Here is a 144,179-nt window from a genome sequence, read left to right as displayed (position 1 = left end):
ATAATCGCCATTCTAATTGTGGTGAGATGGAATCTTAGGGTGGTTTTGATTTGCATTTCTCTTATTACTAGAGATGTTGAACATTTTTCCATATGTTTGTTGATTGCTTGTAGATCTTCTTCTGTGAAGTGTCTATTCATTTCCTTAGCCCATTTGTTGACTGGATTATTTGAATTCTTGGAGTAGAGTTTTTTGAGTTCTTTATAGATTCTGGAGATTAGTGCTCTATCTGAAGTATGATTGGCAAAGATATTCTCCCACTCTGTAGGCTCTTTCTTTGCATTGCTGATAGTTTCCTTTGCTGAGAGAAAACTTTTTAGTTTGAATCTATCCCAGTGGTTGATTCTAGCTTTTATTTCTTGTGCTATGGGAGTCCTGTTAAGGAAGTCTGGTCCTAGACCAACAAGGTGAAGATTTGGACCTACTTTTTCTTCTATAATCTGCAGGGTCTCTGGTCTGATTCCGAGGTCCTTAATCCATTTTGAGTTTAGTTTCGTGCATGGTGAGAGATATGGGTTTAGTTTCATTCTGTTGCATATGGATTTCCAATTCTCCCAGCACCATTTGTTGAAGAGGCTATCTTTTCTCCATTGCATATTTTTGGCCCCTTTGTCTAGTATGAGAAAATTGTATTTATTTGGGTTTGTGTCCATGTCCTCTATTCTGTACCATTGATCTACCTTTCTATTTTGGTACCAATACCATGCCGTTTTTGTTACTATTGCTTTGTAGTAGAGTTGAAGATCTGGTATTGCAATACCCCCTGTTTCGCTCTTCCTGCTAAAGATTGCTTTAGCTATTCTGGGTTTCTTATTCTTCCAGATGAATTTCATAATTGCTTGCTCTATTTCTGTAAGGTACGTCATTGGGATTTTAATTGAATTGCATTGAATTTGTATAGCACTTTAGGTAGTATGGCCATTTTGACAATATTAATTCTTCCTATCCAAGAACATGGAAGATCTTTCCATCTTCTAAGGTGTTCTTTAATTTCTTTCTTTAGTGTTGTATAGTTCTCATTGTAGAGGTCTTTCACCTCTTTTGTGAGATTGATTCCCAAGTATTTTATTTTTTTCGAGGCTATTGTGAATGGGGTAGTTTTCCTAATTTCTCTTTCTGAAGATTCATCACTTATGTATAAAAATGCGTTGGATTTATGGGCATTGATCTTGTAACCTGCTACTTTACTGAATTCACTTATGAGTTCTAAGAGTTTTCTGGTGGAATTTCCAGGTTCCTCTAAATATATAATCATGTCATCAGTGAACAGGGATAGTTTGAGTTCTTCTTTTCCAATTTGTATCCCTTTAATTTCTTTGGTTTGTCTAATTGCTCTGGCCAGAGTCTCAAGAACGATGTTGAATAGAAGTGGTGAAAGAGGGCATCCCTGCCTTGTTCCAGTTTTTAGGGGGAATGCTTTCAGTTTTTCACCATTTAGAATGATATTAGCCATGGGCTTAGCATAAATGGCCTTTACAATGTTAAGGAATGTTCCCACTATCCCTATTTTTTCTAGTGTTTTGAGCATGAAGGGGTGCTGTATTTTATCAAATGCTTTTTCCGCATCTATTGAAATAATCATGTGATTCTTGACTTTAAGTCTATTAATGTGGTGAATTACGTTTATTGATTTCCTGATGTTAATGTGGTGAATTACGTTTATTGATTTCCTGATGTTGAACCAACCTTGCATCCCTGGGATGAAACCCACTTGATCATGGTGCACTATCTTTTTAATATGTTTTTGTATGCGATTTGCTAAAATTTTGTTGAGAATTTTTGCGTCGATGTTCATTAAGGATATTGGTCTGAAATTTTCTTTCCTTGATGAGTCTCTGTCTGATTTAGGTATCAGTGTGATATTGGCTTCATAGAATGAGTTTGGGAGGGTTCCCTCCTCTTCTATTTTATGGAATACTTTGAGAAGTATTGGAATGAGCTCTTCTTTAAAGGTTTTGTAGAACTCGGCCGAGAACCCATCTGGTCCCACACTTTTCTTTGTTGGTAGGCTTTTGATGACTTCTTCTATTTCAGTACTTGAAATTGGTCTATTTAAATTGTTTATGTCCTCCTCGTTCAGTTTAGGCAATTCATATGTCTCTAGAAACCTGTTGATGTCTTCGAAATTTTCTATTTTGTTGGAGTATAGATTTTCAAAATAGCTTCTAATTATGTTTTGTATTTCAATCCTGTCTGTTGTGATATTTCCTTGTTCATTCCGAATTTTAGTGATTTGGGTTTTCTCTCGTCTTCTCTTTGTTAGTGTGGCTAAAGGTTTATCAATTTTGTTTATTTTTTCGAAGAACCAACTATTTATTTTGTCAATTTTTTGTATTGTTTCTTTTGTTTCAATTTCATTGATTTCAGCTCTGAGTTTAACTATTTCCTGTCTTCTACTACTTTTGGTGCTGTTCTGTTCTTCTTTTTCTAGGACTTTGAGCTGTAGTGTTAGGTTGTTTATTTGTTGAGTTTTCCTTCTTTTATTAAATGCGCTCCATGAAATAAATTTCCCTCTAAGTACTGCTTTCATAGTGTCCCAGAGGTTTTGATATGATATTTCTTTGTTCTCATTTACCTCTAAGAATTTTTTAATTTCCTTCCTAATATCTTCTGTTATCCATTCATCATATAATAGCATATTGTTTAATCTCCAGATGTTGGAATAGTTTCTGTGTTTTACTCTTTCATTTATTTCTAACTTCAATCCATTATGATCTGATAGAAGACATGCTAGTGACTATCTTCTTGTATTTGCTAACATTAGCTTTGTGGCATAATGTATGGTCTATTTTAGAGAAGGATCCATGTGCTGCTGAGAAGAAAGTGTATTCACTCTTGGTTGGATGGTATATTCTATAAATGTCCGTTAAGTCTAAATTATTGATTGTGTTATTGAGATCTATGGTTTCTTTGTTCAATTTTTGTCTGGAAGATCTGTCCAGTGGTGAGAGCGGCGTGTTAAAATCACCTAGTATTATTGTGTTGTGGTCTATTTGGTTTCTGAAATTGAGAAGGATTTGTTTGACATACATAGATGAGCCACTGTTTGGGGCATAGATGTTTATGATTGTTATATCTTGCTGATTTATGCTTCCCTTAAGCAGTATGAAATGACCTTCTTTATCCCTTCTGACTAACTTTGGCTTGAAGTCCACATTATCTGAAATGAGGATGGATACTCCAGCTTTTTTGCTGAGTCCATGTGCATGGTATGTTTTTCCCCATCCTTTCACCTTTAGTCTATGGGTATCTTTTTCTATGAGGTGAGTCTCTTGTAGGCAACATATTGTTGGATCTTTCTTTTTAATCCAATCTGCCAGTCTATGTCTTTTGATTGATGAATTCAGGCCATTAACATTCAGGGTTATTATAGAGAAATGATTTGGTTTCCCGGTCATTTGGTTCATTTTTAAAATTTTGTTTATTTATTTGTTTGACACAACTTGTTTCCTCCTTTATTTGACAATTTCTTTAGGATAATTCCTCCCTTTGCTGATTTGCTTCTTTGTTTTTCATCTCTTCCTCATGGAATATTTTGTTGAGAATGTTCTGTAATGCTAGCTTTCTTTTTGTAAATTCTTTTAGCTTTTGTTTATCATGGAAGGATTTTATTTCATCATCAAATTTGAAGGTAAGTTTTGCTGGGTATAAGATTCTTGGTTGGCATCCATTTTCTTTCAGGGCTTGAAAAATGTTGTTCCAGGCCCTTCTAGCTTTTAGGGTCTGGATTGAAAAATCTGCTGATATGCGTATTGGTTTCCCCCTGAATGTAATTTGGTTCTTTTCTCTCACAGCCTTTAAAATTCTGTCTTTTTTTTGTATGTTCGGTATTTTCATTATAATGTGCCTTGGTGTGGGTCTGTTGTAATTTTGTGTATTTGGCGTCCTATAAGCCTCTTGAACTTGATTTTCCATTTCATTCTTCAGATTTGGGAAATTTTCTGATATTATTTCATTGAATAAATTGTTCATTCCTTTGGCTTGTTTCTCTAGACCTTCCTCAATCCCAATAATTCTTAAATTTGGTCTTTTCATGATATCCCATAGTTCTTGTAGATTCTGTTCATGATTTATTACCATCTTCTCTGTTTGTTTAACTTTGTTTTCAAGGTTAAATATTTTGTCTTCAATGTCTGAGGTTCTGTCTTCCAGGTGTTCTATCCTATTGGATATGCTTTCTATGGAGTTCTTAATTTGGTTTATTGTTTCCTTCATGTCAAGGATTTCTGTTTGGTTTTTTTTCAATATCTCTAACTCTTTATTGAAATGATCTTTTGCTTCCTGTATTTGCTCTTTTAACTGTCGATTGGTGCGGTCATTCAATGCTTGCATTTGCTCTTTCATCTCATCGTTTGCTTCTCTGATCATTTTAATTATGTACATTCTGAACTCCTTTTCTATCATTTCTTCTGCCATGCTGTCATTGGGTTTTATTGATGTAACATCTAGATTTGTTTGCAGCATTTTCTTTCCTTGTTTTCTCATATTGTTCAGGTATCAGTGGACCGCTGAGATATTGCAGATTTCCTCTATTGACTTACAATGTCCCTGAAGATTTCTATATATATCCCCCCTTAGCCTTCAGTAGGCTGAAGTCATGGAGGAATTTGATAATGCGGTGCTCCACAAGGAAGCTGCCTCTCTAGGAGTGGTGGCCTTCAGGTGGGGTATAATCCCTGCTAGTGGGCAGAGGTGCCTCCACTTGTTAACCAATGGTCATCCAAAGGGGACCTAGGCTGCGGGCTGAGGCAAGGCCTGTTTGGGCCTGAGTCTCTGGTTTTACCGTCCTTGTGGGGAAACCTCACCCAGCAGGGAAGACTCACCTGGTGGGGAGGTCTCGCTGGTCAGTTCCCTCCTAGAGGTTCCCCTCAATTTACAGCTACCGCCTGGGCTGGGCTGCCTTCCTCTGCAAAGTTCCCAGGGGCCCGGCCCTACCTCCTGGGCCTGGGAGCCTCACCCTTCGCAGATGAATCTCCTTAGGCTGCCCCTCCTCAGAGAATTTGCCCACAGGCCTGGAACCTTCGCTCTGCCCTAAGCCTGTCTCTGTGCGGCTCTTCCACCCAGAAGCCTCCTAGATCCTGGGACCCTACTCTGCACCTAATCGCCTGGCTGTGTGGCCCCTCCTCTGAGCAGCCACCTGTGGCCCCGAACAATCGCTCTGAGTCCCAGAGACCCGCCACACGCCTCTTCCTCCAGACAGCCGCCCAGTATTCTGGTGCGGTCACTAGGAGTCCAAGAAACTCACTTCGTGCCTCCTCCTCCCACCAACCACCCGTAGCCCGGGGCAATCAATCACTCCGAGTCGAAGTGACCCTCCCCGTTCCTCCTCCTTCTCCAGATAACCACCCGGGTGTTCAGGAGCAGTCCCTCTGAGTGGCTCTGAATCCACGTGACCCGCTGCACGGGTCCTCTGGGCAACTGCCCGGAGCTCTGGTGCGGCCACTCAAGACCAAGCGTCCCACCACGCTTCTCTTCCAGGCAGCCCCCCTGTGTTCAGGAGCTGTCACTTTAAGACCAAACAACTCACCACTCGCCTTCTCCTCTGAGCAGCCGCCTGGAGCGCTAATGCAGTCACTGCGAGTCCAAACGACCCGCCGCGCTCCTCCTCCTCCTCCTCCTACTCCTCCGGGCAGGCCCCGGGGTTCAGAAGTGGTCAGAGTCCAAACAGCTCGCCACGCAGCCCCTCCTCTGGCAACCGCCTGTAGCTCTGGTGTAGTCACCCGAATCCAAGCGGCCGCGCTCCTCTTCCTCCTCCTCGTCCTCAGGGCAGGCCCCGGGGTTCAGAAGCATCGTTCTGAGTCCGAACAGCTCGCCGCGCGGCTTCTCCTCTGGCAACCGCCTGTAGCTCTGGTGCAGTCACTCCGAATCCAAGTGGCCACACTCCTCCTCCTCCTCCTCAGGGCAGGCCCCGGTGTCCTGAGTCCACACAGCTCTCCTCGCCACTCCTCCCCTGGGCAGCCGCCAGAGCCCCCTAAAGTAATTATTATTAATGAAAGATTTACTATTGCTATTTTGTTATGTGTGTTTTGTGTGACTTGTAGCTTTTTTGTGCTTCATGCCTTAATTGTATTCTGTTGATTTTTGTAGAGTTTTAAAATTTCTTCTACAGATGCATTCCTTGTAGTTAACTGAGAATTATATATAACATCCTCAATGTTATCACAACTATTTTAATTTTTACCACCTTAACTTCAGTTGCATCAAAGCTAACTTTTATACCTCTATTTCCCTACTTTGTTAATTGATGTTACAAATTGCAACTTTATATATTATGTATCCAAAAATGCAGATTTGTAGTTATTTTAAGATATTTGTATTTTAAATTCTGTAGAAAATAAATTGTTGAGTTACAGACCAAAATTACAATAGTACTTGGTTTTGTACTTGCCAAAATATTTGCCTTTCACGGATAACGTTATATTTTTGTATGATTTGGGGTTTCTCTCTAGACTCCTTGCATTTCAACTTGAAGGTCTTCCTTTAGCATTATTTTGTAGGATGGGTTATGTAATACTAACCTCCCCCAGCTTTTGTTTATCTGGGCATGTCTTAATTTATCCCTCAATTTTGAAGAACAGTTTTGCCAAAAATAGAATTCTCTGTTTTCATTTTGTACTAATTTAAATATACTAACTTATCACCTTCTAGTCTTAAAAGATTTTGGCTGATATTTCCACTGATAATTTTATGAAAGATTCATAAATATGATGAGTGGCATTTCTCTTACTTCCTTCAAGACTTTGTCTTTGTCTTTTCCCTTTAAGAGTTCATTATAGGCGATCCAAGATGGTGGACTAGAGGGTAACTGCATCTCCAGTCACTCCAGAGCCCAGGATTCAAGAAGGGGAGGCATTGAGAGACTCGGACTAAAATAGAACCACAGGGTGAGTCTCGCCCACCTGGTGAAGCTCGGCCCGGGCAGCAGGCCCGGATTTGGGCAGCTTATTAGAGTAGGGCAGGACAGCTAGAGTCTCCCAAAGGCAATGTGCACTCCGGCAGTGGGTTCCTCCCATAGGGCCAGATTCTCCAGCACCTTGGAGCAGGACCCCCAGTGAGAACCTTTCTACACAGAACCAGCTCCAAATCCCTGAGCCAGCGTGGCGAGCTCCAGCCCACAGGTTGCTACAGGGATCAGGACAGGGCAGCCAGGAACTTCCCCAAGCAGCCCGGCTCCCTCTGGCAGGAAGCGCCTTTCTAGGCTAGCTTCTCGGAGCAGACCGCCCAGTGAGAGCCTTTCTACACAGAGCCAGCCACAAGTCCCCAAACCAGCAGAGACCTCCAACCCACAAGCAGCCTCTGGGACCAGGGCAGGGCAGCCAGAGACCTCTCCAGGTGGACCTGCCCCCTCCGGCCGCAGGCTTTTTCCACAGGGCAATCCAAGATGGCGGACTAGAGGGTGACTGCATCTCCAGTCGCTCCAGAGCCCAAGATTCAAGAAGGGGAGGCATTGAGAGACTCAGAATAAAATAGAACCACGGGGTGAGTCTCCCCCACCCGGTGAAACCCAGCCCGGGCGGCAGGCCCAGATTCGGGTGGCTTATTAGAGTAGGGCAGGGCAGCTAGAGCATTTTCCAGGCACGCCTGTGCACTCCAGCAGTGGGCTCCTCCCACATGGCCAGCTTCTCGGAGCAGGCCCCCCAGTGAGAGCCTTTCCACACAGCGCCAGCTCCAAGCCCTGGAACCAGTAGCGGACTAGGGACAACTTTCTTTGGAAGTACTGCATTATCAACTTACTCCAAGAATTCAGGCTAATGAAGGCTGGGAGGTGATACACTGGAAATCTACAGGGACACTATAAGCAAATAGAGGAAATCTGCAATATCACAGAGTCCCACTGACATCTGACCAATATGAGAAAACAAGGGAAGAAAATGTCCCAAACAAACCTAGATACTATATCAATAAAACTCAATGACAGCACAGCAGAAGAAATGTCAGAAAGGTAGTTCAGAATGTACATAATTAAAACAATCAGGGAAGCAAACGAGGAGATGAAAGAGCAAATGCAGGCACAGAAGGAGTAGATGAAAGAGCAAATGCAGGCATTAAATGATTGCACCAATCAACAGTTAAAAGAGCAAATACGGGAAGCAAGAGATTATTTCAATAAACAGAGATACTGAAAAAAAAACCAAACAGAAATACTTGAAATGAAGGAAACAATAAACCAAGTTAAAAGCTCCATAGAAAGCATAACCAATAGGATAGAACACCTGGAAGAAAGAACCTCAGATATTGAAGAAAAAATATTCAATCATGGAAACAAAGTTGACCAAACAGAAAAGATGGTAAGAAATCATGAACAGAATCTACAAGAGTTATGGGATATCATGAAAAGGCCAAAGTTAAGAATTATTGGGATTGAGGAAGGCTTAGAGAAACAAACCAAAGGAATGAACAATCTATTCAATGAAATAATATCAGAAAATTTCCCAAATCTGAAGAATGAAATGGAAAACCACGTACAGGAGGCTTATAGGACTCCAAATATACAAAATGACAACAGACCGACCCAAGGCACTTTATTATGAAAATACCTAACATACAAAATAAAGACAGAATTTTAAAGGCCACAAGAGAAAAGAATCAAATTACATTCAGGGGGAAACCAATAAGAATATCAGCAGATTTTCAAATCCAGACCCTAAAAGCTAGAAGGGCCTGGAACAACATTTACCAAACCCTGAAAGAAAACGGATGCCAACCAAGAATCTTATATGCAGCAAAACTTACTTTCAGATTTAACGATGAAATAAGATACTTCCATGATAAACAAAAGCTAAAGGAATTTACAAAAAGAAAGCCGGCATTACAGAACATTCTCAGGAAAATATTCCATGAGGAAGAGATGAAAAACAATGATCCAAATCAGCAACGGGAGGAACTAGCCTAAAGGAATAGCCAAATAAAAGGGAAACCAAATCATGTCAAAAAACAATAGTGAGTCAAATGACTGGGAATACAAATCATATCACAATAATTACCCTGAATGTTAATGGCCTGAATTCATCAATCAAAAGACATAGACTGGCAGATTGGATTAAAAAGAAAAATCCAACAATATGCTGTCTGCAAGAGATTTATCTCATAGAAAGAGATACCCACAGACTAAAGGTGAAAGGATGGGAAAAATCATACCATGCACACGGACACAGCAAAAAAGCTGAAGTATCCATCCTCATTTCAGATAATGTGGACTTCAAGCCAAAACTAGTCAGAAGGGATAAAGAAGGACATTACATACTGCTTAAGGGAAGCATAAATCAGCAAGACATAACAATCATAAATATCTATGCCCCAAACATTGGCTCATCCATGTATGTCAAACAAATCCTTCTCAATTCCAGAAATCAAATAGACCACAACACAATAATACTAGGTGATTTTAACACACCTCTCTCACTGCTGGATAGATCGTCCAAAAAAAAAATTGAATAAAGAAACCATAGATCTCAATAACACAATCAACAATTTAGACTTAACTGACTTATATAGAATATACCATCCAACAAAGAACGAATACACTTTCTTCTCAGCAGCACATGGATCCTTCTTTAAAGTAGACCATATTTTATGCCGCAAAGCTACTATTAGCAAATACAAGAAGATAGAGATACTACCTTGTATTCTATCAGATCATAATGGATTGAAATTAGAAATAAATGACACAATAAAAAACAGAAACTTCTCCAATACTTGGAGATTAAATAATACACTATTATATGATGAATGGATAACAGAAGACATCAGGAGGGAAATAAAAAAATTCTTAGAAGTAAACAAGAACACAGACACATCATATCAAAACCTCTATGACACTATGAAAGCAGTACTTAGAGGAAGATTTATTTAGTGGGGCCCATTCAACAAAAGAAGTAGAAATCAACAAATAAATGACTTAACACTACAGCTCAAAGTCCTAGAAAAAGAAGAGCAGACCAGCACCAAAAGTACTAGAAGACAGGAAACAGTTAAAATCAGAGCCGAAATCAACAAAATTGAAACAAAAGAAACAATACAAAAAACTGACAAAAAAAATAATTGGTTCTTTGTAAAAATAAACAAAATTGATAAACCCTTAGCTACACAAACAAAGAGAAAGAGGGAGAAAACTCAAATTACTGATATTCGGAATGAACAAGGAAATATCACAACAGACACGAGTGAAATACAAAACATAATTAGAAGCTGTTTTGAAAATCTGTACTCCAACAAAACAGAAAACCTCAAAGACATCAAAAAGTTTCTGGAGACATATGAATTGCCTAAACTGAACCAGGAGGACATACACAACATAAATAAATCAATTTCAAGCAATGAAATGGAAGAGGTCATGAAAAGCCTACCAACAAAAAAAGTCCAGGACCAGATGGGTTCTCAGCTGAGTTCTACAAAACCTTTAAAGAAGAGCTCATTCCAATACTTCTCATAGTATTCCATAAAATAGAAGAGGAGGGAACCCTGCCAAACTCATTCTATGAAGCCAATATCACCCTGATACCTAAACCACACAGAGACACATCGAGGAAAGAAAATTTCAGACCAATATCCTTAATGAACATCGACACAAAAATTCTCAACAAAGTTTTAGCCAATCGCATACAAAAATATATTAAAAAGATAGTGCACCATGATCAAGTGGGTTTTATCCCAGGGATGCAAGGTTGGTTCAACATCTGGAAATCAATAAATGTCATTCACCATATCAACAGACTAAGAGTTGAGAATCACATGATTATTTCAATAGATGCAGAAAAAGCATTCGATAAAATACAACATCCCTTCATGCTCAAAACACTAGAAAAAATCGGGGTAGTGGGAACATTCCTTAACATTGTAAAGGTCATCTACACTAAGCCCATGGCCAATATCATTCTAAATGGTGAAAAACTGAAAGCATTCCCCCTAAAAACTGGAACAAGGCAGGGATGCCCTCTTTCACCACTTCTATTCAACATCGTTCTTGAGACTCTGGCCAGAGCAATTAGACAAACCAAAGAAATTAAAGGGATACGAATTGGAAAAGAAGAACTCAAACTATCCCTGTTCGCTGATGACATGATTATATATTTAGAGGAACCTGGAAATTCCACCAGAAAACTGTTAGAACTCATAAGTGAATTCAGTAAAGTAGCAGGTTACAAGATCAATGCCCATAAATCCAACGCATTTTTATACATAAGTGATGAATCTTCAGAAAGAGAAATTAGGAAAACTACCCCATTCAAAATAGCCTCGAAAAAAATAAAATACTTGGGAATCAATCTCACAAAAGAGGTGAAAGACCTCTACAATGAGAACTATACAACACTAAAGAAAGAAATTAAAGAACACCTTAGAAGATGGAAAGATCTTCCATGTTCTTGGATTGACAGAATTAATATTGTCAAAATGGCCATACTACCAAAAGTTCTATACAGATTCAATGCAATTCCAATTAAAATCCCAATGACGTACCTTACAGAAATAGAGCAAGCAATTAAGAAATTCATCTGGAAGAATAAGAAACCCAGAATAGCTAAAGCCATCCTCAGTAGAAAGAACGAAGCAGGGGGTATCACAATACCAGATCTTCAACTCTATTACAAAGCAATAGTAACAAAAACAGCATGGTATTGGTACCAAAATAGACAGGTAGATCAATGGTACAGAATAGAGGACATGGACACAAACCCAAATAAATACAATTTTCTCATACTAGAAAAGGTGCCAAAAATATGCAATGGAGAAAAGATAGCCTCTTCAAAAATGGCGCTGGGAAAACTGGAAAATCATATGCAACAGAATGAAATTAAACCCCTATCTCTCACTGTGCACAAATCTCGACTCAAAATGGATCAAGGACCTTGGAAGCAGACGAGAGACCCTGCATCTTATAGAAGAAAAAGTAGGTCCAAACCTTCAACTTATTGGCTTATGATCGACTTCCTTAACAGGACTCCCATAGCACAAGAAATAAAAGCAAGAATCAACAACTGGGATAGATTCCAACTAAAGAGCTTTCTCTCAGCAAAGGAAACTATCAGTAATGTGAAAAGAGAGCCTAGAGAGTGGGAGAATATCTTTGCCACTCATACTTCAGATAGAGCGCTAATTTCCTGAATCTATAAAGAACTCAAAAAACTCTACACAAAGAATACAAGTAATCCAATCAACAAATGGCCTAAGGAAATGAACATACACTTCACAGAAGATCTACAAGCAATCAGCAGATATATGAAAAAATGTTCAACATCTCTAGTAATAAGAGAAATGCAAATCAAAACTACACTAAGATTCCATCTCACCGCAATTAGAATGGCGATTATCAAGAACACAAGCAACAATAGGTGTTGGAGAGGATGTGGGGAAAAAGGTACACTCATACATTGCTGGTTGGGTTGCAAATTAGTGCAGCCACTCTGGAAAGCAGTATGGAGATTCCTAAGAAAGCTTGGAATGGAACCACCATTTGACCCAACTATCCCACTCCTTGGCCTATACCCAAATGACTTAAAATCAGCATACTACAGAGATACAGCCACATCAATGTTCATAGCTGCTCAATTCACCATAGTCAGATTGTGGAACCAACCTAGATGCCCTTCAGTTGATGAATGGATAAAGAAACTGTGGTATGTATATATATATACATATATATATATATATATATATATAATGGAATATTACTCTGCCATGAAGAATGATAAAATTATGGCATTTGCAGGCAAATGGATGAAATTGGAGGATATCATGCTAAGTGAGATAAGCCAATCTCAAAAAACTAAAGGATGAATGATCTCACTGATAAGTAGATGAGGACATATAATGGGGGGTAGGAGGGGTTAGCATTAGGTTTAGGGTTAGGGATAAGGAGGGTGGTACGAATGGAGGAAGGAAGGACTGTATAGAGGGAAAAGAAGGGTGGGAGGTGTGGCAGGGAGAGGGAAAAAAATAACAGAATGAATGAAACAACATTGCCCTATGTAAATTTATGATTTTTAATAAAAAAAAAGAGTTCATTATAATGTGTCACAGTGTAGGCTGTTCTGGGAATATCCTACTTGGAACTCCTTAAGTGTCTTATGTTTATATACCAATTTCTTTTTCATTTTTGAGAGGTTTTAGGCATATTTTCATATAATCTCCCTGCCTGTGTTTCCTTTGCATTGAAGGCAGAGAAATGTAATAATACCCATTTTTGTTTGCTTAATGGCATTTTCTTAATCCCTTAGGCTCTGTTCACTTTTCTTCATTCTCATTTTTTTCCTTCTTTCCCCTCAGATTCAATAATTTCAAATGATCTCTTTTTTTGTCCACATTTTGTATTGGTGCATTACAGTTGTACTTACTGATGTCATTTATTATTAAATATTCACACATTCACACAATACACAATATAGCAATATAATTTGTCCAAGATCACTCCCCAGCACTTTCACCCTTCCTCCCTGCCTCCTACCCACCGGTCCCTTTATTGATCTTCCTTTCATTTTTATGAGACCTGCGTCCATCTTTTTTTCCTTTTCCTCTCTAGCTTCTGCATATGAGAGAAAACATATGACACATAACCTTCTGTGTTTGACTTATTTAGCTTAACATAATGATCTGTAGTTCCACCCATTTTTCTACAAATGACATAATTTCATTTTTTATGACTTAATAAAGCTCCATTGTGTATGTATGCCGGAACCATTCATTTTTTGATGGATACCTAGGCTGGTTCCATAGGTTGTCTATTGTGAATAGTGCTGCTACAAACATGGGTATGCATGTATCACTAGAATATGTTGACTTCAATTCATCAGGATAAATACCGAGGAATGGTATAGCTGAGTCATATCTCCATAATGCTTTCCAAAGTAGTTGTAATAATTTAAAATCCTACCAACAGTAGAAAAGTGTTCCTTTTTCTACACATGCTCCCCCAGCATTTATTATTATTTGCATTATTGATGACTGCCATTCTGACTGGTCTGAGATAAAAGCTCAGTGTAGTTTTGATTTGCTTTTCCCTAATTGTGAATGATGTTGAGTATTTTTTCTTATATTTGTTAACCATTTATATTTCTTCTTTTGAGAACTGTCTGTTTAATTCATTTGGCCATTTATTAATTGGGATTTTTTGGTGTAAAGTTTTTTGAGTTCTTTATTCTAGATATTAATAATCTGTTGGAAGAATAGCTAGTAATAATTTTCTCCCAATTTGCAGGTTCTTTCTTCCCATTCCTAATTTTTTCCATTGCTTTGCAGTAGCTTTTTCTTTGGGGGGGGGGGGGTTGCTGGGGATCGAACCCAGGGCCTTGTGATTATAAGGCAAGCACTCTACCGACTGAGCTATCTCCCCAGCCCCTGTGCAGTTGCTTTTTAATTTGCTGTCACCCCATTTATTAACTCTTGGCATTATTTTCTCAGCTTTAGGGGTCATATTTAGAAAGTTGTTGCCTGTGCCCATATGCTGAAGTCAATATTGACTTTGTTTTCTTCAAGGAGATGCCTAGTATGTGATATAGTTCATAGGTATTTGTGTTGATTTTTGTGCAGGGTGACAGATAAGGGTCTAGTTTCATTCTTCTACATATGGATAACCAGTTTTCTAGCACCATTTGTTTAAAAGGTATTTTTTTTCTCCAATATATGTTTTGGCACCTTTTTCAAGGATGAGATAACTGTATATGTATGGTTTGTCTCTGGATTTTATATTCTGTACCATTTGTTTATGTGGATGTTTCACCATAACTGCTATACTGAAAGTTATTCATTTATCAAAAATTTAACCTTTTAAAACATAGCACAATTTTTTTTTGGTATGTATAGAGTTGACATCCATCACCATGTCTAACTGCAATATCTTTTCATCAAAAGAAACCCCATATCCATTAGCAATCACTTCTCATTCCTCCTTTTCACTGCTCCTCACAACTTCTAACTTATTTTCTATCTTTACGGAATTGCCTGTTATGTACATTTCATGCGAACTGAATCATATACTATGTGGTCTTTTGTGTCTGGCTCCTTCCACAAAGTAAAATATTTTTAAGGTTCATTCATGCCGTATCATGTATAAGTTCGTTCATTCTTTCTTTTTTATTTTCAGTACAGGCATTTGAACCCTTGGCCTCATGCATGCCAGTCAAGCACTACACCAGTGAACTACATCCACAGCCACTTCATTCTTTTTATGGTTAAAAAACACTGCCTTTACTGAACAAATGATATTTTGTTTATCCATTCATCCGTTGATGGATGCTTGAAATTTTTTCCAGTTTTTGGTCATTAGAAATAATGTTACTAGAAATATTTGAAATAAGCATTTGAATAGATATGCTTCTATGTTTTCTGACTACATAACCGTTAGTGGAATTCTTGTGATAGCCCTATATAGTTAACTTTTTGAAGAACTGTCAAATATATAATTTCTTTTTTTAAATTTGTTCAAAATTGTTATACGTGACAGTAGAATGCATTTTGACACATGATACATAAATGGAGTATAACTTCTCATTCTTCTGGTTGTACATGATATAGAATTACACTGGTTGTGTAATCATATATGCATATAGGGTAATAATGTCTTATTCATTCTATTATCCTTCTAATCCCATACCCCCTCTGAACCCCTCACTCCCACTCCCCTGTGGCTAACCCAAACTACCTCTATTCTTGCTTAGCCCCCCATTATTGTGAATCAGCATCTAGATATGAGAGAAAATATTCAGCATTTGGTTCTTTGGGATTGGCTTATTTCACTTAGCATGATATTCTCCAACTCTATTCATTTACCAGCAAATGCCATAATTTCATACTTCAAGGCTAATAATATTCCATTGTGTATATGTGTCACATTTTCTTTACCCATTCATCTGTTGAAGGGTACCTAGGTTGGTTCCATAGTTCAGCTATTGTGAACTGAGCTGCTAAAAACCTCAACCTGGCTGTGTCACTGTAGTATATTGACTTTAAGTCCTTTGGGTATAGACCAAGGAGTGGGATAGCTGGGTCAAATGCTGGTTCCATTTCAAGTTTTCTTAGGAACCTCTATACTGCTTTCCATAGTGGTTGCAACAATTTGCAGTCCCACAAGCAATGTACAAGTGTACCTTTTTCCCCACATGCTCACCAACATTTACTACTGCATTATTCTTGATAATTGTCTTTGTTCCAAGAATGAGATGAAATCTTAGTTTTGATTTGCATTTCTCTGATTGCTAGATATGTTGAACATTTTTTTCAAATATTTGATTGATTCTATTTCTTCATCTGTGAAGTGTCTGTTCAGTTCCTTAGCCCATTTGTGGATTGGGTTATTTGGATTTTTAGTGTTAAGTTTTTAAAAATCTGTATACATCATGGAGTTTAATGCTCTATCTGAGGTGCATGTGATAAAGAGTTTCTCATTCTGTAGGCTCTCTCTTCATATTATTGATTTTTTTCCTTTGCTGAGAAGAAGCTTTTTAGTTTGAATACATCATATTTTCTTGATTCTTTATTTTACTTCTTGCATTTTAGGAGTCTTGTTAAGGAAGTCAGTTCTTAAGCTGACATGATGATTTGGGCTTACTTTTTCTTCTATTAGGTGCAGGGTCTCTTTTCTACTGCCTAAGTCTTTAATCCACTTTGAGTTGAGTTTTGTGCAGGGTGAGAGATGGGAGTTTCATTTTGCTACACATGGATTTCCACTTTTCCCAGCAACATTTGTTGAAGAGGAAATCTTTTCTCCAAACTGAATCAGAAGGACATACATAATTTAAACAAATTGATTTCAAGCAATGAAATATAAGATACCATCAAAAGCCTCCCAATCAAGAAAAGCCCAGGTCTTGGGTTGTAGCTCAGTAGTAGACTGCTTGCCTAGCACCTGTGAGGCATTGGGTTCAATCCTCAGTGCCACATAAAAATAAATAAATAAAATAAAGGTATTGTGTCCATCTACAACTTAAAAAATTATTAAAATAAAAAAAAGAAAAAGAGAAGCCAGACGGGTTCTCAGCCAAGTTGCACAAGACCTTCAAAGAGGAATTAACACCAATACACCTCAAGTTTTCCCATGAAAAAGAACACTTCTATTAAACATCATTTTTGAAATTCTAGTGCGAGAAATTAGAAGAAAGAAATTAAAGGGATATGAATATGAAAGAACTTGAACTATCCCTATTTGCCGATGACATGATTCTATATTTAGAAGACCCCAAAAATTCCACCAAAAACTTTTAGAAATAAGTGAATTCAGCCAAGTAGCAGGATATAAAATCAACACCCATAAATTAAAATTGTTCCTATACATCCAATGAAAGAGAAATTGGGAAAACTACCCCATTTACAATAGCCTCAAAAAATAAAATACTTGGGAATCAATCTAACAAAAGAGGTGATAGACCTCTATAATAAAAACCACAGAACACTAAAGAAAGAAATTGTAGATCTTAGAAGATGCAAAGATCTCCCATGCTCTTGAGTAGGCAGAATTAATATTGTCAAAATGGCCATATTATGAAAAGGGTTATACAGATTTAATGCAATTCCTGTTAAAATCCCAGTGACATTCTTATAGAATTAGAAAAGATAATCATGAAATTCATTTGGAAAATAAGAGACCCAGAATAGCCACAGCAATCCTTAGCAAGAAGAGTGAAGCAGAAGACATCATAATACCAGACCTTAAATTATACTACAGAGCAATAGTAACAAAAACAGCACGGTATTGGTGCCAAAAATGACATGAAGAACAATGGTACAGAAGACACAGAGAAAAACCCACATAAATACAGTTATGTTTCTGTTTTTATGCCAGTACTATGCAGTTTTTATTACTATAGGTGTATTGTTTAATTTGAGGTCAAGTATTTTGATGCCTCTAGCATTGCTTTTGTGGCTTATAATTGCTTTGGCAATTTTGGATATTTTATTCTTTCAAATGAACTTTAGAATTTTTTTTTTCTAGCTCTATTGAGAATGTCATTGGTATTTTGATGGAAATTGCATTGAATCTGTGTATTGATTTTGGAAGTATGACCATTTTAACAATATTAATTCTGCTTATCTGTAAACATGGGAGGTCTTTCCATCTTCTGAGGTGTTCTTCAATTTATTTCTTCAATGTTTTGTAGTTTTCATTGTAGAGATCTTTCACCTCCTTGGTTAGCTTTATTCCTAAGTTTTTTTTTTTTTTTTTGAGGCTATTATGAATGCAATTGTTTTCCTGATTTCTTTCTCAGCAGATTTGTTGTTGGTATATAGAAAAGCTGTTGATTTTTGCATGTTGCTTTTGTAACCTTCTACTTTTTGAAATTTGTTTATTAGCTCTAACAGTCTTTTGGTAGATTTTTTTGATCTTCTAGGTATAGCATCACATCATCTGCAAACAGTGATATTTTCACTTTTTCCTTTCTTATTTTTACCCATTTTATCTTCCTTCTTTTGCCTAATTGCTCTGCTGGAATTTCTAGCACTATATTAAATAGAGTGGTGAGAGTTGACATTTTTGCCTTGTCTCAGATTTTAAAGGAAATGCTTTCAGTTTTCCCCATTTACTATGATGCTTGCTTTGGAATTTTCATATATAGTCTTTATGATGTTGAGAAAGGGTCTATCTATCCTTAGTTTCTTCAGTGTTTTTATCATGAACAGATGCTATATTTTGTCAAAGTACTTCTTTAAATTCATTGATAGTAGTAAGTGATTTTTGTGCTTAATTGTATTTATATGATGAATTACATTTATTGATTTATGTATATTAAAACAAGTTTGCATCTCTGGAATGAAACCAACTGGATTGTGGTGTAAAATCCTCTTAATATGCTGTTTAACATGTTTTGTTAATATTTTATTAAACATTTTTACATCAATTTCATCAGTAATATTGGTCTGTATTCTGTAGAGTTTGTCTTTTTTCCAACTTATGCCAGTACCATGCAGTGTTTGGTACTATGGTTCTGTAGTACAATTAGAAGTCAGGTATTGTGATGCCTCCAGCAGTGTTTTTCTTTGTTTGTTTGTTTGTTTTAGCTTAGAGTTACTTTGGCTACTCTGGGTATTTTATTATTCCAAATGAATTTTAAGAATTTTTTCTAGTTCTGTGAAAAATGTCATCAGTATTTTGATGGTGACTGAATTAAATTAGTATACTACTTTTATCACTATTACCATTTTAACATATTAATTCCACTTATCCATGAACATGGGATGTCTTTCCCTCTTATAAGATCTTCAATTTATTTCCTCAAGTTTCTGAAGTTTCCATCTTACAGATCTTTCACTTCCTTGTTTACATTTATTTCTAGGTATTTTAATTTTTAGGCTATTGTGATTGGGATTGTTTCCCTGATTTATTTCTCAGCAGATTCATTGTTTGTGTATAGGAGAGTTATTGATTTTTGTATGTTGATTTTGTAACCTGCTACTTTGCTGAATATATTCATTACTTCTGTGAGTTTTTTGTGGAGTTTTTTTTATCATCTAGGTATTGGATCATACTGACATCTGAAAATGGTGATAATTCTTCCTTTCCTATTTTTATCTCTTTTATATCCTCTTTCCTAATTTCTCTGGCTAGAAATTCTAGCACTATATTAAATAAGAGTGATGAGAGTAGACACCTTTGACTTGTTCCATATTTTAAAGGAAATGCTTTAAATTTACCCCTATTTACTATGAGGTAGGTTTTGGGTTTTTCATATATAACCTTTATGATGTTGAGGTAGGTTCCTTCCATCCCTAGTTTCTTCAATTTTTTTGTCATGAATTGGTGCTGAAATTTATCAAAGACTTTCTCTGCATTAAATAAGATAATGTAGTGATTTTTGTTCTAGTTTCTATTTATGTGATCAATAGCATTTATTTATTTGCATATATTAAAACATTCTTGCATCTCTCAGATATAATCAGTTTGGTCATGATGTACAGTCTTCTTAATATGTTGTTGAATGCTACTTTTCCATCTAAGTTCATCAGTCTGTAAATTTTTTTTTATATATCCTTATCCTTAAATGGTTGGTATGAATGTGATATTGGCTTCATAGTATGAACTTGAAAGTGTTATATCCATTTCTATTTTATGGAATATTTGAGGAGTATTTGCATTTGTTCTTCTTTAAAGATTTGGTAGAATTTAGCAGGATGTCCATCTTGTCCTGAACTTTTCTTTGTTATTACTGCTTCTATCTCATTAATAGTTATTGGTCTGTTTAGGTTTTCTATGTCCTCTTGATTCAATTTTATTAGATTGTACTCATCTACAAATGTATCAATTTCTTCTAGGTTTTCCAATTAATTGGAGTATAAGTTTTCAAAATAATCCTAAAGAGCCCATTGTATTCCTGTGATGTCTATAGTGATTTTTCCTTTTTTAATCTCTAAATTTATTAATTTGTGGTTTTTTTTTTCTTTTTAATTTTGGTTATTTTGGCTAAGGGTTTGCTATCTTGTTTCTCTTTTCAAAGAACCAACTCTTTGTTTTATTGATCATTTGTATTGTTCTTAATTGTCAAGTTCATTGATTCCAGTTCTGATCTTAAATATTTCCTTACTTCTATTGGTTTACAAATTGGTTTGTTCTTCCTTTCCAAGTGCTTTGAAATGCATCATTAGGTTATTTATTTGGAATATTTCTGATTTTCTTATGAAGGCACTCATAGGTATAAACTTTCCTCTTAGAACTCCTTTCATAGTGTCCCAGATCTTCTGATATATTGTATCACTATTCTCATATGAATCTAAGAATTTTTAAATTTATTCCTTGATTTCTTCTATCACCCATTCATCATTCAAAAGTGTATTGTTCAATAGCTATGTATCTATACAGTGTCTATATGGTTTCATCATATTAATTTCCATTATATGATAAGATACAAGGAATTATATTATTTTTTGTATTCAATAAGAGTTGTTTTGTGGCCTAAAACGTGGTCTATTTTGGAGAAAGTTCCATGAACTGCTTAGAAGAAAATGTATCCAGCTGTTTTTGTATGAAAAATTCTAGATGTCTATTAAGTTCATTTGACTTAAAATATTTTTCAGATACAAAGAATCATTACTGAGTTTATGTCTAAATGACCTATGTAAAGGCAAAAGAGGCGTTGAGATCACCCAGTATTATTGTACTTGGGTCTATCTGAGAATTCAATTTTAGTAATGTCTATTTGATATAACTCATTGCACCCACATTTGGGGCACAAACATGTATTTTTGTTATAACTTCTTGCTGTATTTTTCCCTTTACCAGTATGAAGAGACCTTCTTTTTTTTTTTTTTTATTCTGATTCATTGTGGTTTGAATTATGCTTTGTCAGATATCACAGTAGATACTCCTGCTAGTTTCCAGGTTCCATTCACATTGTATATCAATTTCCATCCTTTCACTTTCAGCCTGTGACTGTCTTTGTAAGGTGTCTGTTATAAACAACATATACTTGGGTCTTCTTTTTAATGCATTTTGCCAGCCTATGTCTTTTAACTGGAGGGTTAAGACCAATTATATTCAATGTTATTACATTGAGATATAATAACATGAGAGATGTTTATTAATTCCTGCCATTTTGATTTATTTATAATGTTTAATTTAGTCCTGTTTCTCATTTTTTTAGCTACTCTTCAAATGAGATTTTTTGATTTCTGAGTTCTGGTGTTTGTTTTGATTTGATTTTGATTTTGCATCAAGTATTACATTAAGTAAGTTCTATAGTGCTGGTTCAGTTGTCATGAATTCTTTAGTTTCTGATTATCTTGGAAAGTTTCTATTCCCCTCCAATTTTGAATGATAGCTTTGCTGGATATAGCAGTCTTGATTATTTTCTTTCAGGACTTGGAACACATTATTTAAAGCCCTTCTAGCTTTTAGAGTATATGTTGAGAAATTGGAAGTGATCCTGATAAGCTTGCCTCTAAATGTGACCTGATGATCTTCTCTTGAGGCTTTTAAAATTCTATCCTTGTTCTGTATTTTAGTCATTTTAATTATACTTTGTCATGGAGAGGTTCTTTATTGATCATGTCTATTTGAGTTTCTGATTCCTGTACCTACATGTCCATCTCATTTCCAAGGTTTCAGAAATGTCATTTCCCTGAAAGTTTATCAATTCCCTTAGTATGCATCTCACAACCCTCCTCAATTCCAATGATTCTTAAATTTGTTCTCATCATCTTGTCCCAGAATTCTTGTAGTATATTCTGATCATGGTTACTTATTTTCTTTAATGTTGTTTGAATGTTCAAGGCTGGTCATTTTGTCTTCTTGTTATGAGATTCTTTCGTCAGCATGTGTCTGGCTCTTTGTGGTACAAAATCCGTGGATATTTGTCACCGCTTGCAGCAACAATTTGCACGGGTCTTATGGGTGGTGGACTGGAAACTGAGCTACTTCTATCTTTCTCTTTAGTGCGCTGCTTACTTGTTTGTTTATAGAGGATAGAGGAAATGAGGCTTACTTGCTTTGAGAGGAGAGAGAGAGAGAGAGAGAGAGAGAGACTTTGCTTTCAGAGATATCTATGTCTTCTTAGTTTTCTGCTGCTTCTTACTGGTGCGTCCTGCATCCTGTGAACTAAGGGTGCATCTACCTAAGGTGCTTTAGTGATACGTCTCAGTTCTCCGCTCTGTGATCTGCCTTCCGCCGCTTTCTGCTAGCTGCTGTTTCTTTCTACTAGTTGCTGTGCCTTCTGCTAGCTGCTGCTGTGTGTCCCTACTAGCTGCTGTGTGTTTCTTTTCTTTCTTCTTGCCCTATTCCTGCTAGCTGCTGTGCTCTTCTTTCTACTAGCTGCTGTGCCACCTCTTTCTGCTAGTTGCTGCTGTGTGTTGTGTCTGTCTCGCTCTGTCTACGCTTATATCACCTCCAGGAGGCGGAGAGCAGGGCCACGCCTCTTACACAAAGATTAGCAAGACACTAGATGTCCGAGCAGGCACAATTAGGAGTGCTTGAGAACACATGCGCATACACTGTGTGCGTGGACGATAAATCACCTGAGTGTGCTTATGTCAATTAACCTCCTTGCTGCCGATGTGATTTGGCGCTGCACTGTCAACATGGCACAGCCCCCAACAAGCATGGTCTACTCATTATATAAACTTTTTTTGTTCTTTTTAGATATATGTGACAATAGAGTATATTTTGACATATTATACATACATGAAGTATAATATTCTAATTATGATCCTATTCTATTAAAGAAACTTTAAACTGAATAGTTTATTTGCTTTATTGTGTCTTTCATTTCCAATATTACTGTTTGATTCTTTTTCAATATTTCTATCTCCTTATTGAATCTCATATTCATAATCCTATACTGACTTCCTTATTCAGTTTTTCTGTATTCTCTTGGAATTTGTTGAAAATTTTGATGATTCTTTTGAATTCTTTTTTGGGTGGCTTGGTACTGGGGATTGAACTCAGGGGCACTCGACCACTGAGCCACATCCTCAGCACTATTTTATATTTTTATTTAGAGACAGGGTCTCACTGAATTGCTTCACTTTTGCTGAGGCTGCCTTTGACCTTGCAATCTCCTCCTGCCTCAGTCTCCTGAACTCCTGGGATTACAGGCATGTGACACCACACCCAGCAATTCCTTTGAGTTCTTTATCTGATATTTCATCCACTTTAATAGCTTTGAATTTAGTTTCTGGTGAGTTATGAACTTTATGAGGTATTGTGTTGCCTAGTTTTTTCATATTTCTTGTATTTCTATTTTGGGTTTTATGCAACTATTTTGAGGTATTTCTCTTCTGCTCTTACATGTGGGCTTCCTTTGGGCACAGTCTTCACTTGCCAATGTGTGTTATAATGATCTGTATTGAGACCTCCTTTTAGGTGTGGTATCCATAACCATTGTATTAATTTTGTTTTTGCTGTAGCAGTGGATGTCTATAGATAGGACCTTGGGGCCCACCCCTTTCTTTTTCTAGTTGGGGCCTGGTCATTAGTTTGGGATTTTGGCTCTTTCATTCTTTGCATTAAAGTATGGCTAGTGATTGTCATTAATTTGTGTGGAGAATAAGGTGTACTCTGTTTTGGTTGAGTTTAGTTCAACCGAAGAACATTTACTCTGTGAACTTTTAGTATTCCTATTAGTTCCCAACACTTCACAATATAGGGTAAAACAAATAATAGCAACAACAGAGGCAAACAATTAATAGCATTAAAATAATACCCACTTCCTAGTATGTCCTCCAAAACATTAAGTACTGCAAAACATGGGAATGGGGGGATCAGCAATTGTCAACAGTAAAAACAATAACCATAGACTAGACCTGATTTTAAAGCCAACAACAGTTGTCAACTATGTCATTCACAGCAGTAATACTTTCATCAACATTAATAGTAGGGACAGGAGTTTTATAAACCAGTTCTAAAAGATGGTAAAAGTACAGTAAATTAAGAGAAAAGAAAATGTGCTTGGCAGGTAGAAAAGAGTTTAAAATTTCAAAAAGTGAACAGAGAATGCAGAGAACAGAGAGATGTAGTAGGTGATGATTTAAGGAAAGAGAGAAAAAGTAGATGAAACAAAGTAAGAGAAGTAGAGAACAATGGAGTTTGGCTGTTCACATGAGAAGAAAAGAAAGAAAAAAAGTGAAACAAATAAATGAAACAATACAAAACACAAAATATAAAAAAAACCCCAAATCCTAACCCTCAAAAGACAAGGCAAGGAAAAATAACTATATTTAAAAATACTAAAAATGAGAAAAAATAAACCAATGTGCATATGTATACATGTCCCTGAACCAATTAGCACATCAAGAATTCATACCATGCACATGTGCATGCATGCATACACACACACACACATACACACACAAGAAAAAAAAACAAAAATATTCTTCATGAATAATGATGGAATTGTCTCCACCAAGGTAGTCAAAATAGTTGAGGAGGGATAGTCATTGTTTATGCCTAATTGTCTTTTGTTTCATTACTTCTTGAGCTATGTACTAAGAGTAAGGGATGGGGCTGGGGTTGTGGCTCAGTGGTAGAGTGCTTGCCTAGGTGTATGAGGCATTCAGTTCAATTCTCAGCACCACATATAAGTAAACAAAGTTTGATTGACAACTAAAAAAAGTAGAGTAAAGGATGGGGGTGGTTAACTCCTTCCTCTTTTTGTTGCTCTCTGAGCTTCCAGCAGCCAGTTGAAGTGGCCTAAGCCTAAAGCTGGTTGAAATAAATTTCAACTTCCCTTCTTAATAGTATGAGGTAGTATGGAGTAAAATGTACTGTCAGTTGGAGTTTTGTCTGCAAAGAGCAGGTCAGTGCACCCCCAGGTGAAGCTGTAGTAGAGTTCTATGACTACAGGTCTGGTGGGTGGGAATCTAGTCTAATCAGGCCTCAGGGACTTTTGTGAGTGATATATGCTCTGGAGAGATTAGGTCAACACAACCCTTGGGCCTGGGAGTTTCTGATCTCAGTTAGGGTTCTGAAATTCAGGCGTCTCCCAAGAATTCTACTTGTTGGGCAGGAAACCCAATTCTCCACACACTCTGCTGCCAGGAACACGACCTTCCCAGACATAGTCCCTGAGTGTATTCACACCCACCTGTACAAATTCCCAACCTGCTTCAGGTGGTCACACGAACTATCAGACACAAAGGAAAAGTTAAGCACCCCTTTGCTTTTCTGACTTGAATTCCCTTGGGTACAGTCTTCTCATTTCCTATTTTGCTCTCATTCTGTTAAGTACATCATAGGCCAAAGGCAGGCACTTGCTGGGACAGTGTGGAAGTACTCTGATTTCCTGGCTTCACAGCAGCAGCTACAGAATGACCACTTTAAGACAGCTCCTACCTCAGCTCTCCACAGTCAGTTGGGCCACATAAAGCACTTTTCAAACACTAGTGCACGGTGTGGCATCTGGATTGGCTAAGTTCAAGCCTTCTTTCTGGTATCAGGTTTTTCCACACCGAATCTTTTCCTGTGCTCTCCCCTCTGCAGTGAACCAGCACTGCTACAGCTGCTGCTGCTGCAATAGTCTTAGCTCCAAAATACTTCTTTGTTTAGTACACCCAATTTCAGAGTCTGTAAGACACTCTGACTGTTCAGTATTGAATTTAATGAAATCTTATTCATCCACCTCACTGAGGAGCAGTACTTCTTTTGCTCTAATCCTGAACAACAAGGAATGCAGCCTTTCTCAAGCCCTCTATCTTGAATCTCCAAATGACCTATCTTAAAAATATCTGATTCTTTCCTCTTTTTATTCGATTCTGATAGTATAAGTATGTAGTAGTTTTCAATGCAGTTATTTCATTTTTTAGCCCACAAGGTTTTATAGAATTCTTTCTCTTTATTAATTTTCTTATTTTGATGACATATTATTGTCTTGATATTCTTTTTTTTAAATTTATCCAAAGTATGTATTTATTTATTTATTTATTTTTTGGGCGAGATTGTCTTTATTAAGCATTGGAGCGTCACACTTTCCAGAAAAGAAATAGCCCCTGGTCAGAGTCCGGGTCCGAGTTTTGCAGGTTCACTGAAACCTGAACCCAAGCACCAGCCAGGCAGGCAAGGGGCGGTGGGTGGGCGACTCAGGGAGCTCGATGTTGCTTTTCCCAGACTGGGGAGTCTGAACGCGGGGAAAAGGCCAAGGCAAGCGCAGAGAGTGAGTTCTTTCCAGAATGGTAACCCAGACTTCCCCCCAGACAGGAGGCCCAGAGCTGGCACCCAGGGAGGTGGAGCATCCTGCCCCTTTACACCTCTGGATGTCCTGTGACCTCCTGCGCTCTTCCCCCTGATCTCTCCACGTGGTGCACAGTGACCAGTGACCAGGATGGGCCACAGGATGAGGGCCAAAGGATCCAGGGAGCGAGGTAACCGCTAGGAGACCTTAAGGAGCCGCTATCAGCTCCCTGCAGGGAGGAACACTTTCTGGGGCAGGTGACCTTAGCAACAGGTTGAGGCAGGAGCAGAGGGCAGGGCCTGGGAGGTAAGGGGGAAAGGGCAGCATTTGATTTTCTGTGCCAGCAGCCCCCACGTCCTCCACTGGACCCAGTATTCGCTATCTATATTGACTGTCTCTTTGTCCCCCAGCTTCAAAAGCTAGGGAAATGGTGACAGTCCAGAGCCCATGGTTTTCCTCCATTTCCCACTGGGGGTTGCTTTTTCACCTCTGTCCATTTGGATCACTGACCTGTGCTGGGGACAGTAAGTGTCCAGTCACCCTGAGGATGCCTGCAGGCCACAGCCCCTCAACCAAGGCACCCTGGGAAGAGGTACACTTCTAGGCCGGGATCCTCTTCTTCAGGTAAATGATACAGTGTTATCATTTGGTCTATGTCATAGGGAAGTTTGGCCCAAGGAGGATCCCATGCCCCCAGGAATGTCTGCTTGATGTCACAAGGTGGAGACCCCCTGGAGGAATTCAGCACAGGGACACCAGCCCCTCCAGGCTGCCCATCACTGGAAGGCTCAAATGGCCCGTAGTCCTGGTTACATAAGCTTTCAGACCTCTGTGAGTCAGCATTGGCCGGGGTCACTGGTAAGCGGGACTCCTCCTCCTTCGCTCAGGTGCTGGGGTTGGAGGGTCCTGGGGAGGGAGGGACTTGTCTGCCTTTGTTGCTGCTGCTTCTTCCATCTCACATGCTGGTTTTTAAACCACGTCTTCACTATGATATCCTCCAGGTTCAGCAGGGAGTGGAGCTCCTCTATGGTCTCCCAATTTGGTGACCTGTTCTTCTGGAATGCGTCTCTCAAGACTACCAGTTGCTCTGGTGTGAAGTTTGTGCATTGCCGGCAATTTTGGGGGAACCTCGCTGCCATCCAGCCTTTACAAGCCGATGCTGCCTTGTGTGCGCGCTAGGGACCTCTGGAGCTGGGGTCAGTATTTATTATTTGTTTTCTTTTTTTTTTTCATTTTTTATATTGTAAACAAATGGGATACCTGTTGTTTCTCTGTACATGGAGTAAAGGCGTACCATTTCTGTAATCATAAATTTACATAGGGTAATGTTGTTTGATTCATTCTGTTATTTTTTCCCTCCCCCCCCACCCCACCCACCCCCCCCTCTTTTCCCTCTATACAGCCCTTCCTTCCTCCATTCTTGCCACCCTTCCTAACCCTAACCCTAACCCTAACTCTAACCCTAACGCTAACCCCTCCTACCCCCCATTATATGTCCTCATCTGCTTATCAGCAAGATCATTCGTCCTTTAGTTTTTTGAGATTGGCTTATCTCACTTAGCATGATATTCTCCAATTTCATCCATTTGCCTGCAATTGCCATAATCTTATCAATCTTTATGTTGGAGTAATATTCCATTCTGTATATATACCACAGTTTCTTTATCCATTCATCAACTGAAGGGCATCTAGGTTGGTTCCACAATCTGGCTATGGTGAATTGAGCAGCTATGAACATTGATGTGGCTGTATCTCTGTAGTATGCTGATTTTAAGTCCTTTGGGTATAGGCCAAGGAGTGGGATAGCTGGGTCAAATGGTGGTTCCATTCCAAGCTTTCTGAGGAATCTCCACACTGCTTTCCAGAGTGGCTGCACTAATTTGCAACCCAACCAGCAATGTATGAGTGTACCTTTGTCCCCACATCCTCTCCAACACCTATTGTTGCTTGTGTTCTTGATAATCGCCATTCGAATTGGGGTGAGATGGAATCTTAGGGTAGTTTTGATTTGCATTTCTCTTATTACTAGAGATGTTGAACATTTTTTCATATATCTGCAGATTGCTTGTAGATCTTCTGTGCAGAGTTTTCATTTCCTTAGCCCATTTGTTGACAGGATTATTTGTCTTCTTGGTGTAGAGTTTTTTGAGTTCTTTATATATTCTGGAAATTAGTGCTCTATCTGAAGTATGAGTGACAAAGATTTTCTCCCACTCTGTAGGCTCTCTCTTCACATTACTGATAGTTTCCTTTGCTGAGACAAAGCTTTTTAGTTTGAATCTATCCCAGTTGTTGATTCTTGCTTTTATTTTTTGTGCTATGGGAGTCTTGTTAAGGAAGTCTGATCCTAAGCCGACATGTTGAAGATTTGAACCTACTTTTTCTTCTATAAGATGAAGGGTCTCGGGAGGTGGTGGCGGCGCCACGTCCGCTGTGGCGGCGGGAGAAGAGTCGGTTGGGCCTCGTGAAGGCTCCGGGAGACCATGGCCTTCACCCTGTATTCACTACTGCAGGCAGCCCTGCTGTGCGTCAACGCCATCGCCGTGCTGCACGAGGAGCATAGATGAGGGCTCTGAGATTCATAGATACGAGTTGAGTTGGACAAGGCCACAGAGCTGGTAAATGGCAAAACCAGGACTAGATCTCAAGTTTCTCTGTGTTCCATACAGGAGGAATTAGACATGTGATTCCTAGAAAGAAAAGCACTACTGGGGTAATTGGGGGTTGGGAGGGGACTCTTTGGAGGCCTGGAGGAAATAACTTCTGAGTCTGTGAGGCCTCATGTGTGAGAATTCTTGCTGGGGTCTCTAGAGAGAGATGAAGAGCCTGGTCCCTCAACATGTCTGTCTCCAATGTGAACAAAACAGCTAGTGTTCCATCAGCATGCTTTTGAGAATTAAGTTAGTGTTGGTCTTGTCCTCACAGCTGGTCAGTGACAGAACCTACACTCCCCAGTGCTATTCAGAACCAGGTTCCCTCTCTGATACCTGTCTAGTCTTAATATAACATCAATTGAGCATATTTGAACCTACTTGCAGGTTCTCTTTGTCAGATGGTTCATCTGTTGAAGCTAGGCCACAGTACCACCTGGGGGATTTTTGCCATCATTTCTTTTATCTGTGACTAATATACATCAATTTCTCACACACAAAAGATTGATGGTTTTTAATTTTGAATGAAAATATCAACAAATCAAACATTTTGAAACTGGAACACAACTGCAGAAGGGGGCCAATTAACTCTGGCACTGGACAAAAAAATTAGCAGTGAACCTTCTGACTAGTTCACACATCCATATTCCAGCTGTATGACAACTCAGGGTAACACACAACATATACACTACTATATCTTGGAATATTCAAATTAGAGCTGATGTGACTCATTTATAAATTTGAAGCTAATGAAAAGTCAACTCCTCAAAGAACCTACACAGATTTCTGAATTATACTTCAGTTGTATGATGTCCACACAGGTATGCAGCTGACATTAACATGCTATGGATTAAACTGGTCATGTATATGAATCCTACTCCTAAAGCTGCCTGATATATACATCCCAGAGGGAAGTCCAGTTGCTTCACTTTGGTTTGTATCTCTGGCTTGACATATATAAGAGTCCTCGTGACATTTTGCTGGACAATATAAAAGTTAGAAGTTTAGCACTAAGTTTTTTTCTTAATTCTTGTACAAATTTTCTTCATCTGAACGTCCAAATGACCTATGAGACCAGATGCTACTAAAGTTACAGTAAACACATACATATACAAATAGTCATACTGTGAGTTACATTCCAAAAGGACTGAACTTGTTAGTTGTTTGTAAGCCTGAGGCACCGTTAAACTAGAATACAGAACATTCTATATTTCAGAACTAGGATATGTTCTCTGCATTCCCATTAGTATACACAAAAATGCAAATCACTGTGTTTGCAAGTATGAGTGAGGTGGACACTTGCAGATACTTTATGTATGAACTGGCATGGCCAATTACCTGTGAGATGTGACTAGAGATATGGGTCTTTGAACAGTGATCATCTAGTGAATTTGGTGTACATATTCTTACCTGACCTGTAATGGGTCCAAAGATACATTTAGCTACAGAAGCAAAGAAGAGGCTTAGAAATAATCTGCTTTGTGGACATTTTAAGGAAGAAAATGCCACCCACCATCCTTGACTCTCTAAAAGAAAAGAAAACCCAGGGCCACATCCTGCAATATAGAAAACTACTGACAAAAACACACTATTCATAGCATTCTTGAATTTCTACTGGTGTAAAAGAGAGTCTTAAAAGAAAATATATCAGTCACAGTACTTCCTGGAAAAGACCATTTTGGGAACTGATTGCAAATAATATTATTTTAAGGAGCACACAAAATTTTAACTGGCCAATTGTATTTCTGTAGGATCCTCTCTTCTCGCCCAACAAGTTTCCCCATAACGGATTCTGTGATGACTGGTGTAGGGTCCTCTAAAAAGAGTACACAGTCATAAAAATGGTTGAAATACAACACTGGAAGATAAATAGCTTCTAGTTCATTCTCAAAGCTTCAGAAAACATTGAGGGCCAGGGCAGGGCCTGGAGATATAGCTCAGTGGGTACAATGCTTGCCTTGCATGCACAAGGTCCTGGGTTCAATCCCTGGCACCACCCAAAAAAAAAAAAAAGAAAGAAAAGAAGAGGGACAGGGCAATGGACTTAACATGGAAGCTACTGGTTTTACACAGGCCAATATCTGAATATGATTTGTTCAGCCCCTGTAAGACATGTATACCTAAATTACACAGCTTCCTTCAAAGCACATTTGTGTTTTGTGAATTCATGTCACAAATCACAGATCATGTAACACATTTTACTTGCATTGACATCTAAAGGAGATGTGGCTACCATGAGTGGTGACAATACCAATACTTCCTATTTAAGGGGAAGGCCCAAACTGTCAGTTCCACAGCTGGAGAATCTGAGAAGACATCTTTTATAGGGCTAGAAAAGTAGTTTTTCTCCCTTGGAAAGGCTTCTATGTTGCCATCAAATACTTCAAAAACTGAATTACCTTTAATAGGATAACAGAAAACTCCTTTATGATCCCAAATCCTTCCCCTTGTCCTTTGTATGTTGGTGTCTTCTGTCAGGCCATTCATTTCTTCATATCATATAAAAAGATAATTCCACAGGAAAAAAAACTTAAGGCTTAAGCCATGTCTATTTTGTTTTAAAATGTTTATACAAAAGTCAGTTCTAGGTTTGGCAATTAGAAGAAGGCAACCAGATTTGGGTTGAAATCATATCAGCTCATATCATCCATAGAATTCTGGGAAGAAGAGGTCTGAGGTTGGGGGAAAGATTTGGTGTGGATATTAAATCACTGGAAGAAAGAAAGACCAATCTTTCTAAGTATAAACTAATGTAGAACATGGTAATATGCCCCTTTTGAGGGAAGTAATTTTTTTAAAGGTTAAAGGTAATTTACATTTTCCTACATAACTGAAAAAAAGGCCACTTTATAAAATACTCTCATAGAAAGATTCTCAAATGGCATATGAAAACCTAAGAATATTAAGAAACGTGTGTTTAATAAAATTCAGTATGTAACAAAGATCTGACATGAGTATCCTTGGCTATTAAACATCTCTTTCAGCTAAATCCAGGCCAAGCTCAAATATTTATGAAAAGTACCTTTAAAAAACCCTTGTACCCTTTTAGATGGAAATGTTTGGGAAAGGACTCACTTCATGTGACATGTGAGGTATGTCCCAGAAAAAGGTGGTCCATGCATGTTGGCAGGTAATGGCAACTGACTTGGTGATAAATGAACACAATTTCTAAGGTGACATTCCAAAGATACATGTGCCATACACATGCACGATAAGTTCTACATTCTTGCTGTTAGTTCTAGTCAGTTTCGGGTTTTCCTTCATATAGTGGACCCTATTCCTGAATTTCTTCTTTAATACAGCTGTTAGCTGCTACTTAGAATTACTGTATTTATTCTGTGATAAAGATATCATGTCATTAACTAAGTAAAAAATTAATGATTTTTAAAAAAAATGGTGTTCATGCAGAACCTGAGCATGGCTAGCAGCACAGGAACTGAGACTGACTCATAATTAGAAAAGATAAGCAGTGACCTTAGGCCTATATAAAGCTTGTATGGGAAAGAGGCAGAGGTCAGATTAGTGGATGAGACAGTGGCAGGTGGTTAAATGCCTTCCTATTTAAGTAGGGAAGTCATATGGGAATGGAATTTCTGCTTGGGGAATTGGAAGGGGAAGATAGTGGGGGAAGGGGTCACGTTTCTTTTTCAGTATAGGTGCTATATGAGAATATGAAATGAAAGCCATTAATAAATCATCTTTTCTAGTAGCCTTGACAGTTTCCTTCAGGAATTTCTACTTTATTCCTGGGCTCCTGAGTAGTGATAGCTACTGGGATTTTACCAGCAAATCAGTGTTTGGATTCCACTGAACATTTTTCTCTCAGATTTTCAAATCCAATTGTAAAACAAGGGAAATGTTTGGTGATGAGAAAAAAATACAGAATTTTCACAAGGTTCTGATTATATACAAGCAATAATGGGATATGTTAGGAAACACAAACAACCAAAAGATAAAACAAGTTAACTTCACAGATCTTGAGGCTGAAATTGCTTCAATGGACTTAGATAGTAAAAGAAAAAAAAAAAAAAGAAAAAGAAAAACAAAACAAAACAAAAACACAGTCTTTGTAAAATCCTTGTTTTTGCTTTTGGAAATATCAGACCTGCTATTTATCAATTCTGAGTTTAAAGCTGTATTGAAAAAAAACCTTTTCACTATTGAATAATTTTATTTTGGATCCAATAAATTAGGTTGGGTAATACCTTTCACAGGTCTTTGAAAATAAGGCTGAGATCATAAAATAGCCTTTGAAAGGATTTGTAAAAACTACATATTGCCATTTTCCTTTTTCTTTGACCCCTCAAAACCCTCAACGAGCTGTAGCTGGTGTGTCATTCTAGTTAATGCACTAAAAATTCAGGTTGAGATAAGGGAGAAAGCCCTGGGTGTAAAGCAAGACCTGGAATAGCCTCACTTGTGACAGACTGGTACTGTCATCCTTTTTGACAACTTCCTTCACAAAACCAGGGTTAGAGGTAGCTTCCACATCAAACTAATATACATAAATATAATTTTTCCCAGAAGTAAAAAGTCAAATGACAGCCGGCAACATCTGATAATTAAGGTTGTATAAGCCAAAGATCAAATTATAGAAAGGATCAGAGACTATACAATAGGAGATCATCTTGATGCTTTAAAATTATAGGATCAAGGCAACCATCAAGAAGAGGTAAATAGAAAAATGGTCCCTATTTATGAGTGGAAAAGACACAAAGTAGCGTTCTTTAAAAACACAGAATTAAAACAGCTACCAAGAGGAGGTAAATAGAAAAATGACTCCCATTTAAAATATGAAAAAGACAACCAAAATGATTTAGAATTTTTTCCTCTATAAAGAAAGGTTATTTTGGGTTCATCAAATAGCTGTGGGTAAGAAATCAAGGAGCTACCCTGAAGGCTCTCTTCTGCTGTTAAATCACATACCTAAATTGAAAGGCACCTCTTTCTTTCAGAGAAAAGCACCTAATAATGTGACCCTTTAGATACTTTATGTATTCACAAATGGATGTGAGAATCAACAGGTTCAATTTTTGAGCTGAAACCACATATGGAGTATTTGGAATAAACATTGTGGTTAAAGACCTGGATTCTGTTGGCCTTGGTAGTTCTGGAAATACTGACAATATGTACAGCATGGTCAAAATTGTCTGAAGCCCAGTGGTAGAGTGCTTGCACATGTGAGGCACTGGGTTCCATTCTCAGCACCAAATGTAAATAAATAAAATAAAGGCTCAATGACAACTAAAATTTAAAAAAATTACTGCCTAAGGCCTACCCTATCTACTCCTAGCACGTGGGAGTGACTGAATATTCAACAGGAAAGATGAAAACCCAGTAAATGTAATAACTCCAAGTGGATGATCTTGTGTTTAGACAATAAGAAATATACCCTTTCGCCTGGGAGTATGTGGACCAGCTCTAAAAATAGACTTAAAAAATGTACATTAGCACAAGGCGAGAAACCTATGAGATTTTAAAAGTAGTGCTGATTGTATCCAAAAGTCTATAAATGTCATGTAATGTCTACATAAGCAAAACCACTGGTCTTTATTAAAAAAAAAAAACTAAGAAGGGGACTGTTTAACAAAAATCCAAAATAAGCATACAGATCGTGTCTCAGTCAGGGATAGAACACTCAGATTATCAGTTGCTTCCTGAGCTGATGCTGAGAATGCTATTAAACAATATTAATTCAAATCCTGTTAATTTGTAATTGATCATTTTACCCTGTAATAGATTCAAATTAACCTACAGGATATCTACAAAATAACAAGACCAAGTGGGGTGTGGGCTGGGGAGAGCAACAATTGCAACTTATGAAAACTGTCTTTATATATTTTAAACCTCCAAGCACCCATGCACTCATGCTAACAATTAAGGATCATTTTGATCTATGTATCACGCAAATGTTGGGGTCTCTATTGGCAATGTTAGCTAACATTGCTTGACTAGGCATATCTGAGAGTACATTTTCTTTTACAGCATTCTGTAATTCACAGTTACCTATTGCATACCATCTCTCTATCCCTTCAACTGGATTGTAATTTTCCACTGTGACAATATTTCCACTTTGCTCAGGTTAGCACAGTAAGGATGGAAAAAAAAGGGAGGCTGATTATTAAGGAAAATAGTGGAACCAGCCTAATAAACAGCTAAAGGGAAATGTTTCTACAGTCAAATCCCATTTTAGAACAATAACATAATTTTCTCTTGCCTACATTCTGGACTGCTTAACATATGTATAGTGATCATTTAATTAGTAAAGACCCTAAGTCCTTTTCCAGACTCCTAAGTAGGAAGAGGGGTGCCCTGGTCTGTCACCCATTTAAACCAACCAGAATAGCAGCATAGCCCTGTATGGAACAAAGATCATTGTGGCTGTTACTGGTGCCCCTAGCAGAGAAGCATATAAGTAGTTAGATCACTGTTTCTTAGAGCAGCCTGATTCCTTGGTGCTGGCCTTCAAGATACCTGTGTCTTCAGAGATGTCCAAGTCTTCCATGATGCCCATGTCATCAGAGAAACCCATGCCTCCAGAGAATCCCATGGCCTCAGAAATATCCATTTTTCCAGGGATGCCAGTGACCTCAGAGATGCCCATGTCTCCAGAGAAGCCCACAGCCCCAAAGATGCCCATGTCACCAGAGATGCCTGAGGCTGCAGAGATGCCTATATCTCCAGAGATGTGCACATTTCCAGAGATATTTATGGCCCTAAGGCTGCCTATGATCCCACAACAGTCATGGCGGAGGTCTGCACATTGGCTTTTTGCTTGATCCATCTGAGCTCGGAGGCCTCCTTCCCTGGACAGGGTGCCATTCTCCATCAGTGTATTTAGGTCTCCATCAATACCCATAAAGCCCAGAGGATTGGCCAAAGGACTTCCTAGATGCTGGCACAATAAATTCCCTAATTGAGAGCAGGTACAGACTTCTTCGGGTGTCTCATCACGGGTTTTCAGTTTCTGTTTCAGGAGCAAGGAATGGTTGAAAAAGAATTAGAAACAGGAAACAAAAATCTGGACAAATATCACATCAACCTGCAAAGATCCTGCTGCTGTCACTTTTATGGTAGAAAATTACTGTTTGCCCCTGCCCTCTCAAGCATCTTTTCTTCATAACTTGCCATTGTGCTTTATAAAAGTTCTATCAGAAAAGAACCTTAAAAGTTGTATATTTATAAAAGTTCCCATTTATGATAAATATTATAAATGCAATTTATTTCTGGGATTGAGGAGGGCAAGGGAGACTATCACTAACGTTTACTGTATGCCTCTATGTAAAATGCCTTTATGTAAAATATTTTCTTTCCATATAAGAAACTATTAGTTAAATATTCCCTGTATTTACAGATGAGGAAACTGAGGCTAAAAGAAGTGAAGTATGTCACTCAAATTCACACATTTAGAAAGTAGAAAGTTGGGGTCTGACCCTGCATCTGCATCTGCATCTTGGGGGAATAATTAGATAGAACAAAAGGGAATTAAGTAACAGGGAAATCACATTGTCATTTTTCATCCATCAAGAGAATAACTATAAAACCTTGAGTATACTGATAAGAACAGTGAAAATGGTATATTTCCAATTAGAAAAACTCCTTTCAAAGATTTTTCTTTCTTTCCCATTTAGACTGCAAACTCTGAGAACTGAATAGCTGTATTATGTTTGTTGATTTGGCTTTACTACCAGCAGAACCAAAGCTGGACACTTGTTTTTATATTAAACAAGTTGACAAGGATGTCTTTTCAAAATATTGAAAATACTGAGCTGCTTCGAAATCTAGGGTCCCTATGGGTTTATTTGAAGGACAGAGGAGGGACACCATTTAGAAAAGAATTCTTAGAAAGGGTGTGCTGTTTAGGCCAGATAAGTTGGTTTTGTTTGTGCCCTATAAGTAAGTGAACATATTTTTATTGTGAAAATACATGTGTTGTGATTGTATCAGATTGCAAACTTTTGAAAGTATTCTTGAGAGGCAACAGCCAGCTACTTGGTTCTGTTAAAAATAAACAAAAACAAAGTGAAATCTGAAGCATGACTTATAATCATAGGAAACAAGCAGCCCTAAGCAGAATTGAGAAGTAGGGAAATTTCTTAGGATTTCTTCCTCCCTTTTTAGTTTTCATAGACTTTTCCAAAAGGCCCCAGAACAGGTATCCTTTTCTCAACCTAGCCCTCTCACTTATCCCTGACTGATTTCTTGGATTCCTGAGAGAGACTCAGTTTCATTTCAAATAGGCTCAGATCACTCCCTTGAGTTCTCCTTTAAAGATTTCTTACACACACAGACAGAGACACACACACACACACACATACACATGTTATATATGGATGTATATATTATTAACTTTCTTTTTTCAATACAGAGAATAAAAACTAAAATTGCCCATAATATTATCACTCGAACAACTTTTTAAAAAAGGCAATACAACTGTAAAGATAGAAAATACAGAATACATGAAGCTCTCAACCAGGTGGGCCTCGGTCCTCATAAAGAACTTAAAAAACTCTACACCAAGAATACAAAGAACCCAATCAATAAATGGGCTAAGGAACGGGGCAGACACTTCACAGAAGATCTACAAGCAATCAACAAATACATAAAAAAGTATTTAACATCTCTAGTAATTAGAGAAATACAAATAAAAAACACACTAAGATTTCATCTCACTCCAATTAGAATGGCTATTTTCAAGAACACAAGCAACAGCAGGTGTTGGTGAGGATGTGGGGAAAAAGGAACATTCATACGTTGCTGGTGGGGTTGCAAATTGGTGCAGCCACTCTGGAAAGCAGTGTGGACACTCCTTAGAAAACTTGGAATGGAACCACCATTTGACCCAGCTATCCCACTCCTTGGTTTATACCCAAAAGACTTAAAATCAGCATATTACAGTAATGCAGCCACATCATCAGTGTTTATAGCAGTTCAATTCACAATAGCTAGGATTGTGGAACGAACCTAGATGTCCTTTCATAGATGAATGGATAAATAAACTCTGGTATACACACACACACACACACACATACACACACACACACAGTGGAATATTACTCGGCCATAAAGAATAAAATTATGGCATTTTCAGGTAAATGGATGGAACTGGACAATATCATGCTAAGTGAACTAAGCCAATCCCATAAAAACCAAAAGTCAAATGTTTTCTCTGATAAGTGGATGATGATACATAACAGGGGGAGGAGATAAGGGAAGAATGGAGAAACACTGGATTGTGTAGAGGGAATTGAGGGGTGGGGAAGGGGGGAGGGGGAGGAAAGATAATGGAATGAGACGAACATCTTTACCCTATGTAAATGTATGATCACAAAAACAGTGTGACTCTACATTGTGTAGAACCAGATAAATGAAAAGTTATACCCCATTTGTGTACAATGAATCAAAACAATAAAAGAGAAAAAGAAACTACAGAATACAATAAAATACAAAATGAGAAGTTGAAATGAAACTATCCAATACCTCTCTCCAAAGATTATCACCATTTTATTTCATATCATTGTGATTTTATGATTTCCAATAAATTAAAAATGATATTCCTGTACAATAAGGAGGAAGCTCTTATTGGTGTTCATGAACTCATAGATGGGCTTTCAAAGTCTGTTGATTCCTTTTAATTATGCTTAAAATTGTATGTACTAGTATAAAGCATGTACATACCTAATAGTTCCTGAGGAAAATATTTGTCATTTTCTTCATATTTTAAAGGGGTGTAAATCCCAAAGAATCACTATTGTAAAGTATATCAATGTTCTAACCTTGAAAGTGAAAATATCCTTTAGACATAGCATGAGGTAGTACAAGGTAAGATTTGCTAGTAAGAAGATGCAGGGTATACCCCAGTTTTCAACTTTATTATATGTGAATTTGAGTGACTTGAGTTCTCTGAATTTCTATTTCTTCTTCTATAAACAGAGGTAATACCTAACAAGTTTCTTTTTTTATGTTTTTTAGTTGTCAATGGACATTTTTAAATTTTATTTATATGTGGTGCCAAGAATTGAACCCAGTGCCTCACACATGCTAGGCAAGTGCCCTACCACTAAGCTATAGCCCCAGCCCCTAATAAGTTTCCTTAAAGGATATAAGGAAATATGGTACATAAAGTGTCCAACACAGATTTATTGTCATTCCTTCTTTTTTAAAAAAAATTCTTTTTGGTTGTAGATGGACACAATACCTTTATTTTATTTATTTTTATGTGGTGCTAAGGATTGAACCCAGTGGCTCACACGTGTGAGGCAAGTGCTCTACCACTGAGCTACAGCCCCAGTCCTTGTCATTTCTTCTTGTTCCACCTAATCATTCAGTCCAAATCCAAAGAGGAAACCAATCCACTTGTTTAACTAGATATTTACCATGCTATGGAAAGGAAAAGCGTTATATTCTGAGCTTTTTAGACATAGGACCCTTAGAAGTCAGAAGACTATAATAAGTCATCCAGGTGGCATTCTACAAGTACCAATTCTACTCCAAACAGGATAGGCCTACTAAGAAGGGACAAGAGAATCTCTTTTTTGGGACCATTCTCCTCACCTTTTCTAGTTCATACACATCTGCTTCAAGCATTGCTCTCCTTTTCTTAATTTCCAGGAGGCTTTCTAGCATACTCTGTTTGGGCTGCAGGCCTTTGTCAAAGCGGTTATACATCCCACACCAGAACCTTGAATAGACAAAAAGAAAGAGGAAAAGTGGGTTAGTGGGTTAGTTTAGCTGGAGGAACTAATTATTGACATTTTTATTTTGTCAAGAAAATATTAGCCTAGTACATGGGAAAATCTCTAAAGTAATAATTTTAATGACCTAAAAGAGAAGACATACTAATCCCCACTCCTAGCATAGTACTATAAAATCCAGACAGAACTCCAAGTAACAGCTTCTACCTGAGGACAGAAGGAATTTGAGTACATATCTAATACTCCACTTCATCAGGAGCTACCTGAAAGACTGGTTTCTTTCTCACCTGTTTCAGAGAGCTGACTGTGTCCGGAATATGATATCCCACAGACTATAGAGAACAAAGTGGCAGCTTGAACTCTCATGCATGAACAAAGTGAGCATTTCAACAAAGAAAAAATCCAAGAAAGGGAAAAAAAGAAGTCTTAAAGCTGAATTAAACAAGTCAATACATAGGTTCAAAAACAGAATGGAAGAAGCAAAAGGAAAAAAATCAGCAAACTCAACAATATATTATTTGAAATTATCCAGTCAGGAGGAAAAAAAAAAAAGTGAACAAAAAGAGGGAAAACAGCTTGATGGACCTATGGGATATCATTAAATGAAACAATATACATTATGGAAGTCTTGGGAGAAGACAGAACACATATTCAAAGAAATAATGGCTTCAAACTCCTTAAATTGGAGATCCTGGAAGTCCACTGAACCCAAATAAGATGAACCCAAAGAAATTCATTAAATTATGTTATATGCATTTGTCAATATGACAAAATGAACCAAAAAATTATATATAACAATAATACACTAATATAAACATTATAAGAGAAAAATCCACACTAGACACATGGTAATCAAATTGTCAAAAGTCAAAGACAAAGAGAGATTTTGAAAGCAGGAAGAGAAAAAAATGATATGTTGCATGAAAGAGAAACATCCGTAAGATGTTTTCAGCAAAACCTAGCAGGTCAGAAGGGAGTGGGATGATATATTGGAAGTGATAAAAGGAAAAAAAATGTCAACCAAGAATGATATTGGGGGCTGCAGCAGCAACTGTGCGGGTCGCTGTGCTGTGAGGTCAGTGGGCACTGGCAAATCAGGCCCAGAATGTGCCTGATGGCTTTTATGACATGAAGTTGGGTGGGGTAGAGAGGAGGGGCAGTATTTGGGGGTGGTGACAGAAGGAGGAGGCAGCGAATCACTTATAAATGGTGTCCAAGCAGGACTCAAAGCAAGAATTCCAGGAGGGTAAGCGAGTGCTGTGCTTTCATGGGCCTCTACTTTATGAAGCAAAGTGTGTTAAGGTTGCCATAAAGGACAAACACGTGAAATAATACTTTATACATTATAGTGGTTGGAATAAAAATTGGGATGAATGGGTTCCAGAGAGCAGAGTACTCAAGTACGTGAACACCAATCTGCAGAAGCAGGGAGAACTCCAAAAAGCCAATCAGGAGCAGTATGCAGAGGGGAAGATAAGAGGGGCTGCTCCAGGAAAGAAGACATCTGGTCTGCAACAGAAAACTGTTTAAGTGAAAACAACAAAAACAAACAGAAAACACCTGGAAACAGAGATGGTGGCAGTACCAGTGAGACACCTTGGCCTCCTCTGAAGGAAAGGGCTCAGGTAGATCCTACTGTTGAAAATGAAGAAACATTTATGAACAGAGTTGAAGTTAAAGATTCCTGAAGAACTGAAACCATGGCTTGTTGATGACTGGGACTTAATTACCAGACAAAAACAGCGCTTTTATCTTCCTGCCAAGAAAAAAGTGGATTCTATTCTAGAGGATTATGCAAATTACAAAAACTCTCAAGGAAACACAGATAATAAGGAGTATGCTGTTAATGAAGTTGTGGCAAGACTAAAAGAATACTTCAATGTAATGTTGGGCACTCAACTGCTCTACAAATTTGAGAGACCACAGTATGCTGAAATCCTTGCAGATCATCCTGATGCACTCACGTCCCAGGTGTATGGAGCATCACATCTACTAAGATTATTTGTACGAACTGGAGCAATGTTGGCTGTACACCTCTGGATGAGAAGAGCCTTGCTTTATTATTGAATTATCTTCACGATTTCCTCAAGTACCTGGCAAAGAAATCTGCAACTTTGTTTAGTGCCAGTGATTATGAAGTGGCTCCTCCTGAATATCATCCAAAAGTAGTGTAAGGAGGCGCTCTTTGCTCACTTGTTTGGATCTCTGTAAATACATTTTTGTTCTTAGTCCTTCTCTTGTACAAATGATGTACTTTGAAGATGTTAGTATGTAACAGAATTGATGTTTGTTTTCTGTTTGAATTTAAAAGAGAAAATAAAAGGGGTCACTGCTCTTTTGTCCTTTCTTTTTTTAAATTTCATTTCAAAGTTGCTACCAGTGTATTCAATAATGGACAACAGAGAGACATGCTGTACAGTGTTTGCCTAGTTGACACAGCTGCTTTTGAATGCTGGAGGTTCTATTCCTTTGACATTACGTACTTTTATAATATGTGTTAATGCTATATGACAAAATGCTCTGATTCCTAGTGCCAAAGGTTCAATTCAGTGTATATAACTGAACACACTCATCTATTTGTGCTCCTTTTTTTTTTTTTAAATGGTGCTTAAAGTAAAGAGCCCATCCTTTGCAAGTCATCCATGTTGTTCCTTAGGCATTATATCTTTGCTCAGTTGTTGAAGAATGGTGGCTTGTTTCATGGTTTTTGTATTTGTGCCTTATGCACATTTTAACATGATGGACGCAATGCATTGTATAGCTACAGTTTTCTGGAAAAGTCAATCTTTTAGGAATTGTTTTTCAAATCTTCAATAATTTTTTCCTTAAATTTCAACAAAAAAAGAATGATATTGGAACAAAACTCTCTTCCAAAACTGAAAAAGAGAAAATGGGCTGGGTGAGATGGCACATGCCTGTAATCCCAGTGACTCAGGAGGCCAAGGCAGGAAAATTACAAGGTTGAGGCCAGCCTGTTCAACTTAGAAAGGCCCTCTTGCAAAATAAAAAATAAAAATAAAAAGGGATGGGAATGTAGCTCAGTGGTAGAGTGCCCCTGGGTTCAATCCCCAGAACCAGGAAAAAGCAAAACAAAACAAAACAAAAAAAACTATTGAAATAAAAAGAGAGAGTGGAAATATCTTTCACAGGCAAATAAAAGCTGAGGGAGTTATTACCACAGACTACTTCTATAAGCTGAAGTGAAAAAGCATAAGAAGGCATAAAACTTGGTAAAGATAAATATTTAGACAAATATAGAATACTATATTACCTTAATGTTGGTGAGTAAATTGCATTTAATTCTAGTATGAAGTTAAAACAATGTCTTAAAAATAAGTGTAAAATATTAATAGACACAATTTATATAAAATTTGGACATCAATAAAATAAGGGTGGAAGAAAACTATAGAATGTGAAGTTAAGTTGTGATCTGCTTAAAATAGATACACAAGATATTTTATGTAAGCTCTATGGTTACCATAAAGAAAAGACCTAAGAGACAATTGCATTTCTGTGAGTTTGTCTTTGTGTCTTCTATTCTATTCCATTGGTATTTATGCTTGTTTTGGTGCCAACACCATGCTGTTTTTGTTACTATATAACTCTGTAGTATAATTTAAGGTCTGGTACTGCGATGCCTCCTACTTTGCTTTTCTCCCTAAGGATTGCCTTGGCTATTCTGGGCCTCTTATTTTTCCAAATGAATTTAATGATCGCCTTTTGTATTTCTATGAAGAATGTCATTGGAATTTTGGTGGGAACTGCACTGAATCTATAAAGCATTTAGGTAGTATACTTGACAAGGGTGACAAAAACATACAGTGGAGAAAAGATAGCCTCTTCAACAAATGATGCTGGGAAAACTGGAAATCCATATGCAGCAAAATGAAATTAAACCCCTATCTCTCACCCTGCGCAAAGCTCAACTCAAAGCAGATCAAAGACCTAGAAATTAGACCAGAAACACTACCCCTGTTAGAAGAAAATGTGGGCCTAACACTGCAACGTACCAGCTCAGCTCAGGGACTGACTTCCTTAACAAGACTCCTAAAGTGCCAAAAAAAAAAAAAAAAAAAAAATGGAGGTCATCAGGTCATCAAATTAAAAGCTTCTTGGGGCTAGGGTTGTGGCTCAGTGGTACAGTGCTTGCCTGGTATTTCTGAGGCACTGGGTTCAATTCTCAACACCACATATAAATAAATGAATAAAATAAAGGTCTATAAACATCTAAAAATTTTTTTTAAAAAGCTTCTTCACAGTGGAGGAAACAATTCAAGAGCATGAAGAGAGAGCATGCAGAATAGGAGAAAATCTTTGCCATCTGCTTCTCAGAGCATAAAAATCCAGGATATATAAAGAACTCAAAATATTTAACCAAAGAAACAAATAAACCAATCATAAATGGACAAAGGAACTAAACAGACACTTCTCAAAAGAAGAAATACAGTCAAAAATATAGAAAAAATGTTCTACAATTCTAGCAATTAGAGAAATGTGAATTAAAACTACAGTGAGAGTTCATCTCATTCCAGGCTGAATGGCAATTGTCAAGAATACAAGTAACAACAAATATTGGCAAAGATGTGGGAAAAGGATACATTCATAAATTGGTGGGACTACAAATTGGTACAACCACTCTGGAGGACAGTATGGATATTCTGCAAAAAACTAAGAATACAACTATCATTTGACCCAGTTATCCCAGTCCTAGGTATATATCCACAAGGACTTAAAATCAGCATACTACAGTGATGAAGACACATCAATGTTTACAGAAGCACAATTCACAATAGTTAAGCTATGAAGCCAACCTAGGTGTCCTTCAATAGAAGAATATATAAAGAAAATGTGGAATATATACATAATGGAATATTACTCAGCCATAAAGAAGAATGACTTTATGGCATTTGCCAGCAAATGAATAGATCTGGGGACTACCATGCTAAGTGAAATAAGCCAATCCCAAAAAACAAAGGTAAAATGTTTCCTCTGATATGTAGAAGCTAATACTCAATAAATGTGGAAAGAATAGAAGTTCAGTGGAGTAGACAAAGGGGAGTGAAGGGAATGGAGGGGGAATAGGAAAAGGAAAGACAGTGAAATGAATCTAGCACCAAACTCAAAGTTTCTGACTGCTTTAAATAGCCTAAATAAGCATTTTATTAGCCATTTCAAGTCTGATTGCCTTGCATACTCTGCAAAACTGTACCAAACATCATCTAATCATAGATGAGATAAACTCTGTGGTAATAAAGACCCCATGTTGTGATAGACCTTTAGAATTCAGACCCACAAACTCTTTTTTTAACTTTTATTTTTTCATTAAATTTTTGACAGTGATAAGTGTTTTTTAAAAGAATCTTTTCATATATGCATTTACGATAATAATGTCTGTCTCAGTCTACTATCCTTCCCATCCCCACCCACCCCATCCCTCCCCTCACTCCCGTCTGTACAATCCAAAGCTCCTTCTTACTTCTGTACCCACTCCCCACTATGGATTGGCAACTGGTTATCAGAGAAAACAGCATTTGGTTTTTTGGGATTGGCTTATTTCACGTAGCATGATATTCTCCAGTTCCATTCATTTACCTGCCATAATTTCATTCTTCTTTAAGGCTAAGTAATATTCCACTGTGTATATGTACCACTTTTTCTTTATCCCCTTATCTGTTGAAGGGCATTGAAGTTGGTTCCATAGTTTCACTATTGTGAACTGAGCTGCTATAAACATTGATGTGGCTGTGTCACTATAGTATGCTGATTTTAAGTATTTTGGGTATAAACCAAGGAGTGTGATAGCTGGGTCAAATGGTGGGTCCATTCCAAGTTTTCTGAGGAAACTCCATACTGCTTTCCAAAGTGGTTGCACCAATCTATAGTCCCACCAATGATGTATGAGTGTACCTTTTCCCCCACATCCTCACCAACACTTATTATTGCTTGTATTCTTAATAATTGCCATTCTGACTGGAGTCATGTGAAATTTTAGAGCAGTTTTGCATGATTTGCATTTCTCTAATTGCAAGAGATGATGATCATTTTTTCATATGTTGATCAATTATATTTCTACTTCTGTGAAGTGTCTGCCCAGTTCCTCAGTCCATTTATTGATTGGGTTATTTTTTTTTTTTTGGTGTTTATTTTTTGAGTTCTTTATATATCTTGGAGATTAGTGCTCTCTCTGAGGTGCATGTGGTAAAGAGTTTCTCCCACTCTGTAGGCTCTCTCTTCACATTATTGATTTATTTTCTTTGCTGAGAAGAAGCTTTTTAGTTTAAATCCATCCATCCATTATTGATTCTTAATTTTACTTCTTGTGCTTTAGGAGTCTTGTTAAGGAAGTTAGGTCCTAGGCCGACATGATGAAGATTTGGGCCTACTTTACCATGCTGCCTAGGAAGCTAGACAAGTAAGACCCTGTTCTTTGAAGGAGTTTCCTTGTCCTCTTTTTCTGAGTGTTGGTCTCTGCACCCATATAAACCTGTCACAATGTTGCCTCTGCCCCAGACACACACATAAAAAGCTAATTGTAAGTGTTACTGCAGTCTTGAGGTGGTATCTTTTCCTTGATCAGCCCTGAGATCCCTTGAACTCATTGTAATTGCTATTAAGGTGGGAGTTTTGGTGATGAACAGGAGATCAAATGGGGTCCATCAAGTTAGTAGAATGATCAATTGGCAAAACAGTTCCAGAAAGCCTTAAGTGTTTGTTACTCACATTCAGAACACCCCTACATTAAGTTTGGCATAATATCATGCTGTGCTGAATTGTACTCTATAACACTTTGTGGCTTCCCCACTGTTCCTCATGAGCATAGATAAGTGGTAATGCCAGTATTTGAGTGAACTCATGCTATTGGAGCTGATTTTTGGGTTTTGAGGCACCCAGTTGCTTAGTTGCTTAGGGAAGATCGACTAACGCACCTGGATCCCCCACTAGTCAGTATTGGATACTTTAAAGTCTGGGGGCCTGAATAGGGAAAGTGGAACAGTGTATACCTCTGAATCATGAGTGTACTACCCCATGTCCCATAACAGGTTATAGTAGGAGAGTTCCCTGTGGCCAGGCTGATAATTTGGGGTCCTCAGCAAACAAGTCAATAATGTAGAGATGTCAGGCTAAGGCTATTCTCCCAAGCACAGCTGGGAGAAATGCTTTTGCAAGCAGCTAGCAAGCCTCTGCTATCAAGACACCAAATGATGCTGTTGAAGATATTGTCATTCTAGTCCTTCAATGAAAGAATGCTGAGATCCTCACTCTTTGGCTCAGTAGGCTAAAGCATTACTTGAAATGATTAAAGGCTAGTTTATATCTCTGGCCCTTCCTAGGATCCAAAGGAAGTGGCTATCCTACATAAAAGGCACTCCAAGGGATGGAGTTGTAGCTCAGTGGTAGAATACTTGCCTAGTATGCGTGAGGCACTGGGGTCAATTCTCAGCACCACATATAATTAAAAAAAAAATAAAGGTTCATTGACAACTAAAAAAATATTAAGCAAAAAGAGGCACTCCAAACCATGAAGAACATGTTGGGCCTTACAGGTGGTTGCTTTCCACCAGGACATGCTCATAGAAGAGATAGGAACTCAAATTTCTGTGGGAGATGAGTAAAAGGGGAAGACCCTGGTGAAGAGGACTGGTGTCTGCTAAAGAAATAAGCAGCGTAGTTCCAGGAATGGTAGTTCATGTCTGTAATTTCAGTTACTGGGTAGGTTGAGGCAGGAGGATCACAAGTTCAAGGCCAACCTTGGCAACTTACAGAGACCCTGTCTCAAAATAAAAAGGCCTGGCATGAAGCTCAGTGGTAAAGCACCCCTGGGTTCAATGTCCACTACAAAAAAAAAAAAAAAAAAAAAAAAAAAAAGTAGATGGGCTAGGGATATAGCTCAGTTTGCAGAGTGCTTGCCTCACATGCACAAGGCCCTGGGTTCAATCCCCAGCAACAACAACAACAACAAAAAAGTAGAAGAATAAAAAAAAGCAGCATGGTATTACCATGATGACTAGGATAATTTACCCTCTGTTTTGCCAGTAACCATTAGGGGAAACCATCAGAAGAGAAAACATATCTTTGTTGTTCTGCTAAAGTCCAGTTTGAATTCATACTTCAATGTTCATGTGTAGAAAACTTAATTCCCAATGTAACTGTTTGGGAGGTGGGTCTAGTAAGAGGTACAGAGTCCTCGTGTATGGATTAATGTCATTATCTTGAGAATGGGTTAGTTAGCAAGTGAGTTTATTATAAAACTGAATTTCATCCCATCTTGCTGTCACTCTCATCTTTTCTTACTCTTCTGACATGGGATGGATGTAGCATAAAAGCCATCATCAGATGCTAGCACCATACTCTTGGATTTCCTGGTCTCTAGAACTGAGCCAAATAAATTTGTTTATTTATAAATTACCAAGTGTGTGGTATATTGCTATAGCAGTGCAAGATGGACTAAGAGAGGAGCCAGCCAGGAACCAAATAAAAAAGGGGATGCCCAACTACATAGAATGAATCTGGCAGAGAGTAAACTCCACCTCACAGTGAAATTACACAATTGATTGTTACTGTACAAAGATGGAAAAAGTGGTGTCACTGCTAAAGGATCCTATATAGTAAGTGTGGGAAGCAGAGATGACCCTCAAAGGAGGATCTGGACCTTGATTCACATATACCTTGCTGATGTGGATTTTTATGGCATGGAGTGCTGCCCTTCCTATATTAGGTCTCTTAAAGGCCTGGGCAATGCAAAATGTTAGCTGAAACCAAAGATCTCCTTCATCAGCTAGAGATGCTGAAAGTGGGTTTATTAGGCAACAGATGGCATGAAGCATGATAACTTGGCAAGACCAGAGGATACTGAACTCAGGCAGGTTCCTGTTAAGTATAAATCCTCTTCTTAGGCAATAATGGTTAGTGCTAAAACGATTTAAGAGGTCAGAGCTGCCCTGGATCTGAAAGGGACTCATGAAAGCCAAACTCAAGTATTGTCTTTTAATTCTACAACTACCACTCTATTTGGCCTAAAATGAACTTACTATTAATAGTGATGGCACCCTCTGTAGGTCAAGCAAACCTTTGGATCCTTAGAGACAAGGAGTGCCCAAATTGGATGACGTGGTAAATTGTTGAAGCAATGACAATACTTACTAGGACTAGATTACAATCTGAAGCAGGGATTAGACAGTCCTGCCTTTGAAGTTTGTCTTTGGTCTCTTCTAGTGGCAGGGAGCTGATCCCATGTAGGGATCTGGCAGTTGCAGAAACTGGCCACTTGTAGCAATCACCCTTAACTGTGGTTTGATTCCAAAACCTGAATGCTTGCTGACTCTGTTGGACATGGGTGCCCAAATTTCCCTAATCCCAGAAATCACTCCTGTTCTAAAGGATCCCTCTCACTTCATCTTTTACCTTGTCTAAGAGATGATTAGCTTTGGATTAAAGAAACAATTACTTAGTTAACTATTAACATTGCCTGAGTTCTATATAAAGAAGGTATGATCCTGGTTGTACTCCCTAAAACTATATGCTTTCCCATTATTTGTAGGGACTTCTTGGAAAAAATCTAAGGTTTTTATACTGTTGGTGGTTGTTGCCTATTGGGAACCAGTTAACCTTCCCCTATTGCTGCTGCAGGTGGTAAATACAATACAATACAAGGCAAGGCACTGATTATTCTAACTGACATTTTGATATTATTCTAATTGACCTTCTGATACACTGGGCACTTATTCCTCTATCTCACCTTTCAATCCCCTTGAATGGCCTGGTGCTTAAAGTCACTAAGTGAAGATTACCTATTACATCATGGAGAGCCAAATAAAGAGGTGCCCTTTATTAGAGCACCTCTGCCAGATATCAGCACTTTAATGAATGTTATTTTAAACAACAGAGGCACATGGTTTGGAGTTGTAGATTTGTCTTACATGTTCTATACAGTAAAAATTTTGTAGGAGAGTCAACCATGATTTTCCTTTCCCTTTGAGGTTCAACAGTATACTTTTTTACAGATGACTATGGGAAACTTCAATAGACATCTATTTAAAAATTGAAATCATTTTAAAATGCTTTCTCTATTCATAACAGAATCAACTAGAAATCAGTAACAAATATAACAGGAAAATAAAAGCACATAGAAACTAGAGTATACTTCCATAAATTCTTGCAGATATGACTTAGATGCCTGCCACACATTCCCACCAGAAATTCATCATTGACATTATACTGATGAGATCCTCCTTACTGTCTGTACTTGTTTGTAGTATTCCTTTGTTATTATTTTGATGTCTGCAGGGTACATAATGCTAATCCCTGGTTCATTCCACACATAGAGAGAAACCTGTGTTTTCTCTTTTCTGTCACTCTTTTTGCTCTTCATTATTTATATCCTCCTTATTTATAATTTTTCTCTTCTTTTTCTGGGGCATTGATGTGCTATCTTAAGAATAGTTGACATTTCAAATGTAAGCATTTAGTACAATACATTTCCCTTTCAGCACTGATTTAACTGTGTCTTACAAACTTTGGTATGTTGTATTTTCATTTATTTCAATTAATTTCCCCTTAAGACTTTATTATATACATGGATTATTTAGAAGTATGCTATTTAGTTTCTATGTGTTTATAGATTTTCCCATTATACTTCTATTATTGACTTCTAGTTTGATTCTATAGTGATTAGAGAAAGCATTTCATATCTTTCATTGTTTTTAAAAGTTCATTGAGCATTTATTAAGGACATCGTCTATCTTGGTATTATGTTCCATGACTACTTGAAAAAAATATGTATTCTTGTTGTTGAGTTGACTGGTATACACATGAGGAATAGATCCTACTGAATTTGTTGTTAATTTCTTCACTATCATTGCTGATTTTCTTTGTAAATATTCTATTGATTGTTGAGAGAGGAATGTTGGTATCTCTGACTCTGTAGCTCTCTTTGTAACTTCTTTAAGTACTGTCATTGTATGCTTCACATATTTTATATCTCTGCTGCTTGGATCATAAACATTTAAGATTGATATTTATTCTTCTTGACCTTTTTATCACTATGTAATGTCTCTATGTCTATGTAATTTTTTTGAAGTCTGATATTAATATGGCCATTCCCGATTTCATTTACATTTTCATGATATATCTCTACATCTTCTTACTTTCAACCTACCTTCATTATATTTGAAGCAAGTTTCTTACAGACATCATATTGTGGTAATTTTATCCACTCTTCTAATCTTTATCTTTTAATTCATATATATAGATAATTTTAATTTAATATAATTGATATTAGAACTTAATTATTCCATATTATTATTTTCTCTATTCATTCTCTTTTCTGTTTTCTTTCCCTGCCTTCATATAGGTTGCCGGAATATATATTTTTAAATTTTGTTTTCATTAAAATGTTTTTTAATTTAATTCAGATTTTTTAGTGGTTTCTCTAGGCAATATACTGTATGTAAAAATACACTGTGTGTGTGTATATGAGTGGATTATAGAGTATACTGGCATTGACATTTTACAAGTTTGAGTGAAGTATATAAACCATTCTCTTTGCATCCCTTTCTTCTACTCCGTTTAAAATTGTTTTAAATATTTTATCCATATACATGTATAGCCATATCAATTGATGTTTTATTTTTTATTCTAATATGAAATAATTTAGACAACTCAAGAGAAGAAAGTCTATTGTACTTAAACATTTTTATTCTTTCCATTGTTCCTTCTTCCTTTCTGATGTTTCAAAATTCCTTGTTTTATCTTTTCCTTTCTCAATAGAGAAATTCCTTCGGCCTTTCTTTTAGGGTAGGTCTGCTAACAATACATTCTTAGTTAAATTCATCTGAATAGGTATTCATCTTTCTTTTAATCCTGAAGGACATTTTCACCAGTTAAAAAATCTCCATTGATAATTCTTTTTGTTCAGTGTTTAAAAATGAGAACTTCCTTGTGGCTTCCCTGATTTCTGGTGAGAAATCTGTTGTCATTTGAACAGTTTTTCCCTTTAAGGTATCATTTCTCTGTTGTCGTTTTCAAGAATGTTTTTGTTGTTTTTATAAGTTTAACTATGATATTTCTTGGTTTGAATTTGTTTGGGGTTTATCTTATTTGGTGTTCACTCGGCTTCTTGAATCTAAAGGTTTATGTCTTTTACCATATTTGGAATATTTTTAGCCATTATACTTGACCTCCATATCCATAGGTTCTGCATCTGTAGATCCAACCATTTGCTGAACAAAAATGTAGTTAGGCCAGGAGTAGTAGTACATACCTGTAATCCCAGCAGCTTGAAAGGTTGAGGCAGGAGGATTACAAGTCTAAAGTCAGTCTTAGCAAATTAGTGAGACCCTGTCTCAAAATAAAAAGGGCTGGGGATGTGTGGTTCAGTGGTTGAGGGTCCCTGGGTTCACTCCCCACTACCAAAAACAAAAGTAGTTAGGCCTGTGATGGCTGTATCCGTACTAAACACGTACAGACTTTTTGTTATTCTAAAAACTACTGTGTAACAACTACTTACATAGCATTTACATTGCATTGGGTATAATAAGATAATTTAAATTATTCAGGAGACTGTGCACAGGTTATATGCAAATTCTATCCCATCTTGAGCATTCATGGATTTTGGTTTCCACGGGTATTCCTGGAATCAATTCCCATTGGATTATAAGAGAAAACTGTATTTCTTTGAGTACGCCCTCAGCACCTCCATCTTTGACCACTCCTTCCAAGTTTCCAATGATACGAGGGTTAGTTTGTTTCTTATTGTCCCACAGGTTCCTGAGGTTCTGGGTTTTTTATTTTTTTCAGTTAGCTTTCTCTTATACTTTTTATTTCTCTTACTCCTATTTTTTCTTAAGTTCAAATTCTTTCATTTCTCCCTTCCATTCTGCTGTTGAGCCTATTCATGCAGTGTTTTCATTGCCATTACTGTATTACTCCATTGTACAGTTTCCATTTGGTTCTTTCATATTTTAGTTTTTTCTTTCTTTTTTTGGTAGTATTGGGGATTAAGCTGTGGGCCTCACACATGCAGGTCAGTACTCTACCACTGATCTATACATCCAGTCCTTTAAAAAAATTTTTTTGGAGCAAGAGTCTCACACCAAGTTGCCCAGGCTGGCCTCAAACTTAAAATACTCCTGCCTTAATCCCCTAAGTAGCTGGGATGATAGTCATGTGCTACCATGCCAGGTTGTCTTCAGTTTCTTTGCTGAGACTTTTAAAAATTTATTTCAAGAAAATTTTAAATTGTTTCTCAAGGAATCTTGATGATAGCCATTTAAAATCTTTGTCAGATAATTCTAACATCGCTGTCATCTTGTATTGGTATGTACTTACTATCTATTCTTCATTCAAGTTAATATTTTCCCACTTTTGTTCTGATGACTGAGTTTCATATCAAATAGACATTTTGGGAATGTTGTTAAGAATCTGGATTTTATTTAGATTTTCTGTTTTATCAGGTTTGCTTACTATGGCCCTCTTCTGACTTGGGGCAATAAAGTAGAAAGTGCCTCCTCATTATAGGTCAGGAGGGAGTATAAGTTGAGGCTCTTCACTTAGCCTATATTGACACTTGAGTTGGGAAGGGTGTCCATAGTCCTACTGAGTAGAATCAAGATGGCAGGCTTCCCACTAGACATATGCTGGTAAAAATCATAGGATGGACAGATATGCCTCATTACTTTTCACCATGATACCTCCAATGATACCACAGGGCATTGACTCATTAATGCTGGGTGGTGGTGGAACTTCTGATGCTCCATAGGCTTCTTCTGATACTATCCACTCCTGCTGAGTGGAGGTGGAAGTCCAGGCTCTCTACATGGTCTCACTAACACCACAGGGAGGGAAGTATATGCTGGGGATGAAAATCCCAGATCCCCATTTGGCCTTCTCTAACACCACCAGTGGGGAGGCACAGGGATATTTAGGTGTTTATTCCAGCTTGATGAGGGCAGAAATCTGGATTTCTGACTTGACCTTTGTGAATTGGTTGGGGTGTCAGTTTTTTTGTTTGTTTGTTTTGTTTTTGTTTTTGTTTTCTGTAGGATATGACAAGAAGAGAGCTATTATTGTCTAAGAATTTCTGTTTTGCTAGGCTGTCTCTTTCCTGGTTCTTTGGCTAGACAGAACAGGATTCTTTGTGGTTTCTTTATGCCCTTGGCATTTCTGTCCTGCCACCTTCTTTAGTTTCAAATCTGGGATATATGAGGCAAAAAACAAAAAACAAAAAACAAAAAAAACCACAGACCTTGCCATCATATTGTTTCTTCACTCCTGGGAACCCTACTCAATTTACCTCCTTCTCTGCATCTTTTATTGTGGCTTAATGTTGATTTTATGATATACAGGGGTAGTTTGCTTAGTGGGAGGAGAACGGGAAATATGTCTACTCCACTTTTGGCTCAATTTAGTTTTAATTTCTTAAAGAAATGAAGGAAAATTTCTGGCATTGCATTTGTCAACAAATGTAAACAAATCAATTTACTAAGAAATCCCTACTTGGAACACCCAAACCTAGTAATAATAATGGTGATGACAAAAATATCTATCATTGATAACATCGATGAAAGTTGTGAAGAACTTTAAAACTCTATCCTTCCATTAAAACAATGATTAAGCAAGCAACAAATATAAGAATCAAATTTTAAAACTCTGAAATCTAATAAAAATTTAAAATAATCAGGGGAATGCATAATGAAAGCAGAAACAACAAAATTATGGTAGGAGATTATTATAACATTTTGATTTATCCCCCCCACCATTCCCTACCCAAGCTTAGTTGTAAACTTGGGGATAGTGGGCCACTTTGCTTAGGTAAATTGCTGCTTCCAGATGGGCAGTATCAACCTTAATCTCAAAAAATGTGATTATATATTTTCAATGGTCTGGTGGCCTCAAGGATGGGCTTAGGGCTTTGATTTATTTTGCCCACCCTGGAACTGTCTTAGAATTAGCATAGTACCCTGTATGATATTTATTGAAAGTATACTAGCCATAGCCACCTGATGGAAGGGATGATAGATGGGACAATAAACAGAGAATATAAAGCCTGAAAAGGAAGTGACTGGGGAAAGAGATAGATAGGAGAATAAGGGCATTGAAAAGCTCCAGCATATATCAGAGAACATAAGAACCCAGGCACTTGCCCAGGGTTGGACACATTCTCAATAATATTTGAGAAGGCACTAATCTTTCACCTGTGACTGATTTTTAGACTCTATACAAGCAGAACATGAGGCCCGAGGCAGAATTATGAATGGTGTGGCTAAGCACTGAAGGTGGGTCTATGAGTTTTAGCCAATCTGCAAAAACTGCAAAATATTTTTGGGAGACATAAATGGAAATAGCTGTCAAATTACTAGCTGACCAGTAATCTAGTGCAAAAGAGAATTCAGTAAACACATAGGATAAAGGATACGTTCATTACAAAATGATTTATAAAAACTACTGAACCAAAAATCACACCCACAACACTCCATAAAAACTCTCCATAAAGAATATCATGCTAAGTGAGATAAGCCAATCTCAAAAAACCAAAGGACGAATGATCTCACTGATAAGCGGACGATGACACATAATGGGGGGTGGGAGGGGGGCAAGAATGGAGGAAGGAGGGACTGTATAGAGGGAAAAGAGGGGTGGGAGAGGTGGGGGGGAAAAAAGAATAACAGAATGAATCAAACATCATTACTCTATGTAAATGTATGCTTACACAAATGGTATGCTGTCACTCCATGTACAAATAGAAACAACATGTATCCCATTTGTTTACAATAAAATAAATTAAAAAAAAAAACTCTCCATAAAACAAACACTATGAAGAGGTGAGAATCTGATTTCCAGGATTACAACATTATAATATTCAATTGACCTAGTGTTTGATAAAGGTGTAAGAGTCACTAGAAAGAAACAAAAGTATGGCCCAGTCATAGGAAAACAACAAATTAGTATAAACTGTTCATGATAATGGTTTCACTAGACAAACAATTTAAATTAACTATTTAAATATACTCAAACAACTGAAGAAAACCATGGAAAAATAACTAAAGGAAGCCAGGAAAATTACATCTTACCACATTGGTAGTATGATTAAAGAGACAGAAATTATAAAAAGGAACCAAATATAAATTCTGGAGAGGGGAAAGTACATGATTAAAATAAATTCACTACAGAATTTCTTTTTTTTTAATTGTAAACAAATGGGATACATGTTGTTTGTCTGTTTGTACATGGGTTAAAGGCATACCATTTGTATAATCATAAATTTACATATGGTAATGTTGTTTGATTCATTCTATTATTTTTTCCCTTCCCCCCCACCCCTCCCACCCTTCTTTTCCCTCTAAACAGTCCTTTCTTCCTCCATTCTTGTGCCCCTCCCTAACCCTAACCCTAGCCCTAACCCTAACACTAACTCCTCCCACCCTCCCCCTTATGTGTCATCATCCACTTATCAGCAAGATCATTCGTCCTTTAGTTTTTTGAGATTGGCTTATCTCACTTAGCATGATGGTCTCCAATTTCATCCATTTGCCTGCAAATGCCATAATTTTATCGTTCTTTATGGCAGAGTAATATTCCATTGTATATATATATACCACAGTTTCTTTATGCACTCATCAATTGAAGGACATCTAGGTTGGTTCCACAATCTGGCTATTGTGAATTGAGCAGCTATGAACATTGATGTGGCTCTATCTCTATAGTATGCTGATTTTAAGTCCTTTGGGTATAGACAGAATTTCAATAACAGATTTGAGCAGGTAGAAGAAAACAATAATGAACTTGAGATGACCCAGTCTGTGGGGCAGAAAGAAAAAGAGGGATGAAAAGACCCCCAAGGGACCTCTAGGAAATGAACAAGCATACCAACAGATACATAATAGGAAACCTAGAAGTGTAGGAGAGATAGAAAAGGACAGAAAGAATATCTTAAGTCATACTGACTGAAAATATTCCCAACTTGATGGAAGATAAATTTGCACTTCTAAAATGTTTGTTTACCTCCAAGTAGGATAAATTCACAGATCCGCAGCAATTAATATAGTCAAACAGCTGAAAAAGCCTGAAGCTGGGCACGGTGGTGCACACCTGTAATCCCAGCAGCTCAGGAGGCTGAGGAGGGAGAATCTTGAGTTCAAAGCCAGTCTCAGCAAAAGCGAGGCACTAAACAACTCAGTGAAACCCTGTTTCTAAATAAAATACAAAATAGGGCTGGGGATGTGGTTCAGTAGTTAAGTACCCCTGAGTTCAATCCCTGGTACCAAAAATTTTAAAAAGCCAGATAATCTTGAAAGCACAAGAAAGAAGTGATTCATCATCAATAAGATAATAGCCAATTTCTCATTAGAAACTACAGAGGTCAGAAGGCAGTGGAATGACATATTTAAAGTGCTAAAAGAAAAAAAATCAACCATGAATTATATATTTGGGAGAGCTATACTTCAAAATTATAGGAGAAGTTAAGACATTTCCAGACAAACAAGAATTGAGGTCATTCATCACTAGAAGGTTTGCCCTATTAGAAAAACTAAAAGGTATCCTTCAGGCTGAATGAAAGGATAATGAGACAGTAACTGAAGTCACACAAAGAAATAATGAATGTCTATAGCTAACTAATTAGGTAATATCAAAAGTCAACATTATTGCATTTTGGGTTTCTCTCTTTTCCTTAAAAAAATCTGAAAAACAATACTTCTATGTCTGTGTAAATGGACATACAGTGTATAAGATGCTTAATGTATGTACAATAACAAAGGGGTAACAGAGGTGTATAGGAAATGTATTTTTTATACTACTGAATCAAAGTTAGTATTATTTCAAAATATATTATAAATTTAAGATGTTAATTGCAACCCCCAGTGTAACTACTAAGAAAATTTATTCAAACAGAAAGGAGAAGGGAATCAAAATGATACAATAGGAAAAATCAATTTAATAAAAAGAAAATACTAATGAAGACATAAAGGAATAAGATATATTAAAAATTAATTGCAAAGGTCAGAAGTCTTTATTAGTATTTCCTTTAATATAAATTAATTAAATCATCCAATTAAAAGACAGAGACTGGTAAAATGGACTTTAAAAATACATGATCCACCTTGCATAATCAATAAGCTTATCCATTTCCTGAAAAGCCAGGCTAAGTCTGTGCAGCTCATGGTGGTCCAGCAGCATTATACCACCCTTCATAATGATGATTGGGAGCCCTATAGGATCATGGATCACTCGTATCAGGACACTGGGGTCTAAGTGTCTCTCCCTTAAGCCCTGCTCCTCCTGAGGGGCCCACCTGAAGTGCTAAGGTGGTAGTCAATGACGGGTAAGATCCTCAGAGGAGGACAACCTAAGACAGGCACACCTTCAAGTAAGGCGGACCCCCAAACTGCTAGGGTGATGTTCCATGACGGGTAAGATCCTCCCAGGGGCAACCTAAGACAGACACACCCTTAATATAAAACAAAAAAGGGGGCTATGTTGGGACTAATGACATGTTAACTAACTCAGGCTGACCCCTTACTCGTGGCGAGTGAACAAGATCAAGGCCTCAAAGGTGGTTTCAAAGGTTAATGACGATAAATCCGACCACCATCAGGGATTGGTTAACAACAGTTCCGCGAACGTGATCAGCTCGTGCTTGCCAAATAGTACTATGGGACTCTCACCTGCATGAACACCCCATGCCTTGCTGACCTTTAAGCTGATTGGTTCCTGCCTAGCCCCCACCCTACATAAAAGCTGTGTGACTTCCTTAATAAACGAGTTCTTGCTGTGAAAAAAAAAAATACATGATCCAACTAAATGTTGTCATTATTAGACTTTAGATCCCTTTAGATTCAAAGTGAGAAAAATAAATGGATAGAAAAAGATATGCCATGAAAAGAGTAACCAAAACAGAGCTGGCATAGTTGTACTAAGGACAAATGAGACTTTTAAGTCAAAATTTGTTACAAGATGGAGACTTCAATATCCCATTTTCTATTTTTTTTTTTTTTGTTACTGTGTATTGAACCCAGAGGCACTTTACCACTGAGCTACATCCCAACGCCTTTTTTATTTTTTATTTTTGAGACAGGGTCTAAGCTGCTTAAGGCTTTGCTAAGTTGCTGAGGTTGGCCTCAAATTTGTGATCCTCCTGCCTCAGGCTCCTTGCCACTGAGATTTCAGGTATGCATCAAAACACCTGGCTTCCATTTTCTATAATGAATAGAAAAACTATACAGAACAATAAGAAACAGAGATGTGAACAGCACTATAAATGAAGCATACCTAAAGATAATATGTAGAACACAAATATCTAACAATAAGAGAATAATCATTTTTCTCAAATGATACACATTATTCTTGGAAGACACATCCATTCTCCAGGTAAGAACATATGTTAGGCCACAGAACATGACTGAATAAATTCAAAAGCACTGAAATCATAAAAATATATTCTGTGACCACAGTAGAATGAATTAGAAATCAGTAACAGAAAGAAAACTGGAAAATTCAAATGTGTGAAAATATTAATAAAAAAGAAAAAGATGAGCAAATGAAAACTGAAGCTAGAAAATGAAAGAAATAATAAAGATTATAACAAAGATAAATGAAATAATGATTAGAAAAACAGCAGATCAACAAAACCAAAGTTGGTTCTTTGAAAAGTTTACATAAGCTACGAATCTTTAAGCTAGAAACATTTTTAAAAAGAAGTCTCAAATAGTAAAACCAAAAATTAGACTGGATATTATTCCTCACCATACAGAAATAAAAATAAATGAATATTATGAATAATTTTATGCCAAAAAAATTAGACAGATGAAATAAATTTCTAGAAAAATGTAACTAACCAAAAGTGATCTAAGAAATAGGAAATCTGAACAGACCTAGAAGTAGAGGCATTAATTAGCAAACAAAAATGTCCCAAGAAACAAATTCACTGGTGAATTCTATCAAACATTTAAAGAATAATTAACATGAATCCTTCTCAAACTCTTCCATAAAACCAAAATCCTAGAGAGGGAAGACTGTCCTAAAACTCATTCTATGAGGCTAGCATTACTCCGACACTAAAGACATCACAAGAAAATAAAACTTAAGATCAATATTCATTATGAATATACATGCAAAAATTCTCAACAATATACTTGCCAACCAAATGGAGTACCATATTATGAGTATTATACACCATAAGTCATATTAAACCCAGTAAAGCAAGGGCACTTCAGCACAATGAATATCAAACAATGTAACAGATCACATTAATAGCAATGAGGGGAAAAACATAATCATCTTGATTGGTACAGGAAAAGTATTTAACAAACTAACACCCTTTCGTCATAAAAGGGAATGTGCTAAACATGGAAAGAATATTTGTGGAAAAACCTACAGCTAACTTCACTAAATGATCAGGAATAGGACAAGGATGCCTCTTACACTACCTTTATGCAACAGTACATTGAAAGTTCTAGCCAGAATAATTAGTTAAGAAAAGGAAATACATCCAAATTGCAAAGAAAGTCAATTTATCTCCATTCAGAAACAATAAAAATCTTATATACTATAAAATACTAAATAATCTCCAAAATAGGTTATTATAGCTAATAAATGTATTCACCTCCTCACTCAGTTGTCAGTTAGCACTTTCAGCCTGTGGTAACTTAGGAAAAATATAGCATACAATACCAGCACTATTTCTTTCATATTATTTTCTTCTTGTGGAAAAGGATGGGAAAGGAAAAATGGAAGATACAGGGAAAGACTAAAGGAATAAAACAATTTGCATCCCCGTCTGGTTGCATTCCTATACATCAATTATTATTTCTCTTTTATTTTCCCTAAGCAAATGCTATGGTTTGGATAAGTGTTCCTACAAAGGTCCACATCTTGAAAGCATCATTGATGCCCAGAGTGGTATTACTGTGAGGCTGTGGAACTTTTAGGAGGTGGGTCTAGTGAGAGATCTAGGTCATTGGATGTGTACCCTAGAAGGGAATTTTGGGACCCTGGTTACTTCTTCCTCTTTAATTGCTCTGCTTCCTGGTGGATGTGGTGAGCAGTTTGCTCTGCCTTAATGAACTGCCCTCACCAAAGGACCAAAGCAATGGGGCACTTGATTTTGGACTGGAACTTCCAGAACCAGGAGCCAATATAAACCTTTTCTGAGTTAAATGATTTGGGTATGTCATTATACAAATAGGAAGGTAACTAATACAGTAACTAATAGCAGACTTGAAAACTAAAAATAACTGAACTCTTAAAGAGGTGGCAAGAAATAGCTGATATTGGGCAGTTCATATCCAGGCTCATGCAAATGGTGCAGCTATCCAAGGACAGGCAAGGCAGCTGAGATGCTGGGGCCTGCTAAAAGAATGGAGGGAACTTAAAAACTTACTGAATGTTGTAGGGCACGGTACTAGGATTGAGCACCCCATATACAGTGAAACCTTTATAGAGAGGGTTCCTGAAGTCTGGTTTCCTCTGAACCAAGAAAGGCCACACGGAATGTGTTTTCTCATAAACTCTGTTGGAAAAGAAAAACAAGTCAAAAAATTAAAAACAGCAAGCAGTTAATCTCAACAGTACTGTTCAACTTTATATTTAGTCAAATTTTACTAATAAGTAACAACTCAAGGGAGAAGGAAAATTAAAATAACTGGCTAGTGTTGATAGAGTAACAAATTATCAATCTTTAAAATGAATAAAGTGTTAGTAAGAGTTCCATTTTAAACAGTAAGAGTGCTAAGTTTAGTCTTTGTTGTAGAAAAAGCTGTGTGATCTTAGAAAATTTCCTAGCTCTTTCTGGATCTGTTTCCTTATCTGTACAATGTGACATCTAAGGTCTCTTCCAAATTAGGATTCTATGAAATGATGACCTTGCCAGTTTTAAAAATATTGGAATTTTTTAAAAAGTCTGTTAGGTTAAGAAATGGAAATCTTCGACAGAATATTTATGGTTCTTCCATGTTTCCATCTTCTCCTCCCTTCAGAAGATTAAAGACAGTAAAAGACAATTGGCAGTTTATACTAGCAAATATACATGAGTTATCCCAGGTGGGTAACCAAAGATTGTGGTATTTATATGGCACATTTATATTTATTCTTCTTTAGGGCTCCAAGTAACCTGATCAACCAGTAAAAATGTTCCTTAGTTAACACCTCAAAATGCATGGGATCCACTGGTCCCAATGAGATCTGTATGTAATTACACATGGAAAGATCACTTGTACACACTGTGTCAAAGGAAGCTAGAGGAGGAGAAAGAAGAGGAGCAGAATGGGTTGAAGTATCTAAAATTGTGGATCCTGTAACTTTTACAATCCACAGACCATTTCAGTCAGGATAAAGGCCTTTATATCCATCTTTCTCATCTGTTGTTCATTAAAAACAGAAAAAAAAATCTTCCAGAGATAAGGTAATATTAAGTATTTACTATGTCTCAAACACCGTTCCAGACTCTTTATCCAAAATAACTCCTTAAATTTTTATAATAAAACCCTGTGAGATGTTTTAGCTCCAAATTACTAATATGAGAAAAAAATTAATTAGCCTAAGGTCACATAGCTGATAGGTGACAGATTCAAAGTTTGTATCTTGGACTACCTTTTTCCTTTCTTGAGTGAATGTCAGTTGTACTTATTCTAAGTAATCAGTTTTTTAACATATATTAAAGTGTTCAACTTTTGTACTTTAACATTGAGATTCAGAATTGTGTGGGAAATGGGTCCAGATACATTAATCTCATTTTAAGAGAGGAAAACATTATGGAAAAGATCTTGAGTTTTAGTGTATAGTCAATGGCAGAATGAACATGTATAAAATAATTTGGGGAGGGAGTGACAAAGGTCTTGTTGCAAAACAGAAAGAGAGAGAGGGGGGGGGAGGAGGTTTGTGTGTGCATGCAAGCATCAAAGTGAATACACATGTTAAAGCAGAAAGTTGCATCACTGTTCTCTATGTTGATTAAAAAAAAGTAATGGAATCACAGAGAGCAATGCCATCTATGTTACATCATGAAAGGGCCTGAGAACCTAAGCTGTTAATGCCTTCAATAGTTGTGAAATAGAACTTTCTTATTTCTTTTTCTCTGCCTCTAAAATAAGGAGAATGATGCTCAGAGGTGTTCTACCTTGTAAATCTCACAAAGTATTTATATTTTCTATATTATGGGGATACTGGTTTAAGCCGGGGGGGGCAAACATAATTGACTACAGAAACTGGACAGATAACATTACAAGTAGACTAGGAATGAATAATAGGGAGTGGCAAGAACTGTAGACAATAAGACTGTCTCATCTAAATGGAGGAGCTGCTGTTTAGCTCTACCTAATTATTGAAATGAAGAGAATATGGGATCAGTATTGACATAATTCCTGGTTTTTCAGAATATTTTGGTAAAATAGCTTATCTACTTTAAAAAAATCATAAACTAACTGGATTTGATGTTAAATCCTCTAATATTTAAATTTGGCAACTGAATTCACAATTTAAACAAATACTCCACAGACTAAACAAACCATGACTATTGGGCCAGGATGGGTCTATGAGTTTGTGATCTCTGATACAAGTGAAAAGGACTATGTTTAATGATCATTCATACCACAATGACTGATTCTTTGTTTGCTTTTAATTTTCTATTGGTGCATTATAATTATACATAATAGCAGGATTCATTATGTCATGTTCATATATGCACATCAATCTCATTTCCTAGTACCTTCAATTCACCCTCCCCTGATCCCATAGCAGTTGATTTTCTACAGAGCCCTTGTACATCCACTGTTTTATTGACTCCTCATGATTGCCCTGGAAAGTACACATTATGGGTCTCTACTTTACAGATGAGGAATCTGAGGTTCCAAGAGATCCTTGCTTTATGATTCAAAAGTTTTCTTCATTATTGTTATCTCCTCCCCTTTCCCAATTTCTGTGCAAAATTCAGAGTGGTGGGTGCATTCTTCTCCCTATTCAGTGTTTTCTCACAAAATGAATTCACCTTAGATCTTCCCGATCCTTTTGGCAGTTTCCAAGAAAGTTTCCAAATTGGCAGGAGAAAACATGGTCATGGATCTCCAGGAGAAAGTTTTCATTAAACTCAAAGGCACAGGGAAACTGTTCCATTAATTGCCAAATACAGTCTAGGAACTGGGTGAAGATAGGGGACACTTCTTTAGAGTCCCCATCCAGGTGGCCACACCTGAGAAATGCAAATAAAGGTAAAGAAAGACACTGGTTAGCATCAGGGATTAAACTGTCCGGAGAAGGCTATAAAAAGTTCACTCAACTGCTCCCAAATAATCTTTGTCCTTAAAACAATTTTCTCATCACCCTTACAGTTCTTGCAAATTTTAAGCTATCTTCTCAAAACTTTAACCCACTTCACATCATCCTTTACCTTACCATCTAGAGTATACTACAAAAGATCAAGTTCATTAAGTTCAAAATGTCTAATGTGTTTCTGACACATTCATTCTCCTCCTGTCATTCCATCCAGTCTCCATGGAAGAGGTCCTTAGTTATAGTTTCAGTTGATCTTTGCATTTGGACTGGAGCTTTCACCTCTTCCCATATCCTCAGAATCTTTACCAAAAATGCATCATCTCTTTCCAATCTTCAACCTTATCTTCTTCAATGTTTATTTCTTCTCTGCATAGAAAACTGCTCAAAACTCTCCTGCCTTTAAATGCCCAAATACACCACCTCATAACCTATCTAGACACAATCCCTTCTTGTCTATCTACTTCAGAAACTTGATTCTTAGAAATTTATACACTCACATTCTACTTCCCTATTGCTTATTTATGCCTCTATTCACTGCCATTTGACTTCTGCTTCCACCACTTTACTCAACTGGTTATCACTAAGGATCATGCACACCTTCATATTGCAAAATTGTCATATTGCTCTATTGGGTTATTCTGAGGTATATGACATTGCTGATTACCCATGTGAGAGTCTCCTCTTATTTTTTTCCTTTTGTTTTCTTAGATTTATTCTTACCTCTCCAACCACTCTGTCACCTTTGTGAATTCCTTCCTTCATTAAACTTTCAGGTGTATTATACAAGGCTTTGTCCTATACCTTGGCTCTTCCTCTACTGACAACTTTTTTAGTGGTCTTATCTGAATCCACAGGCCAAAAGGCCATTCACATGCAGATTAACTCTCACATCTCTAATCCTCTCTGTCAAATCCAGAACTAGGAAACTCTAAATTAGTACTGAGTAGTCTGCTACTGGACATCTCTTACTGGACATCTCTTAGATGCCCCATGCCACCTATGTCTCAAATTCAAACCACCTTTCCCCAAAAACTTTCCCAGTATTGTTCTGCATACTCTCAGTGAACCCAACAACCTAAGGCTTAAAAACCTGCAAGTTCTGCTAACCTTTTTTCTTTCAATTCTGGCTTCTGTCAGTTCTACTTCCCAAATACCTGTGTATCTGTCTCAGTGACCTCTGTCTTTTTATTTTTGGCCCTCATAAATTCTGATAAACTTCTAATTCATCCCCTTACCTCCAATCTCAATCTTCTAAACTCTTGCCCTGTTCAAAGTTCTCCATTATAGCTTTACTAAGTACAGAAAAATACTCAAAACTTTTAGCTTAAAAAGAAAGAAAGAAGGAGAGAGAGAGAGAGAGAGAGAGAGAGAGAGAGAGAGAGAGAGAGAGAGAGAGGGCCTTGAACGACTGCCTACTTCCTAATCTCCCTTTCCTAGACTCATTTCCTCCATTCTTCCCCTACATACTTTATGATCTAGTCACACTGGATTACTTGCAGATCTGCAAACAAACCATTCTGTTTAATGTCTTTATGGTTTCACACACATCAATCCCAGAATACATTCCTCTTTCTACCTAACACTTACTACTTTAAAGTTCAGTTAAAATGTGAACAATAAGGAAGCCACCTTTGCCCAAGAATGGATAAAGTTTCCTTTATGTTTTTCTCTGTCTTCTTTATGTAGAGTTAAGCACTTTTCTCTGTGGTTCACAAAACCTTATTACACTAAGTTGTCATCACTGATTTTCTTTCCTTTAAAAGAAGGTACAGGGACCATTATCTGATTGAAGTAAGCTTCCGTAGTACCTGACACATTGACTGGTCCAATCTTTGTTGATGAGGCAACAAAGAATGGATGGACCCAAATGGCTAGTTATTGACATCTAGGTAAAATTAAATGGATGTACATGAATGGAGAAGAATAAGACCTAAATTATAACTTCCTTGAGAGTAGAACTCACATTTTATTTGCCTTTGGGACTGGACTTGTGTCTGATTTTTTATGTATCACATTGTTAGAAACTGGGTAAATATTTATTGATCTGATAACATATGTAAAACCTTAGTGAAGTTATGTCGTTTATATTAGGCAATAGATAAGGTAAGCCTTTGTCCCTACCCCTTACTAAAAACAGAAATCTCCACCTGTATTTTCTCTTAATAAAGTATTAAAGGTGCATTATCTTAGCTATTAGTCACTCTGCCTGAATGCCCTTCTTGTTCTACTGCTTTACTTATCACACTTCTATTCACCTCTAAAAATTCACCCTTAAATGCTACCTACTCTTGAAAGCCTACTCTGACCTCTTTATGTAGAGTTAAGCACTTTTCTCTGTGGCCCTTGAAGACTTGTTCTTTCCTGAAATATTTAATAATTTGATATAATTATTTGTACTCTTTCAAAACAGAGATGATATTCTGGTCACCTTTTTAGCCTTAATGCCCCAAAATACTTTTTTCTTGATAAAAAAGATTTAGGGCCAGGTTCAATTTTTGATAAATCTTACACATATGAACTCTTGTCATACCCCTCCCTCAAAATAAAGATATTTTTACCTTTGGGAAAATTTGTGGCCCATAGATATCCATTCCTTCTCTATTAGGATCTTCATTTTTATATAAAAAGAAGAGTTTTGTATTAGGAAAATCATAAAATGAATTAGCAATACACACAAGAATATCAAAACACTTTGCTGAAATGAATGAATTGATAAGAAAATAAAGTTAATTTCCAAAATGATAAGTATATAACTTGGATTACAATTATAGGCCTATACAGGTTGCCTTCAAACTATATATTCTCAGGAGAAATTACTCTGGTTTTTTATCTAGTGTCACTTTTTTTGGCTTTTACATGATTTCAAAATTAAATGCAATCATGATAAGCACAATATTAAACTCACCCATAAAAAATAGGAATCTAAAGGGAGGATTTTTATTTGTACTAAGAATTAAATCATTTTCAATGGTTAAAAGGAAATTCCAGGCTGGGAGTGGTGGCACATGCCTGTAATCACAGTTATTCAGGAGGCTGAGGAAGGAGGATCACAAGTTGGAGAACAACCTTAGCAATTTAGTGAGATCCTGTCTCCAAATAAAAAATAGAAAGGGTTTGGGATATAGCACAGTGGTAAAGCACCCCTCAATTTAATCCCTAGTACGATATATATATATACACACAAAAAAATATCTAAAGAAATGAGGATAAACCACTATTATAAGTTCTTTTTTGGGAAAATCAACAAAGTAGCATTGGATCCAGCACTAGAAAACAACCATGAGTCTGATGTTCACATAGATGATATGATAAGAGGATTAACTCATTAGGCAGTCCATTTAACTGTTATCTTCCAGCTTTGCAAACTTTCTGAGCCTTTCCTATTCCTTGTAACAGCCAGTTATATGCAGTTTAACTTCTAATGGGTAATGAAGTATGTAAAATGGCAACAGAAAGTATACAGACTGTAAATGCTTTAAAGTAGCTCAACAAAAATAAAGCTATTTTTATAGATTTAAAGTTCATTCTTATAAAAAAAAGGGGGGGTGTTGAGTATTCTTTTTAATTTATTCATAAACTGTCACTCACAGAAAGTAAAATGCACTCACTTGCTCTCTTACCATGAGTCCTTTGAATGTCCTATAAAATGGATCTAGAAGAATGCTGGCCACTGAGCATACTTGTGCTGTGCGGTCCCACCCATCGGAACAATGGACTAAGACATTGGCTTTTTCTACCTTTACTGCCTATGAAGACAGGGCAAAAAATATCATAAACCACTTTTGCTTAGAAAGGTGAGCTAATACATAGGACTGCAAAATACTGTCCCTATAGCACAGAGATACTTATCTTACTGGGTTATATTAATTTCTTTACATAACACCAGAATCCTTTCACACAGGGAATGAAAATCCTTAACACAGGGAATGAAAATAGAAGTCTATGAAAAGAAGGAAAGCTTATGTAATAGGAAAACAAAAATTTTTTAAAATCCCTGATATGGGATAAAAGAAAAACAAAGGGGGATTTTAAATTCACAAAACTTCTAAAGAAAACAAGGATCAATACTCAGAGGAAGGAGTGGGTAGGAGGATAAATTCATGCTCAAAAACACAGGACAAATTTATATCCCAGTCCCAGATCTAATGATTTCCTGTAGCCATCTAGTTTTACTAACATAAACCCTCCCAACTTAAGATGGAAGGGTTTGCCTGCCTTAGCTTGGTTTGTTTGCACTCAGAATAATGTTAAGACCTGGGCAGTTTTGGCAATGGTAGATTTTGATTATTCATTTACTCATTCTAATGCTAATTGTGTACCTGCATGTGCCAGGTATGTACTATGTATTAGAAAATATGACAATCAGTTTCTACCTTTGAGAAGCCCACAAACTAGTCACGGTGACCAAAGGTAAATAATCATAAGGCACTAGAAAAACAATTGCTAGAGTGTAATGTGTGGTAAATATGTTGTTTTGCAGGAGCCAGGGAAGCCTGAGCCTTTTGGAAAGAGTAGGACAACTTTGAGCCTTAAAGAAAGAGTAGGACATCCTTAGATGGGAGAAAGATACTAATTAATTCACTTATTCATTCATTTGCATATATATATCAGTTGCTGCTTAGTGACTGTACAAGAGACACAATGGTGTGGTGTGTACTAGGAAAACAAAGAAAACAAACACTTGAACAAATTACTGCAAACTGGTGGTAAATAATACAATACCATTCAATGCCAGGTACAATAAAGACATAGAAGATAAACAGAGAGGAAAAGATAACTAAAATAGATGTTTTCAGTTGAATAGGCATTTGACAGATTGACCATAATGAAAGGACATTCCATCAGGGGGAACAAATGACAGCATGTAAATGTATATATGCAAGGATGCATGGCATAGGTAAGGAACTCTTAAATAGCTTGGTTACCATGAAGGCTATACTGGAAGTAAGGGCAAGATGAGAAACAGAGCTGGCCAACAGGGCAAAGGTCAGGTCAACTAGTATGTATTTTATCTGGTGGCAAGAGGGAAACAACAATGCAATGAAAGCAGAGAAGTATCATAATCAGATGTGCATTTTAAAAAGATCAATGTGGTGGCAGCAAGGAAAATGGCTCAGTAGAACACAAGTTTGGATATAGGAAAAACAGTTAAGGAGCTGCTAAAATCATGAAAAGCACCATGATTCCCTGAAGTAAAAAAGCAGCAGTGGGGCTTAAAAAGGAAGAGGGATGGTAAGTATAAAAATTTAACAGGTATAGTGAGAAAATGGGTATGAGATGAAGGAGGAAAAGTCAAGGATAACTCTAAAGTGTATAGCTTAGTAACCAGGTGGATAGAAGTATCATCATTCTATAAAGTAAAAGCAGATGTTAGAAGTTAGTTTCAGATATTAGTGAGGGTAAGCAAAATTTCAGTTTTGGCTATGGTGAGTCTCAGGTAGCTGAGAGAGAGATCCAGTGGAGAGTCCAGGGGACAACCAGATATTTAGATCTGGAATTGAGGAGAGGAAAGGATCTAAGCCAGAGTGTGGATTTGACCACTATCTCAATTGAGGTGGTGGTAGGAACTGTGTACACAGCTGCTGCTGTTCAGGTGGGGACCAAAAGTAAGAAAAGACCTTAAAAAGCAGCAACCTTTAAAGGGCAAGAAGAAGAAGGGCTATGATAGGAGTTAGCATGTGCATAAGCAGCCTGAAAGGAAGAAATGGCTAGATTACAGCCAGGACAAAAAAAAGAGACATTACTGACTGACCTGAACAATGTTCATTGTTTTTAAAGATGAAAAGGCAATTAGAGTACGCACAATATAGTCTTACTTTTACAGAGTAATTGTATATGTATGTATAACGCTATAGTAGCACTATCCAAAATGAAAGTCTCTATCTGTATTTAATTTGAATTTGTTAAAATTAAGTAAAATAAAAAAATCAGTTCCTCAATCTCACTAGTCATATTTCAAGTGCTCAGTTATCACCTATGGATAGTAGCTACTCTATTAGAACATACAGAACATTTCCATTATCACAGAAATTTAAAATGGATAGTACCAATCAAGAGACACACATATTAAACTATTAATAGTGATGGGTGTGTGTTGTGGGACAACAATATGGGGAATGTTTAACTTTTGTTATATTTATCAAATACCAACTTCTTTTTTAATTGCATATATTGCTTTTATAATGAGAAAAAGTAGAGAGAGAGGGGGGGGGGGAGGGAGGGAGAAGTGGCATAGTATATTAGAGAATAGCAAGAAATTCACCATAGCCAAGTAGGGAAAGACTGTGAAAGACTGGATAGCAACTACAGGCTTTACAGGCTTTAACAGGCAATAGAATAGAGAACCACTGGGGAATATTCACCATAAAGTGACATAATCTGATGTGTTAAAAATGATCTGAGGAGTAACCACTAGAGAAGTAAAGCAGTTAGGAAGTTTTACCTAGGAAAGGTTGGTAAATGTGTTAACTAGGTAAGAGTAATGTGTTAGGAACATCTTTAATCTAAAATATGTTAACTGTAAAGAAAGGATAGATTTGAAACATTATTTGAAATAGAACTGATAGGACTTGGCAATTGCCAAATGGAGGAAAAAAGGGAGAACTGAAGGCTTACTGAAGTTTTAAAGGTTGGGATACCACATAGGTGGTGATGTTAGAAGGAGCACAAAATAATCATACAATCCCAAGTGCATTTTTGGTCCACTCATTTTATTTCAACCCATATTTTAAGGGTATACAATCTATCAAATCGCCATCTCTGACATCTTCATTCTCTTTGGTGTAGTCTGGTTTCAGACAGGGACTACAGATGTATGGTTGTAGGATATACGAAAAAGGAGCAGCATGAAGAATGTTTCAAACAGAGGGCTTGAAACAGCCATAGTAAATACTAACACGTTACAATGAAAAGTACAGGCAACAGGACTAGGAAAACAAAAAGTATTTAAGGCAGTTAATTACACACACACACACACACACACACACACACACACACACACTTTTCAAACCTTTTAAGCCAAAAGACATATATCATTGCTTTCAACTGAGAAAATGACAGCAGTGGGGTGAAGAGTCATTTTCTCCTTTTCCTTACTTCTACCAAATAAAGAGGATGGTGTAAAGAGGGAGAATTTTCTTGTAGTAATACATAAAAACAAAACTTAAAAATTAGAAAATGTATGCTTTGAATTTCCTTTTTTTAAAAAATTAATTTAAAAAGGTAACAAAGGCTGGGGTTCTGGAGGTCAGAATATAAGTGGGTCAGGATAAATGTAGGGTGTCAAAGCCTGACCAGACTGCATTCAGAGGCAGACCTATACAAAAAGAAGTCAAAAAAGTCTGTATTCAGAGCTCCAAACACTCAGAGATATGTGAGCTCTGCATTTATCTCACACTCACCATAATTTTTGATGGTGTTTCATTTGATACCTTAGAAATAACACTAAAACACCTCAGAGAGTAATTGAGCTAGAAGGACCATTAACGATCGCCTAAGAGTTTTAAACTGAGGTCTAGGATCTATGAACCCCCTGCAATTGAGGTCCATTTTTATATGTATATATATATATATATGTGCATTTTCCAGAGGGGTAGATGATCAATCTCACTCCCAAAGAATTCTGTGGGCTCGCCAAAAGTTACTCTAGATTCTATCCAACTACTTTGTTTTATAGATGGAAAAAGTGAGGCCCAGAGAGGAAAGAAACATACCCAAGGACAAACAGTGGCAGAATTGAATCCAGAAACTAGATTTATTTTAATATTCTTTTCACCATGGCACACTACTACCTCAAGAGATTCCATAATTAAAGTCAGTGCAAATTCTTAAAAGTCCTGATTATTACCTTTGTAATGAAAATTCCAGCATCCATAATAGCTTTAATGTGTCTCAACCACCCTGAGCTCTCCAGTCCGCAAAGAAATTCACTCATTGTTGGAGTTTTCGATTCACAAACTAAGGTAGAAAAGGAAGAAGAGATTGAAATTGACAATCACCTCAGTTTATTCATCAAGAGAAGAAAGTGAATCCCCATTTTGTAAATGAGGAAGCTGAAGTACAGAAAGGTTAAATGATTAGCTGGAAACCACACCGTTGAGTCACGAATAGGACTAGAGCTAAAGTCTAACAGATTTCCCAGAGTGCGCCTCTGCTCTCCCAAGGTTAGGAACTCACCCCCAAGCACTCAGAAATCTCTCAAGAGAGCCCAAAGTCTGAGTCAACATCTACAGGAAAACACTCACATCTCCTCTTATTAAAAAAGACATTTGATCCCTATCCTAATCCCACTCACTCATCCTAATTCTGTACGCCTTTAACATTTGTCTCTACTCCCACACCTCCCCACCTACTCCCTATAGCTCTGAAAGTCTCAACAGGTTGGGGGTGGGGGATGGGGGGATGACACATGAATTTTTGTGCACTTTTCATTAGTTATCCAGCAGAGGGCAATCTTTTGCCTCAAAATCTGTAAAACAAATTTCCCTCCTGCAGAATATTCTTGAGTCAAAATAAAAGCAGGAAAGACCCAAGGAAAACTGATACTCAATGTTCTAAAAGGGGCACAGACTGAGGAGACAATATGCAATAAGGGTGGTATAGAGGAGAGGTCCTCGTATACTTTATCAGTACAAAGCTGAAGAACAGAAAGAACAGCTAGTTTACTAAAGAAGGTATATTTTCATGATCTTTTCCTGAGGTGGCATATCAATCACATCATGGAATCTTGGGTCATAGTTTAAGGAGAAATGTTCGAAACCCAAGAATCCTACAAGGCCCAATGATCCCACCTCAATCCCATTTTGACACCAATTATTTTGCCGTGATGATGGATGGCCCAAATTGTCTAATATCAGTTCTTTTTCCTCTTAAAGGTCTAAATAGAATTTCTTCTTCATCAGTGATGATATAAGAATGATTCCTTATAGATCATATGAGATGATGTTTTTACCTTGAGGACAATGAAATTAATTAGAAATTGATTCACGCTTATGTTGGTCTACCCCCCCACCCAACACCAGCCTCTGTAATTCTACTGAGAGATGAGTTTTAAAGTATGTCACTCCCCTTGCCAGCAACACCTGCTATAATTCAGAACTCTGCAAGCTATGTCCGTACTCTAGGTAAATATCTTATCACTTATTTACTCTGCTCACCTGCTTGCTTTTATGTTCCCCAAATCAGGAATGCTTTTTCTCACATAATAATGCAAAAGTATGGCCTCTGGACTAGCCAAGGTGAAATCCCTGTACCTTCCAAGAGTTTCTGCAGGCTGCTCCGCATCACATGAATGTTCTCAATGCCCATGAACCTGAAGCGAATGTTGGCATAGTTGTCTTCATTTTCATACCCTTTACCAGCTGCTCGGTTGGCCATGGCATTCAGCTGTAATAGTGGACGGCAAATATAGTGGATAATGCCAAATAATGAAAGGATAGGGTTCATCAATCTCAGTACCTCATTCTAAACAGTTTTAAATCTTACCCATTCTGGTATGGAGAGAATTTCACTGGTTTATAGATCAAGTACTTAGGTAACAGACTCACATAGAGAAAGAGGGAAATTGATGTTTTTCTTTTATTACTAAAATCCTGCTTAAGAGTTAAAGGATGTTGCAGTTATAAGGATATTTGATCTGAATAACTAAAATAATAATTTTGAGCTGCCTATTACAAACAGTCTTTCTAGCTAAAATGACTTTAAAATGAGAAAATGCAACAGTTCAAAACTACAACTGAGAAGCTCTAGCAATACTTCTAAGGACCTCTGGGCCAATCAATTTTTGATAGATACTCTATAAAAGATATCTATAATGTGGTTGCAAGAGATAAATGGCTTTTACTTACTGATAAAACTGAAATATAGATACCTAACAGCTGTTTTAGTACTATGTTCAGCTTATGGTGACCACAATCTCCATTTCAAGTGAAGAATGAGATTTACAGAAAGGAAATATTCATGCAATCACTTGAAAGCAGCCAAGATACCTTCTATGATGATGACTATCTTACTGATTTTCTGTTGTTTGTCAGTTTTCTCATCTCCCAGTATTGAGCATTTCTAAAGGCAGGAGGAACTTGTACATGGACAGGGTGTAATTTTTGTATTCATGGATGAAATGTAAGAATCTCAAAACAAAAACCATACACATTAGCACATAAAGAGGAAAAATGTGCAAAAGGCAGAAATGTGGCAGTAATTTTGATGTTTTATCATGCTGACAGTGTCACTTAGCTTTCATTAAATGACAAATGTCAAAGGAACACCTTTGAAAGTACAAACAACAGCAACCTAGTTGCAATGAAGTTAGTTATAAGTGATTCTTCAACAAACGAAACAATAATTAGAGCAGTCCCTACCCAGGTATGGGTAGGATACCTAATACAGACAGCAATACTGTGCCAGTCTACACTCTTTGGAGATATGCCTGTCAGATATGAAGATATGAAGAAGGAGAGCTAGGTATTAATGTACTGATGTTCAGATGAAGAGATGTAATATATACACACATACACTATATATATTTATACAGAGTTCTAGGGATTGAACCCAGGGGCACTTAACCACTGAACCACATCTCTAGTCCTTTCTACTTTTTTGAGACAGGGTCTGTCTAAGTTGTTCAGGGTCTCACTAATTTGCTAAGGCTGGCTCTGAACTTGTGAACTTCCTGCCTCAGCCTCTCAAGTTGCTAGGATTATAGGTGTAAACCACCACTCCTAGTGAGAAGTAATATTTATTGAGCTCCTGGTACGTGCAAGATGCTGTGCTAGATTCTTTACATGAATTATCTCATTTAATTCTCAGTATAGCATCTCAAAGTAGGTGCTATTATCATCACCATAAAAAAAACAGGTTCAAACAGGTAAACCAAATTTTCCTAGGATCATATGGATAAGAATCAAAAGGCAGGATTTGACCCCAAGTTTGTCTGATTCCTAAGAATAAAATTTTTTCACTACAACGTTGTTTCTACTAAAATGATATATTTAGCCATCTGGAAGAGAGGGATTGCCAGATATCTATAAGTCTGTCATAATTTGCTTGAATTTTCTGGGGATGAAGCTTAGTGGTAAAGCACTTGTCTAGAATGCACAATGCCTGCCCTAGGTTCAATTCTCAGCACATCTATTAATTTGCTTAAATTTGAGAAGAAAACAGGACCATCTAAAAAGAACTTTCTGGTGCTAAGTTTTAACAAACCCTTCCATTTTTCAAAAGCTTCATGCGTTTCTTGTGTTTTTCCCTACCATTGTAAAATTATTTTATAATGATAGAAGATACATATTTGATTGAGCTCTTTCCAATATTCTAATGTCAGATACATTTATAACTGAAATAAGGCAGCAAACTTCTGAGAAACTGAAGGGTGGTACCTTAGCAGATAGGGGAACTATTTTCTTTCTTGGGATCAGTCAGTCCGAGGTCACTCTGGCGAACAGCCAGTGAGAGATCACAAAAATGGGGCAGAGAGTAGTCTAAGGTCACTATCTGATTTTATGCATATCTAGTTGCTCAACTCTGAAGCCACAACCACCTGGTTTAGACTTAGCTCTAAATCACTGATTTTGCAATCACTAGTTTGCAAAGAAATCCCCTAGTCACCTACATTCCACACATCCAATTATAAGCAAAATTATTTCTTTGGGGGGCTTTTTGTGAAAAGTACAACTTTTAAGAAAAGGAAATCTGTCCTTTACTTGCTTTATGGGGCACAATGAATTCTTGTACAACCTTTTATAAAACTAGACAACATGCTGAAAGTCATGTAATTAATGCTGAGAGGACTTTGGGCTGATACTTGGGTTGATCTGAAGACCCCCTGTTCAGTGGCATTCACATTAGAAAGGGACAAAGCCTGAGAAAACACAATGCAATAAATTCACAGCTCCAGGCTCTCAGGAAGATCAAAGGATTTTGATAGGTCCATGTCCACTGCCAAAATCCATGGCAAATCTATGTTTCTGGTATTTGCTTACTCTCTGGGACCAAGATTTAAACTGTACTTCATTGAGCTGGGAAAAAATATTCATCTAACAGTGCTGGGTGCAAAAAAAACTACTGTCACATCAGCCAAATATTTTTGTTATTCTTACAGCAGTCTTGTGACTCCTACTTCTCTGTGCGACAACAAAGTACTATTAATAAACTGTAATTTAATAAATTATTTAATACATTATTCAGAGAAAAATATGTTGATATTACTAAGTTTCTACTTTTTAAGTTGAAGTTCTTTCTCTGATAGTAAATTTAGACTAAAGCAGAGGATTACTGAAAATTCTGGTTAAGTAATAGATTTAGTAAAAAAGATGAAGAGATGTCAATGAGTCTTCAACTCAGAATGTCAAATTGAGATGACAAGTTGTTCTAACTACCTTCTCATAGCCTTATTTGACAGTGACAGGCATACAAATGGAGCATCAATGACTTGCACAAGTGACTTTATATATATCTGACACGATAAACCCACACACGAATTTAACTTTCCCAATAACAATGCAAGTGTCAACATATGGGGAGGGAACTGCAAGCGGCAGGAATATCAATGAAGTCATTGACAGATACCTTTGGTCTTGTGTCTACAACATACATAAACTGGCTCCCAGGGTTTGTTTGGCTAATGGCCTCTAGCAACAGCTCATCATCTACACAGCGAGTGTAAAATCCAGACAGAGGCTGGCTACAGCGGCAAATGGCAGCCTATAAGGAAAAAATGTGTTAGCCGAGTTATCACATCCACAGGTGATCAAAATTCTTCCTTGACTATATAGGTTTAGGGAGTAGAGAGAGAGAATAAGCCAACTCAGGTTAGTGTTCAAAGCAAAGAGATGTGGCTTTAAAGCCTAGACATTCCACTGATATTGAGCTAAGCCTCCTGCCTCCTCTTGGCATGTGGCTAATTATCAACCCAGTCTTGGCAAATCAGACTACAAAAAAAAAAAAAATCACATCTGGAATGTTTGTTTAATAAAATTCTATTCTTTATACCTAATGGATTGGTAATTTTTCTCAAACTTCCCTACTTTTTATAGTTTCAATAAAATAATCCATATAAACTAGAGGCTGGCAGCAAGAGAATTCAAGATACAACAAAATCTAGCGATTTAGAGAACAGGGTTCACTAGTTTTAGGAGTTAATGCCAAAATCAGAGGGCTTGTTTATTTCAAGCCATTCCAACAACAAAAACAACATAGCTATTTAATAGGCATATCTGGTAATGATTAGTTAATTGACTTCATTATTCTTTGATCTGGTTTTGAAGGAGTCTGTGCACTTTGATAGTTCCATACAAAGGCATCCAATTGCCTTACTCTACTCTTTTGCATTTCAATAGTTGTCCATTTGAGGAATTGGTTATTTTTCTAACCCTAGATCTCAAAGTGACCATAAAAGGTAAGAATTATTACCACTTCCTACTTGTCAGGACTCAAACACAGAGGAGTCAAGTGTTCTCTTTTTATAACCTTAAATCATATGGAAAAGAATAAGAAAGGATCAAGAATATCTGTACTCTAATGAGATGCCACAGTTCCCAAAAATCTCATAAAACTATTTACCCTTTTTTCCTGCAACTCCACTAAGCTGGAACCCACAGAAAAGAAACTAAAGAAAAATAAAATGCCACTCAACATCTGCAGGACATTTTACAATTTACAAAGTGCATATATATCCCCCCAAATGTGGTACCCTCAAAACTCTCAGAAGTATTGAAGTTCAGAGAAGTTGTATTTGAGGTCACACAACCACTAAGTGGCAGGGTGGGACTGAAACCCTGGTCTTCTAGAGCAAAGTTTAGCTCCCATTATAGAAGTCTGCTTAACTCACATTGTTCTCTTTGTAGAGGTAGGAGAGTACAGGGACCCGTTCTTTACTTCTGAACTTTGAACTTCCAACCACCGTTCCCAAGGTAACAGATTTAGGAACCACTATTTCAGGAGGGTAGGTACTGCATATCTAAAAGAAAATAAATTCAATACACACACACACACACACACACACACACACACACACACACAAAACCCTGCATGTAAATATTTCAGAATTTTCACTTGCTATTAACAGGCTGTAATTAGCATTCACTGAAGCACATTAACTGGCTGGGCTTTATTATCCAGATTCATCTTTTCCTCAGAAACAGGAACAAAAATATCCTAGATATAATAGTTTTTCCACGTATGTTATTACTTTCCAGAAATGAAGGTATAGACATATAAGAACAAAATGTATCTTTAGAATAACCAAAATGATAGGCAAAAACACACATACAACCCTACTCTGAAATTCCTACATTTGCCTATCAGAATGAATAATATTAATGATAAGCATGTAAATTAAAACAAATAAGCTCAAATGTGAGGCAGACAGGTGGAGAAGGAAGAAATATTATTTACTGTTTCATAAACTGCATAATGAGTTTCCGGTATGCATATCTAAAGGATGTTCAATAAACTAGTGTGGGGGTGGAGGTATTGACATTTCAGGTGTGACTTACTCTATAAAGAGACTGACACATTTTCTAAAGTTTATGAACTTTTAGTGCTTAAAATATTTTTCCAAAGACAGAGCAACAAAGTATTATAACAGCACAGACTTAATGCAAAATTTATCACTCCCCTAGATAAAGAACACACCCAAACATTTAACAACAGATCAAAAAGTTTTAAAGGACAAAAGAAATTTAAGGTAGATCAGATCAAGAATGTTCTACTTAATTCATGAATTAAGTCAAAGACCCCAAATACAGAACATTTGAAAAAGAAGTTCTCTACCCATCCCTTTTACCTGTTAACTTTTCAGAAGCAGGTCACAAAAGGAGAAATAAATGAAGCTGCCCTTTTGATTCTGAAGACCATACACCTCTAAAGGGCCAACATGGATATTTAAGACTTATTCAGGTGACTTACAAACATATTTTAACTGCACAGAATTCACCTATCTCTACTCATTCCTGTAAAGCATAGCCCAGATAAGCCACTTCATAAATGAGTCTGCTAAGTGAGAGCTCATGGATTCTCATACCTAGTGAATACTTCAAAGTTGTATTATCAGAATGCCATTGCAATTAGCATTTAATTAATAATTATATTATTATATTACTAATATAATAAATCACAATTTATTATTGTGATAACAAAAAAAGCTGGAAAAAATTAATGATCCAACAATTTAGGAATATCACTTACATACCAATGACTCATAGAGGATTTGACTGCTATCCTTGGCCTCTTCTAAAGTTAGCTTTTGGTTGGTGCCTGGAAACCTAGATTTTGGAAGGTTGTTCATCATTCCCTAACTGGCAAGAAGACTGTTATGCCTAAATTGTTTGTATGAACAATGTGATTTATGCTAAAAACATGCTTTCTGTTATGGTTTAGATGTGAGGTGTCCCCCAAAAGCTCATGTGTAAGAAAATGTAAGAAGTTTCAGAGGAGAAATGATTTGGTTGTGAGAGTTTTAACCCAATCAGTGAATTAATCCCCTGATAGGGATTAATTGAGTGGTAACTGAAGTGGTAGGATATGGCTGGAGGAGGTGGGATTCAGGGTGTGGCTATAGGGTATATACTTTGTATCTGGAGAGTGGAGACTCTCTCTGCTTCCTGATCATGATATGAGCTGCTTTCCTCTACCACACTCTACCGCCATGATATCCAGCCTCACCTCGAGCCCTGAAGAATGAAGACAGCCTTCTATGGACTAAGAACTTGAAACTGTGAGCCCTCAAATAAACTTTTCCTCCTCTATAATTGTTCTGGTCAGATCCTTTAGTCACATCAGTGAAAAAGCGAATTAAAAACACTTTCCTACTGGGCATTTGAAATTTTGATATACATTAGGCAGAAGCAATCAGCCCACCATTAGAAACCTTGGGCACTGAATCTCTAATGAGTTTCCCTGGTACACATGCATTACAATTTATTGATGGGGGAATTAATTGTGTCTTATGTGACTCTACTGGGAGAGGACACTGAATGCTTATACCACTTTCTCCAAACTTCACCTTATATTCCTTTTTTCCTTTACTGATTTTACTTTGTATTTTGTCACTGTAATAAACCAAAAAGTTTAAACATGTTGAGTTCTGTGAGTCCTTCTAATGAATCACAGAACCTGACGAATGGTCATGGAGATCCCAAGTATGATCCTAGACCTCTATATTCAGCCCAGAGCTCTTTCTTCAGATCCACACCCAAATGCTTGATATTAAGTAGTTGATATCTTTTGAATCAACCTTGAATTCAAGTAAAAAACTGAAGATGTGTGTGTCCCCCTTCTTGTCATCCTCATTTTGGTTAACATCATCACTACCCACTCAATTACTAAGGCTAAAAATCAGGAATCTTGCACGCATACTAAACGCTCACTTCTTTTTCCAACCACATTTATGCTCTCACCAGATTCTTTCAATTCTACAACTTAAATATTTTTAAATTCTTCTCAATTTATAGTCATTATTTATTTTATGTTCTTACCACTTCATGTATGACCTTTCTGCATTCTTAGCTCCAGCAAGCCAATTCTCCACACTAAAAACAATATTATCTTTCTAACATACAAATATACTCATGTTTCCTTCTATATTAAAATATTTTCATGGCTCCCATGGTGTCTTCATGAAAATGTTCAAATTTCTTAATTTAGTCATGATCTGGCTTTCCTTTGTGACCTCTTCCTTTACCCCTTATATAAATTACGATAAAGTTCTTTCACAAGGCAATACCCCAAAACATCAAGCGATTTCTGGCTTCCCAGGCTGATTTTCATATCCCTCATCTATGTTCCCACAGCAGCCCTGTGCTTTAGACCTGTAGACCTCTGACTCGGTGCCTTGAGCACAGTAGTTACCTAATAAATGCTATTTGAATATTAAATAAAAAGGAGAGATTATGAGGGATTCCCTCTTTCTTTTTCAAAACTTCATTTGCTGATACTCTTCCGTTTTAATTAAATGTACCAAAAGGAAAGCAGAAATCACAAAATTACCTCATAGTTTCTATTGGCATCTGTTATGGTCCAATACCGGTTGGGTACTCCCATTCGTTCAAAATCTGATATTGGGTCAATCAGTTTCCATCCATTTTCCCTCATCTCTTTTGAGGATTTGGGATTATAAGAGAAAGCATAAAGATCTTCAGGTAATACTGGAGAAGAGAGCCATGGAAACAAAGTTAATGTAAGTAAAACTGAAAGATCACTAAACAAGGTAAACAAAGTTTTCCTTCTTCCAAAAGGAATGTTTGTCAGTCCCAGAAAAGGATAGGGTTTTGTGAACATGTTTGTCTTTATGTAAGGAATAAGAACTGACATACTGCTTTGGGTACTTCTTTTAAAATGTTTTATTTTTCTGTCACCAATACAAAATGAGAACTTTCTATTTGGATTACTGTAAAAAAGAATGTTGAATAATAGACTGAATAAGGCTTTGGATTTTCTATGTTAGGAAAGTAAAAAAAAATTAACTGGGTTTAAAAGTTAAAAAAATTTAACTGGGTTTCCATGTTATAATTGCATGGCTTGTCTGACCATGTCACACATTAACAATGACACTGCATTTTACTTGTCAGGTCAACACCAGCTCCTGGCTAATAAGTGGCCACGTCTTTTCTCCCTGTTAGTTCTGTTTTCTCACTTCGCAAGATGGACATGCAATCAATACTCATTTGACCAATTTAGGTGGCAACACCTTTTCCAGAAATATTGGAGCCTATCAGAACCTTATAAATTTCTGGGTTGGCTGGCAGGTTCCTCTGTCAATAAATATCAGCAAACACTGAAGAATTATTCTGGGGAAAAAGGAGAAGAAAACGGGAGGGAAAACTTAAGAGCATGAAAATTCCAAAGACTAAAATCAGAGGAAGTTGATAAATTAATTGGGAATCAAAGTGAAGCTGGAAGAAGTAATGACAACTACATTATTAATAACTGTGATAAACAGCTCTAATCTTCTAGTTGGAGTGAAGGTAGGAGTAGGAATAGTGGGTCAAACATAAAGCCCAAAGGACAAAAGGAAATAAGGCAATATCTATTAAATATCTACTATATGCTAAGTGCACAGTAAAATGCATGAATGTATCTAAGCCTCAAAACCACCACCTTAGGAGTTTTATCTCCCTACTTTTACAGGGAGTAAGCTGAGTTCAGAGGTTATATAACTTGCTGAAATACCACATATCTGCTAAGTAGTAGAGGAAACCAAACTCTGACTAACTATACAGCCCATAATCTTTCTATCATAATGCTCTGGAAAAAAAATAAATGATTTTAAATAAAAATGCTATCATAACTACCTGGCTGAGAAAGCTTGAGCAGTGAAATATAAACCTCCTCACACACAAGATCAGAGTCTAAAACAAAGTGGGCCACCCGGAAATTCTTACAGCGGAGGATCAGAGGACAACCCATGCTAGTGATGGGTAACTTCTCCACAGTGGCAATGTGATGGAGTGCAATCTGCAAAACAGAAAAGAAGCAGGATAAGCATATAGAAGGGTGCTAGCTCTATCACTATCAGTGTGCTTAACTCTCAGTAATGATAACAGCATGGCCAAAAGTATAATCAGATGGATAACCTACAACATCCTTTGCAAGACACAATGGAATACTCTCAAACAGAAATAAAGCCTAATAATGGCAAAACAATAAGAAGCAAAGTGCAATGTTAGACAAATTCTCTATTCTCACAGATAAAAGATTAACAGGTTTAGTGGATTAGCTCTGCAGTGATAACTTCTCCATATTATAATGGAATTTAAAAATCACAGAATAATTATCAGAAGAAAATAGAACTTCCTTTTGTTCTAACAAATTACTAAATAAAATAATGGTTAATAATCAGTTTTGTGCTTTATTACTCACAAAGTTGCCCATGACTATTAGCTATTAATCCCTATAGGAGCCCTTTGGGGTATAATCATCCTATTTTAGGAATAAAGAAATCAAAGCTCTAAGACGTGAATTCTCATAAGAGTTTGCACAGCTAAGAAGCAGCACAAATAAGATTTGAACCATGGTAGTCTAACTCTAGTCATTCTAAAAACTCTAGATTTGGAATTAGGATTTAACTAGAAATACTAGGAAAAAATGCTCTCCCACATTTTAGACTCTAATGACAGCAAAGCAAAAATGTGGGATGATTGCTTTTGTTTACACTAATGTCAGCATAGGGAGGGAACTGGTAAAAAAAAAAAAAAAAACTGTGTCTAAATAATGCAATCCTCTCTTTACAAATCCCAAAATCCACAGAATAATGGTTTTGCATTTTTAGCATTTGATGTTTTCCCTCATCTGTGTCTCTGATGTTTCCTGCAAATACAGATCCTAGATGTGCTCTTCCCATTCTCTGGACTCCCTTTCCTTTACCTAGGGGCTTCCCACTCAATAGTACCTGACTGTCATTCCCAGCCCTCACTCCTATTTTATTGGGAAAAGTCATCTTATCCATGAAATCCTCCTATCATATCCACCATCTATGAATGGGGCAGGTATGGAGATCATTCACATATTTCTATGAGGAATTTTCTATCTCAATTATTTGTCAAACTCAATTCCTCCCATGACAGTTTTGAGGGGGCCTGAAAAACCCTTGATAATGTAACAGAACTTAATATATCAAATATCAAGAAAAATCAAAGCCTTGTAGTCAATGTGTCTCATGTATTTGGATGGTAAAACAATGATCACCAAGATCAGGGCAAGGCAAACGATTGTGGTGAAACTGGAAGAGGGGCAGGCAGGTAGACTAATTGGGCAGATTAAGGCTGAGAATAGCTTTATTAATAATGGTGATCAGGTAAATAAGCCCCCTCTGACATGGAAAAATACCAAGTAACTTAATAAGTTCTCCCTTCTACATCCTACCAACTGGGTTTGAAATAAATGCCCAGCAGGAACAAATTTGGAGACATTTAAACTGTCTATGAATGTAGGTGGAGAAGAGGCTCATGGCACAGTGCTAAGAGCTGCTTCTCAAACTGTTAGAACTGGAAGAGTATTTACTAATTATATAATCTAACCACCTAATTTTACAGATGGGGAAACAAACTCAGGGAAAATCAATTATGTAAGGTCACATCACCAATTAGCTTCAGATCCATCTAGAATTAGCTTTCCAGATTCCACTTTTGGCATTTCTTCATGGCAGCAAAGTAAGCAAGATATAACCTCATTATGGAGAAAGTCATGGTATTTTTAAAAAGAAGTTTAAGATAATTATTTCATATGTATACCCTAATTAATTTATTTTACACTCATGTGCCAGTACTTATTATATCCTAGGCACTGTTTTAAGTACTTAGAAACATTAAATTTGTAATTCTTATACCTTGAATTATCAATGTATTATTATTATTATTATTATTCCTATTTTGCATGTGAACAAGTTAAACACAGGAAAGTTAAGTAATTTGCCCAAGGTTACAAAGGTAGTAAATGATGAAGCTGGGATTTCAACCTGAGCAGAGTGGCTCTAAAGTCTAGGATCTTAATCATTATACCATGCCATAAGTATGAAACATGTATGAAACATGTTGTATTTGTTATAAAGGAAAAGGTATAAGCATAAATGTAGCTAATGACTAAGATTAAATTATGATGCTACGTTAGGATAGGAAAATAATGTTAAGAGTACTAAAGTAGTTACAAAACACTGTTGAGAACGGGGTGCCATCTGTGCAGCCATCTTGTATAATCTTGTATAAATTTCATGAACTGGGCCCCCAGGAAAAGGGCGTGCAAGCACTGAGGATGCCGGCAGCCACAGTGGCGCCTTCGAGGGCCAATACAGGTCAAATAGGATGTGCTGGGCCCCAGGCTTATCAAGGCTGTTCAGAGATATCTACCTAAGGAATGTGCAGCTGTCCGGAGACCGCATCTATCAAGGACAGGGGAACCTAGCCCTGACCCCTCTCCCTCATAATTCACTCCTTCCCTCCTCCCTGCTCCCTCCAGGACCATTCAGTTTTGTTGAGACCCAATAAGATTCAAATAAAGTGGAGGGACCAAACCAAAGAGGACAAATATTTAGCTGTCCGAATATTAACCAATAATGTACAGGTCCTTGTGTATGAATGCTGAAAAAGCTCTTAAATAGGATGTTTTCTTGCCACTTGGGGCCGCTCCCCCCCAGCCATTGTATCTGTCTGAGGGGCTGGTTGCGGTCCAGGCTGGAGCTTGCTTTAATAAAACCACATTGTGTGATTTGCATTACCGTGTGTTCACTTTGACTCTCTGGGGATTAGTTGGAATGGGACCCTAACAACACTATCAAAGGAAAACCAGAAACACACATATACACACATACATACATGCAGATGAAATGCTATCTTAGTACAGAGATAGTTTAATTCAGTGCAACCTAAGGTGTATTCCACAAGGCCTCACCATTACCATCATCTAAGAGCTTTTTAGGAATCCAAACACTCAAGGGCTCTCTAAGTGGTTGAGATTCTGTATTTTTCACAAGCTCCCAGATGATATGGGTGCTGCTGGTTCTTGGACCCTGTCTCATGTATAGTGAGGTTTTACGTTATTTCAGGATGCTTACCAAATAAAAAAGTTCAGAAAATGAGCAAAAACTACTCAACCTAAAAACTGAACTAAATCTCAGAATCATTCTCATATAGTTTAAAATGATTATACCCAATAATTTGAGGGAAGAGAAATCCTACAAATCAGACTATGAAAAAGACTCTTAAAATAAGCTCTTTGAAGGAAAGGTTTCAAAACAATTCAACAGTGCTTCCTGAAATTTCAAGGAACTACCATACAGAAGGCATGTATACATAACTCTTAAGAGCTTTTGATATTTCTTCTCAAACATACCCATGTTTCTTTCCTGGCTGCAGCAGAAGCCTCCACATAGATCAGGTGAGTTGCAGTAAGATACAGAATTCCATTAGCTGGTTTCTTACCCACATAACGATCCAATAACTTCACGTTTTCTACCTGTTATTTGAGGAAAAAAATACCATTATCAACTCACCAGCTGTGATTAAAGTGGTAAAATTCAGAACAAGATAAATTCTGTCAATTTGCTACAAAAACTACTTTGAGGCTTTCCACTTCCTGCCAACATGATGAACTAGTATGATCTGTACTTCTTTTTCCTAAATCAGCCCAGGGAAAACTATAAATGTAAGAGGGACACATGTAATCTAAAAAATATCAAAATTCTAGACAATGTTTACATGATGGGGTTGATATGGATGGAAAATAAATAGAATCTGAGAGCCTGCTGAAGTACTAATCTTGGAGGAAATATAAAGATATTGAATGTGTAAAAAGGCAAGAAGGGTACATACTTGAGGATAGATCTTAAGTTACTAGGCAAGAGTAACATAAAACAGGAAAGGAGAAAAAAGAAAAGAAAACACTATAATTGACAGTATAAGATGAAATGCCAAAAAAAGTCCCAACATAAGAATAACTGTAATAAATGTACCTGCATTAAACTGACCAATTAAAACACAGACTTACAGACTGGAATAAAGTAAGATTCAACAATATTCAGGCTAGAGAGATACTCTTTAATATAAAAAGACAAAAAATGTTGAAAATAATTTTTAAAAGATACACCAGACAATTATGAACCAAAATAATGTTGAGGTAGAGTTCTCAATATATGACAAAATAGAATTTATGTGACAAAGAACAGTAGGACAAGAAGATATATCCATCATACACATGTGTATATTTTTGAAAAGTTTCAAAATATTTAAAGCAACTAGGAGAACCAGTGAGAGAAAAGGAACAAGTACACCTGGATATTTTAACACTCTTCTTAGGAACTAACAGGTCAAACAAACATAAAAATCAAGTAGAGATAAGGAACACTTTTGCATTATTAATAAAAAATTCAAGCTATTATACATAGAGAATAGAAGTCCAAAAAATAGAGCATATAGAATCATTCAAGAAAACAAATAGAACTTTTCCAAAAACAAACCATAATTATAGTTGTAAAGGAAGACTCAATAAATTCCAAAGGTTTAATATCATGATTCTATGTTTTCCAATCACAATGCAATAATATTAAAAATTAATAAAAAAGTCAAAATTAGCATATGTTTGAAACAAAATGGTCTATTACTAAATTAACCTTGTGTTAAGATAAATCATAAAATAAATATTTTAAAGTGAGTGAATATAAAACACTAGAAATGAAAATTTGTGGGACAGTTAAAAAAAACTAAGAAGGCAGTGTAGAGCTTTATATACATGTATAACTTTATATATCAGCGTATAGCTTTAAATATCATGAAATGAGAAAGGCTAAAAAACAGCTAAGAATTCAACATAATGGAAACAGCAAAATAAGAAATAAGGAAATATATGAATAGGAACTAATAAGCAGAAAATCCTTTTTCACAGAGAGAAATGAATCAAATTGACTCTTTTAAAGAGTTAATATAATTTATAAAGATGAGAGAAGATTTAAATAAATAAAATGCAGGATGAAAAAAGGAAAACAATATAAAAGTTTTAAATGAGTATTACATACAATAGGCTAATAAATTCAAAAGATGACATGAAATAAAAAAAAATCTTCCCCCAAAATAAAATGATAGTCAAAGATATCCTACCAAAAAATACAAATTAAAAAAAAGAAAGACTCAGCCCCAGATGATATTATAGGTGAATTCTACCAAACTTCCAAGAAACAGTTAATTACTACCTTATCCAATTGATTCCAGTCACTAGAAAAAGAATGAAGTTTACTCAGTCCATTTCATGAGGGTAGTGTAATCTTGATTCTAAAATCAAATAAAGACAATTATAAGAAAAGAAACTTTAAGCCCATTTCACTTATGAAATGCAGATGCAAAAACAATTAGCACCATTTATAAGGAAGATAATCCTAAAAAAATTCAAAACAAAAAAAATCAAACTATTGGAACTAATTATGAACAGAGTTCAGTAAAGATATTAGATAGAAAAAATCAACCCACCAAAAATCAATAGCATTTTTCTATACCAGCAATGACCACTTAGAAAATACTTTCCACACTGGCAAAAAAAAAACCTATACAGAATCTTGAAATTTAAGCAAGCATATACAAGATCTCTACTGAAAAATCTTAAAACTCTCTAATAAAAGATGTAGAAAATAATCTAATGAAATTGCTATGGTTTAAATGTGTTCCCCAAATTTTGTATGTTGGAAATTTAGTTCCCAAAGTCATACACTAATGGGGTTTAAGAGGTGCAACATTTGGGAAGTCATTATGTCATGAGGACTATATCAAATAATGGATTTATTCACAGATTAATGGATTAATGAGTTATCAAGGGAGCAGTTTTTGTTATCAATGCAAGCTCTCTGTGGCCATCTTGCTACATTTCACCATGTGATACCCTCCAATCAAGCCAAGCAGGAAGGTACTTGGTAGATGATAAACAGATAAATAGTACCATGTTTTTGGATTTCCTAGCATCTAGAACTTTGAGAAATTCATTTTCTTTATAAATCACCCAGTCTCAGGTATTTTGTTATAGCAACAAAAAAGGAACTAAGACAGAAATGAAGACATCTATGTTGTTATGTGGGGCAATTTCATATTACAAAGATGGCAATTATCTCTCAAATTAACCTATAAATTCAACCCAGTCTCAATCAATTTCAAAGTGGATTTTCCAGCAAACTTATACTAAATCCAAAGAGAAGAATAACCCCACAAAAAACTAAATCAACTTTTTTAAAAAAGAAGACTAGACAGGGGAAGATTTGCTCTACTAGGTATTAAAATGTACTCAAAGCTGTAGGAACAAATAAAAACTCATAGTACCATTGCAAGAATATAAAAAGAGACCAACTGGGGAAAACAGAGCTGAAAGGAAATTCATATGGGGGTCTAATACAGCATAAATATAGCAGTATAAATTGATGGACAAAATATAAGATTATATACTAAATATGCTGGGGGAAATAGTACCATTACATTAGGAAGGACAGAGTCATATCCCTATGTAATACAATATACTAACATGGACTTTAGATGTGTCTATATGTAAGAGGTAAAACTCTAAAGTTTCTATGAAAATAATGCTGAATACCTTGGATCTATGGGCAGGGAAAGACTTTTTAAAGGTTAATAACAGAGTGGGAGAAAGTATGATCAATATCTACAATGAATAAGGAACTACTATTTAGAACAGAGAAGGGACTCACACTACTCAAGAAGAAAAAAGAGGCACTAACAGAAACATAAAAAAAAAAAAAAAAAAAACGTAAGAATAGGCAAGTTACATAAAAGAAAATCCCAGATGTATGCAACCGGGAAGAGATGTCAGAAACCTTTTTAATAAAAGAAATGAAATTTTTAAAATGAGGTATTAGTTTAGTTCTATAACTAAGAAAAACTAGAAATCTAGAAAATGCTACATGTTGGTAGTGTTTTAAGGACATAGAAACTTCATCCACCATAGCTGACATGGGAGCAATTCTATTCCTAAAAATGAGCCTAAAGAAATCTTCATATAGGTCCATAAAAGCATACAAGTATGAAAATGTTTGAACTTTGAGAAAAGGCAGGTCAGATATGGAAGAATATTGTGCAACTATTAGAAGCAATGAGCTATAGATACATATAACATGAATAGCTAAAAGAAAATATGTATGACTTAGGGGAAAAAAGTAAGAAACAATATACTGAAGACATCAATATTTATACAAACTAAAAATTCATATATATGAACACGGTTTTATTTTTTTTCTTTATTTTTATTTTATTGTAAACAAATGGGATACATGTTGTTTCTCTGTACATGAAGTAAAGGCATACCATTTGTGTAATCACAAATTTACATAGGGTAATGTTGTTTGATTCATTCTGTTATTTTCCCCTCCCTCCCACCCCTCTCACCCCATTTTTCCCTCTATACAGTCCTTCCTTCCTCCATTCTTGCCACCCTCCTTAACCCTAACCTTAAACCTAACTCTAACCCTAACGCTAACCCCTCTCATCCCCCATTATATGTCATCATCCACTTATCATTGAGATCATTCATCCTTTGGCTTTTTGAGATTGGCTTATCTCACTTAGCATGATAGTCTCCAATTTCATCCATTTGCCTGCATATGCCATAATTTTATCATTCTTTATGGTGGAGTTATATTCCATTGTATATATATGCCACAGTTTCTTTATCCATTCATCAAATGAAGGACATCTACGTTGGTTCCACAATCTGGCTATGGTGAATTGAGCAGCAATGAACATTGATATGGCTGTGTCTCTGTAGTATGCTGATTTTAAGTCATTTGGGTATAGGCCAAGGAGTGGGATAGCTGTGTCAAATGGTGGTTCCATTCCAAGCTTTCTAAGGAATCTCCATACTGCTTTCCAGAGTGGCTGCACTAATTTGCAACCCCACCAGCAATGTATGAGTGTACCTTTTTCCCCACGTCCTCGCCAACACGTATTGTTGCTTGTGTTCTTGATAATCGCCATTCTAATTGGGGTGAGATGGAATCTGAGGGTAGTTTTGATTTGCATTTCTCTTATTACTAGAGATGTTGAACATTCTTTCATATATCTGTTGATTGCTTGTAGGTCTTCTTCTGTGAAGTGTCTGTTCATTTCCTTAGCCCATTTGTTGATTGGATTATTTGTATTCTTGGTGTAGAGTTTTTTGAGTTCTTTATATATTCTGGAAATTAGCGCTCTATCTGAAGTATGAGTGGCAAAGATTTTCTTCCACTCTGTGGGCTCTCTCTTCACATTACTGATAGTTTCCTTTGCTGAGAGAAAGCTTTTTAGTTTGAATCTATCCCAGTTGTTGATTCTTGCTTTTATTTCTTGTGCTACGGGAGTCCTGTTAAGGAAGTCTGAAATTAAACCCCTATCTCTCACCCTGCACAAATCTCAACTCAAAATGGATCAAGGACCTCAGAATCAGACCAGAGACCCTGCATCTTATAGAAGAAAAAGTAGGTCCAAATCTTCAACATGAACACTGTTTTAAAAGACACATTCAAATATAAACGATCACATCAATTACATTAGAATGTTTGCCTATTATATGGAAGAAAATGATGGAAAAAGGCTAAGTAAATAAAAATAAGAGATATCCTTGCATGGACCAATGATGATCATGTGCCAAGAATTGAGGAACATGTGATGTATTTAATCCTATACACCAAAGATTATAAAACAGAAGCAAAAGCAAACATACAAGCCCCTTTTCCTTTTTCTCTTTTATTTTTACAGATTGCATTTTGATTCATTGTACACAAATGGGGTACAAATTTTCGTTTTTCTGGTTGCACATGATGTAGAGTCACACCATTCATGTAATCTTAAATGTATATAGGGTACTGATGTTTATCTCATTCCACGATCTTTCCTTCCCCCACTCCTTCCCCTCCCCTCATTTCCCTCTATAAAATTAAATGTTGCTCCATTCTTCCCTTACCCCCTCCTGTCCCTGTTATATATCAGCATCCACTTATCAGCGAAAACATTTAGCCTTTGGTTTTGGGGGATTGGCTTATTTCACTTGGTAAGATATCCTCTATCTCTATACCTTTACCTGCAAATGCCATAGTTTTATTCTTCTTTATGGCTCAGTAATATTCCATTGTGTATGTATTCCACAGTTTGTTTATCCATTCATGTATTAAAGGGCATCTAGGTTGGTTCCACAATCTAGCTATTATGAATTAAACTGCTACAAACATTGATGTGGCTGCATCACTTTAACATGCTGATTTTAAGTCTTTTGCGGATAAACTGAGGAATAGGATAACTGGGTCAAATAGTAGGTCCATTCCAAGGTTTCTGAGGTAGGTTTGATATCTAATGAGGGCTCACTTCCTGGTTCATAGACAGTGATCTTGCTACATTCCTCATGTTGCAAAAGGGGCAAACAGGTTGTTAAGCCTTTATAAAGATATTAATCCCATTCATGAGGACAGAGACCTTGTGAGCTAATCACCTCCTAAAAACTTCACCTGCTAATACTATTACATGGGAGTTAGGTTTCAACATATGAATTTTGGGGATACTAACTTTCAGACCATAGCACCCTTCCTTATCCCTGATAATTTACTCTGAATTCTGCTTTGTTTTATATTACTATAGCCACCACAACTTTCTTTTGATTACTGTAAGCATTATATATTATTCAATTATCTTTTTCTTTTGATTACTGTAAGCATTATATATTATTCAATTATCTTTATAAGATGACTTATAGTGGGTTTCTTAAAGATAATACATAGTTGGGTCTTTTTTTATTGGTCCACTATTTATAGTCCTTTTTAGTTGGTGTATTTAAACCACTGACAAAGTGAAGGTGGACATATTTGGATTAATATGAATGTATTTCAACTGATTTCTGTTCATTGTCTTTGTTCTGTTTTTTAAATGCTTTTGGTTGTAGATGGACACAATTCCTTCATTCCATTTTTTAATTTTTATGTGGTACTGAGGATTGAACCCAGTGCCTCACATATGCTAGGCAAGTGCTCTGCCACTGAGTCACAATCCTAGCCCCTGTTCTATGTTTGTTTCTTTTTGTTTTTAGCCTTCTCTGGTTTTAATTGAGTATTTTACATGATTCTGCTCTTTTCTCTGTCTCAGCATAACAATTATATTTCCTTTTTCACATTTTTCATTTTTGCCTTGAGTTTATAGTGTACAATTTACTAGTCCTCTTTGAAATAATACCTTACCAACTTTACAGGGAGTACAAGTACTTTATAACAGAATATTCCAAGCCTTCCTCCTTCCCTTATAGCTTTTGGGAATTCATTTCACATATCCATAAACTATACTCATTGAATATATTGTTCCTATTATTATTTTGGACATACTATTAACTATTAAATCAATTAAGTGTAAGAAAAGTAGGGGCTGGGGTTGTATCTCATTGATAGAACACTTGCATGTGTCAGGCACTGGATTCGATCCTCAGCATGATATAAAAACATAAAATAAATGAGTAAAATAAAGGTATTAAAATACATATTCATGTATGCAATTCTCAGGTGCCTTGGACACAATTATGTCCTGGTGAAATGTTTAAAAAAAAGTATAAGAAAAGTAAAATATATTACTTTCATTTGTTCCTTTTCTAATATTCTTCCAAGTTTCTGACATATCGTTTTTCTTCTCTCTGACTTTGTTTTCTGTTTCTTGTTTCGTTTTACTCTTTTTTGCAACACACTTCTACTGGTGACAAACTCCTTCATTTTTTTGTCTGAAAAAATATTCTTCTTCATTTTAGAGGGATAATTTCAATGGATATCCATTTCTAAGTTGGTGACTCAAATTTCAACACTTTATTTTTGCTTGCATTATTTCTAAAGAAAATCCAATATAATTTATATGTTCTTTCCTCTCTATGTATGTTTGTACTCCCCCTAGTTTCTTTAAAAAATATTTTTAGTGTTTATCCTGCTTAGTGTATCCTCTGATCTTTCTGGAGCTGTGCTTTATTTCTATTATTAACTTTGTGGAAATTCTTAGTCATTATTGATTCAAATATTTTACTTTTTTCCTTTCTGTCTTCTCTTTGATATTCCTATCATGTATATGTTACATCTTTTGCAATTGTCTCATAGATATTGAATATTAATTTTTAATTCTTATTCATTTTTACATTTTCATTATGGAAACTTCTTTTGCCATTTCTTCAAGACTACTAATTGTTTTGGTTATTTCCAGTCTACTGATGATCCTGCCAAAGGTTTTCTATTACAGTGGTTTTGATTTTCAGTATTACCTTTTGAATCTATCTTAGAGTTTCCATCTCTCTGCCTATAATGCCTGTTTATTCTGCTATGTTATCTACTTTTTCATGAGGGTGTTTAACATATTAATCATATACATTTTAAATTCTTGGTATGATAATTTTAACCTCTCTGCCACATCTGAGACTTGTTGTGATTGATGTGCACTCTGTTCCTTCAACTATTCTTATTTCTTTTAGTATGCCTTGTATGTTTTGTTGAAAGACAGACATGATTTAGTGGTTAAAACTCATTTATGGTTCCCATGAAAGTTTCTGCTTCTGGGATTCTGCTCTCATAAGTTATGATTTCTTTGTTTATACCTATCTGACTCACTAAGTTTGTGGACAGTGATTTATCTTGTGATCTTAATTCTGGTAAATGTAAGTTTATTTACCTTTTTTAATGTGTGTGCAAGTCATGATTTCTAAGCTCTTTACATTCCAATCCAGAAACTGGAGTTTGCAGTCCTCTTATCCTTCCAGCCTTCTCCAATTAGTATTTTACCTAACACTCCACCAGAACTGTTAATCAAGGTCTCCAGTGGCCTCTGGGACCGAGTGGTCATCAATTTTCTCTCCTATGTCTTATGTCCTTGTCTTCTGGATTTTTCCCTCTGGCCTGGAAACATTTTTAAGTCTCAAGTGCTTATCAGAGGAATTCCTACTTAAGTAATACCCTTTCTTAGTACAGACAGTCTCTGATTTACAGTGGTTTAACTTAAGATTTTACAACTTTAAATTGATGTAAAGGTGACATAAAATTCAGTAGAAAACATTTTAATTTTTGAATTTTAATCTTAGATAGTAATATACAGTATGATACTCTTTCATGATGCTGGACACTGGTAGCAAACTAAAGCTCCCAGTCACCCATGCAATCAAAATGATAAACAACTGATATGCTGCAGTGTACTGTGTCACTAAGCTATGGTATTCAATAAGTTAGTTACATTAAGTACATTTTCAGCTTACAGTATTTTTAAATTTTGGGTTTATTGGGACATTACTACATTATAAGTCCTCATGTGATTTTCTGAATTACCCCTTGATTTTGGAATTCATATTCTCCAGACTCTTGAGCAATAAATTTTTATTGTTTATAATCCAGTACACGATATTTTTGTTACATATATTTGTTATATTTTTGTTATAACAGTCCAAAGGGACTGAGACAAAATAAAAGAACATTATAAACAACTCTATAACCTAGAGGACAGAAAGATACAACTAATATGAAGAGAAACAGATAATTTAAGTAGGATACATCTACTAAAGAAACTAAAAAACACAAAGCACCAAGTCCAGATGGGTTTCCTGATGAATTCTACCAAACATTTATGGAAGACAATATAGTAATTCTTTGCAAACTCTCTCAGAAAACAGAAGAAAAACCATTTTCACTCCATAAGTCAACATTATCCCACTTCTAAAACCAGAAAAGATATTACAAAAAAATAAAAGCACAGGACAGTATTTCTCATAAACATAGATGCAAAAATCTTTCACAATATTAGTGCATTAGTTCTATACAGCTGCCATTAAAAAGTACCAGAAATTGTGTGGTTAAATAACAGAAATTTATTATTTCACAGCTCTGGAGACTGCAAGTTCAAAACCAAAGTGCCAGAAGGGTTATCTCCTTCAGGGTGAGGGAAGAATGTGCTCTAGTCCTCTCTCATTGCCTTGGTTGTGGACATCTTTTCCCTATATCTTTTTACATATCTTTTTATATCTTTTCTAAGTACATATGTGTCCAAATTTCATTTTCTTATAAGTACACCAGAAAATATTTGCAAAACACATCTCTGAAAAAGGATTGGCATTCAAATAGACAACTAACTTTAAAAACTCAACCATAAAAAATCCCATTTGGGCAAAAGATCTGAATTGGCACCTAATCAAAAAAAGACTTAAAGATGGTAAATAAGCATATGAGAAGATGCTCAATATCATTAGAGGATTCCAAATTACAAGATACCACTAAAAACCTATTAGAATGGCTAAAATACAAAATACTGGCAATACCAATTGCTGAAATGCTGATGAGGATGTGGAGCTGTAAGAACTCCCATTTGTTACTGGAGGGAATGAAAAATAGTACAGTCAATATGGAAGACAATTTGGAAATTTCTTACAAAACTAAACATACTCTTAACATCTGATCCAGCAACTGTACTCCTTGGCATTCATACAAAACAACTGAAAGTTATGCCCACTCAAAAACCTGCACACAAATGTTTATTTGCAGTTTAATTCATAATTGTTAAAACTTGGAAGCAACCAAGTTCCTTCCTTCAATACAAGTAATGCATAAGCTAACTGTGCTGTATCCATACAATGGAATTAAATGAAATGAGCTATCAAGCCATGAAAATACATGAAGGCACCTTTGTTACATATTGCTAAATGAAAAAAACTAACCTGAAAAAGCTACATACTATGCTATTTCAACAAATAACACTCATTTCAAAGAAAATTATGGAGAGAGTGAAAAGATTAGTGGTTGCCAGGAGCTCAAGAGAACGAAGAGTGGGACAAATAGATGGAACATAAGCCATTATTAAGGCAATGAAATTAATTTGTATGATTTCATATAAGGGGATACATGTCATTATATCTTTGTCAAAAAACAGAATATATAATACAAAGCATGAATGATAATGTAAAGTATAGGCTATAGTTAATAATAATGTATCAAAATTGGCTCATTAATTTTAAGTAATGTACCACATTAATGTAAGATGTTAATAATAGGAGAAACTGGAGTGGATGGTGAAGATGTATATGGAAACTCTTTGTACTTTTCACTCAATTTTTCTGTGATCTAAAATTGCTGACAATGGCATTGTGGGAGGAAGTAGCTAGATCCTCTAAATTCATACAGTTGCAGGCTATCTCCTAGAACTCGCCTTGTGGGTACAGAAGATCTGAGGGGGCTACAGTACACCAGGCCTGAATATTGTGATCTGAGGCCTCAACATTTATCTGGATGGGAAATCATTCAAGATTGTGTGATGGGCAACTAAAGGGGCAGAAATTGGCTCAAAAGAAATAACATTTACACCAGAGAAGATCAAAGATGGGATCCACACAACAAATACCAAAATAGTAGGGAGAATGCGCCTCGATGCAGGTTTCAATTTTTTTTGTGTTGTTTGCTGCTTCTCCATCAGAGCTTTGTTTTAAAGGTGGAACAAAGGCTAAAACAGCACTACAGATCAATTAAACAGTGACAGTTTTCAAGCCAACCGTTGAAGAAATTGTTTTCAAATTTAATTGCAACATTAAAAGGGTTTTAATTACCCAATAGAGAGTGTTGAATGATTGTCTGAATGTTACCAATTCAAGAGTTGAACCCAATAAATTTAAATGATAATGACTCTGTAACTAACATGTGTGGAATAATATATGTTGTGATTTGCCATTTTAAGGTAGAAAAGATATGGTGTGGCAGCTGAGAAATGCATCAGAAAGGAGATCAGGGATCTCTGTTAATATCTATGGCAATGGCAATGAAATGATCAACATTGCTGAGACATCTACTGTCTGGGTCATACTTGATAAAGCATAAATGAAGACCAGACTGACACTGAAGCTCCAGAAATGCTATTAGAAAATCTTAGATATGGTGGTACTATGAATGAGTATCTGTAAGACCATTGTTTTCAAGGCATTAGCCAATCAAATTTACAAAGAAAAATAGGAACTTTACATTCCATATACAAGTGGCTATACATTTTGCTAAACAACTAGCAAAGTGTAAATTTACTGTGAATAAATCAGAAAATGAAGATGCCTCCAAAGACACTCATTACTGACTGTAAAAGAAATGAGACAAAAAAATCCAAAGCTATAAAGGTATTTGCCTCTTGAATGATTCCTCAATGATATCTTATACTAATTCATTTTATAAGTTCTACACAATGATGAATAAGAAATAACTTACAGGCTGGGATGTAGCTCATTGGCAAAGCATTTACATCGCATTCGAAAGCCCTGGGTTTGATCTTCAGTCCCCCCCACCCTCCAAAAAATAAAAGAAATAATAGCGTACCTAACTTAAATTTAGACATGAAGCACAGTGTTCTAAATTTGCTGATAATGCTTCATCAAATTATCTACTATGAATATATCCCAATATAAACAATGAAATATAAGAGTTGATGGTGCCATTTGCCTGTCTCTCACCTGTCCATCGCCTGCCTTACACCTATGCATTACCCAATGCACGAGGTTCACCTCCCCATCGACCAAGAACAGTCAGCAAACTGATCGCCAACCACCAGTGGACACCCAGACTAACTGACTGCGCCCTATCACCGGGACCCCAGACCAACTGATTGGACCCGGCCTCCAGGATCCCACAACCACACCAAACACACCCGAACTCCAGGAACCCTACCGGATCAACCACATCCCATATCCAGGACCTCCAGCTGACCACGTCTACCCCTGAGCTGCAACTCCCCATTTGCCAACACATTTTGAAGCCGGAGCAGCCATCTTGGATAATCCTGATTAGCTCCAATCTTTGGGTGGGGCAAATCGCATGCTGCCACGCCTGATGGAGGCTTGAAGCCCATTGTCAGGTACTTCTCATGCATGAGGCTACTAAACACAGGGAGGTTTCATTAGTATAGGACTGTTATACAGTAGATTTTCTTTTTTCTCCTTTTTAAAAAATTTAAATTTTTATTACTTTTCTTGCTCTCTTTTCCTTTTGTTTACGTGTTCCTTCAGAGTCTCATTCTCCCTTTTTGGCATGCTAACATCCAATTTCTTTTGATTGCACTCTCATGCTTTCTATTTTCTAGAACTTCTGTATATTCATTTCTTATCCCATTAATAGCCACATTCTACATCCCTCTGCAACCTCTTTGTCCTCCATTAGAAACTGCAGACCTTATTGCAAACGTGTTTGTATTACCAAAGATAATATTTCAACTCATTTTTTTTTTTAATTGACAATTTTGTTAATGTCCCCATAGGGGCGATTTGGTCTAGGATTGCATAGTGTCTGATTTGGGCACTGCAAATATTGATCTCCCCTTAAAGAAAGGGTTTTGGAAACCTATAGGGCCCGTATAAGCGTAGAGGGGGAAATCTGAAATACCCCAGATCTGCACTGCTAGAGGGGAAGATACATGAACAACATGAAAAAACAAGGGAAGAAAATGATTCAAACAAACCTAGATTCTATATTAATAGAATCCAGTGACAGTATGGTAGAAGAAATGTCAAAAAAGGATTATATGTCAGATTATACATGATTAAGATGATTCGAGAAGCAAAGGATTAGATAAGAGAGCAAATGCAGGCAATGAATGATAATACCAATAAGCTGAAAGAGCACCTGCAGGAAGCAAAAGATCATTTCAACAAAGAAATAGAGATTCTCAAAAAAAAAAAAAAAAAAAAAAAAAAACGGAAATCCTTGAAATGAAGGAGAAAATAAACCAAATAAAAACTCAATGGAAAGCATTACCAAAAGACTAGACCACTTGGAAGACAGAACCTCAATGAAGACAAAATATTTAATTTGAAAATAAAGTTGCCCAAACAGAGAAGATGGTAATAAATCATGAACAGAATCCCCAAGAACTATGGGACACCATGAAAAGACCATATTTAAGAATTATTGGGATTGAGGAAGGCACAGACACACAAACCAAAGGAATGAACAATCTATTCAATGAAATAATAACAGAAAATTTCCCAAACCTGAAGAATGAAATGGAAAATCAAATACAAGTGGCTTATAGGACACAAAATGCACAGAATCACAACTGATCCACACCCAGGCACACTATAATGAAAATGCCTAACATTCAAAATAAAGATAGGATTTTGAAGGCCGCGAGAGAAAAGCATCAGATTACATATAAGGGGAGACCAATACAGATAGCAGCAGACTTCTCAACCTGGACTCTAAAAGCTAGAAGGGCCTGGACCAACATATTTCAAGCAAGAGAGAACATGGTGGCCAACCAAGAATACTATGCCCAGCAAAACTAACCTTCAGATTTGAAGATGAAAGAAAATCCTTCCATGATAAACAAAAGTTAAAAGAATTTACTAGGTGATTTTAACACACCTCACTCAGTGCTGGATAGAATATCCAAACAAAAGTTGAATAAAGAAACCATAGATCTCAATAACACAATCAACAATTTAGACTTAACCGACTTACATAGAATATACAATCCAACAAAGAACGAATACACTTTCTTCTCAGCAGCACATGGATCCTTCTCTAAAATAGACCATGTCTTATGCCACAAAGATACTTCTAGCAAATATAAGAAGATAGAGATACTACCATGTACTCTATCAGATCATAATAGATTGAAATTAGAAATAAATGACAGAATAAAAAACAAAAACGTCCCCAATACTTGGAGATTAAATAATACACTATTATATGATGAATGGATAACAGAAGATATCAGGAGGGAAATTAAAAAATTCTTAGAAGTAAACGAGAACAAAGACACACCATATCAAAACCTCTGGGACACTATGAAAACAGTACTTAGAGGAAGATTTATTACATGGAGCGCATTCAACAAAAGAAGTAAAAATCAACAAACAGAAGACTTAACACTTCAGCTCAAAGCCCTAGAAAAAGAAGAGCAGACCAACACCAAAAGTAGTAGAAGACAGGAAACAGTTAAAATCAGAGCCGAAATCAACGAAATTGAACAAAAGAAACAATCGGAAAAATTAACAAAATAAATAGTTGGTTCTTTGAAAAAATAAACAAAATTGATAAACCCTTAGCCACACTAACAAAGAGAAGGAAAGAGAAAAACCAAATTACTAAAATTCGGAATGAACAAGGAAATATCACAACAGACACAAGTGAAATACAAAACATAATTAGAAGCGATTTTGAAAATCTATACTCCAAAAAACAGAAAACCTCGAAGACATCAACAAGTTTCTAGAGACATATGAATTAACTAAACTGAACGAGGAGGACATACACAACTTAAATAAAGCAATTTCAAGCAATGAAATAGAAGAGGTCATCAAAAGCCTACCAACAAAGTAAAGTCCGGGACAAGATGGGTTCTCAGCCGAGTTCTACAAAACCTTTAACGAAGAGCTCACCAATACTTCTCAAAGTATTCCATAAAATAGAAGAGGAGGGAACCCTCCCAAACTCATTCCATGAAGCCAATATCACCCTGATACCTAAACCAGAAAGAGACACATCAAGGAAAGAAAATTTCAGAACAATATCCTTAATGAACACTGACACAAAAATTTTCAACAAAATTTTAGCAAATCGCATACAAAAATATATTAAAAAGATAGTGCACCACGATCAAGTGGGCTTTATCCCAGGGATGCAAGGTTGGTTCAACATCCGGAAATCAATAAATGTCATTCACCATATCAACAGACTTAAAGTTAAGAATCACATGATTATTTCATTAGATGCAGAAAACGCATTTGATAAAATATAGCATCCCTTCATGCTCAAAACACTAGAAAAAATTGGGGTAATGGGAACATTCCTTAACATTGTAAAGGCCAGGTACGCTAAGCCCATGGCCAACATCATTCTAAATGGTGAAAAACTGAAAGCATTCCCCCTAAAAACTGGAACAAGGAAGGGATGCCCTCTTTCACCACTTCTAGTCAACATCGTTCTTGAGACTCTAGCCAGAGCAATTAGACAAACCAAAGAAATTAAAGGGATACGAATTGGAAAAGAAGAATTCAAACTATCCCTGTTCGCTGATGACATGATTATATATTTAGAGGAACTGGAAATTCCACCAGAAAACTCTTAGAACTCATAAGTGAATTCAGTAAAGTAGCAGGTTACAAGATCAATGCCCATAAATCCAATGTATTTTTATACATAAGTGATGAATCTTCAGAAAGAGAAATTAGGAAAACTACCCCATTCACAATAGCCTCGAAAAAAAATAAAATACTTGGGAATCAATCTCACAAAAGAGGTGAAAGACCTCTACAATGAGAACTACAGAACACTAAAGGAAGAAATGAAAGAAAACCTTAGAAGATGGAAAGATCTCTCATGTTCTTGGATAGGCAGAATTAATATTGTCAAAATGGCCATACTACCAAAAGTGCTATACAATTTCAATGCAAATCCAATTAAAATCCCAATGATGTACCTTACAGAAATAGAGCAAGCAATTATGAAATTCATCTGGAAGAATAAGAAACCCAAAATAGTTCAAGCAATCCTCAGTAGAGAGAGCGAAGCAGGGTGTATCGCAATACCAGATCTTCAACTCTATTACAAAGCAATAGTAACAAAAACAGCATGGTATTGGTACCAAAATAGACAGGTAGATCAATGGTACAGAATAGAGGAAATGGAAACAAACCCAAATAAATACAATTTTCTAATACTAGACAAAGGGGCCAAAAATATGCAATGGAGAAAAGATAGCCTCTTCAACAAATGGTGCTGGGAAAACTGGAAATCCATATGCAACAGTATGAAATTAAACTCCTATCTCTCACCCTGCACAAAACTCAACTCAAAATGGATTAAGGACCTCGGAATCAGACCAGATACCCTGCATCTTATAGAAGAAAAAGTAGGTCCAAACATTCAACTTGTTGGCTTAGGATCAGACTTCCTTAACAGGACTCCCAAAGCCCAAGAAATAAAAGTAAGAATCAACATCTGGGATAGATTCAAACAAAAAGCTTTCTCTCAGCAAAGGAAACTAACAGCAATGCAAAGAGAGAGGCTACAGAGTGGGAGAATATCTTTGCCACTCATACTTCAGATAGAGCGCTAATTTCCAGAATCTATAAAGAACTCAAAAAACTCTACAGCAAGAATTCAAATAATCCAATCAAAAAATGGGCTAAGGAAATGAACAGACACTTCACAGAAGAAGATGTACAAGCAATCAACAGATACATGAAAAAATGTTCAACATCTCTAGTAATAAGAGAAATGCAAATCAAAACTACACTAAGATTTTATCTCACCCAAATTAGAATGGCGATTATCAGGAACACAAGCAACAATAGGTGTTTTCGAGGATGTGGGGAAAAAGGTACACTCATCCATTGCTGGTGGGGTAGCAAATTAGTGCAGCCACTCTGGAAAGCAGTATAGAGATTCCTCAGAAAGCTTGGAATGGAACCACCATTTGACACAGCTATCCCACTCCTTGGCCTATACCCAAATGACTCAAAAACACCATACTACAGAGATACAGCCACATCAATGTTTACAGCTGCTCAATTCACCATAGCCAGATTGTGGAACCAACCTAGATGCCCTTCAGTTGGTGAATGGATAAAGAAACTGTGGCATATATATACAATGGAATATTACTCTGCCATGAAGAATGATAAAATTATGGCATTTGCAGGCAAATGAATGAAACTGGAGAATATCATGTTAAGTTAGATAAGCCAATCTCAAAAAACTAAAAGACGAAATGATCTCACTGATAAGCGGATGAGGACATATAATGGGGGGTAGGAGGTGGTTAGGGTTAGGGTTAGGGTTAGGGTTAGGGACAAGGAGGGCGGTAAGAATGGAGGAAGGAAGGACTGTATAGAGGTAAAAGAGGGGTGGGAGGGGTGGGGGAGCAGGAAAAAATAACAGAATGAATCAAACAACATTGCCCTATGTAAATTTATGATTTTTAATAAAAAAAAAGAATTTACAAATAGAAAGCCTGCACTACAGAATGTTCTCAACAAAATATTCCATGAGCAGGAAATGAAAAACAATGTAGGTCAGCAAAGGGAGAAACTACCTTAGAGAAAAACCACTCAAAGGAGAAACCAAGCCAACTTAAAAACCAAAAATAAGCCAAATGACTGGGAATACAAATCATATGTCAATAATATCCCTGAACGTTAATTGCCTTAACTTATTCATCAAAAGACATAGACTGGCAGAATGGATTAAAAAGAAAGACCCAACAATATGCTGCCTGCAAGACACTTATCTCATAGAAAAAAACATCAGCAGACTAAAGGTGAAAGGATGGGAAAAAACCTACCAGGCACATGGACTCAGTAAAAAAGCGGGGGTTTCCATCCTTATATCAGATAAAGTGGACCTCAAGCCAAATTTAGTCAGAAGGGATAAAGAAGGACATTTCATACTGCTTAAGGGAATCATAAATCAGGAAGACATAACAATAGTAAATATTTATGCCCCAAACAATGGTACATCTCTGTACATCAAACAAATCCTTCTCAATTTCAGGAATCACATAGACCACAACACAATAATTCTGGGTGACTTTAATGCACCACTGTCACCACTACATAGATCGTCCAAACAAAATTCAACCAAAGAAACCACAGAACTCAATAACACAATCAATAACCTAGACTTAATAGACATATAGAATATTCCATCCATCAACGAGCAGATTCACTTTCTTGTCAGCAGCACATGGAACCTTCTTGAAAATAGACCATATGTTATGCCACAAAGCAGCCCTTAGGAAATGCAAAAAAATAGAGATACTGCCTTGTGTTCTATCAGATCATAATTGACTGAGAGTAGAAATCAATGACAACATAAAAAAGAGAAATTACTCCAACACCTGGAAACTAAATGATATGCGATTGAATGAAACATGGATGACAAAATACATCAGGGAGGAGATTAAAAAATTCTTAGAGGTCAATGAGAACGACGATACAACATATCAAAATCTCTGGGACACTATGAAAGAGGAAAATTCATTGCATGGAGCACATACCAGAAAAGAATGAAAAGTCAACAACTACATGACATAACATTACAGCTCAAAGCCCTAGAAAAAGAAGAACAGAATAACAGCAAAAGTAGTAGAAGACAGGAAATAATTAAAATCAGAGCTGAAATCAATGAAGTTGAAACAAAAGAAACTATTCAAAAAATTGACTAAACAAAAAGTTGGTTCTTTGAGAAAGTAAACAAATTAGACAAACACTTAGCCACACTAAGAAAGAGGAGAGAGAAGACTCAAATTACTAAAATTCATGATGCAAAAGGAAATATCACAACAGACACCACTGAGATACAGAACATAATGAGAAGCCACTTTGAAAATCTGTATTCCAACAAAATAGACACTACCGAAGACGTTGACAAATTTCTAGAGACATATGCTCCTCCGAACCTGAACCAGAAGGACATACACAATTTAAACAGATCAATATCAAGCAATGAAATAGAAGAAGCCATTAAAAATCTATCATCGAAGAAAAGCCCAGGACCAGACGGATTCTCAGCCGAGTTCTACAAGACCTTCAAAGAAGAATTCATTGCAATACTTCCTAAAGTATTCCAGGAAATAGAAAAGGAGGGTACCCTACCAAACTCATTTTATGAAGCTAATATTACCCTCATACCCAAACCAGGAAAAGACACATCAAGGAAAGAAAATTTTAGACCAATATCCTTGATGAATATAGATGCAAAGATCCTTAACAAAATATTGGCAAACCATATCCAAAAACATATTAAGAAAATTCTGCACCATGATCAAGTGGGGTTCATCTCTGGAATGCAATGATGGTTCAACATTCATAAATCAATAAATGTAATCCATCATGTCAATAGACTTAAGGATAAGAATCATATGGTTATTTCAATTGACGCAGAAAAAGCATTCGACAAAATATAACACCCTTTCATGCTCAAAACACTAGAAAAAATAGGGATAGTAGGAACATACCTGAATATTGTAAAGGCTATTTATGCTAAGCCCATGGCCAGCATCATTCTTAATGGAGAAAAACTGAAATCATTCCTTTAAAAATGGGAAAAAGACAGGGATGTCCTCTTTCACCACTTCTATTCAACATTTTCCTCGAAACTCTAGCCAGAGCAATTAGGCAGACTAAAGACATAAAAAGGATATGAATAGGAAAATAGGAACTTAAGCTGTCACTACATGTGGATGACATGATTCTATATTTAGAGGATCCAAAAACCTCCTCCAGAAAACTTCTAGACCTCATCAATGAATTCAGCAAAATAGCAGGCTATAAAATCAACACACATATATCTAAAGCATTTTTATACGCAAGCGTCAAAACAGCTGAAAGGAAATGAGGAAAACAACCCCATTTGCAATATTCTCAATAAAAATAAAATAATTGGGAATCAATCTAACCAAAGAGGTAAAAGATCTCTACAATGAAATCTACAAAACATTGAAGAAGGAAATTGAGGAAGACCTTAGAAGATGGAACGATCTCCCATGTTCTTGGATAGGCAGAATTAATATTGTCAAAATGGCCATACTACCAAAAGTGCTATACAGATTCAATGCAATTCCAATTAAAATCCCAATGACATACCTTACAGAAATAGAGCAAGCAGTCATGAAATTCATCTGGAAGAATAAGAAACCCAGAATAGCTAAAGCAATCCTTAGCAGGAAGAATGAAACAGTGGGTATCACAATAGCAGAACTTCAACTATACTACAAAGCAATAGTAACAAAAACAGCATGCTATTGGCACCAAAATAGACAGGTAGATCAATGGTACAGGATAGAGAACATGGACACAAACCCAAATAAATACAATTTTCTAATACTAGACAAAGGTGCCAAAAATATGCAATGGAGAAAAGATAGCCTCTTCAACAAATGGTGCTGGGAAAACTGGAAATCCATATGCAACAGAATGAAACTAAACCCCTATCTCTCACCCTGCACAAAAATCAACTCACAATGTTTCAAGGACCTTGAAATCAGACCAGAAACCTGCATCATAGAAGAAAAAGTAGATCCAAATCTTCACCTTGTTGGCTTAGGATCAGACTTCCTTAACAGGACTCCCATAGCACAAGAAATAAAAGCAAGAATCAATAACTGGGATAGATTCAAACTAAATAGCTTTCTCTGAGCAAAGGAAACTATCAGCAATGAAAAGAGAGAGCCTACAGAGTGGGAGAATATCTTTGCCACTCATACTTCAGATAGAGCACTAATTTCCAGAATATATAAGGAACTCAAAAAACTCTACACCAAGAATACAAATAACCCAATCAACAAATGGGCTAAGGATATGAACAGACACTTCACGGAAGAAGATCTACAAGCAATCAACAAACATATGAAAAAATGTTCACCATCTTTAGTAATAAGAGAAATGCAAATCAAAACTACCCTAAGATTTCATCTCACCCCAATTCGAATGGCGATTATCAAGAATACAAGCAACAATAGGTGTTGGAGAGGATGTGGGGAAAAAGGTACACTCATACATTGATGATGGGGCTGCAAATTAGTGCAGCCCTTCTGGAAAGCAGTATGGAGTTTCCTCAGAAAACTTGGAATGGAACCACCATTTGACCCAGCTATCCCACTCCTTGGCCTATACCCAAAGGACTTAAAATCAGCATACTACAGAGATACAGCCACATCAATGTTTACAGCTGCTCAATTCACCATAGCCAGACTGTGGAACCAACCTAGATGCCCTTCAGTTGATGAATGGATAAAGAAACTGTGGTATATATATAAACAATGGAATATTACTCAGCTATGAAGAATAATAAAATTATGGCATTTTCAGGCAAATGGTGAAATTGGAGAATATCATGTTAAGTGAGATAAGCCAATCTCAATAAACCAAAAGGCGAATGATCTCACTGATAAGCGGATGATGACACATAATGGGGGGTTGTAGGGGGGCAAGAATGGAGGAAGGAGGGACTGCATAGAGGGAAAGGAGAGGTGGGAGGGGTGGGGGGGGGAGGAAAAAAATAACAGAATGAATCAAACATCATTACTCTATGTAAATGTATGAATATGCAAATGGTATGCTGTTACTCCATGTACAAACAGAAACAACATGTATCCCATTTGTTTACAATAAAAATAAATTTTAAAATAAAGTTGGTGATATGTGTGGAACTGATTTCAATATTAAGGCATTAAAATATTCTTTATTCCTGAAGAAAAAAAAAAGAAACAGCATCTGTTAATTTTTTTTAAAAAATGGAAGGATGGACGAATTCTATGTCCTTATTTTACCTGACCTAAAGATAGCACGTGACATAGTTATTAATCCCTCCTCTTTGAAACATTTTTAAAATTGGACTTCTCAGGTACCCCATCATTCTGGTTTTCCTTAGGTTTCACTGATGACTCCTGCTCATCAGAAAGATGGTACTACAGTGGTTCAAAGAGATGGTGAATTATCTGAGGTAATACAAGTAGTTAACAGCAGAACTGAGTTTGAAATCTCTTTTTCCATGTTTATCCTATTCTAAGCTTTACGGGAGACTGACTGTCAATGAGAGCTGATAAATAAAAGTACAAAGAGAAGGTGGGATAAAAAAAGATTCTACACAAATTGGGTAATTATTTATTCTGGCTGAAAGACTATAATAAAAATATACATACATATACATAAAATAAATCTATCCCCATGTTTTTGTGCATGGCAACACTACCATAAGAACACTGGGTGTAAATTCTAACTCTGTCAATGGAATAGTATGTTAGCAAACTTAGATCACCTCTTGGTGCCAGTTTTTTCATCAGTAAAATGGGGGAAATTATGTCTGCCAATATGAGGTTATTACAAACATTAAATACATACATATCTTACTCTACTTTGTAAACCAAAAGTGGTGATTATTACAGGATAATAATTCTTTAATTATATTTCAGCTATAGCAAATAAATTCTGCAGTGGCCTAGTCTCATAAACACACATTTCCTTTCAGGGAAATCAGTGGTCCTACCTGGGCATATGCCAAGACAGTTGTAAAACAAAACAAAACAAAAAACTGAACATTTGTGGCCTCACACGCAAAGATTGATTTAATTGTTCTGAGGTGGCACACTGGAATTTATTAAAGGTGAATCTAATGTGTCGCCATCTTTGAGAGTCGCTGAATTAATTAATTAACATCATATTTAAATAAAATGTGCAGTTAAAAAACTAACACAAAAAATCCATGGAATCTGGAATCATTAAAAAATACAACTTTAGGGCAATGGTTCTCGTGCTTCCTTGAATATTTGAAACAACTAAGGAAACTTGCTGGTGAAATGCTAATCACTGTTTTGATCATCACACATTGTATACATATATCAAATTATCACAGTGTACTCCATAAATATGTAAAATTATTTTGTGTCGATTAAAAAGAAAGATACTGATGCCTGGGTCCCATACCTAGACAATTCTGATGTAAATTATCTTGATCTTGAGAATGTTTAGAAGTCCCTAAGTGATTATAGTATGCAGCCAAGACTGAGAATCACAGATTTAAAAAATCACAAATGTATCCTCTTATTTTCCAAGGCTAGTCTCCAAAGTTCATGGCTAAATATATAAGAACAATAGCTATAATAACAAAATAGAGATGTTACTGTGTACCAAGTACTGAACTATACAATTCATTTTTTTACTACAACTCAGTGCACTTATGGCTTGAGAGAAAAAAAACAATCTCTTGATCACTTGCCCCAGAATTCTGTCCTGCAAAGTTATTCTTCTTCAGCAGTGCTGGGAATTGAACCCAGGGCCTCATGCATGCTAGACAAGTGCTCTACCATTGAGCTACATTCCCAGCCCTGAAAAGTCATCCTAAGACTGTTTTCCAATCCCAAGAAATACACTTCTTGTTTTATTGTACAGGCTGGGAAGGCATTTATTTCCAGAACAAAGCCAAATTTGCTAGAGGAATATATATTGTTACACCAAATTTTAAGAGGCCATTATTTTGGACTGAGTTCCTACAACAGGTTACAGTAAATGTGGACAAACCAAAATGGAGCCATTTATGCTAAATATTACACTGCAGACAGATCCCCAAACTAGTATTTCTTTTTTTTTTGAAGAGCACAATTAACATATTTGACATAACACTGCACCCAGACAATACAGAATAAACCCACTTTTTGAGAACATAAATCAGATCTCAAAACTTTGAAAGATTTAATATCTCCTTTGAACTCAGAGGTGATTTCTTTTCCCAGAAAAAAAGAGATTACAGTTGAACTGAAGTCAATATATTAAGTCCCTTATACTTCAAACCTCCCAAGAAAGGAAAATGGAGTAATCTGATGTTAACCAATCAGTTGTTTTCTGTTTTGTTTTGTTTGTTTGCTTTGTTTTTGTACCAGGGATTGAACCCAGGGACACTTAACTACTGAACCACATCTCCAGTCCTTTTTATTGTTTGAGACAGGGTCTCACTAAGTTGCTTAGGGCCTCACTAAGTTGCTGAGGCTGGCTTTAAACTTTCAATCCTCCTGCCTCAGCCTCCCAAGCTGCTGGAATTACAGGCAAGCACCACCATGCCTGGCCCAACAATCAGTTTTGTTTTCTCTTGTAGCTTCCTTGTTCCTACCATACAAAACCCACTATTCTACTATTGCCCAGGGGGGTTCTCACTTGTTTTTTAACTGGGGATCAGACTCAGGGGCTCTCTCCCAAGGAGCTATGTCCTCAGCCATTTTAGAGACAGGGTCTGGCTAATTTGTTGAGGCTGGTCTCAAACTTGTGATCTTCCTGCTTCAGCCTCCTGAGTAGCTGGGATTACAGATATGTACCACCAGGCCTGGTTCTCCTTCTATTTTATAGAATGGAAGCTCCCTTATTCATAAATTGTTAAGAAAAAAAGTCAGCTAGATCTGTAACTGCAATTTAGTCCTTAGACAATATTGAAGGGGGGCTAAAGGGTAGCTGAATTAAAAGAGATAAAGGGGAATACAGCCAAAACTAACCAATTACAATTGCAGGGAGGAGGGAACAGAGAAAGAGTAGAGTTAAGCAAAAAAAAAAAAAAAAAAAAAAAAAAAAAAAAAGAATCCACACTAACCTTCAGACACAGAATGGCAGGGGATTGGCAAAATACATATGCAGAAAGCTGCAAAGTACTGCTACAAGAGAAACATGGATTCAAAGCATTTCTTTTCCTGATGGGGCAGCTTAAGAGAGGTTGTCATGGTTTATAACTGGAATGTTCCCCAAAGTCTCATGTGTTGAAGACTTGGTCCCCAATGCAGACATGTTGAGTTGGGGCTTTCAGAAATTTATTGGATCATGAGGGTTCTTACCTCATTGGATTAATCCACTTGATGGATTAATAAATGGACTATTTCAGGAGGTAGGGGAAACTGTAGAAAGGTGGAGCATTATTGGAAGAAGTAGGTCACTGAAGGCATTCTCTTGGGAGAATACATTTTGTCCCCCACCCCAGAGCCACTGCCCTCCTTTATTCCTGGCTACCATGAGCTAAGCTCTCCTCTTCTAAGATGTCCTGTCTCACCTCAGACCAAAAGCAATGAAGCCAGCCAACCATGGAATGAGATCTCTAAAACTGTGACCCCAAATAAATCTTCCCTCCTTTAAGTTGTTTTCCTCTGGTACTTATTATAGCAATGAAGAGATGACTAACACAGAGGCATTGTGCTAAACTGAATGCAGGAGTTATATATAAAAGCGATGGGAATAGTTTGGCCAAAGTCATGTGATGACTTCAGACAATTCAAAGCTAGAAGAAAAAGTAGGCTTATTCTTGCTAAAAGGACAACACTGTGATTAGGTTAACAGAAGAAATCAGTGTCAGTTACACAGGTACTTACCCTTTTAAACTTAGGTAAAGAAATTACACTTCAGGGAAAAACTGGGCCAAGGGGCAGAGAGTAGGACTTAAAATAGTAAAGTATCTATATCTCTCTCATGCCTGTCCCAGAGATCTTGTACAGCCCTGAATGGCAGGAGATTCTTAACAAGGGGGAAAATTTGGCCACTAAAGAGTTCCAGTTAAGACCCTGGGCACTACCTACTGGTTATGGTTTGGATGTGAAGTGTCCCAAAAAAAGTTCCTGTGTTAATGCAAGAATATTCAGTTGAAAATTATTAGATTTTGAGAGCTATAGCCTAATCAGTCTATCCTGCTTTGAGTGGATTGGCTGGGTGGTGACTGTTGGCAGGTGAGCTGGAGGTGGTGGCTTGCTAGGGGTGTGCTCTGGAGTGGTTCTTCTTCCCTGAGGCCCCTTCCCCTCCCTCTCTCTGCTTTCTCATCCCACCATGAGATGAGCAGGTTTCCTCCACCTCCCCTTGGGCCAAAAACAATGAAACTGGCTAAGACAAATTAAACTTCTGAAACTGTGAGCCAAAATGAACTTCCTTTTCTTAGTTGTTTTCGTAAGGTATTTTGATCCCAGCAACAAAAATGTGACTAACACACTACCAGAAGTGTACACTATCCAAGTATACAGGGTAGTATGCATCACTTGTAAAGTACTTGTTGAGAAAGACTCAGTGGAGGGTAAAACTGTTGTTTTACAGGCTCGTCTTCCCATAGGGCTCCACATAGCAGGAAACCTGTACCTATTAGCAGATCAGAATGTCTACGAGACCTGTAATTACTGATTCTTCCCTCTTTTTACTCGTGGGCATGAGAGATCCCTCTGGTTCAGAGATAGTGTGGTAAGAAGGTTCCTCTACCTGATGTGCTTTTAGCTAATGGAAACCCATGTTCCATTGTATATGCATATGTGTGTATAGAGAAGGAAAGACAGATGTGGAGGGAGAAAGAGAAGGAAGAGAGAAGAGTGGAGGAGAGGGAAAGGAGGAAGAAGGGAGGGAGAAGGGAAGAAAAGTAAAGAGAGAGAGAGAAAAGGTAGAAAACAGAGAATGAAGATTGTATTATTTTTTGAAGTAGTATAGCACCACTACATACTATACAGACTGTAATTCCCAGGCAGACCACCCAATTTCTTTGTTAGTTTTGCCCTCCTGGGATGGATACAGAGCTTTCTGACATTTGTAAGCTCTTTACTGTTGGAAAAGCTATGGACCATAAACCATATTTTTCCATTTCCCTTCCAGGAAGGGAGGAAGAGAGGAAATAAGGTGTACTTCAGAGGTCTCTGAATCCATTTATTTTCCTTAGTTGACACAATTATTTGCAATAACTCAGATACACTGCAAAAATAAATAAAAGGTAAGACATCTGCCTCTGGAGTACCAGTAATATAATGATATCATCAGCCATACACATGTTCAAAGCAAGCCCTGCCCTGAATGGCATTGCCTCTAGCAGCAGAGAAAATTTTCTAGGAAAACAACCTCTGTACCCTGCATATATTAAAAATGTTTTCTCCTGATTTCATGGCAAACATCTATAATTAAAGTCTCATCTTTAAAGTAATAAGTAAGAAAATATGTAATCCAGAGAGGGAGAAGAAAGGGAAAGGTGGAAGACAAATTAAGTCTTGAGAGACAATATGCACAAGTGTTACAAAAACAACCCAGGCTAGCCTTGAACTTATGGCTCCCAATATATTATTTTCAGTCCCCCCCCCCCGCCATAAAGCAAACTTGAAACTTGGAAAGGAATTCCCATAATCTCCGTATCTATCAATAAGTGCCAAGAGTTAGAATGAACCTTCCAGATGGATACCAGCACTTTTTCAAAGCATGTTCCATGAACCCTAGTTCCATAGAATGTTAATAGGTATATACACAAACATGTACATATGACACAAAGAGATTTGTGGTCAGGGTAAGGAAACAGTGAAAACACAAGCAAGTTTATGTACTGTAGGGCTTCTCAGATCCTTTAATAGGTGAATATGCACAATCTCCACATTTTGTGGGGAATCAACATATTTTATTTTAGAAGCCGCCTTATTTTTAAACAAATTATATTGTGGGACAAGTGGTCACCAGAAATAGTTTGGGAATGCTGGTATAATATAATCTTCTCATTTTTTGAAGTAGTATAACACAGTAGTTCAGAGCACATACTTTTGAGTTACAGATTGAGTGACATTTATTATAGCTCTTGGCAAGTTGTTTAAGCTTTCTGGGTGATTTACTTAATCTTTAAAATGAGGGTAGAGCTAGGGATTAGCTCAATGGTACAGCACTTGCCTATAGTGCATAAGTCTGGATTTGATCACCAGCACACACACAAAAAAAATCCTTAAAATGAGGACAATAACAGTATTGCTATAAGGATAAAATGGGGATATACTATGTAATATTTATTTAAAGAAATGAGAATATTATCTGGAACTTGGTAGCTCTGTAAATGTTAGCTATTATTATTCTACCCACAAGTAAATTAAAGTCAAAAGAGGTTTAAGAAAAAAAAATCTAAGGTCATACAACACATCAGTATCAAACCTGGGACAGAATGCAGGTATTCTGACTGTCCAATATTGGTTTCTCAAATAATGAAAATGTCTTTAGAATGTATTAAAAAATCTTCCTAAGGCACTTAAGTATTATACCACAAAACTACACGTGCTATCTAAAAAGACATGCCCTTTAAACAAATCCCATTGGTTTCTAGGAGTAATTAGTTGGGGGTTTCTCAAGTGTTAAGTAAGGTCAAAGGAGAAAGTTTTGGTGATGAGGAAAGGTGTTCTGATGCCTATAAAATAGTGGATCAACTAAAACCAATTGGATCTGGACTTTTGAGAACTAGAAGTGAAGCAAAATTCTCACCTCTAGGGATCTCATTTCCTTGATAATGAAAAACACTTTATCCAGCTTCACCTTTATTTCTTTTGATCCTGCCTCTTTCCTAAATGAATTTGAGGTGCTTTGTAATAAAAGACAGATTGAAAATCAGGTTATACAAAAATCAAAACCATGAAAAGGAGGAGTAAGCAACTGTGTTAATTACAAGGGCTAATATAATTGTGATTGAATATTTTAATGGTTTTTAGCTTCCTAGAAGTTATGCCAAAAATTTTCTGCCTTTAGGAATGCTTCAACTAAACTGTAATCTCCTTGAGAACAGGTAGAGTACACAGTTTTTCAAGTACTACAAAGTGTTATTACTTTTAAAATTATTACCCAGAATACCATTCTATACCCATCTGACACTCCAATTATCTTGGCTATTGTTTCTATGATAAGTCCACATGGTTTATCGTAATCTGAACTAGCCATGCATACTAACTAACTAAAAGACAATGCCATCTCCACTACTTGCTAAATATTTGGCCTTGGACAAGAAACTTCAGCTTTCAGGGCCTCAGCTTTCACACTGTGAAGTGAGAGGCTTAGACAATTAGTATATGATATTTAATTCTTTATGTATTTTCAGTTCTACTGAAGTATAATTTACATACCATAAAATTCACTCATTTAAGTGTATAGTTAATTATGATTAAATCTATGGTTGTACAAGCATTTCTACAATGAAATTTTAGACCATTTCCACTGTACCAAAAAGAATCCTCATTCCCATCCTTCATTTAGATAATCTTCTAAAAGGTCCTTTCTAACTTTACATTTCCAAAGTTACAAAGTTTTACTAGTTCTTTGTTTCTTATAGAACCAAGTTCAAATTCCTCACTTAACATTCAAGGTCTTTTACAATCTACAAAACCTATTCCTCCAACTCAATTCCTTCCTCAAATACCTCTTATCCCCTTGCTTTATAAAAAGTTAGCTGCTTCTGAATTTATGACCTTGCAATTCCCCTGGCAGGGAGTCCTCCCAAATCTCTTATTCAGACTCAGCTTAAATGCCATACCTTCCATAAAGTTTTCTTCATTTCACACTCCTCACACTCATCTGGAGCTGGACTTTATTTGCTTTTAAATTCCAAATGTATTTCATTTGTCCCTCTCATGAAAATTCTCACTTTCATTCTTGGATATAATGCTTGGCATCTCATCACCTCATTTCATTAAGAGAGTTGAGAGGCCGGAAGCTACATCTAAGCTAGGCATGTATTCTTAAGAACTCCCCATGTGGATTCTGAACAACAACTAATGATAGTGATTAATGGCTAAATTAAGCATCTACCATGTGCCATACACTGTTCTAAGCACTTTCACAAACATTAACTCATTTAAATTTTATAACAACCTGGTAAAATAGTACTACCACCACCAAAAATTTATAGATGAAGGAACTGAGGCAGAGAGAGATTACAAACTTGCCAAGTCACAAAGCTAGTTAAGTAGCAGATTGAGATATGAATTCAGATGGTCTGGCTCCAAAGCATGTACACAATCACAGTAAATTTCCTTAGAATCTTGATAAATATCAACTGAAAATTCTAACTAGTAAGTTTCCATTCCAGAAAGAAAAGGTAACTAAGAATTCTAGGTGCTGACGCAGAGGTAATGGGAGTAGGGAAAACTACCAAGCACAAACTGTGATTCAGGCAGGAGAAACACTGAACTTTAGGGTAGGCCTGAGTTGTTTCCATAATGGTCATGGAACCCTAAGTTATAACTTTAAAAGACAGTTCCTTTTTCATCCATTCGTGGTAGGAGTATAAATTGGTAGTATCTAGCTGAACATATGAATATTCTATGACCTAGAAATCTGGCTCATACACATAGCCCAAGAAAAATACACAATTATATCCATCAAAAAATGTTCTATTGGTAATAGCAAGATCTAAAAATTTCTCATCAATGAATGGGTAAGTCACATACGGCATATTAAAAAAACAGAATTCTATACAGTGATGAGAAGGTCTATAACTACAAGGAATAACATGGACAAATTTTTCAAACAATGTTCAGTAAAATCAGACACAAAAAGAATATGTATCCTATGAATCTATTTAAATTAAGTACAAAAAAGGGAAAAACTAACATATTCTATCAGAAAGCAGGATAGTGGTTCACATTTGTGTGGGATAACAACTAGAAACTGGAATGTGTTTCTTGATCTTGGAGCTAGTTACCTGGGTATGAGCAGTCTGTAAACATTTACAGAACTATAAACTTCTTTCTATGGACTTATCAACGAATATATAAATATATGTATATATAAATATGTATGTTGCACTTTAACACATTTTAAAATCTGCTTGAGAGGAAAAAACATCTAAAACAAGAGCCAAAAATAGGTCATTTTTACAACTGATACACAGAACTAATAACTGACAAACCCATATAATTATCTCTGTGTCCTCAGAAAGACAAGACAGACATTTCTCCCTTTTGTGAAACAAAGAATTAACAAGAAGGACACTTTAAACCCTAACCAGTAGTGCAACCCTAATCCTTTCCAGAACCTTAGGAAAAAAACTAGATGATGGCAATATACTTCAACCTGTGGACTCTCACAGTTCTGTAACACCAAAACAATGTCAATTTTTAAAAATAATTAAGTCTTCATTTGGTGCTTTTATTCATATTTCAAGACACACAACACAATTCATGCAGTACAAATGGGGTCTGGCCATGATATCACTTCAAATTTTCTGGATCATGAATTCCATCCCCACACTAGTCTGAAACTAAGCATTCCTACCTATATTAGGTCTCGGTTTCCATATCTGTCATATGGAAATAATAATAGTATCTCTGTCATAGATTTCAATAAGGACTGAAGACCTATTTCATGAAAAACATTTACCACAGTGCCTCTCCCATGGTTAAATGCTCAATCTGTGTCATTATTTTCCCACAGGCCAGTTAATGGTTTCTTCTTTCTTCCAAATAACACAAAGCCAGCCTAGTTTATAGCTTTAATTCTCAGCAGGCAGATTTTAATATTTTAATATTTTAACACTTAAGGAAAAGAGCGGTTCTGCCTTCCCTTATTCCTCGGATGGATAGGGAAAAAAGCGTGTTCAGGTGAGCTGATTTTGAACTGGGCAAGTAGAGTGACCCAAGCTAAGGTCCTCTGGGAGGCATAGTCAGGACAGCAGAAGGTCTGTACCATGACAGGAAACATGGTGTAAATGACATGACCTGGAAAGAAAGGGACCCAGAAAAAGGTTAAGTCTGGCTTCTACAAGAGTATGTGGTTGTTTTCCACAGAGAAGGGCCCTGAAGAAGAGGGAGTCAGGAAGGGGGAGGTTTGAAGGCTATATTTCTTATTTGCCCATCAAGGTCTGAAGCCAACAAATGAGCAGAACACTATTAGTTACAAAAGAGTTTTCACAAACATCCATTTAGTTAATTCTCCCACTCACCCTGTGAAGTGAGCAGGACAAGTTGCATTATCTTTGGTAAATAAAGAAAGCCAAGGATTTCCTTGAAAGAGACATTAATAATGTACACAAAGTTACCAATTTGTGTTTGGAGGGACCAGCACTCTAAATTAGGTCACCTGGCTTCAAAATCCATAGAGTTCCCATTAAGACACGCTGAAATTGTATGTGAACTTCAGTTAGCTTAGGCCACATCTGTTATAATCAACAGAAAACACACACACACACACACACACACACACAACTTGTGAACTCTTCACTGTTCCTCATATAGGAGAAGAAAGGTGTCAGGAGGGAGGTGGACTTGAAATATAAAGAGACTGGCATTGGGAAGGGAGAAAGTAGGTTCTGAAAAGATGACAGAAAAAGCAGCAGAAGCAGCTCTAATTGTGGGCAGGCTATAAACAGGTGCCAACTGGCCTAGTAATGCCACCTCTTGAGTTTCTCCTTTCAGTTGGGTAGAGCCAGGTACACTCTGCTTCCTTTCCCATTGACCAGATAGGGCTAAAGAGATGCTATGTCCCCCGCCCCAAACCCACACACACACAGGCCAGAGCTGGGGTGGGGATAGAAATCCGGTTAGCCTTCGAAGGTTAGGGGCAGGGAGAGCCAAGAGGAAAGTGGGGAAACGCTGGATAAAGGAAGTAACTCTTCAGGGGGCGATGCTAATTGGGTACTCCTCAAAGGCGATTACAAGCGCCACAAATACAAGAAGCTGGAGGAAAGATGGGGGAGAGGTACCGGCTGGGGTTCAGAGAGGAGCTGGGGTCCGGGAGGTGCGGGATTGATGGCGTGTGGGGGACGTTGACGCAGACCACCAACTCCAGCTCCGCCGTCACCCCATGGTGGATCCTGAGGAGAAGGCTCAGTTTGGTTGAAAGGGGGTGTGGACTGCAGGAGAGAACATGGATCCTCGAGCGGGATGGGGGCGTCAAAGAGCACCCTGAGAATGCTGAGGGGGTGTGCCCGAGCTTCCAGCTGAACACTGAGCCGGTGGTTCCCAACCTTGATTAACTCTTCTTACCTTGGGTACCGTGATATGGTCCATGACAATAGTTCTCGCCAGCTGAACCCCTCAATGCCGCTGCTACCGCCGCCGCCGCCTCTGCCGCCGCCGCCACTACCACCGCAGCCGCTGCTCTGGACACCTACTAGCCCAACAGCTTTTACCCACCTACCCTCCCTCACAGTTTTGGCTCAAACTCTCACGGATTCTCCTATCGCGATGTTTCGCTCATCGCCACTACCGCCATCTTGCTTTCTGGCAAATGCCCTTTTCTTCCCGGAGTTGATTGTATTTGTTCAGGCTTAAGGTTTGCCCCGATCCAGACTCAATTATTAAAACCCCTCTCACACTCCTTGATGCTATGAGGACTCTGAACATCGATGTCCCTCCACTACTGTAATGTTATAGTGATGGAACCTTACAGAGATAGTGCAGCCTGTTACAGAGAGTACTGTATTTCCGAAGAGCTTTCTAGCACTGTAGGATATATTTTGAAATATCGAGAGGCATATGCTTCTATACATCCCCTCCTTCATATCTACTGCCATCAACCTAGTTAAGACATAGACTACTGCAGTAGCCTCATAAATTATGCCAGCACAGACATGGGAAGAGGACCAAGGACCCACTGGACCAGGTCTCTTATGAGGTACAGACAAGTTTAGGTCCTCAGTGTTATGCTCTGAATCCAATTTGTGATGGAATAAAGAACAGTCTTGGAGCTGAAAAACCTGGGTTCTACTCCTTTCAGGGCTGCAATAACTTGCTGTATGACCTTGGGCAACTCAGGTCACCTCACTGGGCCTTAATTTGTTCAACATTACAGTGAGAAAATTGGCCACTGTATCCAGTGTCATTTCTAGTTCTACTATTGCAGTATTATTGTTTGCAATATCACATTCCTTACACAGTGATTTCTTTCTTCTTTGAGTACCTATAACTCTTGCTAACTAAACTTCTCGTTTATCACATTCTGCCTTCATCCCTAGCCTAAAAAACTTTACCTCAATTCATGACACTATTTTCCCTTGAACTGGCATTCCATTACTTTTAGTCATTTTAATGCCAAACATCTCAAAAGAATCAACTATTTATCATCATCACCTATTTTTTTTTTTTTTATAACAAAACCTGCTGCTTTCTAACCATCCTCTCCAGTTGACTCATTTATACGGTCTTCAACACCTTTTGCTAAATCCAACACCACTTCTCTGTGCTTCCTCCGCATTTGTTTTGTAGCATTTTGAACTGTTGATTCATATAGCCTTTTGACATTTTTCTTCCCTTGGCCTTTATTATAAAACAGAATCACTGCTTGCATCTCTAACTCTTCTTTCTCTGCCTCCCTCCCAGCTCCTCTTAGTCCCTTTTAAACTATTTGTCTAGCTTCTAGCCTTGTTTCCCTTCTCCCTATTTTCTTTGTAATTTTGATGTCTTTCACAAGCTCACCTCTTATAACTGGAAGAGGACTCTCAACTTTACATTTCAAGTCCTGTACCTTTCTTCTGAGTTCAAATTTAGAACTTCCAACTATCAGCTGAGAGTTCCACTTGTGTGTTACTACTATCACATTAAAGGCATTGTGGCCCAAAACAAACTCTTTTTCTTTCATACCCTCCTCCTGCCCCCTGCCTTTTCCTACTCTTGCCACATGTTCTTTCTCTAGTTTTCCCCATTTCTACCACCATATAGCCAGTTGTTCAAACTCTAAACCTATTTCTGTGCTGTTTGGGTTAGTGAGAAGGGTGTGTGGACTCTGTAAGTCAGACAATATTCAAATATTGGGTGAGCTATTTCCTAACGATGCATGACTCCGGGCAAATTACATGACCTTGCTCAGCCTTGGTTCTCTTATCCATAACCCTTTCTCATTAAGTTCTTGTGAGGATTCAAGAGGTAACAAATGTGATATGCAATTAATATGAAAAAGGGCATAATGAAGAGTGGTGGGCAGTTATGTTCCTTTCCTCGACTTCATCACTGAACTTATCTTTTCTCCTCTATCTCAGAATTACCTTGCTTCCTAGTTCACTGATAAAATAAAAGCCACCAAAAGGCAACTTTCATATCCTTTCACAACCAATTTGCTTGCTGCCCTGCATGTGAACTCATATAATCTTTGTGGGTTTTTTTTCCCCCCAGGGATTGAACCAAGGGATGCTTAAACCCCTGAGCCACATCCCCAGCCCTTTTTGTTTGTTTGTTTGTTTGTTTATTTTTGAGACAGGGTCTAATTGCTTAGGGTCCCGCTAATTTACTGAGGCTGGCTTTGAACTTAGGATTCTCCTGTCTCAGACTCACTCCCAAGCTGTTAAGATTACAGGAGTGTACCACTGCATCTTCTAACAACCTTTTTTTTTTTCACTTTCTATGCTCAAATCGTGCTGATCTCATTGTTTCTTAAATATCCCAGACTTGTTCCTGACCCAGGCCTTTTACTTTTGTTATTTCCTCCACCTAGAATACTCTTCCTCAAGAGTATTGGGAGTACTTATTTACTCCCTCATCTCTGTCAGATCTCTGATCAAATGTCACTATATCCTTATCTGAGCTCCCTATACAAAATAAAACCAGCAGCACTTCTCCAACATTTTATAATTTCCTAACCCTTTGTCTTCATATTTACCAATATCATTTGATAAATTATAAATATGTTATATATGTGTTATATATTGGTATTATCAATATCATCTGACATTATAAATATATGATATATTATAAATAGATTGTGTATATATATATATATATATATATATATATATCCCCTGTACTATATCTGATCCCTGAAGGCAGGGGACTTCTTGTTCACTCCTGGATCTCCAAGGTCTAGAACAGGCCTGGCACACAGTAGGTACTCAATAAATATTTGTTGAGTAAATGAATTTTAAGAGCTGTCCCAGATGTTTACCAGTGTCAATATTAGCCATTCCCATAGCATTCCATCTTGAAGGCAAGTTGATGTCAAAGGAAATTGAGGCATAGATAGTGAGTTTCCAAGGATTGCAGGAAAACCATGAATTAGAAAGCCTACAGGAGTAGGGAAGCCTAGTAATGTGTGAAGAAACCTAAAAGAAAAAAGTATCAGGTTCAGTGAATGAGATAATAGTATCATTACTCATCTTTCCCTATTAGAATACCAGCTCCATGAGAATAGGGATTTGTACTTATTTTGTTCACTACTGTACCCCAGTGCCTAGAAAAGTATATGGCACATAGAAAATCCTTGATACTTACTGAATGACTGAAAATAATTAATAACTCTAAATTCAAAATTAGTGTGATTCAAATGATAAACTAGAGGGTAAAATCTTGGTGCAAGGAACCAGGTAAGAAGCTGTTGTGGTTATCTAAAAGTCGTGAACTGGTGAGTCAATGGGATTTTTTACTTTTTACCTAGAGCTCTGACATCAGCAAGATTAGCCAAAATATAGAGACACAATTTGTTGCAGTAAATCTCACCTGTCCGGCTGTACATCCAAGCTTCCAACTCAATTATTACTCACTTATGTTCTACTTCTAGAGCTTTCCTTTTGGAGGTATCTCTTCCCATGGTAACCAGGGAAGCAGGTAGTTCTACTTTGCCCCATTACCTTGCTAGCTATAGATATAGACCAAGAAAACTGCTAGAGGTCATTGATGATGTAGTTAATGATGACTATTTTAATAGTCACAGAGCCTTTGTGACCTCACTCCTGCTTCAGAGGTAGCTTAGTAAATCACAGCAGAGGATACCTGGAGCACAACTTCAAACAAGTCACCAAGACCTCCTCCACTTTACTGCTGTGGAGAGGACATTAAGAAATCGACTGGATTTTTTACTTATTTCAATCTCAGCTGATCAGACTACTTAAGCCAACTGCCAACAAATTTCCTTTGAAGAGAAATTTTCTATAAAACACTTTATTCATCTTACCAAGATAGATTTCTTGAATCATGCAGTGCATAGGGGATATTAGTGATGAAGTCTGGCAGGACTGCATCAGCCTCTTCCTACAGACTGAGATGTGCTGTGATGCAGCAATTATCACCAATTCTCCACCCTGGTTATTGGCGTCTTATCCTGAGGGTAACTTTTCCCAATTGACCCGGGAAGAAATTGAGATCTTACTCACAAAGGAGGATAGAGAGAAGTTGTTTCTCCAGGGAATCATCCTTGCCGGGACCAAATGCTTATTGATCCGAGACAATCTGTACACCGAAGGAAACAATACCATGGACCTGCGCACCAAAGGCCAGAGTCGAGGCAGCCAGGCAGTGACGGTAGTTCAGATTGAGTCTGTATATCTTGTGGTGATGGGACAAAAAGGAACAGAAGGAGGGCCTCTCAATCTCAAAGCTTTTGAGATGGCGGGTTACATTAGAGAGGCCATTTTTCAACACATGGCCCGTTTCTAACTAAATAAAAACAAGTTGATGTTTGACCTGTAATTCAAATTCAGTGTTATTTATTTCAACTGCTAAATTAGCATGTCCTTGAAGAAAAAGAAAAGGGAGATCCCAGATCAGGTTTGAAGATGTGTGTGTGTGTGTGTGCGCGTGTGTGTGTGTGCACCCACGCATTTGGGAAGTAGTGTGGTTTGGAGAATGAATAGTTCTTTCAGGCATTTGGGCTGCTAGACCTTTGTTTTGTGGTTTTTACATGTTTTACTCATTGAGCACCATCCCTCCTTAGCTCCTGGTGGAGAGGGTAATCAGCTGGGAACCAGAAAAATCTTGGCTCTAATTCCAACTTTTTCCTGTGATCCCCCCCTCAACCTGTTTGCTTATCTATACAATGAGGAATGCAGTGTATCTCTCTGGGTCTTTCAAACTATGAAAATATAGGATTTAGTAACATCACAGATATCCTTCAATGACCAACTCAAGTACTACCTTCTCTGTGAAGCTTTCTTTGACTGGAACAGCCCTTGGTGCTGACCCTAATTTGAATTCCTAGCACACCAACAATCTGGAACATTTCTCTGTCCAACATATCTTTTATAACAACATTCTTTTATAACTTTTCACACAAACATTAGTTTTGTTCTCAGTTTGAATATAATCTCCTAGAGCACAATGCCCTTTACTTCTCCATTGACTTCCTCGGATTCCAGCATGGGGCTCTGTCAGAGGAATTGGTTATAGGCATAAAATCACTTATCAGGCAAAAATAGATTTTCCAAGGATACTCTGCAGAGTGTGGATGACCCACGGTGCTTGTGGCTAGATTTTCCTCTTTTAGTTCATCTCTCAACCATTGGTCAGAAGAAGTATGGGTGGGCAGAAGCTAAGAAGAGAGGTGAGAAAATCTCACCATTCAGACTGGCTTGTGGCTAGCAGTTCTGTGACTAGCTGGAGTGAGAAAAGACAAATAAGAAAGATGAGGTTTAGCCATTGTGCTTATTCAACCCTTCTGTTACCTACTCCTAGAAGTAGTGAATATAAAGAACACTATTCTATGTTAATTACAAGAAAGAAACCACCTCTAATGCACGCACGCACACACACACACACACACACACACACACACACACACACACACCTTAAAAGCTTGTGAAGGTCAAGGTTTAAATGTGGAAATGGTCCAAATCTCAGAGTAATGGTATCCAATATGCTGCTAATTGCATATGCAATTTTAAATTCCCGAGTAGATATAATTAAAAAGAAAAAAGAAAAAGAAACAGGCGAAAATAATTTAGGAATATATTTTATTTAACCAATACATTCAACATATTATTACTTCAAAATGCAATCAAAAACTCCAGTGTGTATTTTACATTTACAACACATCTCAATTCAAACAAGCCTCATTTCAATTACTCAAGAGTCCCACATATCAAGTGACTACTATATTGGGTGGCAAAGGTCTAGGTCAATCTTCAACCAATATATAAAACCTTTCTGCAACATGCCTGTCAGTACATCTATCCACCCAATACATACAATGGTATGCATACAATGGTATGCACTGGCTAGGTAATTAATAAAAACATCAAGTAAGGAAAAAAAGAGGTTTCCCACAAAAAAATTTCTAGAGAGGATTAGACAAGTGAAAATGTAGCCTACAGTATAATGAAATAAGTGCTATTAATGAGTTCATTCAAATATGTATTGAACTTTTACTATGTGTCAAGCACTGTTCTAGACACAACAGCAGGCAAAATACTCAAAAATACCTACAATGAGCTTACATTCTACTAAAAGAAACATAATATATTTCAGGAAATAAGTGCTATGGCAGCAAACAGAGCAGTGTATGATAGAGATTGATTGGAGGGAGTATTTTAAATACTGAGTTTAGAGGCAGCCTCTCTGGAGAGAGGATATCTTTATAGATGTCAAGGAAGTAAGGGAATGAGACATGTCAAGAACCAAAGGAAGTATTTTAAGCAGAGAGCACAACCTGTCCAAAAGCCCTGATGCTAGGAGGGCCTGAGGAGGAACTGCCAGGAGGCCAGTATAGCTGTAAACTCTCAAGACAATGCCCCTTTCCCTCTCCACCTGCAGTATCCTCAAGCTTAATGCTAAGACAGCAGGTACTACTTCCCAGGGTAAAGCAGTAAAGGAGAGCTAAAGTCTTGCCACTCTCCTTCTGGACCCTCTCTCTCTTCCTGATTAAATTGCATTACTTTTTGGCAGCCATATCACACTGCTGACTCATATTGAGCTTATAGTTAACTATACCCCCTAAGGCTTTTTCACACTGGCAGCTGTTGGAGAAAAAAGGAGCTTGAAATAGTGGTTGGGCAGTGAGACAGAGAAAAAATTAAATGTGGAATTGACTTTACTATAGTCTTCATCTTGGATAAAGCCTCAATGTGGTATGATACACATCCTTGAAGGGAAAGAGAGGGAGGTGAGGTGGAAGGCAAAGAAATCAAATAATTAAGATAATTGAGCCTTAGACATTATTTTGTGCAAACTGGGTCTCCCAAATAAAGAGATAAAAATAGGGTGACTGATGACAAATGGTCTTTCCATTTAATTAGAAGGGCACAGGAAAATCATTAGAGGACAAGCTAAAGCACCCAGATGTCCTATTGAACAAGAAACTTAATTAGGCCAGGCTGATTGAGGCCCAGGTCTGGGAGCCTGGAAAGGGAAAGAAAGCCCAGGTGGTGGCTGCTCAGCAGAAATCCTGCCCTTTCCAGACAGAGAAACACTTCACTGCTGGACCAGCCACAGTCCTAGCCTATTGCTGTGGTGAAGTCTTTCCCTGGGGACTGAATGAGCCTTGTGTAAATAAGCTCGAATTGAATGTTAAGAGAAATGCATGAGACTGTCCTATTTCCAGAAAGCATTGGGGAAAGCCATCATGGGAAGCCTCAGGGCCAGAATGGGAAGTATGGGTCTTACCAAGAAAAAAGAAAAAAAAAAATCTCCTCTCTCCACCCATCCTGTGAGCTCATTATGGTCTAGGTTGCTCACAGCAGCATTAAGTTCTCATCAGAAGCTAGTTTTAGTCTTCCTCTGATGCCTGCATCCACTTTTCTTCTAGTGCACCCTGATGTCTAACCACTTTGTACTCCTCATCATTTCCAAGATGTTGTTCACAATTTGTTCCATGGTATTCTCACAAATAACCTGCCATTACCCCTTCATTTCCTATCAATCTCAAGTCTATACCCTACCCATATTCTAGGCCCAGTCACTGAACCTCATTCTACTAAGGACATTTCCTCCTCCCCAATTTGGAGAAGTTCCCTCATGCCTTGGAATCTTGCACCTTGTTCTTTACATCACTCCCATAGCATTTAATTATTCAAATTTCATTTCTTACTATGCATGTACATCTTTTCTCTCCCTTATTAGCCTCCATGTTTCCAAGAGATGGCTATTTGACTTTAACCCCCATTAACAGGTTTTGTGATAGGAAATTCTCAGTTACAACTTGCCAGATGATTAAAATGAATGACAGACATAACAAATGATGGATGGAGGAATAATATTTCCAACCAAGCTTCTTTTTTGTTTTCCCCACAGTTTAAATGAGTGGAGAAATGAGGGAAGGTTGTTGATAATTCCCCTTCATCCCCCTTTATCCCCAGCACCAGTCACTAATTCCCTTGCATTTAGGCAGTGGGAGTGACTCACTCCAGGAAATCTTTAGTTATGATTTTGAGGTTTTATGTAATTAATTATAATGTTCCCTGACTAGGGTGAGCTCCATGTCAAGTGAATGGTAGACAAAATGAATGGTATAGGAGTTGAGTGGAAAGACTACCTTTGGGCTCTGTCTGAATGTACATATTCTCTGATAATTAAGAGTTCCACAAGCTACATATTTATATGTTTATTTTCTTGTAGAATTATCTACAAAGGCATTTATAACAGATTTTAAAGATCTGGGTCTTTATTATTATTTTTACCTAGACTATGAAGATACTGGTATCTGTGATTGCTATGTGGATCAAATTAAAGAATGAGCATGAAGTCTTTTGGAAAATGTAAAGTGATGTAGGTATCAGATCACCTGTAGCTTGGGAATTATATTAGAGTCATTGGGTTCAAACAGGTACTTGGAAGTAGGAGGTGGAAGACTGAGCTGTGTGGTTGACTACAGAGTCTGAAAATCTTGGCTTTAGAGTGCTAATTACAGAAAATGCTTTAACTGATTTTGAGGTTTCAGGAGAATGGGAGAGAGAATGAAGCATTGCCTCTTATGGAAAAGATGGGGTCAATTCTTAGGAGCAGGAAGAGAAAATAACCTCATCCTTCTGACCTAGAGAGGAACAGGGTGACGGTTTCCTAATGTAAAATACTGCTTTGGTGCTTTGCAGTTTATACAAGACTTTTTTTTATTTATTCAATATATATTTATTGAGAATCTTCTATGTACTTATGAAAATGTAAATTACAGTACAATGTAGTAAATGATACTAGAGAGTGTATTCAGTCATTCAAACACTTTTAGAGTATCTGCTATGTTTCAAGCACTGTTCTAGGCAATTACAGTAGGACAGTGTACAATAGTGACAGCACAATAGTGAACAAAATAGGGAAAAACCCCTGCTCCCATGGAACTTACATTCTACTTGAGAAACAGATAATACACAAAATAAAATCTAGAGAAGATGATAAATGCCAAGAAAGAAAGAAAAAAAGGAAAAGAAAACTGAAAAATGAGGTAGGGAGTGCTGGAGCAGAATTGGGGAGCTTTATAATATTAAATAAGGGAGTTAAGGAGAGACTTGCCTATAGGTAACATTAAAATAAAACCTGAAGTAGGCCAGGAAGCAAGTCATATGTGTATCTAGGTGAATGGTATTATAGGCAAGGGAAAAGGGGGTGAGTTGAAAGCAGGATTGTGATATTTGAGGCTTGAGTGGAGTGAGTAAGGAGGGGAGGGGAAAGGTAGGGAGATGAGATCAGAGAAAATTTGAGTGTGGACTAGTTCTTATTAAGGTCTTGTAGGACTTTAACTTTTACGCCAAATTAGTTGAGGAGCCCTTGGATATTTTGAGAAGAGGGTTGAAGTGATCTGACTTCTCTTTTAGATGAAACCAATGTTGAGAATTGAATGTGGGGGAGGAGGGGAGGAACCAGGGAGAACAATCAGAGGCTGCTACAGAAACAATCTAAGTGAGAGGTGGTGGTGGCACAGACCAGGAGGGTAGCAGGAGAGATGGTAATAAACAGTCAGATTCTGGATGTTTTCAAAGTAAAGCAAAAAGGATGAACAGATGGAAAGGATAAGGAGTGTTAGAGAAATAGGACATTGGAGGATAACAACTATAATTTGGGTTTGTGCAACACAAAATAGTTGCCACTTGCTATGATGGAAGAGGAAACTGAAAGAAAGTGGTTGGGACTAGGGGAGCCTGAAAATAGGAAGATCAGCATTGGTCATGTCAAATTTGAAATGTCTATTAGATATCTAAGTAGAAATGTTAAATAGGAAGTTGGCTATATTAATCTGATATATGAGTCTGCCATCTAGGAGGAGGGTCTGGATTGGAGACATCAATTTGGGAGTTTTCAGAAATACAGGAACTGGGTTGGGGATATAGCTCAGTTGGTAGAGTGCTTGCCTCACAAGCACAAGGCCCTGGGTTCAATCCCCAGCACCACAAAAAAAAAAAAAAAAGAAAAGAAAAGAAATACAGGAAGTGTTGTTCAAAGCCACCAGAATGGATAAGATCATCATAAGTGCAAGTACAGATAGAGAAGTCACATGATTAGTCTATAGCAGGACTGGGATTAAGTTGTGTGGTGGTAAATATTAAATGACAAATTCTCTGAAGGAAATAAGCACTGACTTGTAGCAATTGGGGTTTTTGTTTGTTTGTTTTGGTATCAGGGAATGAAGCCAGGGGCACTTAACCACTAGGCAACATCCCCAGTCCTTTTTTATATTTTATTTAGAGACAGGGTCTTGCTGAGTTGCTTAGGGCCTTGCTAAGTTGCTGAGATGGCTTTGAACTCATGATCCTCCAGCCTCAGCCTCCTCAGCCACTGGGATTATAGGCATGTACCACCACACCCAGCTGATTCGTAGCATTTGCCAATTTTCACTGTGTAAATTCTCCCACCATGGTCAATTTCAAAGATGATGTTGTTAACTAGTTTCAAATTTTCTCAATTAGCTCTCAGTGGCTTATACAATTCAATTCCAACATACCATTGCTTGGGATAAAATCTGAAAACAAGAGATGAGGCTCTTCCTTGAATTCCAGTCTTCCTGACATTTGGGTCAAGTTAAAGATGTGGTACAGAAGAATTTAGGAGCAATTTCTGAGTCTTGAGTCTTTTGGGGGTTGGCCCTACTGCTACTTACCAGACAGATGCAGAGTGCCCTGCCCTGTCAGTGGCAAGAAAAAAAGAAAGCAAACCTTCCTGACTATGGGTTGTTTTAATGTCTTTAATTTTCCACAGCTCCTCTTTTAATAAGAGCATCCCCTTCTAAAGACCCTTGGCAAAATACCAACTTCAGGGGGCATACATGGGATAGAGTATTAACCCATTAGTGCTTTTTCACATGACTTAGCTTATCACATTAGTTCTAGTCAGTAATTCTTATAAGCCCAGGATCCTGAGTGCATGACATCCAGAAATATCAATTTTTACTGTATGTGGGGGTAATAGGAAAGGAGGGAGCAATAGAAGATATTACATTCACATCTACATGATTTCAGTATTCATTCTCTACAGAAATGGCATAATATTTCCCCAGACACTTAAGACAGACACTTGGCAATCATCTTTAGCTTCTCCTTCTCTAAAATCATCCCCCCACACAATCAATCATGTCCAGCTTATTATACTTCCTAAGTACCTCCCACATCCATCTCCTTTCTCTACATTGCCACCGGTATCACACTAATACATGCCACCCTCATTTCTTATAATTTACTATCCTAGCTACTGTCCGTCTATTAAGTCTGCCCAACCCATCCCCAATCTATGCTCCACAAAACAGGTGGAATTATGTACTTCAAATGCAAATCTGATGGCACTCTTCTACTTAAAACACTTCAGTGGATTCCAGTTGCCCTTATGATAAAACCCCATCTTAGCCTACAAAACCTGGCAAACTCAGGTCCTATCTACCTCTTCAACTTCACTATTATGCCCCTCTCTTCTACAATCAGTCATACTCAAATATCTCAAGTTCTTCTTCACTTTAGGGATCTTTGCACACATGTTTCACTCTGCCTGGACTACTCCTTCTCTCCCTCCTTCTCTCCTTTTGCCCAGTTTCTCTTGCAAATACCTTCTAATTCTTCAGATTTCATCTGAAAAGTTGCCTTCTATAGAAAACCCTCCATGAAAATTCATATTATATTAGATACATCCAGCATATATTCTAAAACGCTCTACACTTGTCTTTCAGGTATTCAGAGAACTTGTTCATTGTCTGCCTTCCCTATCAGATATGGTTTGGATATGAAGTAACCCCCAAATATTCATGTGTTGAAGACTTGGTCCCAAGTGAAGCAATGCTCAGAGGTGGGGATTTGGGGAAGTGATTAAATCATGAGGGCTCTGACATCATCTGTGGATTAGTCCATTGAAGATAGGGACTAATTGGACAGTGGTGGAAACTGTGATGCATGGTTGGAGGAAGTAAGTAACTAAGAACACTGTATCTTTTCCTTGGCCCCTTCTTCTCTCTGTTTCTGTCTCTGTATCTGCTTCCTGGCTGAAATGAACTAAGCAGCTTTCCTCTGCCACACCCTTCTTCCATGGTGTTCTGCCTCACCTTAGGCACAAAGCAATGGGCTAGTCAACCATAGACTGATACTTCTGAATCCATGAGCCAAAATAAATCTTTCATCCTTTACGTTGTTCGTGTTGGATATTTTGGTCACATTAATAAAAAGCTAGCACAGGCTATTAGCATTACAAGTTGGGATGAGTTTGCCTTACTCAGTTTCTCCACTCCTATATCCTATAATAGATGATCAGTAAATATTCATTGAATGAGTCAATGAATTAATATTTTACGGAACCTCTAAATTCAATGTATCTAAAACTGAATTTATTATATCTACTTCTAACATCTTGCCTATTCTTCCTGATAGTATTTCATACATTAATTTGTAGCACTGTTGACTTTTTATACTTCTCTTGAAAGCAAAGACTTAGGAGCAAATGATTTGTTTAGGAGGTAATTCAAGGAGGAATCAGTGATGAAGCAGAAAGGAAGAAACACTAAAGGAGGAAAACTAACATGAAGATGCATTTTTTAGATCACTGATGTAGTCAGCAAAGACACAATCCCACCAGGATATCTAAAATGCATGTACCATATCTCCCAAATTATCTACCTGAATATCTTTCTGAGGCTGAAAGATATATAAGTTCCTTTTCTCAACTGATTCAGGTTTGCTACCTGGGGTCATTAACTTTCCATGTACTTTTGGTCTACTGTTGAATAAACCCCATGGCATCAGAAAAGGTGCAGGGAAAGAATATATAAAAATGTTCATTGTGCTCTTGAGGTAGTATAGTAACAACTAAGAGTTCAGTCATAACTTTCTACTATAGCTTCAGCCAAAATAAGAAGTGGCCCAGGAGAATGTGATGTAATCTTGAAAGTATTTGTTCAACCACTGTACTAGTTTCTGTTCTGTGTAACAGATTGCTACAAAATGAGCAGTTTAAAACAAAACTCATCTATTAGCTTGCAGTTCTGTATTTCAGAAGGATGCATGGTTTTTGCTAGGTTCTATGCTCAGGGTCTCTCTCATAAGGCTGTAATCAAGATGTTAGTCAGCCTGGACTCTTACTAAGAGGCTCTAATGAATAATACACTTCCAAGTTTATTCATATTGCTAGCGGACTTTAATTCCTTATTGTTGTAAGATTGAGGCCTCTGTTTCATTGCTGTCTGTCAGGCAAGGGTCATTCTTAGCACCTAGATGTTACACTCAGGTACCTCTACGTGGTCTCCTCTACCTTAGAAATGGAGAATGTTCCTATTTTGAATTCTATATATTTGGATATTTCTGATTTCCTCTTTTGTATTCTGGTAGAGATAACTCTCTGCCTTTAAAGGACTTGTGTGCTTAGGTGAGCCCCCACCCTTAATTTCTTTTTCTTAAGGTCAAATTACGAACCTTATTTATATTCTCAAAATCCCCTTGACCATGTAATTTAACATTCCCAAGGGAGTAATCCAGGGGGCACAATTCACAGGAGGCAATCTTAGAATTATGCTTACTTTATCTACACTTTACTTAAGCACCATCCTTTCCCTTTCTTGTAACTTCTATTCACAACAAGTTTCTCCTTTCTCTATTCTCTTCTTTCCATCGCATTACCTAGAGTCATGCCCTCATCTTCCACCTGCACAACCGGAATCATTTCCTGATTGATCTTTCTTCTTCCAATCTCACCTCTTCTCTAATCCATCTTACACAATGCAGTTAGATTTGTCTTTCTGACTTTCTAATGTGACAAAATCACTCTATTTTAGACCTTCCAAAATGCTCAAGTTTATAAAAGCTAAATCCCAAATACTTTATATTACATTAGTGTACTCATATTCTACTTTTCCCAAAAAATGAATGGTAACAACTTATAACAATATCTCATTCAATAGTATATTATATAATAAAGTCCTAATACCAAATAATGATGAAACATAAACAAAATGAAGACCATGACAAAAGAAAGTATAAAATAAAGATCACTGAGCTACTTGAGCTTTGCTTTTGGTCCTAAGTTCCCTGATATTCAAGACAAAAGTGAGATATAATCAATTACATTTGTTTAATTACAAGAAAGTAAAAAGTAACCTTTGGTTAGCATTGGGTGATGAAATGAAAGATGTCTTGCCCCAACATTTTTATAGTAGAAATGGCAGTGGATTTTAAATGACTCTTTGAAAGAGCTGGACTAATCATAGCAGGTTCTTCTCAGTCCATCTTTGGCTTATTTTTCAGCCCCATTCCTGCCATTTTGTCAGAAAGCACTTCTGTCTGAATCCTCAGAATTCCTTTGTGCCCTGAAAACAGCCTGTGGATTCATGTACCTATGACTTTGCTTGGGTCAGTCCTCTGCCCCATTTTATTGTCCAAGTCAAATCATATTTTCAACATGAAATGGGTCTGTCACCTATTTCAAAGTTCTTCCCTTTAACACCAGAAGTTAAAAATGCAAATTGTTTCCAAAGTCAGGCAAATATATTAGCAACCATAGAGAGATTATTACATTAACCCTTTACATTTTCAAACTTCCTAAGACCTGGCACTGTCATCTTCCCCATATACTGTTGAGGAAACTGAAAGACATCTAGTAAGTGACAGATCTAAGCTATCAAGTAAGAGTTGTGACACCAGAGTCCCAGTATCCTTAAGCAGTGTACATATAACTGCTTGGGCAGCAGGATAATACAACAGAGTGTGGTCTGAACTCAAGAGTTTATACCCTGCGTGAGAGTAATCATCATGTTATTTTTTTCAAAACACCATGTCGGCCAAACAATATATTACTCTAGACTATAAGAATAGCTATCACCTGTTTTCAACTTTTGCATTTTTACCATAAGCTGTCTGACATTTCTCTCAAAGATCTATATGCTACGCCAGGATAAATCTTGAGTCTAGGTCTATATTTCATGATTTTTCCTCTACATCTACCTAGGCCCTAACTTACATCTAGGTTTTAGCCAACCAAAGGGCCAAGAAGCCATAATTTAGTTCCAATTGCCACTACTAAGGGACCATGATGGTTGTAGAGCTTTACATTTTTCTTCGTTTCTGCCCAAGATGAGTTCATGGAACTGAATCTGTAAAAGGGAAATCTAATGGTTAATAGGGTTCCACCCATCATGAAGATCTATTGTTCAATTTCCTGTGACTGGACAATTTCTAGTATAGAATGCTGGTAACAAAAAATACCCACATTACAGCTTGTGGTCTGGGTATTTCCTCCCCTACTTCTTCACTACTTCCTCCCATGCAACACTGCAGGACTATGCAGAAATCAACCTTTTTCTTCTATTTTCCCCAAACACACTTCACAAAACAGGGTTACATTTCATTTCTGTACTGGCCTAAAGAGAGAGAGAGAGGTTTTAAGCATTTTTCTTAAGGTATTGAAACCAATTTGTGGAGGGAACATCTGTTATTTACAAAGACAAAGAAAATGTTTCACAGTTAAACTGTTTCAATAAAGAGAAGGCCAAATAATCTCTGAACTTCAGAAATCTTCCCTGAGTCTCTGGATCAGTTAGACTCTGTGGTCTATCTGCCTCAAGCAACTTCAAGATTCCTTTTCAGTGTTGAATTGTGCGTGTTCCCAGTTTAAATAAAAACCTTGGCTCAACCAGATGGGGTGGGAGTAAGAAGCCATGAAATTGGGTGAGTTCATGAAGATCAGTGAGCAAATGGAAGAGCTAAACCTAGAAGGTGAAATCCCTGTCCCTCAGGTGAGCAATGGAGTCTAATTTGGTCAGAGAACCAGGGTTTTTTCACAAACCCTGCTTTTCTTTGTAAGGGTTTTACTTTTCTTAAAAATTATAAGATGGTTTTACATATAAATCATATTAATCTTGGAAACTATGACAAAGAAACTCACTCTTCTCTCAAGTTGTTGTCAAGTGATCTGCAATCTACCAAAGAAACACTTCTTCGATTCCATCAATTTTCCATCCTGATCTTCCTTGATTTATTTTTTTATCTTAACTCAATTGAACTGACTGGAAGTGATGTGACTCTCCCATAATTCTTTGACCTTTTATCATTACATTATTTTCCTTACTCACTCTGCTTCAACTTCATTGATCTCCTTGGATTCCCCTACCTCAGGACCTTTGCACCTTCTGTCCCCACAATTCAAAACACTCTTCATATTTCCTCATGTCTAATTCTCTTACTTACATTAGCTTTCCACTGAAATGTCATGATTTCTGAGAGACTTTCTCTGATTCTCTAAACAGTAGCTACCTTCTCATTTTATCTTTCTTATCTTGCCTTACTTTTTTGTAATTGAATTTTTTATTTGTTATTTTCAGATATAAATGAAAGTAGAATGTATTTTGATATATTATACATACATGGAGTACAATATCCTAGTTAGGATCCTATTCTTATGCTTATACATGATGTGGAAATTCACTTGTCGTGTATTCATGTATGCACATAGAAAAGATATGTCAGATTATTCTATTGTCTTTCCTATTCCCATCTCCATCCCTTCCCTTCATTCCTCTTTAAATAATCTAATGAACTTCTATTCTCCCTGCCTCCCTTATTGTATGCTATCATCCACATATTAGAGAGAACATTCAGCTTTTAGTTTCTTGGGACTGGCTTATTTCACTTAGCATTATATTCTCCAGTTCCACCCATTTACCAGCAAATGCCATAATTTCATTCTTCTTTATGACTGTGTAATATGCCATGGTAACTTTTTAATACCACTTATCATTACCTTACATGTTTTTTGTTGTTGTTGTTGTCAGTATTCCATAATAGAGTGCAAGGAACATGAGTATGTGGATATTTGACTAATATAATAACTTCTGCATCCCCAGAAACATAGTGCATGGCTTATAACAGCTACTCAATAAATACTTGTTGAATGAGTGGAGGAACAAACAAATATTTACAGGTACTACCATGATGCAGATCTTTCAGTCTATGTTGTGAAGGAGGGATGGGTAAATAGTGAGACTCCTATCCTTTCTATACAAGGCCCTTACAAATTAGTCAAAGAGACAAATTCATCAAAGAATAAGTCTCCTGAGATACAATATGGCAACTGCTATAATAAGAGGCAAAGAAGTTCAATGGGAGGGCAAGGGTAAAATAACTTCATCTAGAATGGAGTAATTTGTGAAAATAATTGGGAGGATATGGAATATGATGGGTGATTATAAGAGTGTAAAGAATGGTCAATAGTAAGAAGAAGCAAAGGAGGGGGAATTTCAGGTATAGAGGGTGCAGCTTGAGTAAAGGCATAGAAAAGAAAAAGTGGCAGAAACATTTGGATAGACAGCAGGTTTTATAGGATGCAATGTAAGCTGCGTTGATGAAGGGCAGAATAAGTCTGAGAGGCGGGGTTGGAGTTCTCTGGCTCTTTAGACCAACTGTGAAAATTAAGAAGCACTTGGTGGAAATGAATAGTGTGGACTTATGAAAGCCAGTAGCAAGAATACTAGGCTATTTTAAAAAGAAAATCTTACCTTCAGTCTGAAGCTAATGCTTAGTGCCAGCAGAAGAGTTCCTACATATTCACTTGTGGATAGTGAAAAATATACAGGATATTTTTCAGGCTCTTGTATTTTCCTGAACCTGCTTACAAGCTTCATTTTAGATACCCTAAAAGAATTATCAATCACTCATTCCTGAGAAAAATTATTGCCACCAAGTTTGTTTTTTGTCAAATTACCTATTATACAGAGAATCTGGAAGAATCACATACTATTTATCAAGACATCTGCACACTAATAGCTTAAAATCTCTCAACCACCCATTGTTGCTTCTCAGCACAACTGCAATCTCAGCTATCTAATATATTCTGTCCCATCATTGTCATTCTTGTCACTGTCATCATCATCACCACCACCATCACCATATTATTGCTTTATAAGGGGACAGGAGATAAGGAGTTACTTGAAGAGGTCTTTATTATTATAGATCTGCCCTCTCTCATCCAAGAATGACCTTTGTTTGGGCTTCTTTGTTATGAGTACTTGTGTTTTTAACTTCCCAACATCCCTTTCCTTCCTTTTGGCATCAACTGCCCCAATTTTCCTTTTAGGGGACTGTTTTTCCACCTTCAGTCCATATGGGTCAGGTAGCCAATGAGCCTCTTCCCCATGAATCAAATGGGTTGGTATTTAACATAGCTCTGGCCAATGGGATTTTATTTTCCTACACACAAGCAAGTCTTCAGACATAAGAAAGTGACCCAAACTAAGTCAAACCTGGGACTTTTTCTGCAACTATTTTTAACAGTGTGATTTTTTCCTATTGGTATTAGTAGATGTAAGATTGAAGATAGTTATACCAAGCACTCGATGGGCATTTATTCTTCTTCTAAATTCTTTTGCATCTTTTTAAAGTTTTATTGAAAGCATTCCAGCTTTATTGAAATTAAATTCTATGTAATAAACTCCATATACTTTTATGGTATACAAATCAATAATTTTTAGTATGTCCACAGAGCTCTGCAACCACTACCACTAATTTTAGAACATTTCCAGAACATCCAAAGAAACCCATCACCCATTGACAGTCACTCTCCATTCCCCATCGCCAATCCAAGTCCTGGCAACCACTACTCTACTCTCTGTCTCTATGAATTTTCCTTTTCTGAACATTTCATATAAATGGAATCAAAATACATGGCCTTCTAGGTCTGGGTCCTTTGACTTAGCATAATAGCTTCAAGATTTATCCATGTATCAGTCTTTCATTCCTTTTCACTGCTTAGCAATATTCTATTTTGTGGAGATATGATTTTTTGTTTATCTGTTCCTCTCTTCTAAATTCTTGATGTGGATTAACTTATTTCACCTTCTCAGTAACTCTGTGAGATATGTAGTAGTATTATCCCCATTTTATAGATGTAGAGAATCAAGTAACTGTCAAGAGATGACACAATGAATGACAGAACCAGGATTCAAATGCTGGCAGTGGGACTCCATTGTTTGTGCTTTGACCACTAGGCTATATTGCGAATGAATGTATGATATGAACCTAAAGATGTTGGGAATGGAGCTTGGGGTGGCTGAAGATGAAACTGAATTTTGACTAGAGAAAAATTGTGGTAATTTAGCTCTTGAATTCAGATTTCTTTTATCTTTTGAGATACGTGAATCACTGAATAAATTAATAAATTCCTTTTTTTTTCTGCTTAGGCCAACTTGAATTTCATTTATGGCATTTGCAACCAAAGTAATACTGGATAATCTTCTTTCCTTTTTGTCTTAGGGCCTCATATGGCTGTTGTGGGACTATTCAGCCTGCGATTGGGTAAGCCAATCTAATAAATTTCCCCTTATAATTTTTTCTATTCCGTTGGAGAACCATGACCAATACAAGGTCTATCTGAGGTATTTTCTGGGAAGTTGATTACTTAGCTTTAAGAACTGATCAGGCAACACATTCTATCTCTTATCATTAGAGATTAATTTAAGGGTAGTTATGTCAGTTAAGCTGGTCAAATCAGAATAAATCTTGGGAATATAATGGAGACACTGGGACAGAGATGCTTTTTCTTCTTTTTAGGTGTGAAAATTGAAACTTGGAAGTATTGAGTCAGCTTTAGTTTGAAACAAACATAATGGAAAGTAGGGTGGAGAGAGGGAGATAAATCATGTCTTTCTTGACAATGTTGAGATGCTAGATAGTCACCAGAAGTTAACCCTACCACCAAACTTCTCAGTTATGTGAAATAATTTTATTTTTATAATTAGTTTTAGCAGGATTTCTTCCAAATACAATTGGAAGAATCCAAATAATGTATTTAATATTTTTGGGATGATTATTCTTTGCTAACTGATAACTGAGTTATATGCAGTAGCATTAAAATATAGAAAGCTAACACGATTTAGATAAGACAGAGATGTGTAGGAATATGTAGACATGTGTAGGATGGAAAGGATGTTAGGACAAGATTCTTGGGTCAAAGAATGGTTATTATTTTTTAAGATTTAGAGTTGTGCTATCCAATACAATAGTTACTAGACAATGTAGCAATTCAAATTTAAATTAATTAAAATTAGATAATGTCATGATTTGGATATGTGGTGTGTCTGTTGTGAGACAATGCAAGAACATCCAGAGGTGAAATGATTAGATTATGAAAATTGTAACTTAATTCGTAGATTTACCACTGACAGATTACCTGGGTGTTAACTGTAGACAGGTAGTGTGAGAGGAAGAAAGCCATATGACTTTGGGGTAATATATTTTGTCCCTTGTAAACGGAGCTCTATCTGTTTCTTTCTGGACATGCTCTCAGTTGCTTTCTTTCACCACACTCTTGCCATGATGTTCTGTCTCACCTCAGGTCCAGATCAGTGGAATTAGCTGTGTATGGACTGAGACCTCTGAAACCTTGAGTCCCAAATAAACATTTCCTCCCCTAATTGTTCTTGTAAGGTCTTTTGGTTACAGTAACAAAAAAAATCTGACTAAATTAGATAAAATAAGAATTCAGTTCCTCAGTCATATAATCTACCTTAATAATGCTCCATAGTCATATGAGTACTATATTGGACAATTCCAATTAAAGAACATTTTCAAAATCAGAGAAAGTTCAATTGAAAAATGCTACTCTAGAGCAAGAAAAGAAATGATTATCAACCTTGTCTGCACACTGGAAACACCTGGAGAATTATTAAAAAACACTAATGCTCATGTTCCAACCCACATAAAGTCAATCAGGGTTTTAGAAGGTGGAAAACCCATTTATCAATGTTTCATGAAGCTTCCCAGGTGTTTCTAATGTACATCCAGAGCTTCAAAACTTTGATGATCCACGCTGCTTAAAATGTAGAGAAAATCAGCAACACTAGTATCACCTGTGAGCATGTTAAGACTGCAGATTCAGCCCCTCTCTGGAACCATCTTTCAGGTGACTGTCATGGGGACTTGAGGTGGGGCAGCAGCAGGCACTGTATACAGTGCAGAGGCATGATGGGATAGCCAGGAAGCTATAGCCAGTGCTGGGGGCTGAACCCAGAGCCTGGTACACACCAGGTAAGCACTCTACCACTGAGCTACATCCCCAACTATTAAGATTTCAGAAAATGGTGGATTAGAGCAAGGGTGCAATTTCCAGTTGCTCTGTGGCTCAAGATTCAAGCAGAGGACATATCGCTTCTCAGCAAAGTGAGTGACTGAGGGAATTAACTAAAATGCAGCACTTGACAGTAAAACAATCATAGAGACATAGAAATTGTCTTTGAACATAGAACAAGAAATGATACATTAGAGAGTCACATAAGCTTTGCTGGTGGCAGCATCTGTGCCACCAATTCACCACAGAGGGAAGAAGGAGAAAAGCACTGAGAATAAATTTGACATGGGAGAACTTGTGGAACAGGGAGGGAGGCTGAAGAAAGACAGGCTGGCAAGCAGATGACTAAAAAGTGTTCCCTGTCTCTAGGCTGTGGAGTGGAGAGTTGAGGCAGGAATCATTTAGAAGTGGTCAATAACAGCTTTCAGTGGCAGGAGTCCAGGATTTCATAGAAAACATTTCCAGACTGTCTCAGCAAATGCCTTCTGGGGGGTGATCCAGAGTGTGCCTGACTGAGTGCAACTGAAAGAGGCACAGAGAAGATTATGTCCAGGGCATTTCAGGCTGGTTATATAGAGGAAAGAGTCTTGCTTTCACTTTGTTTCTGGTGGCTCATGTGGCCTGCTGGGGTAAGGCCCAAAAGTGGTCAGGCAGATGAATCTGGACTCAAGCTCTAAGTATCTGGGAAGTCCACATACACTGTGGTAGACTATGTGAGACCTGTGAAGATTAGTTCCCCCACCCTATGAGTAGAATTTTTTAATCATCCCTGAGACCCAAACATCCAGCAGAGACTGGAATCTGCTCAGCAACAGGGAGTGTGAATCTAATCTCTCTGGAGTAATACCACTCTAAAAAGTCCTAAAGGATGTCAGAAGTAAATATCAGCACCTGGAACTTCCAATTTAGAACTCCTCCTTACCCCTTGTTATGCAAGTTCACTGACCTAGTCTGTCCTGATAAAACTCCAATTGTCATTACTTCCCTGTCTGCCCTATCTTATATTATGAGAAGGAATGCTGAGAACTACTAAAACCAGCTTTTGTTCCAGGCCACAACAACTGGCAGCTTGATGAGAAACAAAGAATTCAGATTTAACAACCCCTACCCCTTGTTCTAAGGAATATTTAGCCCCGAAAGAAAGGTGTGACAGCATAGGCAGTAAACCCCCATCCTTGTGGACAGTTTCAACTAGAGCAGTGGAGACAAACCCTTCATTTTCATTAACATTTCATTCTTTTCTTTTCCCATTGTGTGTGTGTGTGTGTGTGTGTGTTCTTGCTTTGGTGAGTTGTTATATGGAACACAATAATTATACATAATAGTTGGATTCATTTTGACAAAATCGTATATGATAGAAATTGACTCCATTATATTACCTGGTGTCCCTCTGTTTTCCTGCCTTCCTCATTCCTTCCATTCTCCTTCCTCTACTGATATTCCTTCTATTTATTATTATTTGTTTTTTATTGGATATATATGTGTCTTGTATATTTCTATATATATATATGAAATTCACTGTTGAATAATTATATATGAACATAGCAGATTTTGTTAAATTCATTCTGTAAGAACCCAGAAACCACTCCCGACAGGGGAACTCACATAAGAGGGTTTATTAAGCAAACAGAGTGTCTCCCTGCAGGGTAAGAGAGAAAATGAGAGGAAAAGAGAGAGTGCACGCAAGAGAGAGTGTGAAAAGTGAGGAGGAGAGAGATAGAAAGTGAATAGGAGAGAGAAAGCATGAATGTGAGGAGAAGAGAGAAAAAATGGCAGGGTTAACGGGAGCAATGACGGAGAAGGATACTTGCAAGCTGACTGATGAACCAATAGCTAGCTAGCATGTTCACAGACTGACAAGAAGTTGGGAGGCGGGGAAATGACTGCAGCATAAAAGGCGGGGGGGAGCAGCTTAATATTATATTGCACATTCTGCATTTCCTCCCCTTCCGTGTTACACCTCCCTTCTTCTCTAGCTCCCTTGTCTACTTCATTGATCTTCTCTTATGATATCCAATCCACCCTTTCTTCCCCTAATTTGCTCTATCTTCTGCATATGAAAGAAAATTTTAAACCTTAATTTTCTGAGTCTGCTTATTTCACTTAGCATGATGTTCTCAAGTTCTACACATTTGCTGACAAATTCCATTTTATTCTTCTTTTTGGTTGAGTAATGCTCCTGTGTATGTGTGTATGTGTGTATGTGTGTGTGTGTATCATATTTTCTTAATTAATTATGTTTATAGGCATCTTGGTTTCATAATTTGGCTATTGTAAGTTGTGTTGCTATAAACATTGATGTGGCTGTATCAGTATAGTATGCTGATTTTAGTTCTTTTGTATAAATACCAAGGAATAGGATGCCTGAGTCATATGGTGGTTATGTTCTTACTTTTTTGAGGAATCTCCATACTGTTTTCCACAGTGGTTCTGCTGATTTGCAGTCCCACCAACAATGTGTGAATGTATCTTTTCCCAATATCTTTGCCGGCATTTATTGTTATTTTTATTTCTGATAATTGTCATACTGACTGGAGTGAAATGAATTCTCAGTGTACTTTTGATTTGTTTCCTTAATTGATAGAGATGTTGAAAACTTTTCTTCATATATTCATTAGCTATTTGTGTTTTTTCTTTTGTGAAATGCCTAATTAGCTCTTTTGCCCATATATATCGAATGAGTTATTTGTGAATTTTTGGTGTTAAGCTTTGTGAATTCTTTATATATTATACTCCATGTATGTATAATATGTCAAAATATACTCTACTGTCATGTATATCTAAAAAAACTAAATTTAATATGCAAAAAAAAATCCCCTATTGGGAGTAGATGGCAGAGTTTCTTTCATTGTAGACCCTCTCTTAGTGCTCTTGTTTCCTTTGTGGTGCAGAAGCTTTTTAATCTGAGGCCACCCCACTTATTTATTCTTGGTTTTATTTCTTAAAACATTTCTGGTGGAATTTCCTTGTTCCTCTAAGTATATAATCATATCATCAAGAAATAGGGATAGTTTGATTTCTTCTTTTCCAATTCGTATCCCTTTATTTCTTTGGTCTCTCTAATTGCTCTGGCTAGAGTTTCAAGGACGATATTGAATAGAAGTGGTGAAAGAGGACATCCCTGCCTTGTTCCAGTTTTTAGGGGGAATGCTTTCAGTTTTTCACCATTTAGAATGATATTAGCCATGGACTTAGCATAGATGGACTTTACAATGTTAAGGAAGCTTCCCACTATCCCTATTTTTTCTTGTGTTTTGAGCATGAAGGAGTGCTGTATTTTATCAAATGCTTTTTCTGCATCTATTCAAATAATCATGTGATTCTTGACATTAAGTCTATTGATATGGTGAATTACTTTTATTGATTTCCTGATGTTGAACCAACCTTGCATCGCTGGGATGAAACCCACTTGATCATGGTGCATTATCTTTTTAATATGTTTTTGTATGCAATTTGCTAAAATTTTGGTGAGAATTTTTGTGTCAATATTCATTAAGGATATTGGTCTGAAATTTTCTTTCCTCGATGTGTCTCTTTCTGGTTTAGGTATCAGTGTGTTATTGGCTTCATAGAATGAGTTTGGGAGGGTTCCCTCCTCTTCTATCTTATGGAATACTTTGAGAAGTATTGGAATGAGCTCTTCTTTAAAGGTTTTGTAGAACTCGGCTGAGAACCCATCTGGTCCCGGACTTTTCTTTGTTGGTAGGCTTTTCATGACTTCTTCTATTTCATTATTTGAAATTGGTCTATTTAAATTGTGTATGTCCTCCTTGTTCAGTTTGGGCAATTCGTATGTCTCTAGAAACCTGTTGATATCTTTGAAATTTTCTATTTTGTTGGAGTACAGGTTTTCAAAATAGCTTCTAATTATGTTTTCAATTTCAGTCGGGTCTGTTGTGATATTTCCTTGTTCATTGCAAATTTTAGTGATTTGGGTTTTCTCTCGTCTTCTCTTTGTTAGTGTGGCTAAAGTTTTATCAATTTTGGTTATTTTTTTGAAGAACCACCTATTTATTTTGTCAATTTTTTGTATTGTTTCTTTTGTTTCCATTTCGTTGATTTCAGCTCTGAGTTTAACTATTTCCTGTCTTCTACTACTTTTGGTGCTGGTCTGTTCTTCTTTTTCTAGTGCTTTGAGCCGTAGTGTTGGGTCGTTTA

The 144,179-nt window shown here is 36.9% G+C and overlaps 2 protein-coding genes and 1 pseudogene across 7 annotated transcripts; 2 read left to right on the top strand and 1 right to left on the bottom strand.

Annotated features, from left to right (window-relative positions):
- Positions 1-29,729: 29,729 nt before the first annotated feature.
- Positions 29,730-118,994, bottom strand: MTMR8 (myotubularin related protein 8). Of its 5 annotated transcripts, XM_079124109.1 has the most exons (15): positions 118,860-118,984; positions 87,854-87,932; positions 86,002-86,124; positions 82,470-82,632; positions 81,166-81,323; positions 78,008-78,136; positions 76,747-76,881; positions 73,434-73,566; positions 72,029-72,138; positions 67,791-67,928; positions 66,741-66,790; positions 63,899-64,099; positions 61,298-61,426; positions 39,785-39,911; positions 29,730-36,197 (listed from the first exon to the last, which is right to left on the bottom strand). In XM_079124109.1, the coding sequence occupies exons 4-15, from the start codon at positions 82,582-82,584 to the stop codon at positions 35,655-35,657; spliced, it is 1,968 nt and encodes a 655-aa protein (XP_078980235.1). In that variant the 5' UTR covers positions 82,585-82,632; positions 86,002-86,124; positions 87,854-87,932; positions 118,860-118,984; the 3' UTR covers positions 29,730-35,654. The 5 variants fall into 5 exon arrangements, with proteins under 5 accessions (XP_078980235.1, XP_078980232.1, XP_078980233.1 ...); XM_079124106.1 differs by lacking the exon at positions 87,854-87,932 and having other exon boundaries at positions 118,860-118,994; XM_079124107.1 differs by lacking the exon at positions 87,854-87,932 and having other exon boundaries at positions 67,803-67,928; positions 118,860-118,994.
- LOC306651277 (mortality factor 4-like protein 1) lies at positions 41,071-43,184 on the top strand (annotated as a pseudogene). The gene has a single exon. The product of its transcript is annotated as a mortality factor 4-like protein 1 (transcript).
- Positions 118,995-122,774: 3,780 nt separating the features above from the next.
- Positions 122,775-123,236, top strand: LOC306651583 (profilin-2-like; the record flags this gene model as incomplete). Its single annotated transcript, XM_079124246.1, has 1 exon — positions 122,775-123,236. The coding sequence occupies one exon, from the start codon at positions 122,775-122,777 to the stop codon at positions 123,234-123,236; it is 462 nt and encodes a 153-aa protein (XP_078980372.1).
- Between the last annotated feature and the right edge of the window lie 20,943 nt (positions 123,237-144,179).

The sequence above is a fragment of the Sciurus vulgaris genome (assembly GCF_902686455.1).
Source record: "Sciurus vulgaris genome assembly, chromosome: X".
NCBI lineage: Eukaryota > Metazoa > Chordata > Mammalia > Rodentia > Sciuridae > Sciurus > Sciurus vulgaris.
The sequence above is the reverse complement of the archived record's forward strand: the minus strand, read 5'-3'. Positions and strand labels throughout refer to the sequence as shown.

Coding starts and splice junctions, on each gene's coding strand:
- MTMR8 (XM_079124106.1), bottom strand. CDS start 118,883: ATGGACCATATCACGGTACCCAAG. Junction 78,137..81,165: donor ATGCCAATAGAAACTATGAG/GTAATTTTGTGA, acceptor ATTTTCTTTTAG/ATATGCAGTACCTACCCTCC. Junction 66,791..67,790: donor GACTCATGGTAAGAGAGCAA/GTGAGTGCATTT, acceptor ATAAAAATGAAG/ATCCTAATAGAGAAGGAATG.